Here is a 144,179-nt window from a genome sequence, read left to right as displayed (position 1 = left end):
ATACATGTAGTTTTAAGACAATTAATCAAATGGAAGGTTGGCCCCCGTATATTTAGTTTTGTTAAATCCTTTCTCTCTAAACGTAAAATCAAAGTTCTTATTTCTGGCACAGCTTCACCTACTCTTCCTTTGGATAACGGCACTCCTCAGGGATCACCGCTATCAGTTATTCTGTTCACCATAGCATTGGATGAAATCAGCTCTATCCTTTCTTCCTTCCCTAATATTCAGCATCAATTATATGCTGATAATCTTTTTCTATTTTCAAAATCTTCTGACCTTAGTTCTTTATCCTCTACCTTTGAATAAATCCTTTCTCAACTATCCCTATGGTCCCTCTCCGCAGGCGCATCAATATCGTACTTAAAATCCAGTTTACTTCACATTTGTAAAAAACATAATTGTCATTTTCCACCGTTTCATTCAACAATGTAAATATTTCATGTTCTCCTACACTTAAGTTTCTTGGATTAATTCCAGATAGTAAATATGCATTCAAACAACATTGTCAATATATTAGAAATAGAATTACTAAAAACTCAAATATTGTTAAGTACCAAGCATGCAATCGTTCACTCATTGGCCCATCTTTGCTAATTAATGTTGTCAAGGCACTCATACTCTCCGTCATCAATTACGCTCTTGAAAAGTCACCTAAAATTGTCGGCTGCACCGTATCACTCCGCTGTTAGAAGATCGCTTCGAGCATTCCCCACGTCACCAATCAAAAATATATTAGCAGAGTCCGGTCTTCCCTCTCTGATAGACAATATGGAAGACACCACATACAAATTATACCCGAAGATCATCCTTGGTTCTAACCATGTGTTTCAAGATGCCTTTTCTTCATCATCATCACGTATCCGACCTCCAAAAATTGAGTCAGCTATATATAAATGCACCATTTTCGCCAAAACAAACAGCTTGCCATTAAAACCTGCTAAACTTCCTAAACGTCGTCATCCACAATGGTTGATTCCAAAAAACACGTTTATTGATAAACCAGTTCGTTTGCCTAAATCCATCACACTTAATGCGATATCTATCAGAATTTTGTGAAATTGTGAATACTCTGAAACATGGCAGTTGGAGATTTGTATTCACGGACGGTTAAAACAAATCCAAACCTCCTTTGCGGTCGTTAGCGAGAAAGGAAAGCAATTTCATATGGACAGCTTTTCCCCTTTTGTTCGATATTCATTGCTGAACCCACTGCGATTTTCCATGCTGTTCTACATGCCACAAAAAGCCCGGGAAAATATGTAATATACACCGACAGCTTATCATGTTTCCAAGCCATTCAAAATTGCAACAACCACACTAACATCATCATTTCAATTAGAGAATATCTTATTATATATGAAAATAAAATTAAGATAATGTGGGTTCTAAGCCACACTGGGTTATCCGGAAATAATTACGCTGATGTATTAACAAAGAATGCATCCAACACGCCCACAATTACATTCAGTTTCTTTATGAAATCTGATATATTCCGACTCATACACCAAAATAGGCTCTCTAAATTGGCACTTGATTGGGTCTCATATAACCACCATTATTCAATAGTTAACACAGCCAGAATCAAACCGCTATACCCATCAACAGTTGCAACTAATTTTATAACACCATACATTCGTCTACGGATTGGACATCCTATACTGACGCATGCTCACCTCCTCGGAAGAAACATACCAACTGCTGTCCGTTTTGTAACTCAACAACAACTGTGCTTCATATATTAGAATTTTGTCCAACACTGAAAGATAAGAGAGATTGCCACTTCAACACAGATCCGATTTCTCTCCTTTCCAACGCTACGGAAGAAAATATAAAAACCACCTATCGTTTTCTTAAAGAATGTGATCTATTGAGGAGAATTTAAGCCAACATATTTATTCAACGGACAGCTGATAGCCTCTGAAGCTAGCGCTGCATGTTTTAGGTTGTACATATGTTATTAACATTGTATAAGCTTTTATAAATAAATAAATAAAAAAAATAAACAAATAAAAATTACTTTAATTATATTTATGCATCAATAGGGAATGTAAATTATTACAAAATATTTTAAGTTCAAGAATTGTTTAAAGAGCAATACTTTTTTAAGATCAATTCAAACTCTAAAATTCCCAAAATGCTCAAGATAAGTTTCCTGATTTCGACATATTATACCCAGTGTTGATTGTAATCGAAAACATACCTGTAATGGCGACTACCGACTCAGCCGCCAATGTAATTTTGGTAGACCATTGTGGAACGGCAACTATGTATACTCGCGCTATAACAGATACTTATGTTATAGGGGTGTTAGTTTAAAAGCTTACTGTTCAATGTGTTGTAATTTAGGGTAGTCGGAACTTGCTGAATTTTTTACTCGATAGTGAATGGCAACTTTTAGGCTCCAATCAGTATTCCCTGCCTACTTAAAAAGTTAAATGTATTTTTATTTCAACGAAAATTGTGCATAGCGCTACAGGAATCCCTGTTAACTGTTTAAGCATTTTAAACAAAAGTTGAATCCACTATCTATTTTCCTAATTTTTTAAATAAAAACGTTGGAACAATTACAAAACCAATTGTGTAAATAATTTAGCACTAACGTCCATGATATAAAAAATGAAATAGGCTTTTAAGAGACATATACAAAAAGTTTTAGTTCACATCATCCAAAGTTTATTCAACAAAGTGAAATAACTATATTACATTTAATTGCGCTTATTTGATGAATATATTGTCAACGATTTCATCAAACAACTCATGGAGCAACGTACCAATGTTCTGTGTGAATGGGGAAAAGTATGGGGCGAGCAACTGAATTTGTTATCGAGAATATCTGGGCTACATTTAAAGATGAAGGAAATAAAAGTATACCCCTTAACGATAATTTTTCTGACATAATCAGTGTTCCTTTAGGCGTTCCTCGGGCGTTCGTCAAGGTAGCCATCTTGGTCCAATTCAGTTCTTGTTATTTATTTATGGCATATTCAAGAGTTTTATTATATGCTGATTTAAACAACCTAGTTTCTTGATGTGTTAGAAATGACATGCCATTGAACCTTAAAAAATTTAAAACGATGTGCTTTTCACGTAGATCTGTAGACCCTACTTCATACGTAATACAAAACTTTAGGTTGAAACAAGTATGTAGTTTTGTTGATCTGGGAGTAACTATGGACCCCAAACTCAATTTTAATCTTCACGCATCTTCCACGGTTTTTAAAGCTTTTTTGTTAAACGTTGGTCTAAAAAATTTAAAGACACGCTTACCACAAAAATTCTTTTTGCATCTTTGGTGAGGCCTATATTAGAGTATGCTTCTGTGGTTTGGAACTCTAGTTATCAAGTCAATTCGGAGAAATTAGAGTCCGTTCAAAAACAATTTTTACTTTTTGCCTTAAATCATTTGGGATTCCAGTTTAAATCTTCCCCCTTCCATTAACCGTTTAAAACTTATAAATCTCCCGACACTCGCTAGTCGTAGGGAGATGCTTGGTATAACATTTCTTGTAAAACTTATGAATGGGTCAGTCTGTAGCCCATCTCTCTTATCTGATATTAATTTTAACGTTCCCGTTCGCTCTACCAGGCAGTTTAGAACCTTACTTTTAAAATTTTCTGCAACAAATTTTGAGTTAAATGAACCATTCCGCCGTATATGTATGTCATGATTTCAATTCTCATTCCAGCACATTTGATCTAACCGACTCACTCTTTACCATTTAAAAATTATTTGATCTACACTTAACAAGTAACATTTAAAACTAATAAAATTACTTTAATCTAATTCTTAATTTTGGCTGTTGAAATTATTTCCGCTCGTTTGCGGATTGCGCCCCTCGCAACGGTTGGGCGGGAGGAGGTTTCAAAATTGTTCAAATCAAAAAAAACATAGACGGATTAATATAAACAAATACATGAATTGTTTACTATTTTATTGTTAAATAAGCGTAAATTAATTACTTATTTCACTTTGTTGAATACACTTTGATATCATCAATCTATGAATCACAAAAATTTTATTTTTGAGTGCTCAAAATAATATTTCTTGTTTTAATAAAAAAAAGAATTTAAGAAAATCACAAAGAAGGAACAAATTTCGGGAGGCTCCTCACATTACACATATTGTGACGAAGACCGATACGAGAACAAAATAGAATCCACGAACGATAAATTGTCGTGCTATAAGCAAATGAAATATAAATAAGATTCAGATAATGGGCAGTAAAACGTTAATTTGTTGGAATTAGAATTAAAGAAAGGTGTATAGGCATTAACTTTTATTTAACAATCCAGTAATCAAAATCAAGAGATAGTTTCGAGGTACTATATGATATATCGAGAAGTCCGCTACAATATTTTCCAGAGGCAACTAGGAACATATTTTTCGCAACTCAGTGTCATAATTTTCCTTATATGTACATACATACATATCGTCACCTGAAATGCAAAATAACGTAACATCACTTTTCGTAGGTTTACAGGAGAAGCAAAAAACCGTATAAAAAGAAAACCACTTGAGATATTGAAACCAAATTTTCAAATCTGAGTTAACATAAAATTATAAGTATATTTTAGAAAAAAAAAATAATGAAAAAATGAAGCAAATTTTATAGTAGGTGTCTTACGTTATTTTGAATTTTCATTTCTGAAAGAAAATAACGTATGATTAATCTAAATTTGTATAAAAATTAGAAAGTTGAATATTAATACTTTTTTTTTAATTTTCAATAAAAACAGTTGCAAGTTTTTCATATTTCATGTTATTTTTATACTCTCGCAAAAAAGTTGCTAAGGAGAGTATTATAGTTTTGTTCACGTAACGGTTGTTTGTAAGTCCTAAAACTAAAAGAGTCAGATATAGGGTTATATAGTACACCAAAGTGATCAGGGTGACGAGTAGAGTTGAAATCCGGATGTCTGTCTGTCCGTCCGTCCGTGCAAGCTGTAACTTGAGTAAAAATTGAGATATCATGATGAAACTTAGTACACGAATTTCTTGGTTCCATAAGAAGGTTAAGTTCGAAGATGGGCAAAATCGGCCCACTGCCACGCCCACAAAATGGCGAAAACCGAAAACCTATAAAGTGTCATAACTAAGCCATAAATAAAGATATTAAAGTGAAATTTGGCACAAAGGATCGCATTAGGGAGGGGCATATTTGGACGTAATTTTATTGGAAAAGTGGGTGTGGCCTTGCCCCCTACTAAGTTTTTGTACATATCTCGGAAACTACTATAGCTTTGTCAACCAAACTCTATAGGGTCGTTTCCTTCAGGCATTTCCATATACAGTTTAAAAATGGAAGAAATCGGATAATACGCCCACCTCCCATACAAAGGTTATGTTGAAAATCACTAAAAGTCCGTTAACCGACTAACAAAAAACGTCAGAAACACTAAATTTTACGGAAGAAATGGCAGAAGAAAGCTGCACCCAGGCTTTTTTTAAAAATTGAAAATGGGCGTGGCGTCGCCCACTTATGGACCAAAAACCATATCTCAGGAACTACTTTACCGATTTCAATGAAATTCGTTATATAATATTTTCTTAATACCCTAATGACATGTACGAAATATGGGTGAAATCGGTTCACAACCACGCCTTCTTCCAATATAACGCTATTTTGAATTCCATCTGATGCCTTCTCTGTATAATATATACATTAGGAACCAATGATGATAGCGGAATAAAACTTTACACAAATACGGTATTTGAAAAATATGTAAATGACGTATAATGAAATCTCGACTATCACTTTATCATGCGAGAGTATAAAATGTTCGGTGACACCCGAACTTAGCCCTTCCTTACTTGTTGTTGTTAGTATTGATGATGTTGTTGATATACGATTAGAGACACATGTACGAATATATCATTACAACAAGTAAGGAGGTGGGCGTGGTTATTATCCGATTTCTTCCATTTTTGAACTATATATGAAAATGCCTAAAGGAAACGACTCTATAGAGTTTGGTTGACATAGCTATAGTAGTTTCCGAGATATGTACAAAAAACTTAGTAGGGGCGGGGCCACGCCCACTTTTCCAATAAAATTACGTCCAAATATGCCCCTCCCTAATGCGATCCTTTGTGCCAAATTTCACTTTAATATCTTTATTTATGGCTTAGTTATGACACTTTATAGGTTTTCGGTTTCCGCCATTTTGTGGGCGTGGCAGTGGGCTGATTTTGCCCATCTTCGAACTTAACCTTCTTATGGAGCCAAGGAATACGTGTACCATGTTTCATCATGATATCTCAATTTTTACTCAAGTTACAGCTTGACGGACGGACGGACGGACAGACGGACGGACGGACAGACGGACGGACGGACAGACAGACATCCGGATTTCAACTCTACTCTTTTAGTTTTAGGACTTACAAACAACCGTTATGTGAACAAAACTCTAATACTCTCCTTAGCAACTTTGTTGCGAGAGTATAAAAAAATATTAGGTGGAAACAACTCAACACTTCCTTCTTGGCTGTCTTGCGTTAGGGAGGTCAAGACTTAATCACTTGGGTGCGCATACGTTCAGGCATCCCACCGAACTAGCGGGAAGCGTTTGTTAATTTATAAGTTCCAACACAGGTGTTCTTCTTTTATATGGCCTCACAAAGGACTACATACTAGTATATGTACTATATGTATATAGTAGACCACGTTCGATCAACCATGTAGCCTAAACTAACCAAAGCACATTGAACTTAATCACTAAAAATAAACATAAACAATAAATGAAGGCTAACTTCGATATAAAAAAAACAAACACTCTGTTATATTTCCATACATGAGTGATGATACGTTATTTTGACTTTTTAATATAGCTTGGGTATTTTTGATCGCAGAAGCTTAAAATTTGTGACATATATGTAGATTAGATTAGATTTATTTATGAGGAATGCACCGCGACCTTTGGTCTATTGTGCCCTCTCCTAGATCACATGGACTCACTTAGCCCCAGCACGTCGATGAATTCCAAAATTTTACTGGGTGCTAATGAGTCGATGCAATTCCTGTCCGGAAACATGGATCCGAGGGCCTTAATCCTGCGTCTGCAGACTGCTGTGCAGTCGATCAGCAGGTGTTCCGTAAAATGCGACCAAGAGCCTAAGCTTATTCCTGGGGAGGTTGATTACAACTTTGAACCTGCTCATGTTGTACCCTCCCATTAGCAACCTGGCATGCCGCATGCCATGAGTTTGTTGCCAATACTTATCTCTGCACACTCCCTCTTCTTTGCGAAGTAGCTTCTTTATGGTATGGGGACCCACCCCTGTAAAGGGTTCAGGACCTACCATTTTGGTGGAGGCTGCGGAGCGAGCGAGCTCGTCTGCCGGTTCATTACCGGCTATTCCTTTGTGACCTGGCACTCAAATTAGATGCACCTGGTTTCTTTCCGCAAAGCTGTTAAGCCTTTCTCTGCACTCCTGCACTAGCAGCGACTTGATCTCGTAGGAGGAGATCGCTTTTAGTGCCGCTTGACTATCGCTAAGTATGGCTATCCGCTCATTGCGATAGTTGCGATGGAGGTTTATATCTATGCACCGACTTATGGCAAAGACTTCCGCCTGGAAAATGGACATATATGTATGTAATACGATGTGGTGAATCGTAATTAGTAAAAAACTCAATTTTGAATTTTTTGATGATACGTCATTTTGCATTTCAGGTGACGATATATAGAAATGTAGTAACTTATTTGAAAAAAAAAACTACGTACATACATATATCAAAAATATTTCGCGGGAAGTTTAGTGTTACCATGGTGTATTTAACGATTTAAAGCACTTTAATTTTTGTTTTTTTTTTTAACGAAATTTCAGATGGACAACCAATTTTCGTAAACGGAAAATAACCAAAATCTTTTCGTTGTTGGTTAGTTACAAGAATTATTCATTTGCATTAAAAAATAACAAAGATCATTAGGGATATTCTCAAGCTCTTGCAAAACCCTTGCACGGTGCAAGAATTGCATATGTATATTTCCTCTTGGTGCACCGGCACAACAACAAACTCACGCAGAAAATTATTTGCAATGGCTGTAAAATATGTATGTCAGACCAAAACCTATGTATATTTGCGTGCAATGTCACGCAAAAATATAATTGCAACCCTGTTTTAGCTGTCATTATACATAAAGACATATTACGTCGTTAAATTGTTGAGGAAGGTAAGTTTTAAAAAGATAATAATAATAATTTTATAATTTCTATTTAAATTATAAAGATTTGTTAGTTTTTTTTTTTTGTTAAAAATGTATGCAGAAGGTGCGCCAATTCACAATAGCTATGCCTAATAGTCATTCACAATAATTGACCGAATCAGCCGTTCATATATCACTAGATTCTGCAATGGGTGCTCTCGTGCTCTTGTATATTTCGGTATAGTATTTTTGCAATCTGCAATCTTGCAAGAGCAAGAGAATACCCCTATTCTGTTACTTTAAACCAGGGACAGGAATAAAGGGATGTCCAACTTATTCCAGTGTGAGAGCGCTTCAAAATTAGCGTTTTTTATAACATTTTCCATTATGGCCAGATTGAACAAAATAATAATTTTTGGGCATTTAAATTAAAACACCCAACATTTAGGACGAATAAAAATTACTATATAGTGGTTATTTATTATATGAAGAAACTATTTAAATCTTTTTAAAGTATATTAGAACAACTGACTTTTGACCTTTCAATGCCTTCAATGCCCAATAAAAGGATTAAAGCTTGTTAGTTCTCAATCATTAAATGTTTTTACCATTTTCCATTGAAAATAATACTATGATGCTTCAAATTACAAAACATTTCATCAAATACCTTTAAATTTCACAAACTTATTTAACTTTAATTGTTTACATATTTTATAAGTAGTCTTGAACGATGCAACAAATCCCTCCGTTTACATATTTTTTTTTGGTAAGATTTCAATCTGGCCATCGCTCGTTTCCAATTGCTAAACGTCAAAACCTCCTGAACTTTGGCAGTTGATCGACCTCCTGAACTCGATCAACTGTCAAAGTTCAGGAGGTTTTAACGTTTAGCAATTGCTCTCTCACTTCCAGTGCGAGAGGAGTTGGACATCTCTTTAACTCTGCCAGGGATCAGGGATAATGGGATGCCCAACTTATTCCAGTGTGAGAGCGCCTCAAAAAGGCGTTTTTTATAACATTTTCCAATATGGCCAGATCGAACAAAATAAGAATTTTTTGGCATTTAAATTAAAATACCCAACATTCATTACGATTAGAAATTATTATCAATAATTAATAAGGTGAATTAAGCCTATTAGTTCTCAATTAATAAATGTTTTTAGCATTTCTTATTGAAATATAATTCTACTATACAAAATGTTTCATGAAATATATTTAAATTTCGCATTTTCTTTGATTTTCATTGTTTTAAATTTTTATTAATGATCTTGAACAAATTCCTCCGTTCACATATATTTTTGGTATAATTTCAATCTGGCCGTTCCAGTCATTCCAATTGCAAAATGTCAACCAGTCAACTGTCAAAGTTCAGTAGGTGAACAGTAGGTTCTCACATTTCCAGTGACAGGAGAGTTGGGGATCTCTTTATCTCTGCTTTAAACAACGTTAAAAAGAATTGTATTTTATTTCTGTATCAATAGATTTCTGTCATGTGTTAAGATAAAATATTTTTTCGTAAAGTTGATTTTCAGTAATCTTGGCATCTCTGACTTGCGAACTATTTACAATAGCAATAAGTCTCCACTTTTTGACAATGTGTTGTTGTTTCATTTGCCTGTCAGAATCAGTCTATTCGAAAAATTGGGTAGAGGTGTTTCTGTTTCGGTGAGTTGTGATTGCTTTGACAATAAATTTAGCTGTCGAGTAGAATTAATTATTTGTATTTTGTTATTATCAAAAAGGAAAACAAAACATATATAAGTATAACATAAAAAAAATTAAAAGTGCCGTTTTATTAAATCAGAAAAGCAACAATATTCTCGGGATCTAAATTACAATAACAAGTATGGCAATGATGCTTGGAAAGCAATTGAACCGCCTCTCTGGACCTTGCAAAATAGCACCAGTAATGGTTAATCATTATTCTACTATTCCCATCAGAGAAATCACTCATCCATTGCAAAGAAAACCAAATATTGTTAGTCCGGAGGAGGCAGTGGCCTGCATAAAATCAGGTATGTCCTGCATGACAATCAAACTATTAATTAATGTAAGAAACGAGTACGGGATATTTAAAATCTGTAATTATTTTTCTATGTACGATAACTGGAGCGACCGGAATTATTAGCGCTGACTTATGATTATGTAACCTAACAAATAGTATAGTAGAACTTTAGCACTGACAATATGCATTGAAAAAGGTCGTATATTACATTTTATTAAAAAGGTTGATGGTGTTATAAAAGCCTTGCCGAGTTAATATATTTAAATTATTCAAATGTTTAGTGTTCCAATTGAAAAAATCGGCGAAAGCAACCGAAAATGCAGCAACTAAAAGGTGCACACCAATATATGTGTATATATAGGTATGCAATGACATGAATTCCAATAAGATTTGCGTACGTAGCCTACTTGTGTATTTTATTTAGTTGTATTGATATATCGCTATAGCTGATAGGTATGTAGTTTGTAGAAATATTTTGTCCTATATAAAACGAATGAACATTTTATTTCCCTATAAACCTTAGCGGCCTTTGACCCTCACCCTAACTGCGTGTAACCCCATCGATTTCGACCCAACACTTTCATATTAAGACTAAATTCCAAGTATTTTTTTTTTTGTCCTGACCATAAACTTTTTTTAGTCAATTTGACGTATTTTTGATATTGCCTTCTTTCTTTTATATTTTTTTTATTTCAAAGGTATAACACTAGTGATTTCTATTAAAAAAGATGATAAAGTGTTTATTATACTTTGAAAATATGCAATTTTGTTTTCTATCAATTTACTTACATAATCGCTATCAGCAAAACGAGATGTCTAAAACTTAACTCGATTGTCCCATAAAATGACTACCGTGTTTGCTGTGTTCGAATACTCATTCATTATATTACTTATACTAATACTTAAATATACAAGTATATACATATGTATAAGTATATGAATTGTATCGCACATACATACATATGTATATATACATATATGTATAATATGCAAACGCGCCATGCTTATATTTTATTACTACAAGTATTTGTTTTTATTGTAGTTAGGCGGCTCATTAGAATTCGCGATAGGAGTAAAAATGTTTGCTTACTTTCCCATTTTACCAGTCCATCTATTAAACTCAACCTTTTGAATTGAAACTGGCACGCGTTTGTATGCATGTGATATATAGTACATTCGTACATACATATGTTTATCGACAGTGACGACTTAAACTGCATATGCATAATCATTCGTGAGCTAGCCTATCATTTTGTGTGTAGTCTGGCATTCGTTATATTAAAATGCATTGAAATTCTCAAGAGCAATTTATGATCAAATAACCCACATACATATGTGGGTGAATATGCATGAATGAATAAGTAAATATAGTAGTTGTGCATATTTCAAAATAGTAATATTGAGACTTTAGGAACTTTGTTGTTTAAATGAGTACGTGATATTAAAAACTGCTGATATTAAAGTAAGCGAGCACAATTGTAAAAATTAAATAGCAATAATATACTTGAATGAAATAAAAGCGAAATTGTGTGCGAATTAAAATTTGTACATATGTATTCATGAAATTATTGCTATAATTAAAGTAAAAAATTAAAATCATATGTTAAAAATATTAAAAGCTAGGCGTAAATTTGTATGGTACTTTAATCTTTTTTAAAATCCACAGATAATTCAAAAAACACACCATACACATTATATTTATATTGTTAGTGTTTTATTTTATTTTTATCAGTATTAGCACGCGCGTGTTTTTCTTTTATGTGTGTGTATCAAAACGTCTGTGTTTGGCCAGGGGAGATTGTGTGTGTGTGATGACTTTTGTTTGTGATGCCAAAGAAATACTCTTCAATGTCAACCATTAAGGATTCTTTAAAGTTCGGGTTCACACACGAAAACTTTTGTTGTTCAAACTGATCTGAGAGGGCGGCGAGGAAAAGCGAAGGAACCCAGTTGCTCTAGCTCACCCAACACTCTTTGCGTTCGTGTTGGTAACAACTCGTTGCTATGCAAATTAATATTTTAAAGTCAATAAGAACATTAAAAACGATTAAGGGATCGTCTCAGTGTGAAATTTTCGAGAAATCGATTTTTTTGTTGCATTATCGGCAAATTTTGAAATCGAAATTCAAATTATTACGGTCGCTACAGCGTTTCTTGCAGAACCAAAACACAGTGGGCAACATAGCAACTGCAATCTTCAAACGCGTTTTTCTCATAATGGTGTTTTTCAAAACGCTTTCCATTCTCAAAGGAAGAATTTTGAAAATGTCTAGTTCATTATTGGATAGAACATTTTTAACGTCATTCAGTATCGCGCTATGTAAGCTTTTATTTTTTTGAAATCTTCCTATTTTTCCCTACGAAAAACTGTCAATTTTATTTGGTTGACTGTGAAAGATATGCACATTTCACATACTTTCCTTAATGCAATTGAAACCAATATTCAATATCCGTCCGATATTACCATTGCCAGCGGTGGTCTGATAAATAGCAAAACCTGGCGACCTATGCTAACTCTCGCATCAGACCATCTGCCCATAATTATCTCGATCGAGAAACCTCCCGATTTCGTTTCTGTGGACAACCGTACCTTCATTAACTTTAATAAAGCTAATTGGGTCGGCTTCACAGAATTTACGGAGAGCACCTTCAACGCTCTACCCATTCCTACGGAATGCGTTGGCGAACGTCGATTCCGCAAGGTGATCGCAACAGCTACCGCTCGCTTCATCCCGGCTGGAAGAATAGCGAAAATCCGCCCCAATTTCCCAGCCGAAGCAGCCGTTTTAGCTAACGAGGGCGACACCTTATTCCATGCCGATCCCGAGGATCCCCGAATAAGGGATCTCAATTTGGAGATTCGGCGTATGGTAAATCATCATAAGCGGACGAAATGGATAGAGCCCCTGAAGTCCTGCAACCTCTCCACCGGTGTGAGTTAGCTTTGGGCTACTGTCAAAGCTTTGTCTAACCCGAAGAGACACGACGACTGAGTTGAAGTTCAATTCAATGGTCATGCCTCTTCGGACCCGAAGAAGTGCGCGAGCTATTTTAGCCGGCAGCTTACACTGCACCCTTCGGTAGATAAAGCCAAGAGCTGTGTTAACCGCCGGCTGCGCAAAATGCCAAACGACTACGCACCATTTACTTTCACCGATGAGGAGGTTCAGAGTGTCATCAACAAAGCATAATCCTCTAAATCCCTTGTCCCTGATGGAATTTACATGCTAATGCTAAAGTATCTAGGCTCGACGGGAGTAAGTTATCTCACCAAGGTCCTCAACCTGTCACTGACTACTCTTCAAATACCCGATGTGTTGAAAGTCGGAAGAGTGGTCGCACTACTGAAACTTGGGAAACCCGCCAACAAAGGGGAATCTTATCGACCGATAACTCTCCTCTCCCCAGAAGGATTTAAGTGTTCCTTGCTACTCCCGACCTTCACTCACCACCTAAGCCTAGCCAGCCACCAGCATGGATTCCAAAAAGTGCACAGCACCACCGCAGCACTTAGCGTCATAAACGCTCGGATAGTTCGTGGCCTCAACCAGAAGCCACCCTGCGAGAGAAAGGACCTCGTGGCGTTGGACTTGTCAAAAGCTTTTGGCACAGTAAACCACACAACGCTATTGCAGGACATCGAGAAAACCACGCTTCCTCCAGGGTTAAAGAGGTGGACCATGAACTACCTGAACGGTCGTCAATCATCCATACTATTTCGAGGTGAAACATCCAAACTGAGAAGAATTAAACAGGGGGTGTCCTCTTCCCGTTACTGTTTAATTTTTACATCTCGAAACTCCCGCAGCAACCAGAGGGGGTTTCCATAACCTCGTACGCAGATGATTGTACGATATTGACGTCGGGCAATGGAATCGATGGCATGTGTTCGAAGGTAAACAACTAGCTCTCCGACCTTTCTCGTTTCCTCACTGCACGGAACCTTACACTTTCCCCCACCAAATCCACAGCGACCATTTTTACGAACTGGACGAAGGAGTATAGACTTGAACTTAATATTGCAGTCGATGGCGTCAAAATTCCGACTGTCAATAACCCTAAGATTTTAGGTGTAACCTTTGATAGTCTATGCTCCTTCACTCCCCACACGACCGCGATTATTGACAAGGTACAGAGCCGCAACAAAATCCTCAAGTCGCTAGCCGGCAGCACATGGGGAAAAGACAAAGAAATGTTGTTGGCAACATACAAGGCAATCGGCCGGCCGGTCCTCAACTACGCAACACCAATATGATCGTCTGGATGCAGTGGTACGCAGATGAGGAAACTCAAAGTGCCAAAATACTGCACTCCGGACCACGACGAGATGCCTTTTGATGTCTCCTATCGAACACCTTCACAGTGAGACGCTTATGCGCCCAGCTAAGGAGCATAATGAACTCCTCTTCAAGCAGTTCCTGCTGGGATGTTTTCGTAGAAATCAGCCATGCAGCCATCTGTTTGGAGCGGAACCGCCTCCTAGGAGCATCAAAAGGTCTTTCCTTGACTACGTCGACGACGTCGTACAGTACGCCGACCGAACTTCGGACGCAACTGACTTTCGACAGGTACTGACCGCCATTCACAGTGGAACCATTAACATTTTCACCGACTCCCTTCCCGTGCATGGTGTTCTTGGAGTCAAACCACCACCCATCCCAGACGAAGAGCTCGAGTTGCCGCGAGAAACGCGAGTGACCCTAGCGCAACTTCGTTCTGGATATTGTAGCAGGTTAAACTCCTACTTATCCAGAATAGACCCTGACATACCCAATGTATGTCCTGCATGCAATGAGTTTCCACATGACACTGACCACCTCTTTGCATTTCCTACCAACCCCACTCATCTAACACCCTTTTCCCTTTGGTCCGACCCCGTCGAAACAGTACGTTTCCTCGGCCTTCCGTTACATGACGTGGATTACAACACCGATAACCCTTACCATCTTAACGGGGATTGATAACCGTTAAAACAACAACAACAGCTCTTGAACCGTTTAAAGTTTTATATGGATGAAAAAAATGTATGTATATGGAAAATAAAAAAGGAGAAATGTACTTTTTTCTACAAATGTATTTCTTGTAAAAAAAGATTTTATATTTTCGGACTATGATAATTATAGCATACATTTTATATACCAATTAAAATAATAAATTTTATATTGGCAATGATATTTTGATTTATGCTTGTATAAGTTTATTAAATTTAAGACTTCGCTCATTCGTCAATCCATTTTGTATAATTTTTCCGCAAATTAACAATATTAAGCTAAATATTAATTTTTTGGAACAATGTATTAAATTGTTTTGAAAATGTACTTTATTTTTATAATATAACACAACCGCTTTAATACTCGCTCTACTGAATTTAATATTACCGAAATGAAAATGCCGTCGGTATACATTCTACATACATATGTATGTTTAATTGGGATATGGTGCCTCTTCAAAATTTTCATACAAATGAAAACTGCGGTGTCAAACTGTCATACTAATTAGTATTCCATATATTGCTTTCCATAAGAGGGAGTCTCCACAGGTAATAAGCACGGTAATACAGTTAGTATAACATAAATTTTATCCTGTCGAGATGCCCCGTTATTGAAAACCTTACTTGTCGGCAAATATGCAAAAATATCTGGTCACAAAGTACTAATTGTAGCACACAAATTTTTTTATTAATTTTGTTCGATATTTACGTCAGTAATATGGCTACATAGTATATTGGTAGTAGTTATAGTTGAATTCATATGGGCAGAGAATGCATACAGCTATGGGCAAAGAAATAGTGCACCTTTAACATGCATAATTAATTTTGGTCACTTAGGAAATTTTATGATACCCACACATATGTACATAAATAATTCATTGCTTCTGTTTACTTATGTACATATGTATATTCGATTATGTTAAAAAAAATGAATTTGTTTAAATGAATAAAATAACATTTTCAGAAAGCTAGGTATTTGTACATTTTATTAAAAATGCATTAATTAATGATACCAAAAATACAGAAAAAGGTGATGATGATTTTCTGACAAAAACTTTCCAATCTAGCACAAGAGTCTCGATCTTAATCGTATTGAATTATCGATAATTTTCTACTAAAATTGTTATTATTATTATATTAGGCAACTATGTTAAGTTATATTTAGTAAAGGTGATTTTAAAACTTCAATAAATTTTTGAAGGAATAGAGAAAGTAGAAGATATAGATAATTTAAGGAAATGTTTAAAATTTATAGCAACTTTCAAATTAAAGACAATTCTACAAAGTATTTTATTGAATACCTTAAAATATACTTTTTTTTCAAAACTAAATAATATTTAATATATGTAGCTCTATCATTCATGAAAAGTTTCCATTTCTTTATTTATAGCTGTGTGAAAATTTGCGCCCTCATATTTTGTTGTTGTAATTTATATTTTTACGAGTATTCGACGTATCAGAGTATTTTCACGTACGTATATACATACATACTATTTACAAACATATAAGAAATGCCGTTGTGGCGCCTCATTTATCTATTATGTATATACATATGTACATATATGAAAAGGGTATGCAAGCGGGCATACTTATATGTAATATGAATGCAAATGTGTATTTAAATACAAAGAAGTGACATCAGTGTAATCTTTGAAGTTTCCTCGTTAGTTATCAATTGTGTGAAAGTAATGTCGGAAATTGTGACATGGAGGTCATACCTTTGCATGTCGGGAGCGAATTAGCTTAAATAGGAGTTTAACCCGGTACAATATTCAAAATTTTATTTCCAAAAAAGTATGTCAAAGATCGAGTTAACACTTCAAATCATATTCCAATAGACTAAAATGTATAACTCTTTCATAAAAGCTCTCATCATGAAATCCAATAAATCTAGCTACGGTGTAACTGCCGAAGTGTTTATTCTTTCAAACTAATAATAATATAAAGTTGAAAAGGCTTGTGGATTAAATTTTTTTTAATTGAATTTGATTTTTTACTTTTCTACCCATGATGCTTTCGGAATAATGTTATAGATAAGAGTTGCAAATAAATAGCTGCAATAAAATTGCATTTATTATAAATATAATTATCACAAGCACACCATCTTTTATACACATATTTACAAATTGAATCTAGAATTTGAATGTATTTGGCATCGCTGCGTTAGTGCGTCAAAGCAAATCTGACAGCTACTAAATTAGCCTGTAAACATCTCATTGTAAAAACTTTTAACATACATACATTATTTACTATATACAATTACATATACATATGCAGATGTGTTTACAATATTGGGGAAAAATAAATATATTTAGTGTATGAATTCAGAGTATTTAGTATGGGGTTTTATTGTATATAATTGATTATCATATTTCAAATAAATTAAGTAAAATTAAATCTGCTAATTGAAATTACTTGAGTCAAACAATGAACATTATTATATTGGCTTTTGTAACAGGTGGCGCAAAAATTACCTTCCGATGTTTTTTGGAAAACTAAAAACTTTGTTTCTGCTTGTGGATTATTTTTATTTGGTCTTTTAAATTTTATATCAAGTCGAGAATATGATATCATGTAAATGGCCGCCGCCACATTTTCCATCACTTTGGCCAGAACTTCCGGCGATAGGTCCTCACATTCTTGACGGATATTGTCTTTAAGAGCTGCAAGAGTCTGAGGCTTGTTGACATAAACCCGCGACTTCAAAAATCCCCACAAAAATCTTGCTGGCCACTGCAAATCGCGCCAAAACGGGAGATTAGGCGCCCGGGAAATGCATCCTGTTGTGGCAAATTGAATAAATTGAAGTTGGAGGAATTTCAAAACTTCAACCAAAACGCAGTTAGGTTGAAAACCGCAATAGGAGCCTAACTTATTATCGGAGGTATAGTTACAATCTCCGTACATATTGTTCAAACGTTCAGTCCGTATTGTAATTTATTTGTGCGACGTTCGCAAAGTTGAGTAAATACAAAAAATCATGCAAATATTAATTTAATTTGCACATGTGTTTCTGTAAGCATTTGTATTGTTAACAATTTTGTTCACATCTTTCTTTGCAAAAACAACTTTTTCATTAAGAAGCCTTAATTATTCAATTATGGTATATATTACATGGTATAAATTGTCAAATTTCGTCCAGAAATACATATATCAGTCTCCTACTAGTTTCGAAATAGGCAAAACAATTCATAATTCCATCATGGGCCAAAACGATTAGTTAGATAAATTAAATCATTAACTGTAATACGTCCGATGGTTTATGCTTAGTTAAATTTTGTGAGGGAAATTCCTAGCATTTGCTACTGGGAACAATTCTCCAACGCTTTTTTTGCGAAAAAGTGCAAATTGAACTATTATTAGCTTTATTAACATATCATAATGCATATAGTATATGCGATAATACAGATATGTGTGTATGTATGTACATATATACATACGTTCTTCTTTTCGATAAGCCCACAATTGTGGTTGTGGTCCAATGTATCATATAAATTATGCTGATAAAAACGCTATGGCGGAAATTAAATCAGTGAAGGCTTTTATTTGATTTGTTCCATCGTGGCGTGCCTCTTTTTGTACTCTAGCAACTTGTTGCTACATAATAGAATAGTTTTGTTCACTTAATGGTTGTTTGTAACACCCAAAAATAATCGAGATATAATTATACACATATGTACATATACTTGTATTTATATACATGATATACATGATAAGGCGACTAGATGAGTTAAATTCCGGATGTATGTATGTATGTCCGTCAGTCCATACGTCAGCTACGCAAGTGGCATCTTAAGTAAAATTTGAGATGTCTTGATAAAACTTGGTACCCGGGTTTTTTACACCCTGAGGATCTTGGTATTTTCGCAACATGCTGTTAAGCGGAAAACTATAACAAAGCTGCAAATTAAAATACGAAACAAAAAAAACTTTTTTAAAAGTGGGCGTGTTGCCTCGGCCGCTATTAAGTTTAATGTACATACATTTCTCCCAAACTTCTAGAGCTATATCAACCAAAGTTGCTCTGATATAGTCCTAATAGCTACTCCTGAGGCAGTATGAAAATGGGTGAATTTTTAACTAATAAAACTTTGATAAATCATTAAATAGCCGTAAAATACTTGTATAACAAACAATATGGTGCTCATGGGCTTTATTAAATTCGGTATAAAAATTTAATACTGAACGAGGCTTAGCCCACCATTAGATTTAATTCTACATCTCAGGTACTACCCAACCAAATTTCGGGCCTTAAATTATCCCATAACATCCTTAGGATACGTTTTGAAAATGAGCGAAATCTGACTACAACCATGCCTACTTCCTATGTATCACAATTCTATTTCTGATTATAGTATGTCAAAAATAGACAACGAGTCATCAGTTCTCCTATCCCCCATATATGTATGTACATAGGTCCGTATTGTATAATAATTGAATTTTGTTATATAGTGAAATAAACAGTCGAGATATGAATGTGGCGTTATTCCACTTGTTATGTCGCATTTTTTTTTTACCACAGCCACAGTTGTGACAGGGTGAAGTTGTTTTTTTCAGAAAAAACGAGTTATTTTGTGTTACAACAATATTGATGGAAAGGTATTTAAAATTTTCATCAAATTGCTTTATATTTTTCACAAATAACATCATAATTCAAAGTGGACAACGATTATGCCGGTTAGTGTTTTCTTCATAAAATTTCGTGGAAATTGTCGAGTATACTTGTAGTATAGTAACGCCAAAAGTTAATTCAGTCAGACCTTCCCCTAATCGCAATATCGGAGTTAGTAATTTTCGACTGACTTTCCATCCTACTTTAAACCATTTTTGTTGATTAGTATGTGTGATGTTTTGATGGAATTATGTGGACATGTTGGTCTAAACATAATTCTACTTAGCGCTGAATATAAATGAAATTAATATAAATCGTTGTCTAAACCTTGCATCACTTATAATGAATTCCCCAATATATTAAATTTAACCTCATTTCATTTGAGATAATTAGGTTCATTTTAATATAAATATCACAGACAATAATGCAACCGAGTCTGTTAATTGCAATATAAGATAGTAAGACGTTAAATATTATTGCAAATCGAAATATCGTTGAATGTTGAATTCTTACGCAACATCTTTTATTAAGAAGTTTTTCCAGCACCTGAAGGTATTTCTCTGGCTTGAATCTTTACAAATTGCGTTAGTATAAACTGAAATTATCACTTCCTTAATTGTTTATTCATTTTATTATTTTTATTACGTTTAACAATTGTCCCAATTATTATAAATAAGCAAAAGTTCTTATCGATGAATGTTTTTTCTAGAAATATGTGACACAACAACGGTACAAGTATATGTACATATGTACATATATGAAAAATTACAACAGTCTTAACTAGAGTCATTAACACACATATTGTATAAGGTTTATCTCCATGAGATTTTACAAGTCTATTATATACATATGTATGTGCATTACACTTCTTTATGTGCAGTAACATTTGAATTAAACTTTTTTATTTGTGATTCTAAATACGGCATTAAAAATAAAAAAAAGTCAATCCAATTCCGGATTAAAAATTAATATTAAAAAGAAAAATTTAACCCCAAGCATGTAACATTGGTAAACAAAAATCCACTTGTTTTTTTGTGACATGAACAGAACAAAGTGTTTATTATGTAAAAATTGCTACAAATGCAGCAAATAGCTACAGATTTCTGATTTCTTCTATCACTTATAATTTTTTTGCTATGAGGATTTTTGTCGATGTTTTTCGGCGCTATTTTGGTTTTGGAGTATCCCTTAACAATGTTCAGCAGTAATCGGCAAGCAAACTGGCACTCCACTAGCCTTGGTACCGTTTCTCTATAGCAGAAATGTTTTGGTGGAACCGTTCCCCATGTTCGTCACCAAATTTTCGGAGAAAAAATCCAGATATGAGTCCAGAAAGGGAATTTTAAGGGACATTTTGCAACCCATTTTTTATAGACAGTAAATAGTTCAGTCACAAGATCTTTGTAATTGTCAACTTTCACATTTCCAAGAAACATTTTAACAGCGCTTTTAAAGGCACTTCAGGCTCGTATTTCAGTTTCAAATGTTTCATCTTTCATTAGTTCTCTTATTTGCGGAACCACAAATATGCTCTCCTTAATTTTTGCTTCACTGACTCTTGGAAACTTTTGTTTCAGATACAAGTACCCTCTTCCATTTCTGTCCATTGCCTTAACAAAATTCTTCATTAGACCCAATTTAATATGCAAAGGTGGTAGTGATCCTTTTTGGGATCAACTAGAAGTTCACTGGTAAAAGTGGTCATGTGAATTCGCTAAATAGCCAGAAGTAACACGAAGGTAAATCAGGCGAATGCAGTGGTTGCGGTACGATATTAGTTGAAAATGTGGCGACGTGATCACGAGTAACCAATGCAGGTTGAGATTATCGGTCTTCTTTGTTCAAGAAATTCAGACATAGTAAAATCAAAGAAATCACTTTTAGAGCCTCACAAAACGACGCGTATTTCAAATACTTATGAATATTTTGACATGAAATTTAGCATAGATGTCACTAACAGTACTACCAACTTACAGAATAAAAATTTACCTATTCGCAAAACACGCGAAGTATAAATTAATTCACCTTTCAATTTGATCACAGTAGTATTGTAAAATCTAAAGGCGCAGGTTACGGAATATTTGTGGGTGATAAAAAATTCTGTTTTCAGACTTGGCTTAAAGGTATCAAACTGCTTTAGAAACACCTAAGAATTTGCATGTCACAAATGATGGTTCTACCAGTGTAATTATAATAAAAAATAGAAATTTGTTTTAGAAATTAAAGTTATTCCCGTTTTGGTACTTTATTCATACTAAAATAATACAAATTTCAAATATCCCAAAATAAATTATTTATTTATAATACCAACATAGCGAAAAAAAATCTATTTATTGCAAATTTATTGTATAAAAAAATATTGCTACCCTGTTTGAAAATAAATACAATATATAAAAAGTAGGAGAAAAGAGCTCAAAATATATAAAATATTTGCTTTGGGACATGCAGAATTAAATATTTTTGGTAAATGGGTATTTCTGTTTGAAAAATAATATATATATATTACATAATAATTCTAAGGAATAAACCAATAATACACGATTTTAATGGTGTGAGCATTAGGATTTCTCTTTATAATCCATTATCTGTTAAGTGAAAATAATATTAACGGCCTAGTATACCAGTACGACTGGATATAAATATTTACAGGGAAATAAAATTAGCAAAATATTTTTGTATTTTTATATGTATTTCAGGAGACACTGTGTTTGCATCCGGAGCCGCAGCCACTCCAATAGATATGCTCAAGGCTTTGACAAAGCATGGACAAGCAAACAAACTGAAAAATGTCACAGTGTGTCACATGCACACGGAAGGCCCTGCTGATTACTGTGCGCCAGAAAACAAGGACATCTTTCGCTCCAACTCTTTCTTCATGGGCGCCAATGTCCGTAAGGCTGTAGCTGAAGGTCGTGGTGATAATTTGTCGATTTTCTTGCATGAAATCCCACAACTCTTCTATAAGGGTATTGTCAGGCCCGATGTAGCAATCGTACACGTTTCACCACCAGATCGTCACGGCTTCTGCTCACTAGGAACAAGTGTTGATTGCGTTCGTGCCGCTTCCAATCACTCGAAAATGATTGTTGGTAAATATTCAATACTGCAAAATTTGTTGTTTGTTACATGTTGAATTTATTTAATTCTTTATTTTTGTTTTGCTTGACAGCTCAAATTAACAAGCAAATGCCACGCACTTTCGGTGACGCCTGCATTCACTCGTCCCAATTTGATTTCGCTGTTGAAGTTGACTCCCCATTGCCTCAGCACGGCGGTAAACCACCTAGCGAAGTTGAAAACAAAATTGGCAAACTGATTGCTGACAATTTGATTTGCAATGGTGCCACGCTGCAGATGGGAATCGGTAATATCCCGGATGCTGTATTAAATGCTTGCCATAACCACAAGGATCTCGGCATTCATTCGGAAATGTTTGCTAATGGTGTTGTGGAGTTGGTGCGAAAGGGTTGCGTAAACAATAGCAAAAAGAAGATGCATCAAGGGCGTATTGTCGGTTCATTTTTGATTGGTAATCAAGCTTTATACGACTTTGTCAATGACAATCCTTTCATTGGTAAGTAATTTATAGAATATTAAAGGTTTCAATATATTACGTTAACCCAAACGTTTCCTTCACCTTAGAAATGTATGGTATCGACTATGTAAATAATACCAGTATTATTAAACAGCAACCTAGTATGACTGCAATCAATTCCGCCATTGAAGTGGATCTTACTGGACAAGTGAGCGCTGATTCGATCGGAACGCGCTTCTTTTCCGGTTTCGGTGGACAGGTAGATTTCATTCGTGGTGCTGCGGAAGGACTAGATGGTAAAGGTGTACCCATAATTGCATTGCCATCTGTTACCAACAAAGGCCAAAGCAAAATTGTGCCCATATTGCAGCCAGGTAACCACATCAACAAATTTCATTTAGTTATGTTTACTGAATTTTTTTGTTGCAGGAGCTGGTGTGGTTACATCTCGTGCTCATGTTCACTATGTTGTCACTGAGTACGGTATCGCTTCACTATTTGGCAAAAATATGCGTCAACGTGCCTATGAACTCATTCAAATCAGTCATCCGGATCATCGTGAAAAACTCGAAAAATCCGCCTATGAACGCCTTAAAGTGATGCCATCATGTTGAACATCGAAGGCCTAGATTTATAAACTGGCTTAATGCAAAGTGTGGCTACTATATGCGAACATATGTAGTTTTGAATAAGTGTTTTAAATAGTACATCGGCATATTATAAACATAATCGTGATCCTAAATCAAACGATACTCATTATTGAGTGCGAAATTATATAACCGTAAATTTTTAAATATCGAATGAAAATTAAAAATGTAACTTTACACCTATTAAAAAATTATATCAATCATTCCCGAAACAGAAACATCAGCATTTTACATGGCGCAGACACAAAAATAACTAGATGGAGTTTGGCAGAAATTGGAAAGATTTGAATGAAAAAGGAAATACAGAAACTGCCTGGCAAATTAGGTTTTAATTTCGTGCAATTTATTAGTTTTGAATCGAAAAATGTTCAACAAACCAAAATAAATAAATTTGAAATACAAAAAATATCTTACTTATAATTGAATTCTCGCGAATTTCAACGTACAAAAATAGAAACTTCTCATCATTATCATTTTGTGAGGTTAGGACATTTGCGCACTTAGGCATACGAAAGTGAATTATACAGTGATGAAGGTTATTGAAGTCGGAAATCTTCACATGCTTTTTGCTACGGTTCGTGCAAAATCAGAAATTAGTGTAGAAGTTGCTTATTCTAGAATACCCAGTAAGCTTTTAAGCGTTAGAACAACATGCCACATAGCGACACATTTAGCAACAGCCAAAGTTTCACTAGCAAACAAAGTCTATATGTATCTAAAACAAATGCATAAGCATGCGTTAGCAGCTCTGAATCGCACTATCAAAACTCTGCGTAATAACGCTAGGCGGTTTGCGGTGTAATACTGTGTTTGTCCGGAAATTAATAGGACTGAGTCGATTTAAAAACAATTTATTGAACAATCGTTACAATTCTGTGTGCAAGTTGCACTGCTAAATGATCCATTTGCTGAAGTTGTTCTCAGGAAAAGAGCAATTTTAAAGGAAAATAACAAAGATGTGGATAACACTGCATTCTTTCAACTGTGTAAAAGTCAAAACGAAGCAACCGACTCTCCAACTGAGTTCTTGAATATTCTTGGGTTGTCACGTAAAAATTTCCCATTCTGAAAATCCCAATGATCCCAAACGTTATGGAATCAATTTCCAATTCGCCTTGATAATCAATAAAATACAAGGCATATTATTGAGTGTGTGTGCAACGTCTTTCGCAGATGCTTCAATGAGAGGAAATTCAATTCAAAATTGAACCGACAGCAACCAGTGCCGGATTAAACTGGCGCGGGGCCTGTAGCAAATTCTGTCAAGGGGCCCTTGGTTTGCTATAGTTCTCAAGTTTAGGGTATTAAATAAAACAAATTTGTTACAATTAAAGTTTTCTGGATTTATTATGGGCAAATTTAGTTATAATACTTTCAATATCGACCTCTTTAAGCAAGTCATGCTCTATATTCAACAAAGTAATGTGATTAAGACGTTCTTTGCCCATCGTGTTCCTTAATTCATTTTTAATACGTTTTATCGTTGAACAAAAACGTTCGCCACTGCAGTTAGTGATCACGAGAGGTAAGTAAATTCGCAAAGCAATTTCTAAGTTTGGGAAACACGATTCTAAAGAATTATTTAATAAAAGTTTATAATATTGCTGTTCCAGAGGCTCCTGTTTCTTGCTGTCAATAACAATAGCCACTTCTGTTTTCAGCAGCTCTGCGATATACACTACATAATTCGCTGCCTAAGCTGTTCTCCAAATCATCTTCGTGACCAGGATTTTTCCAAAATCTCTTCTGTTGTAATAGATTTTAGGGGTCGAAATGTCGAAAAACACTAGTTATGATATGCTTTCATACGTTTAGTTAAAGAAGACAGTACCCGTTGCCTCAATACCTGAAAAAGTGGATTGCTTCGACGTAGCCATATAATGATTCATAAAGGGCGTATCCTGTATTAAGGTCTTGATCAGACGACTGCAGCGAAACACTAGTCGCTTGCAAGCGTTCTAGGATTCCGTTCCACGTAATTGTCATTATTCTCGTTTCTAACTTATTCATCGTTGAAAGTAGTCCGTAAGCTTTATTACGGCACTCCGCTTTTTGATCCACTTTTTGATGACACGTTATAAAAGTGCCTTCTTAGCATCAGCTCAGACTGACCACCTAGTGTCCGATAACCGTTTCAAAATCGGAATTTTTGAAGTAGAATCTTTAAGAGCGTTCGTAAGACGACCCCATTGATAGGTAGAAGCGGAAAAAAATGTAGAGGCTGGGCTGAATTAAAACTTTTTGCGCTGTTAAGAGGTCAGCGTCCGCTTGGAAAAAGAAATAACTAGATAGAACATTTTAATTACTGTATTTTATGATATAAAATAATGTTTTTTATGATATGGAAGGTCACAAGAATATCACTAAATAATTATTTTCAATAAAAATATTGTATTTTATTTTTTATTGTATTTAATAATTATACTTGACGGCTATGAAGCATAAAAAATCTAGTGATATTCGATAATATCTTTTTATTATATTTTATGAAAATATTTATTTAATTAGAAAATTAAAATCTAGACGCTTGAAGGGCAGAAATGTACCTAGTATAGATACTAGCCTAAATATATCGATTATAACATTTATAATTAAACATTAGAACATTAAAGTTAAGAAGTTTGTAAAATGCCTACTTATTTTTACGATTTAACGTGACGAAATCGAGTTTTAGATTTTCAGGTGGAAGTGAAGCATAGCCTAAGCGCTTCGCGTTTAAGGCATGCAAGGGTATTTTACGATCCATCTAAATTGATATTTTTTTAATTACGCTCAGTTGGAGTGCGGGGCCTCCCGATTCGCGGGGCCCGTAGCATTTGCTACTCTTGCTACGTGGCTAATCCGGCACTGTCCGCAATTGACACGGTCGTATCATATGAGAAGACACTGCGGACCGATGTATCTTATGAGAGCCCCATGTAAATGAAAACTCACCACCACTAAGGTATAAAATGTGTATAAATAACAATTGCTTATATTATTATAAAAAAGGTATGCCGAATATTTTGAAATTATTAGCGACAAAATTTAAAAAATGAATTCATGAAGTAATGAAAATGGGTATTTTTTTCAATATTTTTTAAAGATATACGTTTATATTGTTCTAGTATGGTAAAGATCCTTCACTGATAAAATATCTAGCGAGTCATTCTCGTAAGTGAAACGAATTTGAAGAACCTCTACGCACTGAAGTTCGCACTGGTAGTAAAGAGTTGTAATTATCATCTTCTTGATCTCTATCACCAACATGAACGATGTTACTCCGTTCCTCTCGACTTATATAGTTCTCCGGACAGTGCTAACCATTGTGATCGTTAAAAAGTAATAGTAATGGAAATTCATTATACTCATATTAAAAATTACCTGTATTAAAAAAATTTAAAGACTATACCTCCGTCTTTCATAGCTGTCAATACTAACTCCGGTGAAAACATATGGTATCTTGCATCACATATTGCCATTAAAACGGTATTTTAAAATTTTTTATAATTGTACAACATAGAATTGGAATTGACGGGGCTCTTAATAGTAGCATATTTTCCATCAATTGCACCGACACAATTCGGAATGTTCCACATACATATTAAAGCAAATTTTTCTTGTATTGAGACTTTGTTGGATTTCATCAATATCGTTTACTACTGTCCAGTTACTGCTAAAGCCCTTACTTGAAACTGTTAAAAAGTGCACATTTGAAAATTTTCAAAACAAAAAATGTGCGAATTGATGAGATATATGTACATACATATACCAACAATGATAGAGTTCTATTAGAAGGCTACAAAATTAAAAGGAATGGTGTAAAAAAAATAGACGTAGTAACTGGGAAAGCTTTCAAGTCAAATGGATTATTCCAAAAGTGATAGCTTTAGTGCACTTAACGCAAACTCTTTCTCCTATATACTATTAAATGTAAAAAAAAAACCACACAAATAATAAATCAATCAAATATTATAATTATATTTTACATACATACTTGTATAAGTCTTATAATGCCATTTTAGCGACCACAGTTGGTTTTGGTGTAATTTTTTGAGCAACCTCTTCTTCTTTATTGACGTAGACACCACTTACGCGATTATAGCCGAGTTAACAACAGCGCTCCAGTCGTTTCTTCTTTTCGCAACGTGGCACACTGGTCGATTTCATAGGCCAAAAATAAAAAATAAAAGTTTGAAATTTACCACTGTTTGTATCAAGGCTATTTCTTAAAACACCAATAAAACTAACGGTAAATACATTTTTGGTCTATCCCATTCGTAGGGGCTACGAAAAGCAAGAGAAGTGAAACAATAGAAACACACCGACTGTGCAGTAAAAATAGCTTAAAAATTAGCTCTTATAATAAATTAAATTGCGATATAAAATCGTGTTTAATCAACATAAATCGAAATGAGTATTGATAATAAAGGCATATGTTATATAGCAAAGTAGTTTTTATGTAATAATATGTTGTTTTATTATTTTAAAATAATTGTTTTATAAGTTCCCTTTTGTGTGGTATGTTTTTCCTTATACATCGATTTAAGGTATACAAGAAGTTGTGATCCCTGTCTCGCCCTTAGATGAATCAATCATTCAATGAATCAATGTATTCTAAGTCTATGCTTTTGATTTCAGTTGCAACTTTTTGCAACTTTCTTTGTTATTCATGTTATTCTACCAGTCATGCGATTTTTTGTGAGTTATTTTTTATAATTTTTTGTATTTACGCGTACGTATATTCGTGCATATTTTATTGTTTTTTACGTTTTTTTCATCATACATATACACATACATATTTGATCTGTGGTTTTCCTTTTATCATTTTCTCACTTTTATCAAATGTTTGTTTTATACGTACTTTTATTTAGGCACATCATATCGGTGTAAACTTTCAAGCCTATACATTTTTGAATTTTGGTGTTTAGAAAATGTGTGAAGAAATATCACTTATCACCGAAGCAAATTTAATAAAGCTTCATTATTTACTTATTAGAAGCTTCGTTAACAAAAAACTTGATATTAACTTTTAAAAAGTTTCAAAGGAAAAACAGTTATCCTGAGCCAATAAAGGGCTCAGAATCTGATGTTCAAGTTGAGATAAAAAGTTATTGGACCGCATTGCGTCAGAAATGTAATTAATGAACGGAATGAGTCCTCTAATTACCTGTTATCAATAAGAATATGTGGCTTTGATGGCAATACTGGTCAGAGCGAATATAATAGAAATTAGAAAATAATAATTTGGAACACAATAATTTATTTGTCACGGCATATGTCCCTGTATAACTGATAATAAAATCGCAAAATGATGAAGAGCACAAACAAGTTTGGAAAAACTGTAGCCCGACCTTCGTCCACCCGCTATTGCCGTCCTGTTTGAATTCAATTTCAAAAAATATTTCTTCCTTCGTCAGTCCGTAAAATTTTAATTCACGCTTCTGATGTTATTCACTATGCACCAGTTTTAATTGTAAAGCTCTCATAAGAATCGGCTGAGTCAAGCAATAAGGACGTTAAGATGTATCGATCCATCATACATGAAAGAACTAACGGATCGCTACAAATCAGGACTTGCTAAACCGATTGCTTTTGAGCTTAGATCCTTTCATCACCAGTCAAAGAAACTATCATGCAAAAGTAAATCAATTTTATTAAAATCAGTTTTTGATTTAGTTGAAAAAGATTCAAAAAAATCTTTTTTTCATTTATCAATTTAATATAATTCATTAAAATTTGTTACAATCGGGGGGTGGCAGAGTGGGAAACGGAAGAGGGAGATTTTAAAAAGCTTTGGCAAAAGTTTCACTTTTATATACGCAGTGGAAGTATTTTTGGCCGCTGATTCCATACAAGACCGACCACTGTGCGTGGTGCCAATTGGAAAGTCCAAGCGAAGCCAGATTCTTCTCCGTCTAATCTTTCTAACGGACGCTTCCCCCGGCGGGTACTGCGTCGAAAACTGAAGAGCTGGAGTGTTTTCGTCCATACGTACGACATGACCTAGGCTGTCTCTTAATTTGCTAAACTATGTCAATGTCGTCGTACATATATCTCATATAGCGCATCGTTTCATCGAATGCGATATTCGCCGTGGCCAACGCGCAAAGGACCATAAATCTTTCGCAGAACCTTTCTCTCTAAAACTCGCAACGTCGACTCATCAGTTGTTGACATCGTCCAAGCCTCTGCACCATATAGCAGGACGAGAATAATGAGTGACTTAAAGAGTTTGGCTTTTGTTCGTCGAGAGAGGGCTTAACTTCTCAATTGCTTACTCAGTCCAAAGTAGCACCTGTTGGCAAGAGTTATCCTGCGTTGGATTTCCAGGCTGACATTGTTGGTGGTGTTTATACCGGTTCCTAAGTAAACGAAATGATCTACAACTTCAAAGTTATGACTGTTTGTCTGATGACAGGAGATATTTCGTCTTGCCCTCTTTCACTGCTAGACCCATTTGCTTTGCTTCCTTGTCCAGTCTAGAGAAAGCAGAACTTCCCGATCCTGACGGAGCTTTTAGTCAGCCGTATTAGTTTTGCGGGGATACAAAATTCAGACATCGCGGCATAAAGGCAGCTCCTTTTCGTGCTGTCGAAAACAGCTTTGAAACACATCAGTGTGTCAATTCTCCTTTCACGGGTCTTTTCCAAGATTTGGCGCATGGTGAATATCTGGTCGGAGTTGGCGCAGATTGTGGGGTCCCCCTTTTTGGAGGTTGGGCAGAGCACACTTAAATTCCAATCGTTGGGCATGCTTTCGTCCGAATATATTTTACAAATAAGCTGCTGCATGCTCCTTATCAGTTCTTCGGCGCTGTGTTTGAATAGCTCGTCCGGCAATCCATCCGCTGGGTAATTGCTATTCGAACTTCTTCATGGTCGGGCAATGGAACGTCTGCTCCATCGTTATCGATTGGCAAATCGGGTTCGCCTTCTCCTGGCGTTATGCTTTCACTGTCATTTAGCAGGTTGGACATACAAATTGCTAAAGCATTTAATTTTGGCTGCACCGGAACTTATTCCTTCCTTACGACCACAATAAGGCGATAAGCAAAACTAGCATATTCCAGGCATGCATACTATATAAGGGGAGTGACTGACATTTTCAAAATTAGTTATTTTAGATTCAAAAAACTCTATACTGGCTTTCTGCTACATTGCAGCAAAGAAATTAATGAGATCAATTGTAATATATTTTTTTATACTCTTGCAATATGTTGCTACAGCATATAATAATTACAGACAAAATTACCGCATTTGCGACGAAGAGCAACCTGAAGAGATTCAAGAGCTACTATTTAATCCAGAAAAAAAAAACAACGGCTTAGTGTGGTTTGTGTGCCGGTGGAATCATCGATCCATAATAACGTAACCGTCAATGACAACCGTTATCGCGCTATGATAACCGACTGTTTGATGCTGAAATTGAAGCTCGTGATTTCGACGACATTTGGTTTCAACAAAACGGCGCCACTTCTCGCACATCGCATCAATCATTGGATTTATTGAGAAAACACTTCGGTGAGGAGATAACATCAGTTTTTGGTCCGGTCGATTGGCTAAGATAGTGTGATATCAAACTGTTAGACTTTATTCAAGCCTTGGAGAAAAACATCATCACACGTATCATTCGCCAGTTACCAGTCGAAATGATCGAACGAGTCATCGGAAGTTGAACTCAACGGATGAACCATTTGAGATAGCTGCGGCCAAGTTATACTTGAAAAATGTAAACACACAATTGCTTACGTCACACGGCGCAGTAAAAAATTTGACAGCTATAAATTCGTGGTACCAATCAATGTGAATATAAGTAGAAGCAATTTATTTTACCCGTGTAATTTTGTATTTAAATAACAAAATGAAGTGTGTAGTGAAAAACTGTGTCAATGATAGAAGAAATAGAAATGTGAAGAAAACATTTTTTATGTTTCCGAACGATAAAGGGCAGCAAAAAAGTGGATCCAATTTTGTAGAAATAATCAAGCATTTAAGCCGAAAACATGGCGAATTTGCATGGACCACTTCAACGATGAAGACATTATTGGAAACGGGAGGTACGAAATGGGTAAGTTGATAAATCACCTTTGTTTTAAAATATTTTAATTTTAAACTTTTCATAGGCCTTGCCGCCAAAAGGGCTTTGAAACCAGAAGCTATTCCCTGTCGCTATAACGTTGCAGCTAGTGAAAATGAGCAGCGAGGCACCAGAGCTGAGCGCAGGGAAAATAAGAAAATAGTGACTTCATTGTTGATAAATGTTGACCAACCTCAAGAAGTGCGAGTACAGTGTATACCTGCTGAAGATTTTAACGTGACTGAGGATTGTGCAGTCCTTTCAATGGAAAATAGTTTGAATGAATTGTGCACTGAAGACGCTGCTATTAAAGAAAGTTCAGGCCAAGGAGACAAAATAAAAATGCTAGAGAAAAAAGTGTAAGTGAAGATGTTTTTCAAGATGTAGCATTATAATGTAGTTTTTCAAGATGTAGCATTATAATGTATTTATATATATAAACGTTATGCTTTTTATCACAGAAAACTACTTCAAACTGAAAATAAAAAACTTAAAGATGATTTTTCGCTTGCCAAGCGCAAACTTGAATTTGAAATAAGCGAGTTAAAAGTAAAACTAGCTAAATCTGAGTTTTACTACAAAAATGTTGAAGAAAAGTTAAAGGGGATTTTTACGGACGGTCAGATAAAAAATTGAAAAACGGATCCAAAGGCGGATATCAATAAAGATTCTCTTTATGCATGCAAAGGTTACATTCAAATGCTTATCGACAAGGCTAGGGACATTGAATGCGATCTAGAGGCTAAAAAGTTGTTTTTTAGATCTCGAATGTTCTTTGAAATTCGAAAACTTAATGCCAATAAATATTGCGAAATTCAATTATCAAAAGAAACGTAAAATAAGCAAATTTAAGAAATAAATGTATAGATTATATAAATAACTTTAAATTTGACTAAAATATAACTAAAAATATTTAAAAAGAAAAAAACTAAATAATCTGCGTCGATTCATATTCAAATAAAAAACACAAGCAGAATAAAATAAAAGACATTATAAAATCTGAATTGTTTAATTTAAATATTTCTTTTAATTTTAAGTTTTATGTTAAATATTCAAATTGATCTATAATTGTAATTATTTTCATATTTAACTTGCGCTGTGATTTTTGTAAATGAGTTAATTTTTCCATTTTATGTTTGGTGCGTATTTTAATAGAACAATTAATAAAAATATTTATATTGCAAAATAATAATTAATAAATTAATAAAAATCTAAAATCTCGCGGACCTTCAATATTTTATTTCATTTTTATAAGCCAAAAACCAATCAATTATTATTAACAAGCAATATTTACTTGCTACTCAAGCTACATATTTCACGAAATTTATGAGCCGTGTGACGTAGATGCGCAGAACGAAAAATTTTTTGTCTCTCATCTGCGCAATCTTGAACTCTATCATTCTTGGCTGCGGCCAACATTTGAAAGAGATGATCTTCAAAAAATAATAAACATGAAATTTGAAGTTTCTGTGTTTTTTATTTAAAAACGTAAAGAATCTTGAAATGGATTACCCTTTATACACATATGTACATATGTATATATAATTGCTTGGACTTCGATCCTCTGTTTGAAGTTTTGCACTTTAAGGTATTTCCCTGGCTTTGATTCTTGCTTCAAAAGTATAAAATGTTCGGTTGCACGCGAGCTTGGCCCTTCCTTACTTAAAGTAAATCACTAAAGCTAAAACTACTGTTAACTGTAAATAACATATTTTCCATCTCATTGTTCATTTTAAATAAAAATCTTAATTTTTCTCGTCCCTCGTTTGCCTACATATCGTCACCTTAAATGCAAAATAACGTAACATTACTTTTCATAAGTTTACAGGTGCAGCAAAAACGATATAATAGAAACCACCCAATTTGAAATTTGCTTATAAAACGGTTATATATTGGTTATATCTAACAGCGGAAGCTGTAATAGCATGTAGTGAATCATAAGCAATAAAAAAATCAATTTCGATGTTTTTGATGATACGTTGTTTTGCATTTTCGGTCACGATATGTACAATATTTTAAGGGTATATCTGTTAAATTTAACAGATCGCATATCTTCATCAGTTTTTGATGTGTTATAACAAAACTTCATTCCACCGTAAGACCTTCAGACAGCTAAACAAACAAAAAGATTATACATATATGGTAGATAGCAAATTGCATTCATTCTATTTGCACTACGGTTACTATGTAGTGTTTCGTCTATGCATACATATGTATATATGTACATAGGTTGCTTTTTTAGAGAGTAATATTTGACTTATAGAGTGAGATATAGATAAAAAAATCAAATTTTATATTTTTTCACTGGCAGCTGTCAATATTAGAAAGGAATTCAAAATGCGTTGCTTTTGTGATGGTACGTCAGTAGAATTAAAAATTTTTAACTATAAAAAACACCCTTTTTTGGTACATGTATAAAACTAATAAGATATATGCCAACAAGAATATGCAACTGCAAGCCACCAAGTGGCAATAAAACTTCACTGTGGTGACCGTCATTCCAATAAACATTTTGATAAGAAGTAAATCATTGTTTAATAGCAAAGAACGTGTTTACAACTAAAATTTACAATCAGCTGTAAATCGAGATATCAAATTTATTTCCGGAACTTTGTGGCTACACACGTATTCCATATAGATTGAGGTAAGACAAGGGCATCGTTACTAGCTCTGAACCAGAGCAAACCGGATGCAAAGTGGAGTAGTTTATACCATACATACTTTTTTAGTTTTACATAAATGAAAGCACACTTTTTTCCAAATGCGATTTTATTATTCAACATGAATGCAATCAAAGGATCAAAGACGATACGCCGATTTTAGTGATCTTCAAAGTCACCGACACCAAAACAGGTTTTTTGGTTCAAGATCCTCTTTCTATGCCATTAATAATCTGAAGCCTGAGGGATCGCTGAACACTTTAGCCACAGCTTTCGTATGCCCAAATAATGAAATGTCTAACACGTTCCTTCGATATCACTATTAGGATTTATTTATTTCTACTTGGTTTGATTTTTATACTCCCACAACGTGTTGAAACAAAGTATAATAGTTTTGTTTACCTAACGGTTATTGGTAAAACTTAAAACTAACCGACATAAATATTGATCATGATGACCATAGGATATGACCCTTCCAACAATTTTAAATGAAAAAAATGAGCCGCCCCTTAATAATTTTAATTTACATATGTATGTAGGTACATACATATCTAGATACCACTAAGAATCAATGAAACTTGCTGAGGCCAAATTTTTTCTCAAATCTTCTGACTGTGAAAATGGATGAAATTGGGTGATGACATTCCCAATCGATATATATTGATCACGTCCCCAGATAACGAATATGTGAACCGTCTATGGTCTACGATTTTATATCATACACAAAATCGTTTTATTTTTCTTTTATTCAAGTTAAATTTACAATCTGTCTTAATGTTTATAGACAATAAGTAAATGTGCTGTTAAGGTACAAACAAATTGTGAGTGTTACTTCATTAAGTGACCCTCTGTTTAGTGACAGTATAATAAAAATAAAAATAAAAATCCAAACTACATACATACTAATTAACATAATTATTTGCTATTTTCTTTATGTTAAAATAAAATAATCATACACTAGTTTGTGCTAAAGTTATGTATTTGCATTACGTGCATGCGTGTTGGTTTACAAGTTTAATATGTCTTTTCTTTTTAACCTTGTTGTAGTGGGTGCCTGTAGTAATGCCACTGCTAAAGGATTGGGATGGATCTCTAACCTGATTTTGTATCTTTCACTAAACTTTTTTATTTTATCTTTCACTTTGCATATTTTTAAATCTCTGTGAATAGTATGATTTGAAACATACCATGGAGCTTTTGTAATTGACCTGAGAGTTTTTGATTGAACGCGCTGTATTATTTCAATATTTGAATTGCTTGCCGTGCCCCATATTTGTATCGCATAAGTCCAAATAGGTTTGATGATGGTTTTATAAATTAGCAGTTTATTTTCAAGAGAAAGAACAGATTTTTTACCCAGAAGCCAATAAAGACTTCTCAATTTTAAATTAATTTGTTCTTTTTTCGCTTTTACATGATATTTCCAGGTAAGCCTTCTATCTATGTGTAACCCCAGGTATTTCACATGATCACTAACAGGTATGGCTGTATTAAAAATTTTGATTGAAGGACAATCACCTTTTCTTAGGGTAAAAGTAACATGGACAGATTTTTCTGAATTGACTTTAATGTTCCACATCTTGAGACAGTCTTCTAGTTGGAATAAGTAATTTTGTAGTATGTCAGAAGATTCTGAAGGTACTTTATTTGAAGTTAGGACTGCAGTGTCATCAGCGAATATTGCTATCGTAACATCGTTGTTTTTTGGGATATCCGCTGTGAATATCGAATAAAGATATGGCCCTAAAACACTTCCCTGCGGTACGCCTGACTTTATTTTATACGTACTTGAGTACTCATTTCCAACCCTAACATAAAATTGTCTATCTTTTAAATAAGATTTAATAAGAAAGAAAAAGGGAGCAGGTAAATTTGTCTTTAATTTGGAATATTTTATAAGGAATACACCTGAACAATATTCTTTTTGCTCTAAAGCTGACCTTATTTTATTAAACACTCTATGGCATTGTTCAGAAGTTCCGTGGTGTCTGCGAAACCCGTACTGTTGGTCCGGAATTATATTTAAATTTTACAATACCGGTATCAGTCTTCGTAAGAGAATTCTTTCGAATACCTTTGAGAAAGCGACCAGTAGACTTATGGGGCGGTACGAACTAACTAAGTTTTCGGGTTTTTTTGGTTTAGCAATCATAATTATTTCTGCACATTTCCAGGCTGTAGGAAAGTGCTGAAGCCTTAGTATGGCATTGAATATAATTGTAAGAGCTCGCATGGACTTCTCAGTTAGGTGCTTTAGTACTGCGTGGTCTATCTGATCGTAGCCTGGACTTTTTTTGTTGCTACATTTTGCCAGTTCCTCTTTCACTTCTGATAAAATAATACGCCTTATTGGAAAATCCATTTGGCATGGAGTATCCAAAAAATGCATCACTTCCCTTTCATCAGAAGCATTAATAAAATTAAATGGTGTGAATACTTCATTTAAGTACTTAGCAAACGCCTCTGCTTTATCCTCATCTGACCGATACCATGAATTGCTGGAGTCTTTTATTGGAACCTTTCTGGCTTTTGGGCGTTTGAGAAATTTTGTGGCATTCCACAGACATTCAGAGCGAGTTGCGTTAGGGCTAAGGTTGGTTAAAAAGGTTTCAAGGGAGTTGTTTTTTAACTGTTTAAGCCTTGTTTTTAAATATTTAGTAGCTCTGTTTAAAATTAATTTGTCACTTGGATTCCGGGTCCTTTGCCATATTTTCCTCAACGATCGTTTTTCCTTAATTAGGGTTTTGATTTCCGCAGGGATAAAGGTACTGTTTACTACAAAAGTATCTTGTGGAGTTGAGATAAAACCTGCTTCTACAATGGCGTTGTTAAATTTTTCAACAAAGTCGTCTAATTGGTCAGTGGTTCTTAAGTTAACACAAAGATCAATATTATTGTCTAACCAGTAAGAAAATGATGGAATATTAGTACGTGGAGTCACAATTTTTGGTTTACTTTAAAGAATTATAGGTGATGATTGGAGTACCGAAATTAAGGGTGAGTGATCAGAGCTTAGTTCAAAGTTTTCTTCAATTTTTAGCAAATTATTAGAGAGGCCTGAGTACACAACAAAATCTAATAGATCCGGAACTTTAGTGGGATCCAATGGCCAGTAGGTAGGCATACCGGTCGAGAGAACTGATAAATTCCTATTCTTAATGCATTTAAATAGTTCGTTACCTTTCGGATTATTTAAGCGAGAACCCAACCAAGGGTGCTTGGCGTTAAAGTCTCCTCCGAGTAAGAATATCGAGCCGAATTCGCTAAACATATTTTCATATTCTATGCAACTGATTGTATGCCTGGGTGGAAAGTATCCAGCGCCAATAGCTATTGATCGTGTGTTTGTTTTGATTTTTATGCGTGAAATTTGCATCGAAGGTGAACAAATTTCTTTCAATGGTTCATATTTAATTTTTGAGTTAATAATCACCGCCGACCCGCCTCGGGCTCTACCCCCCGGATGGTTACAATAAACTATGTCGTATCCTCTAATTTTAAAAAATGATCTTTGTGAAAAATGAGCTTCGGAAACTAACTAAACAATTTTTGTTAAGAAATGTTTCGATTTCGTTAATAAGGTTGACAATACCGTTGGCATTCCAAATTGCTATTCTTAAGTTTAGTTGCATACTTTGTTCAATAAACTATTGATTATTGCTAATTAATTACTTATCTGAGCAGTCTGTGCGTTAATTATTTTCTCAATTTTTTCTAAAATTTGATCGAGGTTAGTTGTTTTTACAGCATCAGCATACGAGGCCATGTTGTTTGTTTTGCTGTTGAAAAATTAATTTTTTTTTTGCAAATTTGTGGATTCTGTTGCATTATAAACAATCGGACTCTCCATCGTGCGTGCTTTGCTAGCATTATATTTGGTTTTCAGTGACTGGTGTACTTGACACCCGCGATAGTTAGCTGGATGTTCGTGCTGGCAGTTTGCACATTTGGCAGGAGCATTTTCGTTTTATGTGTAATATATTTTATCAAAATTATGTAAACATATATTGGATATATTACAGCTTATTGTCTAAGATGTGTAAAATCGATCAACTTTTTTTTACTATATATGTACATATGTATGTATACCACAAAAACGAATGAATTTGGTTTTGGTGTTTTGAAAACCGAGAAATTTGTTGATCTTCGTTCTCGTTTCATGTCATACAACTTGCATTCAAGTTTTCAAATTATTCAGAAGTCATCAAAATAATAAACAAGTAAGGAAGAGCTAAATTCGGGCATGACCGAACATTTCATACCCTTGGAACTAGCAAGGACTAAAGCCAGGAAAGTACCTTCAGGTACATAACGCCTATTAGTTATATGGGGTTTTCACCCAACTTTATTCGTTCTAAGCTCGAATATTCACTGTTATGAGTAAAACACGCTATCTCATTTTCATTGAGATAACTAACAAATTAGCCGATATATGCGGTATAAAGTCACCCGGAAGTTCGAAAATCTTTATATTAGGTATTTGGAGGCTAATAGAAGTATTGGCCGTGGCTCTCAAGAAATGTGTTTTCACCTTAAAGTGGCCGGTGATTATTATTATGATTTATCGGACTTTAAGTAGTATTTAACAGTACCGTTATATGGAAAATGAGCGGAAATTAAAAATATTCGGATATCATCTATTTTCACGGTAGGAGTTCTTATAATATTTGCTCTAGGTGATTTTGGTTGTTGTAGCTTAAGTGGTTTAAGAGACATATACATTGAGCTTATTAGAGGGCGGGGCCACGCCCACTTTTTCAAAACTATTTGCCCATAGGTGCCCCGTGCTACTGCAATCCCCTGTGGCAAATTACAAGACAGACATCCTGATAATTTATATATATAATCTTATATCTATTTCACTTAGTTTTAGGCGATACGTACAACTCTTAGTTAAACAAAACTATTTTTCTCTGTAGCAACATGTCGCAAGAGAATAAAAATTAGTTCGATGACAATAGTGACGGTATAAGGCCAATTGGAAGTTTTAAAATCTTTTGACTGGTATATGGGAGATAGGTGTAGTATTGACTCGATTTTATCTATTTTTGGCATTACTACATACTATATTATTAACAGAGACAAATGTTCTCTCAGTTTAATTAAGACACCTCACATACCATTACTAATGTTCGTATGTATAACGACTAAGGTCAACAGGATGGTTTAAAGTCCTGATATTAGTTATATGGGAGCTAGGTGAAGTTTTTACCAAATTTCATCTTATGTTTTCCCCTATTTAAAATTTTTTTCTGCATAATTTTAGCGCCTCACACAAATAGTGAAAGTTAAATAGTATAATCGCCTTTTTATTTGACTAATATTATATTGTTGGTCGAAATGTATGATGAAATCGGTCCAGACCTTGACATTTTAATACTCTTGCAACATGTTGTTACAGAGTATAAAAAAAATCGAGTTAAATATACGATTATTGTATATATAAATGATCAGGAAGCAATCCGAGTGACTGTTTATCTGTCTGTCTGTTCAAGCTGTAACTTGAGAATAAATTTAGATACATATCTTGTTTAATCTTGGTATGCGGATTCCATAGTAAAAACATATACTTGTAAAGTGCCATAACTAAGCTCTAAATTAATAATACCCTAATTTGGTAAAAACAACCGCAGTAGCAAGGGGCAACTGTGGACAAGGAGGCAATGTACAATGTAAAAGGGCCCCGCTCTCTAATATCTGCTAAGCCACTAAAGCTACAAGAACCAAAGTTGCCCAGGAAAACTGTTATAAGAACTCCTGCCAACAGTGCGAAAACGGAAGCAATCGGAAAATAACAGCACAATAAATCTGGAACTACAATAACTTGTAAATACGTCTGAGACATTAGAATTCTACCTCTGAGATGGTATGAGAGGGCTTTGTTGATGCCGGTGTGAAAATTGGATGCTGGGCGTGACCCCGCCCACTTTTTGGTGAAATCACACCGATTTCGAAATTTGGTATGCGCTTTACTTTTGTTTCGATTGCTTCAGCTTTACTCGTCTTAACTGCTCAATTCAAATGACTGTTGTGCAGTAGCTACTAATATAACGTTCTATCGGAATACCCAAATACATACAAATGTATGTGCATATACATAGAATGCATTACGGTACCGTGTTCCTGTTGTAAATCATCATAATTCATTATTTTAACATTTTTATTGTTATCAGTGGTGTTCTGAGGCGATAGATTTTTATCGTTTGGATGTATTTGAAACTAATCAATTATATTTTCTGCTTGTAAAACAATGGAACCATGTGTAATATGCACAAAAGCATGCAGTGGGGAGCACAAAAATTTGTGTATGTTTGTGCGTCGTGTATTAATATCTGTATAGAAGTAGCAAAATGTTTGAAAAAAGTATTTTATTCGCTAGATCATGTTCTAAACTAAATGGTTAAGAATTCAATAAATAAAATATCGAATTCTAAGAAGAAAAAAACAAATAAAACCAAACCAATTTAAAAAACTTTATAGAAACTTTCGGAAAGTAGCTAATTTCTAGCATTAATCCATAACCCTTTATTCTACAAAATACTTTGTGCAAGGTTTGGCATACTTTCCACCAAATTCTGTATTTTTGGAATGGTATATCATTCCCGCTGTACCCGTTACCAAAACTCGTCCAGATTCGTTGGAGTTGACCAGTATTCTCCTAACCTTCTTTCGACGATTGACCACAAATTCTCAATCGGATTGTGATCAAGACTTTGTGCTGGCAACTGATCAGTAAGAAATTTTTTGTAGCGATACAACAAGCCAGCATGTCGAGCACCCCATATCATGACGGCCTTCCACCTTACTTCACTATTTATGTGACATGTTCCTTTGGATGGTCTTCTTAATATTCTACACTAACAATGCAGTTTTTTTTTATTATTTACTGTTGCCAATGTCGCGGAGTGCTCTTCTGGCATTCCATTTATTTCTATAAATGCGTTCTTTGGTGTCTATTGCTTGTTCCTTTCCGTGTGCATCCGTCAAAATTTTATTGTGGACCCTGACAAAGTATTTTGGGGCCAACAGGTCGCTTTTCCTGAACGCTTATAGACCACTGATTGGCTTATTTTAAGGTCTGAAGATATCATTCGCATAATGCTCCCCTGAACGTGTGGTGATACTTTCATTTTTATTTGGAATGTAATAACCATTAAAAAAGTATTTGTTTATTTATTAAGTTCTTATCAGGCAAAATAAAACACAATAGCAGTAAATGTTTTATTTAAATTTTGAACAATGCAAAGTTACGGGAAACTTTGATATTTTTTATTGAAAACGTAGGGGGTGCATAATTGAGTATATGAGAGTTGCTCTAATTTTATTGGTTTTTTTTTACATTTACTCCTCGCCACTGTACATACAAAAACATACAGATGCTCAAATCTTTGCGCAAATACATATATTTATATTCAATAACGTTTGTAGCTATATCTAGTAAATAAGTAGAAAATTTTTTTAAAGCTTATTTATAATACTTCGTATTATTTTTGGGCCAAACTTTTGCATGAACTTGTAAAGAAACAACGCTTCTAGAGGGGTTTTAATGGGAATGCCCCACATTAAATTAGTATTATATTACAAAACAAACATACAAGTAGTTACTAATAGTTGTCTAACTACTGACACCTGAGAAACAGACAAATTAGACGAAGAGTACAGACTAGATCTTCATACTGTCGACAAACTTAACATGCCGATACTAAAATATGTCCATCTTTTTGGTGTTATGGTTTAGTGAAGTCAGAACAATTAACATAAATATAAGTAGTTTTCCAGACATTATACTGAATTAGACTTTTAAACGAAAATCGTAGAATCGTATTTATCTGGCTATACCGACATTTGAATAGAAATTAAACTGATAACAAAGCACCTTCACCAATTGAAATACAATTAAGTTCTTAAGGAAATTTTACCCTTGTGAAATGTTTGAACATAAACCATGTGGACTTATATCTCGGGTCACGAGCCAAACTAAGCGATGTATATAGACATTATTTAAAGTCAATGAAAAAGACGGGGACCGATGAAAAGAACTGATCCACATGTAGGTGCTCTATTATTATTGTTATATTTGTTACAGGAGTAGATATTTAAGAGTTTCTTAGCTCTGTACGAAAAATCTTTCTAGATTACTTAATGGAGAGAACATAAGTGCCGATGCCAGATAACTTCACTTACTCGAGAGTAAGCATGCGTAGAGCCGATCTTTTTCGAAACATGTAGTGAGTATAGAAACAGATTTACTTTCGACCTCTAATGACAGTATCGGCTCAATAGATTTCGATCTAACACTAGAAACACGGAGCTTAGTCATTTTGACTGCTTTCAGGCAATAGAGATATAACACATATACATATATGTATATATATTGGAAGTCCGGAGTGCAGTATTCTGACAGCTTTCTCATCTGCGTTCCACTGTATCCAGGCGACCATATTGCGGAGTTAAGGACTGGCCGGCCGATTGCCTTGTAAGTTGCCAACAACGTTTCCTTGTCCTTTCCCCATGTGCTAGCGTCTTGAGAATTTTGTTGCGGCTTTGTACTTTGGCGATAATCGCGTCGTATTAGGAGTGACTATCAAAAGCTGCTCCTAAAATATTAGGATTATTGGCAGTCAGAATCTTGACTCCATCGACTGCAATATTAAAGTGAAGTCCGTACTCCTTTGTCCATTTTGTAAATATGGTCGCTGTGAATTTAGTGGGTGAGGCTGTTAAGTTCAGTGCAAAGAAGAAGCGAGAAAGTTCGGAGAGATAGCCGTTTACCTTTGAACATGTCATCGATTTCTTTACCCGATGTCAATATCGGGCAATCATCAGTGTACGACGTTAAGGAAACTCCCTCTGGTGGCCGTGAGAGTTTCGAGGTTTCGAGACATAGAAGTTAAACAATAGCGGAGAGAGAACACCACCCTGCGGAACCCTTGTTTAATTCTTCTCAGTTTTGAATTTTTTCCTCAAAATAGTACGGATGATTGACGACCGGTCAGGTAGGTCATGGTCCACCTCGTCAGTCTTGGAGTAGTTTTTTCAATATCGTACAGTAACGTTGTGTGACTGACTGTGTCAAAGGCTTTTGACAAATCAGGAACGTTCTCTCACAGGGTGGTCTCTAGTTAAGGCCACGAACTATCTGGGCGTTTATGACGCTAAGTGCTGTGGCAGTACTGTGAACTTTTCATTTTTTCCATGCTAGAGGTTTGCTAGACTCAGGTGGTGAGTAAAGGTCGGAAATAGCAAGGCCTCAAGTGTTTTCACTTCTGGTGAGAGAAGATTTATCGGACGATAGGACTCCCCTTTGTTGGCGGGTTTCCCAGATTTCAGTAGTGGGACCACTCTTCTGACTTTCCGCACATCAGGTGTGACAGAATGGAGACTTAGGTAAGGAAACTTCCTCCCGTCGAGCCTAGATGCTTTAACATAAGCATGTTGATTCCATCTGGACCAACGGTTTTGGATGATTTTGCCTTGTTGACAACATTCTGAACCTCCTCAACAGTGAAAGTGGTGTGCATCTATATTCGGGTGATATCCTGTGGGCCAACATGTAACTGGAGAGATGCATATCTATTTAAATATTTCGAGCTCGACATCGCCTGACCGGATAGCCATAACCTGACATTCAAAAGTAGTATCCCTGTGGTCGATGTCTCCATCGATTAGACGATATTAAACGGAGTTGTGTAATCACCATTATCTCGCACGCCCGCAGGGGTTGTTGTCGCACTAGGATGTTGGTTGTCAACGCCATTGTTGAGTGTTGCGGGGGCAGACTCCTTCAGCACAGGGCAACGACAAATTCCACTCACGAGAAACCAGGACTCTCTAAGTGAACCCGAGGATTGGACCGGGATGAAGGTTGGGGAAGGGACAGATCAAAATGGGAGTAGTCATGTTGCCTGTTTGAGGTCATGTTGTTGTTTGAGGTTTGAGATATGAACTGGGGAGGTCTTCTGTTGGCCACTCGGGTAGAGTGGAGGCGCAGCGCGCGAACTAGGTGCAGATTGCATAGCCAACATGGAACCACGCAACTTGTGGTCCACTCCCTATGTGTCTTAAAGCCTGAGCATGTCATAAGATGGCTCCATCCATTGCATGTATGTATTACACCTGACCGAGGTGGGTGGATCCTTTTGGCGCAAACGCAGCAGAAAAAAACTTAAACTAAAACTTACCGATCTAAACGGGGTTAGATATCCGAATTAACAACCCTCGGCCGGATAAAATCCGGGTCAATCCGGTGCGTAGAACCGGCTGATGTTGTACAAAAGTCTGCTCAAAGTCTGCCTAGGTAACCGATAGAAATTTTTATTTCATTTATTACTATAACCACAGAGACCAAATTTACCAACTGGTCTAGCGAGGAAGCCTTCATGCTTCCAATTAATGAATAAAGTTAACTCCTTTCCAAGGAGTTTCAAATGAGATGCTTTCGTAGAAACTATGCTTGCAGTCATTTGCCTTAAGCGGAAATGCCTCCTAAAAACATTGGAAACATCAAGGGTTCATTTCAGCTACACTAAAATGAAGTACAAAATTTTATTGACCAGACTTCATATTTATGCATTAATCGCCATTCATAGCGGTGTCATTAACAGCTTCTTCGACTCCCTTCCGAAATATAGGGTCCTTGGAGTTAGTTCATCACCTATTGCGGATGAGGAGCACGAATTACCGTTTTGGAGATTAAAATTGTACTTATCCAAAGCTAAACACGGTATACCTTACATACATACCATATATCCAGCAAACAGCCATCGCTTCACACTATCCACCTCTTGACCCCTCAAAACCTCTCATTTCTTCGGCTTATCGATACATAATAGTAAGGACAAAATCTAAAATTATTGTATTAACACAAAAACTATTCTTACATGACGTATCTATCATGGAAATTGTAAACCATGCATATGATATGCTCGTACAACGAGACACATACTATGGCTTATGAGAAGAGACAACATTCGGCAAATGATTACTTTGTTGCTGAAAAATAAAATGGGTGACACAAGTAAGAATGGGCGCTTATCAGAATTATTGGGTGTGATAGAGAACAATATGGAAATCAATGTCTTAACGTAATCTACAACAGACACTTTCAACTTAAAATAAAAATTTGAGCAAACAGTTAGATTTTTAAAAATAGTAAACAAACTTTATTTGTTTCTTAGTTTTCCTTTGTTTTTTGTTTTTTTTTTTCTTTGCAATATGCATTCAAATTTGGATGCATCATAATTTCTCCACAAATCTCTATCACTTAGGTTGGTATGTACAAATTACAATAGTGCATGTAGACTTATCTCCACCCATCGAATGTTAATTTTTAGTTGATTTTAGTATTTAGACCTCAAAAGTTTATGCCTGAGCTTTGCGCTCTTTTTCAAGCTTAATGGCTTATACTAATACACGTTAGATAGTTTTTAGGTGACGTTCTGGCACAGCTACAAAATTGTAATTTGTTATATTATCAAATTGTAGTAGCATACTTTATGCAATACATACACATAAATATTCTATGAATGAGGATTTATTTAGTTTATATTTATATTCCAGAATATTAGTCTCTACTATAGCTGCAATCAAGATACGTATGCATTATAATATTATTGAATAAGTGAATATGGAATCATTTCTCAATGGTAATTATCAGTGCCTATAGAAAGCATCCCTGCCAAAACGCTGTTTATTCACAGCGCAAACTGATTTTTACTTGGTTTCCAAAACATTTAAAACGCATTAGCGCTGTCTAAAACTATTTGCTGAGAAGTATTATAACTGAACAAAGGAAGAAATTAGATGAGAAATCAGTTCTTAATTTCTGGCAATAGTCACGGCTGAGGTTACCACCTCTAACTGCTTGCCACCGCTCTCAAGGGTTTTGAAGAACTAGTTGTATATAAATATTAAGAAATTACTGAGGTAAGTTGAGTAAAATTATATAAAAACTCAGAAAATCACGAAACCTAACTCAGGAACTGAAATATTCTTATATAAATAATGTTTTGTGTTCATCAGTTTAGCTTAAAATCAATAATTAATTTGAAGAATGTATGGGATTTCTGTTTTGTGACTGCTAAAAAACTTGTTTATTTCTTCTTATTTTTAGCATTTTTGCCATCGGAATTATTTTCCACTTTTTGCTTTTTCTTCTGTGGTTGTGTCTCTTCCTCTTCCTCCTCACCAGTTTCCTCGTCAGTTTCTTCGTCCTCGATATCGACAACGTCGTCCTTAATATTCTGACCCATTATGTAAACAGGTCCATTGCCTTTGATCAACTTAAATGTCAATGATGTTTCGTAAAACTCCACATCGGGATTTACAGCGCGTGTTTCGCCAGCCTTTAACACGGCGATAGGGATCTTTAGAGAATCCTTAACTGTGTGCACCTGAAATGAAAAAAATGAGAAATTGTTAAATATCATACAACTTTTTGGAGGCGTACACCTCAGATGTATACACTTTGCATTCAAATCAGTAAATTTTGCGTTCTTGTCTATTGGTCAACGTCTGGAAAAAATAGACGGTGCTATAAATTACTGATAGCCTTTTACTTACCGCCAGCAACTGATTTTCTTCAACAGCCGCCAATCATTTTATTTATTACGTTCAGGGGATTCAAATAAGACTAGCTTTTTTATTGAGAGCCTTATGCAGATTTACCAACAGTAAATAAAGATAATTTTCCATCAAAAGACATAAACATCACAAAACTGACATATGTCAAACACTATCTTGCATGTGCTTCAAATCTACCAGATTTAGTCAGTTCCAGACGACTCGTAGTCAAAAATCAAAAAATGGTGTGATAAAATTGGGATTTCAAATGTTTATGTCTATTGATGACTAAGGGAAAAAATTAGTCGATTTCGTAACGTTTGTAACGTATAAAAAGCAACAAGAATACAGAAGAATGCCAAGAATTCTTTCAGAGGTTGGCGAGCAAAACACTGTCAGGTATACCAAAACTCGACCAATAATGTCTGGTGTAGAGTTTCGGGACGAATTAAATTTAGCGTAAGGTGTTCATATTACGATAAGCAGGTTATGAGATCATAATTTGTATGCTCGCATTTGCACAGAAATATCTGATCAGGACAATAGGAAAATGAAGGAACATACTTTGGACTGAAGAGTGGAAAATTCCTCCGAATACAGAGTATGAACCATGATAAGCCAAGAACGCTTTAAAACAGCGATCCACCAAATTGAAGGTATCATGGATCAGTACGCATATGCATTTATGCTAATATTTGCAGAACATAACCTGCCGCTGAAATGCGTGTTCCAACCGGACAATAACCTAAAAGACACCAGTAAGACATCCTCAAATCCATTGAACAACTTTGGCTTTTTATAAATAAATGTGTTTACAAGGCTAAGCCCAAAAACAACAACGAGATGTGGTCCGTAGTTAAGGATGCATGAGGAACTATATCTCCGAACAGGTGCAAAACACCTATGGACTATACTTGTATAAAGAGAAGTTGTATAATTGCGACTAAAACTAAAACTCGTCCTACCAAGTACTATGTACAGATTTAGATAAATTTCAAAAATATCTTTCAACGATCATTTGATATAACTTCTTCTATGCATACCAATTTATTGCTCCACTTAATGTGTAAAATTAAGTTTTACTTAATAAATGCAACCAGAGTAAAAAAATATTTAAAATTGTTTACAATTTTGTGTTGGTAACCACTAATATTTCATTGACCCCAGCTGTATATGTTATACATGATCGCCAAGCTGAGTCGATTTAGCCCGGTCCGTCTGTATGTGAAATTTCGCACGCGTCCTTTTCTTTCGAATAATCTGCAAAAGCTACCGATGCTAACGTTTTTTTTTGTTTTGGGATTTATCTAATAATATATTTATATTATCTTAAATTATGATATGTTTAAAAGTTGAAAATTGTAGAATTTATTTAGACACTTTTGAAGTAACAAGACCGATTTTTAAGAATGTTGTGCTAGGATTGAATGTACATTGAAAAACATTCAATATTCAAATTGTAACACTTATCAGATTGATAAAGCTGTCAATAATTCACATATATGTATAAATGGCATCTAAAAATTTCCCAGAATGACAAAATTAAACGATAACAGACTTGATTGACATCTAAGTGCAAATACGAGCACCTAACTTAAGAATATCTTACCCTAAAAATAGTGGTTCAGCCATTTTAAAATATAATCTTTGCAAAAATGGTAATATTAAAGAAATTGAACAAGATGTATTATTAAGATATATTATGTTGCAAGACGAAATAAAGTTCTCGCTAATCAGACTTAGACTTAAACAAATATGTGCACTTACTATACGTAAACACATATCACAATCAAACAGAGTTTACTCGATGTTTGTCATAATTCAATAAGTGAAAGTAAGTCAGTAATCAAACAACATTAAGAAGGAATAAAAATTCATACATCCATACACCTGCCAATCGAACTGATATGATTGATGATTGATGATTTCCAAACACACGATGAAAGTGTAGCCTATGGACACAGGCGGGTGGCCTGTATTGGCCGAACTAATGATAAAAAGAAGTGTATATGTACGAAACGTCACATACTATGCCGAACGCTATATTCAAGTTAAGCTACAGGTGGGCGAAGTAAAAACGTCCGTCTAAGCACGGTAACTTTTCATTCCGAATCAGTCGGTGGGCAAAGGTGCAACAATCGGAACAGCAATAACAGATATACGGATAAAAAGTTTGAAAACGGAAACACTGTTAATTAAAATAACACTAAAAATAGCCAAAAATGACCGAGTTAAAAGGTGCGAATACAAAATGTGTGAATGTGGTGTGCAGGAAGTAATATTTACTATGCAACAATATGTGAAATGACCTTATTAGGAAAAATTTCGCAGAACACAGCTTATTGTGTATTGATATTGACAAACAAAATCCATTAAGCGATTACTTTTATGTTAATTGAAAGTTACATAGAAACTTAATGCATGCAGATAAACACTGACACGCTCAAACTTAAGAAAAAACAAACAGCAACAAAGAACGTAGTACAACCAAGTTTTTCTTACTCGGAAAACTTTAAATATGTTTTAGAAAATTATGCTAATATAGCGTTCATCGATTTCAAAAAATTGTTAGTTTTGGTGAATAGATTATAAAACAACAAATTTCTCCACAAATTAGTGCCATTTTTTAAATAATTATACGTAATTAAAAAATTAAACAAGTTAAATAATAAGAAAAATATTTTTTTATTGTCTTTTTTTTTTACTTTAATGAGAAAACTATAAACCTTAGTGGAAACTTTGACTTCAGTTACGTACAAATAAACTCCAATCTAACAACACTGCAAAAGATTTAATCATACAATTGCCTTACGAACTGAAGTGATTTGCTCCAAAGAATTAAGAAAACAAATTGAATCTAAAGGCAAGTTTCGGAATCGAAAGTGTCATAAGAGATTTGCCGACGCTTAAAGGAATTCGAATTTAAAGAAGATTCTGACATTATCCTCCCAACAACACTTCGTTTACTATCAATTCTTATGGGCAGTAAATAAATTCGATAGTATGATTTTGTATAGCGACGGGCAAAATATTTGATGAGCCAAGTTTTTATAACCGTGCATTACAAACAAATGGTGGGAAGAATTCAGTGTGAAAGTCGAGCTCTATCAGGAGGCTAAATTGTTCTAAAATCCGTTATTACTATAGTGAAATAATTGTAATGCAAAAATGAGATAAATGCTACATTTATGGGATTTAAAATGTGATATGTTTCCACATATGTACATATGTATTTAACCCTAGAGAAGGCGCGCTATGAGCATTTTGCTCACACAATTTTTTAATTGAAAAAATTTCTATGTTCTATGTTATTGCACCACTTGTTACGCTCAGTACCTTCGCTCAAAGTTGTGTTCCACTTGTTCACAATCACTCGCTGTAATCAGTGCATGTTTTAAAGTGTTGATAGGTGGCTGCGGTAATATATATATATATATAGTGCGGTAATTTGCTCACTACGCGACAAACTACGTAAGTTTTTTTTTGCTTTGCCAATAGCTCAAGTTTTCCCATTGAAAGTGGTGGTTTGCATCAATTTTAGCACTCGTATGTAATTAAAATGGAAAGCAAGCGTTGTTCCCGTGCTGGGGATGTATCACATATTACGTCGTGGTTAGAAGAAGTTTCAGCCGATGAAGAATTAGAACAGGACGATGACCATTTTCTCCCTGAAAGTGATTGCGAGAGCATTCATAGTGATCACAATACTGACACTGATCAATCTGTTGATGATTTGGAAAAGTGGAAAATGCACATTTTATTGGGGCAAAGATAAAAACACAAAATGGGCGCTTAGTCGTCCTGTTCCTAATGTTCGCACTAGGCAGTGCAACATTATAACGCATCTGCCAGGTGTGAAAAGCATTGCGAAATTGATTCTGATTGACTGAATTGACTGATTCATTGATCTCAAAAATTGTCAGATATACAAATTTATATATTGAAAAAATAAGTGATGCATATGGACGTGACAGAGATTGTAAATCAACAGATTCTGTCGAGTTAAATGCATTTATAGTTATCTTATACATGACTGGGTTAAAGAAAATTAACCATACAAATTTAAAAGAGATGTGGCTTCAAGACGGCACTGCTCCAGATATTTTCAAAGCCACAATGTCCTTGAAACGATTTCTGTTTTTAATTCGTGTAACTAGATTTGATGACGTTGACTCACGTTCACTTAGAAATGAAGTTGATAACTTAGCCGCCTTTCGTGAAATATTTGACGACTTCAACAAATCATGTGGTGACTGTTATACTCCTGGAGAATACTGCACTATTGACGAAATGCTTGAATCGTTTAGAGGACGATGCAAGTTCAGAGTATATATTCCCAATAAACCTGCCATGTACGGCATAAAAATTAATGCATTAGTCGACGCAAGAACTTTTTACACTTGTAAAATGGAGGTATATTGTGGTAAACAGCCATCCGGCCCTTATCAGCTCGATAATACAGCTGCCAATATCGTAAAAAGAATCGCTGCACCAATTTTAAATACCGGAAGAAATTTAACTATGGACAATTATTTCATTTCTATTCCCTTAGCTGATGAGCTGTACAAACAATATAGAACCACTATTGTAGGAACAATCCGAAAAAATAAAAAAGAAATTCCACCACAATTTATTACAAGTTAAAGGAAGACCAACCCCAGATACAATGGTTGCATATGCCGAAAACAAGCTTCTTGTTTCCTACATTCCAATGAAGAAAAATAAAAAAGTCGTACTGACGCTTTCATCTCTTCATGCGGATGGCCAGTTAAACAATGAGTCCGATGATAACAACAAACCCGAAGTAATATTGTTTTACAATAGAACAAAGGGAGGTGTAGATACCGTCGACCAGATGAAAGGAACGTACTCAGTTTCCCGCAAAACTTGCAGATGGCCAATGCGGCTATTTTTTACTCTGCTTGACATAGCTGGTATAAATGCGCAGATTATTTATAAGGGAAATACGCAGAACTTAACTCAGAGAAGGACTTTCTTGAAAGAAGTGGCCCTTGACATGATAAAACCACATATTGTAAAGCGGCAAGCCATTCAAACTTTACCAAAACATCTAAAGGATTCAATGGAACGCATTGCACCAGGTCTTGATTCACCAAACCAGTCTAAAGAAAACGGCTTTTGTGATTTCTGCCCCAGAAGGAAAAATAGACGCACAAAAAAAGGTTGCAATTTATGTGGGAAACTTGTTTCGACAGGAAAATTAATGAAGATTTCTCAGAATAGTGATATATATCCATGCAAATACTTTATATACGTATAATAATAATTTTTTGTATGATCTCCATAACAAATCTCAAATTTTTTCTTATGTTTTGTACAATTGAATTACCTTTATATTTTATTTTTGTTTCTGTCAAATAATAAACATTTTTTAAGCTTAAGGCTCAGTAATGGTATTTAGTTTAAATTTAAATATATAACACTTTATTTATATAAACGTAACTGAATATTTTCAGTACGTGAGCAAAATGCTCACGCGCGACAATGCATGTCACTCTGCGGAGCGCGCCTTCTCTAGGGTTAACATGCTAAACAATGTGCATCTGTATTAAAAGTACGCAAAAAGATAGTAAAACATACAATGAAAAAAAATTAATATAAATATTTGATAACTGAAATGTATGTATGTATTTACTTTTGCAAATTGTGATAATTTATGTACATATATTATTCAGATGAAGATCTCTACCACGAGAAACTACCAAATATATATGAAGGAGTTTTGAAATCTGCAGAGAATTGTTGCACAACCACCACCGCAAAGAAATTTTTCCCCATCATTACCTGGTTACCGAAATATGAACTGAATTTTCTTATACCCGATTTTGTTGCGGGTCTAACGGTGGGCCTAACCGCCATACCGCAGGCGATCGTTTATGGCACAATAGCAGGATTAACACCGCAATATGGGTTATATTCAGCTTTTATGGGTTGTTTTGTCTATATATTTTTTGGCACTTGCAAGGATGTGACAATCGGTAAGTGGGAGTAATACACAATTCATATACATACATACATTTGAAAACTCTCTTAATGTCTCACAATCTTTGCACTAATATTATAATAACAATCATTGGGCAATTGTCAAATATTCGAAACCCTAAGCAACTCTCTCATTTGAGAATAAACTACACACTAGCGAAATCTTTTAAATTTTAGGTCCCACTGCCATTATGTCTATCATGGTCCAAGCGCACACCCACAATGCTGATTACGCTATATTGGCATGTTTTTTTACCGGTGTCATCACACTTCTAATGGGTGTTTTAAATCTTGGCGTTCTGGTGCAATTTATATCGATACCTGTGACAACAGGATTTACCATGGCCGCAGCAATAACAATTGCTAGTGGACAAATTAATAACTTGTTTGGAATATCAAGTAAGTTTTACTACTGATCGAAGATAGCGTGCTATCTCTGTACATATATATGTACATATATAAAAGAAAGACGTGTTAGTTATAGATGTGTTATTTATAACTCTAGAACGGCTACACCGATTCGGCTGAAAATTGGTGAAGAGGTATCTTAGTACAAGGGGATCAATGCAATTCATAAATACAAAAATTATATTTCTAATCATAAGCATTTGTTCAAAATTCATGTATGTAAGAATCATTTGAATATTTTATTACTTAAACAAAAATAATAATAACACTAATAACACATGGTTGGATCATAACTAGCTCAGTAATAAGGCTACATTAGCGGCCAAACATGCAGATTTTTTTAATTACTATTATTCAACGTAATTTCAATCCATATCAATTATGCAACGGTACAACGTTTGCTAATCAAAAAGACTACAGAAAATATTTGGCTGAATTAAATTGAATTTAAAAATTGTTTATAACAAAAAGTATAAATATTATTGTTAAAAGTTAAGAATAATCCACCCTCTTTTATTATCTCACTGTATTACTATTGTATTGAATTAATTTCCATAAAAGGAAACAAATAAAGCCAAAATAATAAATACAAAACAACTTTTTCAATTTAGGTTCGAGCAATGAGTTCATAGAATCGTGGACATATTTCTTTAAACACATAAATAACACACAACGCAACGATGCTTTACTGGGTATAATTACGTTAATTATGCTGCTAATTATGCGTGTAAGTAAAGGCAACAAGCAAAATTATTACTGTTCTTAAATTAACGAGTTCTCATGCCATTTCAGAAAATAAAAGATATTAACAGTTCTTATAAAAGTCTAACTAAATACATATCATTGTCCCGTAATGCGTTGGCTGTTGTTGTTGGCATTATACTCTGTTATTTCCTCAGTAGCGATGACTGGTTGCCGTTTCGTGTAAGCGGGAAAATTGTACCTGGCCTCCCACCCTTTAAAATACCACCATTTCATACCGAAATCAATGGCACAAAAATTGAATTTGAAGACATGATTGGGGATTTGGGTGCTTCACTGATCTCTATACCCCTCATTGCTGTGCTCGAGACTATAGCTGTAGCAAAATCTTTTTGTAAGTACATATTAACATATACTTTTATTTTTTTACTAGGTTTTATAATTAATTTCATTATTCTATTACAGCGATGGGAAAAATTATCGACGCTTCACAAGAAATGGTAGCTCTAGGGTTAGCCAATATTTTCAGCAGTTTTTTCTCATCCATTCCTATTTCGGGATCATTTACGCGTACAGCAATAAATAATGCGAGCGGCGTGAAAACAGTCCTTGGTGGCGCAATAACCGGCATATTAGTTTTAATGACCTTGGCTTTTCTCACCAATACATTTTATTTCATACCAAAAGCAACCTTATCTGCTATCATAATAGCTGCTATGATTTTCATGGTGGAGTATGATAGAATTGCTGAAATTTGGCGTTCGAAAAGTATAGTAATTCCATTAAGCAGATATGGTAATCACGAAAAAAACGTTTATATATGTATTTATGTTTTTCAGAAACGGATATGATTCCCTTCCTGGTAACAGTACTTAGTTGTCTTTTCTGGACACTTGAATATGGCATGGTTTGTGGGATAGTCGTGAATATATTATTTATTCTATACAAAAGTGCAAGACCTACAATTATTATCACAGAAGAAAAGGTTTGTTGTGGCTTTGTTAAAACAAAATACGAAAGTGAATATGTTAATTAATTTTCAGCTTCTAAAAGACACTAAGATAGCTGTTGTGGATATTCAAGAAAATTTAACTTACTCCTCGGCTGAGTATCTAAAATCTAAAGTGGTTAAATATATTTCAACGCATAGTGAAAAAATTGTCAAAGTTGTAATAAGAGGAGAAGAAATTCACACAATTGACTCTACTGTGGCACTGGTAAAGAAAATTTAAGACGAAAAATTAATTGTGAATTTAATAACAATACTTTTTTAACAGAATATTATAAGCTTAAAGCAAGACTTGCTTGCCTTAAACTGTGAACTTTTATGTTGGAATTGGCAAATACCATCCGCTGGAGTCATTTGTCGCTTACACCCTGATGCGCGCAAAATGTTAAAATTCAGTAAAACATTACAGGAAGTCGTATCGACGAATATGCAACAAAGTACCTTAACATTAGAAACAGATTGTGAAACAATTACGATACCAACCTAAGATGTATTTGTTTACGTTTAATTTCGTTAATGATATTTAATAAAAAAGGGATAAATATCTGTGTAATATAGCTTTTTATACTCTTGATAAATAGATTTAGAGTGATATATGTATAAATGATCAGGATGAAGAGGCGAGCTAAAATCCGGGTGACTGTTAGTCCATCTGGCCGTCTGTGAAAGCTGTAACATCAGTAAAATTTGATATATGTAGCTCGATAAAACTTGGTACCCATGGTTCTTAGCACCATAAGAATTTAGTATTGCAGATATGTATACTGAATCGAACGATTGTCACGTGAACAAAACGCAATTAATATTAAATTCATAAAGTGACCCTGACATACCTAATGTATGTCCTGTATGCAACGAGTCTCCGCATGACACTGACCACCTCTTTGCATGCCCTACAAACCCTACCCATCTAACACCTTCCTCCCTTTGGTCCGACCCCGTCGAAACAGCAAGTTTCTTGGGCCTACCGTTAGATGACATCGACGACAACACAAATGACATTTACCATCCCAACGGGGATTGAATTTCCGTTAAAACAACAACAACATTAGGGGGGCGTCTGCAGTTCAATATTAAACTGCAAATAACACTGAAAAAGTGTGCGTGCTTTCGCCAGTTAATAGGTCTAATGTACACACCTCCTCAACCACTACAGTCAAGTCAACTAAATTTGCTCAGAAGAAATTTTTTTTGTCTCCTCCGACAGTATGTTAATGGCTGAAATCGGAAGATAAATCCGCCCATTCCTCATATAAGTTTTGTTAAAAGATGCTGAAAATGCAATAAATTAATAAAAAAAAATTTTAATCCCGATATGGTCAAGATAGATTACAGGAAGATTATAAAACAGGTATCAACTTTTATACTTCAGGCATTAACGCCATAAAGAAATCAGATATACCTATGCATGAAATAATGCGAAACATTGATTGTTTCTATTATCGCATAACGACACTTTACACTTTTTACAGAACCAGGAGGTAAGTTTCCTACAATTATTAAATTTAGACTTATTTCTAGAATCCATAAATATTTTTTCATGACCAATACAATCGCAACGCACGTCAGTAGAGGGTAGTACTTGTACACCTGTCCGGGGTCTTTTAGAAAGTACTGTAGTGTCTTGTCGACTGTTGGTACTGGGTCTTCCCCTTTTATTTTTCGAGGGACTTTGATATCTACCTTATGCAGAAAAATAATGAATCGCCAGCTCAAAAAGTTTTTATAGCTAAAGAATTAGTAGATAGGTTTTATGAACATTCGGTTTAAAAGATTGGTATCAAAATTGATACTCTAGCTTATTAAGGGTTAAAAAAACATTGCAAAAGAGATGCTTCACAACGTAGCTGAGCACCCTACATCCATCAAACACATCATTACCCGATGACGAGACGAGGGTTTGTGAATATTGACTTCGAAACTCCAAACAATCTAGCGAACGGCACTCTAAAAAAGGCACTGAAGATAGGCTAAGGGCTGGCAACAATTGTATGTAAAATTGGATTAAGTTTTGACAAGCTTATATTGACTCAGGTGCCTTTTTTTAAGACGAGTCAAATTTTATCAAATTATATGCCAAAGATATATGTAATCTTTATCTTATAGAGACATTTTTAAGACATATTTTACAAGATATAATAATGGATATATGTTAAAAAAAATAGATCTTTCGCATGTCAAGTCGAACAAAAAAAAAAAAAAAAAAAAAAAAAGAGTTCCAACTGAAAAAGCTATGAATAAGGTGTTAGCAGGAATCCAAAATCGATATTTAACGCCTGTCAAGCCTCCGAATATCATTCAGGCCCCCAATCATATTTAAGAAAGTAAAAAGAATACATCATTGGAAAAATATGCACGGAATAACGTGTCTTCTTTTAAAAGATTAAGCTGTTCTGAAAGATGAGGAAGAAGACATTTTAAAATACCCATTACACATGTTTAATGGCGATAACACCAGCTTTCCTTCATGTCCAAAAAACGGGAAAAGTCTGAATTAGAAAAGGATACCATAACAGTATTAATTGTTGTTATCCGCTAATAGCATCGTACTGAAAGTGTTTAGGTGAAAAGTGAACTTTCTATACAATTGTCGGTTTTAATAATTATTTTAAATATTATTTACTATATATACATACGTAAATATAAGCTTTATGTTGACATTCATTATTGTAATATATTTTACTGAATTTGCTTTTTTTGTTTTGGTTTTTAAGATGGTCGGTATTTATTTATAGCAAAATTTGTTGGCACACTTAATATTTTACTTTTGTAGCATACCATTGTAAATGTGTGCATTGTCTATTTTATTTATTTGTTTTTAATAAATATTTACTATTAATTCCTTGCACTCCGCAAGATTTTAGTCGTTACTATCAGCTACTCAGCGCCACTTTACAGCAGGAACAAACATTTATAAACTCTCTTATAACTTATTATAATTTACGAACTAAGTCACGTGTTATAATGATATTGGACTGATATGATTTGGTTTATTTGTAAAAAAAATCAATATTTTATTGTTTAGAATTTTGCAGAGTATGATAGATTTTAAAACACTCCCCAATATGCATTGCGGACTGGTTGGTGCTTGTTTGACAATAATATATAATAATAACAAACCAAATTGAACTCGGCTTTGAAAATCTTTTCCTCCAGATTTAGACTTGTTTATTTATGAAGTGGTTCCGACAAGTACTCGTCCCCTCATTTTTTGTATATATCTCTTAGTAATTTTACGATACTTTGATGTTATTCATGTTATATTGCTCTTGATTATTGTGCTATTCTAGGAGAAAACTTCAGAAAAACTCAAATTGCCATAATTACTAATAAACTTGAATGCCCCCTGAGAGGGATGTGCAAAGGGTTATTTCTAATTAAGTGTAGTTAATGAACCAATTCTCATTGTTTCAAAAATAATCTTTCCGCCCGTTCACGGTCGAATTTACTCTAGCAGGTAGGCAAAATATTTCGTTTTCTATGAGGAAACAGCTAGGTAAAACATTTTAAACAAAAATCTAATGGTGATACAAAAGTCCCTAGCAAAATGAGTGCCCCAGATCAGCTCTACTTTTGGGGATACGAGAGTAAAGACGAAATTTCGATTCTATATGTGTCAAAGAATAAAAAATAAGGCTTTATGAAAACGTTTATATCTTCATATGAACTTCGGATAGTATTTGATTTATTGTAACACACAACTAGCATGTTAGCTGGGATATGGAATAGCATCCCCCAATTCCGGGGTTAAAATGGGTATGTATAATACGTATTGAGGAGTTCCTCCAGATTAAGAAAATATATATACATACTTATATAGTTGCAAATGATTTTTTTGAGATATTTGCATTTAAACTTCAAAAATTCAACTGCTTAAAATGCGTGTTTCTCCTATTTATAATGTATTTTACACTAATATTTTTAACTTACATATATATCCACTAACATTTTCCTAATTCGGTTCTACACATTTGTTTTGTAATAAATGGTTCGAAAATAACTTTCATTGAAATCCCTTTTTTTATACATATAGAGGTTGCAAAATAAAAAAAATTAGTGTTACCATATTTTGTAATCGAATAAAAATAAGTAAAAAAAAAAGAAAGATTATGCCCTCCATACAAAATTCATTATGTGTGACGAATTATGTAAAATCTTTCAGAATTTTCATTATCCCGGTGTTTGATCGCCCAGGTTTCGGTCCGACCAGGGTTATTTTTTTTTAGCGCAGCCGAAGGACGCCAACGCATAAGAGTTCAACGCGAAAAACTAATAACACAATATTTCCTCATTGGGGTCTTATTTGTTTTCTTTTTTTTTGCTTCTTTTGTGAATATATACGTAAGTTAGCACCTGTTTTTAGTTAGAATGCCACCCTTTTGTTATTGTGCAAGCAAAAAGAACTGAACAAAATTTAAATATTGAATAAAATTTATTTTTGCACTATTTAATATAAAATAAATGGGGAGAAACGAATAAGTGAAGTGTTAGTGGATATAAAAGTTAAAAATATAAGTGTGGAATTCATTATAAATAGGAGAAACACGCATTTTAAATAGTTGAATTTTTGAACTTTAAATGCAAAAATCTCAAAAACCGTAAGCCAGCGGCAACTATGTATATATCCGCACATACCGAAATCGGGGGATGCTATTCTAAAATTTACCCATTAGACCACACTTAAAACGGCTTTATAATCACAGTAGCACATAAAATTTATAATGCAGGTATACATACACACGTGCTGTGTTTCAAAATGTATACCTACTATGTAACATTTTAATTAAACCATTAATATGTTATACATATTTCGCTTACCTCCACAACGTTAAACTCGTCTTCTTTCGCTTCAGCGCCCAACAAAATCTGTTTGATGATGAGTCTTTGTCCGCGGGGAAAATCCTCATCATTGGAAAGCACATCCCATGGCACTGAACTATCCTGGCCAGTGAGTGTGACACCTAAAGATAAAAAATAACAATTTACCACGAATTCTCTAAATTATTCAAGTCGATAGATTTGTATGCCACACTATTCTTTGAGATTCTAATCTCAACCGGTAACCAAGAGCAGACGGCGCCATTTTTATGCTTGTTAAACTGAATTGCCAGTGCAAAAATTCTTAAAATAGACCCTGCAAGCTATTTAACCGAATGCAATAATTTATATTTACCATAAAAAGATTCCTCCGACATTGTGATTGCTTAGATAAGTTTTGATTTTTTAGTTAAGAAATACACGCTAAGAATTTGCACAGAAAACCCGAACAGCAATTGTGTAAATCGAACAAACGAGCGAATGAACAAACGAACGAACGAGCAAAAAGCAAATGATTCTCTGGTCCAAATCAAGCCGGCAAGACGGGAAAGGAAGATTGCGAAAAGATGCCGTCAACTTATATTTGCTTTAACTCGACTATTCGCAAAATGATTCCAGAAATAAACGTCAAAAACAAACCGCTTCAGAGTGTTGCCACATGAACTCATTGAAATCTCTTAATTACCAAACTGTTTACGATTAATGTGCTGAACACATAGAGCGCGACAGACTGCAAGCGACATCTATCAAACATTAAAATACACACGTTAAGTAGCTGTGCAGCTGCCTCAATAAATATGTCCTTAAGAACGTGTGTATTTTAATATCTGACAGATGCGGCTTGCAGTCTGTCGCGCTCTATGTGTTCAGAACGTAAATGATGATTATTTTAAGAGTGATGGATTTAGGTTTAGGAATAATATCTTAACTGAAAAAAATCCCATCTAATTCTAATAATAATTCTTCAAGTCCACTTAAATAAAAGACGAAGTTTTAATTTCAACTTTATAATAACCAAGTAAGTAAGTAAGTAGCAATCGTTATAGTTTTTATATAAAGTTACATAAAGCGGTAAGCCTTAACTTTAAGGTAACAAAATAATTGAGATTTTTTTTTTCTGTATTACTGGTGCGTTAATTAAAACTAAGAACTGTTCTGAAATTTGATAAGAAATGCTTTCATATCAAAAAAAATTTAGAGGTTTGATTAACTATTATATAAACACACATACAATACATACATATATACAATTTATATATTAGAGGATATAAATGATGTACACCGACAGATACTTAACAAAGGCAACTTGAATCAACAAATTTACATTGGCAGCACTAGAATATAGTTGTTTTCTTTGACGCCATTTTTATTCGTAGCTTGCTTCATGACAATTTTCGATTCTTGGTTGTCATATTTCACATTTCAGTTCTGTACTTTAAAAGATTTAATGTTCATTTATATTTGCCGCTTTCTTTGAATACATCTTCGTGTGTGTTGGTTCTGGTGGTTGGCACGTGTAGTGTTTGACTAAAAATTAGTAAAAAGTAAAATAATCTGACATTGAAAACTATTTAATCTCTGTTAAAAATGGAGCGAGAGGAATTCTATGGTAACCAATTAAATTTTGTTTCCTGAACATAAATAAAAAATATTTCATAGGCATGTTGCTTTCTTAATTTAGAACTTATTTATAAAGGTATGGTATATACTCTGTTTCAGGAGTGACGCTTAGCGAAAAGGAACCTTTGGCGCAATATGAAATGGAAGAGCCAACTAATACCGCCGAAGACCAAAAATTGGTAATCAAGCAGATTTGCCTTGGTGCTGAAGCTAAAAACGGTGAATTCAATGTAGTACAGGTGAGTGCCCGTTTAACGAATACATGTGTAAGTAATGAGGAAAACGTGTCGTTTTTAAGTCGTTTATTTTTGTTCCATAAAAGCTATTTATTTTTACCGAGGGAGAATGTTTTGCTTAGTACAGTATTATTATGAGAATTTGCATTCTTCCAACATACATATGTATTTATATAAACATAATTACACAAAAAAAAATTTTTTTCAGGTCGAAACAAGAATTAATCAAAAAGAGACATTAAAAATACCAATTGCGGTGCTTAAAGCTGGAGAAACGCGCGCTTTACGTCCCAATGTAGAATTCTTGAATACTTCAGTGACATTCAAGCTAATTCAGGGGACAGGGCCCGTTCATATGTACGGTCAAAATTTATATGGCCAAAATTTATACGGTCAAAACTCTGTTGAGTATGGCGAAGCCCCTTGGTCTGAAAATGAAGAAATGGATGATGAGGATGATGATGAATACGATGAAGAAGCGTCACCGCCACCACAAACAAATGGAAAAAATGGCCATAAAAGAAAATGAATGTAAATTACATTCAGCAGGAAGTAATTAATGGTTATACCCAAGTTAAGTTTATTACATAAAAGGATTGTAATAGAAATCATATTTTTGTACATTTAAAATAAGAATATTGACCGTATGTCGAAAGTTTGCTACCTTTAAAATAATTGAAAGGAAAATGTATTATTGTACTATGGAATGATGATTAAAATTATTTTCTAATACAATAAGGAAACAAATTTTAACTACGAAAGTAATTTTTATATTAGAAAAAGTAATTTCAATTTTACTGTACAACTTCCATTTATTTTCTTATATAGTAATAATATTAACTCTATTAATAAGAGACTTTTCCAAACGAAAACCATCTACGTTGTTTTCATTTAATAATCACTATTAACTAATTTCATGTGCTGGAGACAAATTTTTCATTCATGGTTTGTTACCAACTCCTAACTAAGTTAAATCAAATATTAAACCACGAAAGTAATGGTATATCAATTAAAAAAGATGTTAAGTCTAAAAGAAATCGATTTTCATTATTGAACGTGATTTACAAAATTTGATTGTGTGTATACATACAGCGTATGGGTATGTACAATTACATGTGTATTTACAAAACGCATCCTTGACTAAAAGTGTTTATACTCAGGCGTTTTCACTCCATGATTTTACGGCAGGATTGTAAAGGTTAAGGCAATTTTGCTACCGTTTCTTGATTATTATTTCGAGAGGATATTACAGAAATTAAATAAATTTTAAACAACCGATTGACCAAAGATTAGACATGACAGTATAAACAGGATGCAACATATGGTACAATGTTATCCAGAGTCGAAATACTTTCAGTCACGGCTGCATAAATATACATATGATTTTGGCATGTACATTGAAAAAGCTGTGTGCGTTTCATCTGATCTCCTGTATATAAATTAAGTAATTCGTATGCACCCGTTTATCCGCTTCATTTTATAGCAACACTTGTTACATTCGCGATACAGATATTTTTTGACGCGGCACTCTGTAATTGATAATAAATCAAATGTACATATTGAACGTTAGTGTCTTAAAAAGGAAAAAGTAAGAATTTATATACATGTGTTAATTGCTTTCGCATGCTGACCGGGGTGCACCCGCGCGCGCGCACACGCACCTGATGTGTATAACTCGTCGGCGATCGCTGGGATGAATTAAATCAAGTTTACTACTCCATTCCAACTGTTTCATTTCGTGACGTAGTTTTTTGCGGTCAAAGTATGAAATTACACAACTGACTGGAATCCAAAATATTGAAGTGATAACTACGACGGCCACTGAGAATGTAAATAATAATGAATACAATAAAAAAGGTTTTTAAATTCAGCATTATACGTACTGACAATATTGTCTTTTAAAAAACGTAAAACGCGATTGATATTTATCTCTTCGATGATATCCCAAAAGCGTTCTACAACATCTTGAATCGTTTTTTCACACACACCCTAAGAGTAAAAACACAAATACACATGTAATAGAAGCGTTTTGGTCAAAAGCATAATACTGTTTTCGCATTTACCTTGTTGCAGAATCCTTGAATGCATGGAGTACCATCGGGTAACATATCGGCAGGCTCCACTGGAAAACAGGTTTCGTTTATGCTCATACGGCAGCAACTGCGAAAATATAGAACCCAATATTAGAAATAAAAAAATCAACATATTTGTTTAGTTTATAACATTACCGTTTGCAAGCATCTTGTATGATGTCGCACATACAGCTCTGCAAGCCTTGAGTCTCACAAAATGGTATGCATTTACCGTTTCTGCATTGACCTCGCTCTTGGCATATTGTTCCGTCAGCCATTGGCGGAGATTTCGGACATTCGGCATGAGTACCCGAACAGCGTGCCTCCTGCTCACAGGTTGCGTACTGGGCGTCCCGACAGTTCATTCCTGCCGGCATGAATTGGCAGTTTTGGCAGCAAGGTGAATTTTTATCGCTACACACTGCTCCCTGGTTTCGACGCAATTTGCAGTTCTTATCACAGCAAGCGTCATTGTCTTCGGTACCGAGCAAACCCGCGTCGCACTGTTCATCGCCTTCAACCCGCAAATTACCGCAGAATGATTCTTCGGGTTCCGAGAAACATCGTCCCGACTTTGCTTGCAAAACTTTGCGTATCGAACGTAGAGAGCACGGTGAGAATTTCTGTATATATATACTTGTATATATGTATGTTCAATTCTGTTACTAAAAAAGTTTACCTTATTATTAACATCATATCCGCTGACAGAATATGTATACATGAGAAAACTTCCACCCTGTGAGGCACTTGGTGAGCATTCTGGTATATCTGGGTCGTGCTCAGACCCCCAATTATGACCAAACTCATGTGCCGTCACTAAATCGGCTTCACGGGTTATAACTCTCTGCCCATAGTGATTTCGGGAGCTACTTAGTCCCGAGTTCAAATACAGGGTGTAGCCATTTTTGAAATACTCTATTAAGTAACATATACAAAAAATTTTAAAGTAAAAAAAACATATTAAAATGTAAAAATATAGCCTTTGAACCGAACGGGAGAATGTAAAACTAACAGAAGTAAGCATATTATAAAATATATATGTGAAAAAATAATGGGATAGCAAATAACAATGTCTATAAGTTTAAACACAAATTATTTACATCGGCATATAGTAAAATAAAGGAACAAAATAATGCTTTCAACTGATATTTTAAAACTCTTATTTTCATTTTAGTAACCTGGTGTACAAATTCCACCAACGGAATTACGGCGAGGAGAACCCACATATGCCAAGCCCAGAATACCGCCTTCAAATTTTAGATCAGTAAAAAGATGTGCTAAACAAAAATCTTTATGGCTATATTCCCTTGAAAACACCTACACCAAATACAAATATCATAATATTAGGAGATGAGAAGAAAAAGCAGAGAGAGCATAAATGTACAATGGATGTTTGATAACCTCAATAAGGCCTACAGTTAGCCAAAACTTACAAATTAAAATTTTTCACCATATTTACCTCCAGTAGATTGCGCACATCCCACTTTTCACGAATCATATTGTAATGAGCTTCTCCGCCTCGCAGCCGCGTCGGTTCAGAATGAACAACTATTTTCTTTATCACAAACCCCATACCTTTAAAGCCTTCCTGATCCTTAAAAAAATTAAATTATTGAAGAGTGAGCAACAAGGTTCAGACATTTGTTTACTTACAGTTCGATCCTGCCATACAGTATCGTTGTATATTTTGTGGACCCGATCTATCAGACTTATCTATAAGAAAACGTAATATTTATTTTATTAAAGTTTTAGATTTTCATTATCTGTACCAAGTAATTTATTGTTGTCTTGGTATTCCCTCCTCCCATCTCTTGAAAAAAACGATAATCAGCCACAAGCAAAAGTGGGCAACGAGTTTTTGTAGGTGTGTATTCATACTGATCCGCCTGTCGCTTTCTACGAGATTTCGTAATATCATTCTCATGATGTAGATGGCCATCCATATTATCATCTGCCATATCAACAGTTTCCAATTCTATGGATGATATATATATATATATAGTTTACAAATTATGATATATTATTTCAATATCTACCTAAACCTTCTTTAATATATCCACAAGGCATTTGCCCACCATTCCCATGCTTATTCCAATTTAACTTCACATCAGAAACTCTATACGCTACCATCGTCTTCTCTGCCGAACGTGGTAAGTGTCTCCACGATGGCTCAATGTGATATGTTTCGTCCGGCAGATGTATGGACATTGTCATTAAACCATCATCTATGTGCGCTCTTACGGATGATTCTAATTCACCAAATACTCGCCCGGTAAAAAAGCTATCATGATCTGCATTAAAATAATAGAACTAGATTACAAAGGCATATGCCTATAAAGGTGCGTGTACCTAAATGCACCACTGTCTCGTTACCGTCGCCGTCTACATTATATGCTTTAAATTTGCTATGTAATACTTCACGATGCGGGTGTAGTATAAGTCGAAAATTTTTACCCAAAGTCTTGAACTCTACCTCCTTGATCACGTTATAGGGGTGTGAGCTCTGTTTAATTCCGCGCTTAACAATTTTGTGTCTACAGTCTTCACTGCGAAGTACTTCATAATGTCGCAAAGTTCTATGTAGTGTTGCTGTGGAATTATTCCATTACTAATTTGCATTTTACTTTATACATACATTACTTACATGCATTCTGAAGAAAAATTATTAATAAAATTACCAATAAAGCACAATTTCCATGAAAACCTCTAAAAATTGTTGTCATTTTCACTAATTTTCGCACAATATTGATTTTTTGTCCCTTCTGTTTTTCATTGCCACCTTATAGGTAAAGATCAAAACCATATTAAATTGAAACAGAAGAGTGGCAACCTTACGTTCACCTAAATTTGTTGTTGTGAAATATGTAACTATGCGCTCAGTTGCTGACAAGCGACGTCAATTCTTTGATTGTAAACAAAACATATTGAAAGCAAAACGGCAGAAGAAGTAAAGGGCGTATAAACAAAGACCTTAGTATAAATGTCAAACAAAACAATACCAGCTGTGACTGCGAATGCAAGAAAAGAATTTGATATAGAAAAAAATAAAGCAGTGTCCAATTTTCTAACTTTGCAAATAACATTTATGCAAATCAATACTGAATTCCACAACCATACAATTATATATAGTTCGATAACGCTTCGTTTGAGTATAGCGTCAAAAAAATTAACCGTCAAATTAAATTTTTCGTATAAGACACACCACAGATAATAATAAAAATTTCTAATAAATATGTCCGAAGTTTTCCTTGTGGAGAATATCATTGTAAAAGCAACACTTTAAAATAAATAAATTCCCTAAATAAATTGGAAAATGGTATCTTATGAATAATACTTTGGAAAAACTCGCTCACAGTATAAAAGTTTTATATTATGCAACTTACTATACCTATAGAAGAAACTAAACATTTCAACGGATGCTGGAGCTTTTCAAACAACTCAGTTAGTTTCTCTAGAGAAATAAAACTCAAATCGAGCAAAGTTGAAGAATTCGAGGTACTTAATTTAGTAAATAAAATTTTGTTTACAATATTTTCGAAAGTATGCACTGTATTAGGAGAATAGAAAAAATGAGAGATAATGTGTTCTCACTTTAAATTGTACTCAAATTCTTTGGTTAACGTTCTCCATTCGCCTAAGCATTAGCAAATCAATTTTGGGCAAGAATTGGTAAAAACTGCTAATTAATATTAATAGTATTCTTATCACATAAATATCTTATCTTAAATATCGGGGTAGGCGTCAACAACAAAATATTTTGTCATACCAATTGGGTAATCGCGCAGTAGAGACGAAAAAGGCCAGGTACTCTTCATTACGATAAGAAGGAACGACAAATGGTAAGTGCATATGTGAATTACTTCATATCTGTATATAATTGTCTAGTTCTAATTAAGAAGTGTCTTTGGGACCTTAAGTTAGTCAGTTATTAGTCATAAAAACTCGAGAATTTTTCGTTATCGGTGAAGTAAATATTTTTATGTACTAAACAATATAATGACATTGTTCATTTATAGATGAGCTACGATGGATTATTATCACTGTCGCAGTTGACAGATGAGAAGTTAAGTCTCATTCAAGGGAGTACAACTCCACCGTTACCAAATGCGATTAAATCAAATGACAAAACTGCTGCATCCAAAGGGGCGGATAGTGTAGTAGTACCCGCACTTGCCGACGTTACAGTTGAAGAAGAAGAGCAAGCTGCGACAATACAAACCATTCAGTTGCCTTCAGTCAGTAGTGAGAGTAACAATGCAACTTTTATAGGAAATTTGAGTGCATCGACCGCAACAACCACTGAAACAACAGCGCCTTTTAACACATCAACGGACGTATTAAACGGGGATGTATCAACACCGCAACGTAAGATTTCTGCGTCATCACGATTTATGAATGCGTTCCAGCAATTATATTCGAGCGCAACTACTGCAAACACATCGACTGACGCAGACGAGATCGATATTGCGAACTCTACAAACGGAATGCCTGCAGTCAGCCGCACACCCCATAAGGGTATGGAATCAAAACTTTTGTCAATGTGGCATAACGTCAAATATGGTTGGAGCGGAAAAATCAAACCAAATTTTTCTAAAGAACAGCCAGTATGGCTTCTGGGGCGATGTTATCACCGCAAATATACTCCACCATCATCCATGGAAAGCTCTACTGAACTCACTACAAACTCTGGTGGCGTAATTTCAACGTCAATAAATAGTAGCTCTTACGAAACGCCAGAACAATATATGGGTGATAACCATGTTGTCCCCATCACCAATATTTATCCGCCACTCAATGCTCACCAAGTAGATGAAATAGTAATTCCACAAGAATTAGGTATGGATGCGGTAGAGAATCAAGTAGCCGATCATCCATGGGAGGAGGGTATTGAGGGTTTCCGTCGTGATTTTTATAGCCGCATTTGGATGACTTACCGCAGGGAATTCCCGACAATGAATGGTTCTAGTTACACATCTGACTGCGGCTGGGGTTGCATGCTTCGCAGCGGGCAAATGTTGCTTGCACAAGGGCTTGTTTGCCATTTCTTAGGCAGAAGTAAGCAAAAAATTGTTTCAAAACAATAACTCAACTCAATATAATTGTATTTTTAAGGTTGGCGTTACGATGCAGAAACGCAGTTACACTCTACTTTTGAAGACAATATGCATAAAAAAATTATTAAGTGGTTTGGCGATAGTTCTTCAAAGAGCAGTCCTTTTTCCATACATGCTCTGGTTAGCTTGGGTGAAGAAATGGGCAAAAGGCCAGGCGATTGGTACGGTCCAGCATCCGTTTCATATCTTCTAAAGTAAATGGTGACGTTTGAAGCAAAATTATGTTTATAATGCGTTATAATAATTTGCAGACAAGCACTGAAAATGGCGGCTCAAGAAAATGCTGACTTCGATAATATAACAATTTATGTAGCTAAGGATTGTACCAGTGAGTTATTGTCATCTTATTATTCAAGTTTCTCAATTGCAAATAATTTTTGATTACACTTTTAAGACGAAGTCATAAATAAGGGATCAAAAGAAAGCATAATTGTAAAAAGCCTTTTAGTTAAAAATGTAATAATACTAACTGAAAATCGAATGCATTGTTACTTATAGTTTATATGCAAGATGTGGAAAAAGAATGTCGAATACGAGAGCCATCTCCTCAAAAGCATGTTCCCTGGCAAACAACACGGCGTACTGAATTGCCAAAATCACAAAAACAACAATGGAAATCGTTAATTCTGTTAATACCACTTCGTTTGGGATCAGAAAAACTGAATCCCGTTTACGCGCATTGCTTGAAACTATTACTGAGTACAGAATATTGCATTGGTATTATAGGCGGCAGGCCAAAACATTCATTATATTTCGTTGGATTCCAAGGTAATATTATCACATTAATAGAGGGGATATGTTTTCTTAGTTGTTTATAATTTTTTAGAAGATAAACTAATACATTTGGATCCTCATTATTGCCAAGAAATGGTCGATGTTAATCAGGATAATTTCTCATTACAATCCTTTCATTGTAAATCACCTCGAAAATTGAAGACTTCTAAAATGGATCCAAGTTGTTGCATCGGTTTTTACTGTGCCACGAAAATTGATTTTGATAATTTTGTGGAAAGTGTACAGTTAGTAAGTTCTGTTTGTTTGCTTAATTTATGATTTTACTACATTGTTATGTAAACTTTATTTTCTCTAAAATATAATTTTTAAGTATCTACATCCGATGCGTTGCACCTCCGGAGCAATGGATAAACTTACATCTTCATCACATACTGGTGGACACAGTGAAGGTGCTCAATATTCTGAAATGAACTATCCACTTTTTACATTTTCACGCGGACAGTGTCCAGAGGAAGAATGGTACACAATCAATGATTCCCCTTACAAACCATTGCAGCAACAAGTGACTCAAATGAAGCAGGAGTTCGATCTTCAAAGGAATAGCATGACATATATTAATGCGCAAGACGATGATGACGAGGAAACTGAAGAATTTGTATTACTCTAAATTGTTTAAGTGAAATCCATACCAATTCATCATATTAATGCATCTTTTCATTCATTTTAATTTATAAGTCAAGCGCCTGCATAATGTGATTGTACAAAAATGTTAAACTCTCACTGTTTATTCAGAACTAACTACATTTACTATTATATAAAGCAAAGAATAGTGTCCTCTCATTTGCATCAGTTGGATCCATCCTAAAATAGTGCATCCTAAACGTATCTCAAACATTAAGACTTACTTAATTTTTGCATATTTAGTAACTCCTTTTGGATAAATATTTTATACATATTTACAGTGTTACCTGTCTGCGCATTTTAAATGAAACTCATTTCATTTTACTAACTTTATTTCCATTCAAATTGTAGATTAAAATAATTGCCAAGAAGTTTGCTAAACAATGAATTGAAATTGCACATATACCCAGTATTATGAGGTAATGCTTGAGATGAAAGTTTTGTGCGTCAATATTAACTTCTTGTTAATGACAGTTGTGATTCAAATATTTATTACATTTTATTTATATGGTGTGTAGTACTTCGATGAACGTAAAATATAATTCCACGTTTGTTGTATTTATTTTTGTCCATTTTTAATAAGCGTTGAGTCGCTACATTTTTTGTTAATAACACTTGTTTGAAATGTTGACTCATTAAACAAATCTCATATTTTATTATTACAAGACTTAAATTCATTATCCAAACTAACTTGAAAACTACCGTAGGCAAAATTTAAATTCCAAAGTAAATACGGGTTTATTTCTTGTATGTATGAATTCAGTTTCTTTAATTATTAACGTTTTTACGTTGACGAGTGTTGTATTTGTTAATTACTTAAGATAAATAGAATATTAATAAAAAATAATACAAACACATATGATTTATTTGATTAAAAGTACTGAAACATTTATTAATGTACATACATATATACTTATAGTATATAAGTGATAAATAAATAAATCTAATTACATCATACTTACATCGTACCAGTGCGTTTCTCAAATATTTTTTTAGATAAGATTAGTTTGGTATACAAAAAATTAAATCTACGTAACGGACCGATTTATATACTGTATACATATATTTGAATATATTTTTGGCTTAATGCTGGTACGTCAATTGTACCAGTGTTTTCCATTTTAAACAGTTTATATACACTCTGAGATGCTTACTTAAATAAGTATTTAATTCAGTCTAATAAGCCCCTAAATTGCCGTTTTGAATTTTTACCAACTTAAATACAATAGATGTAGATAGATGTAACTGCTTAATTACCGAATGCATATAAACGACTTCTGATATTTTTGAATAACAAAGGAATGTGTAAATATTTCTTTGGCGCTAACAAACTTACATACATGTTTTTAAATTACTCACCATAATTATTAAGTACTTTTTAGCACATGTATACATACTGAATTCTGTATTAAAAAACTTGTTCTGTTGAGAACTGTTTTCTGCATCATTCCGATTCTAAAAATAAGCATTAATTTGGAATTCGCACTTGCATATTTTTAATATTCTATATATAGTAAGAGCATTGGGGTCTGAAGCTACCAAACTGTAACTGTGTTGTATATTAATGCTTCAATTATAAATGTTTTACTTAAATAATGAAATTAGACTACACTTTTTAGTCCCATAAGAATTTCAATTTAAATTTCGAATAATTGAAGAATCGACAATAACTTTACAACACGATTTTGCTTAACTTTTCTCTTCGTTTTCTCTTTAATAGCTTGCTAAGATTTTCTCGAGCAGTCATTGCTTTTTCCGTATTTAATTTCAATGCATTTTGATAACTCTCTATGGCTTCATTTAGTTTCTCCCAACGATGATACAGAACGCCTAAATTCGTATGAAACAATACATTTAATGGTTCCACCTCTATTATATGCTTGTACAGCTCTTCAGCTTCCACGTAGTGCTTTAATTTTCCGAAAACGTTAGCTCGTATGAACATAATACTTGTTTCATTCGGAAGATGTGTTAACGCCTGTGCAGAAACTCGTATAGCATCTTCGTACAGCCCTCGGTTGTCCAGCATTGTGAGTATGTTAGCCCAAGCTTTGGGTTGACGGGGATTCAAAGCGATTGCTTCTTGCCAATGCTGCATCGCTTCACTAGGCATTTTCTGATCAAGATAAAGATTGCCCAAGTTGTAATGACATATAGCATAGTTCTTCCGATATTTCAATGCATTTTTGTAACTTAGTAATGCATTTTTATAATCTTTGCGTGCTGCCTGAATAATTCCTAAATTCATCCAAGCAGTAGCGAAATCAGGTACTACTGCTAATGCTTCTTTAATGTATTTTTCGGCATCGTCTAGCTCACCCATCTCACGATATAGGTTTCCCAAATTCATAAGTGCTGATTCATATTGTGGGTAGAGACTGATGGCCTTATGATAATGTGTGAGCGCTTTGTCACGATCTAATCTATCCGTTGCCAAACGTGCTATATTATAATGAACCTGAAATTCGTAATGCGTTCAAAATATTTGTATATAAGAGATGCATCATAGATACCTTAGCATTATTGGGGCAGACTTTTAATGCCGAAGCAAAAAGACTATCTTCTGATAACCACTGCTTAGCTCGTTCTCGTGTTCGTAACAGTAGACAGATGAAACATAACATCAGTGTCCACTTATATAACTGTAGCAACCATAGTTTTGGATTGCTGTTATATACAAAGCATAAACCTTGTGCCACTAAGAAACAAAAGCCAATAGATGGTACATAAAGCACACGTTCAGCTATAACAAACCCAACTTTAATAACTCCTGAAGCCGGCAGAAAAGGTATCACCATTAGACCCAGTCCAAATAAGGGTGCGAAATTTTGTCTGCTATTAATAATGGCAACCATTGCAAGGGAATACATAGCCAAAACTGCCTGCAAGCGCAAATCCCAGATGTCTGTAATTAATCTAATGCATCCTAAAGCCCAGTCAAAACTTAGCCATTGTGGACATAAAAGAATCCACCAGTTAATGGCATATAAATAATTCTGAGAAAGTATGCGAGTTAAGAGATCATCATTAAGTGCTATAGGATTATCCATTGGTTTGAAACGAGGGATCTGAAAATTTTGTTGCCACAAACGAAATATTATTATTACAACAGTAGCAACTGCATATGTGGCATTACGAAATGAACATAAGAATTTCAATTGTGTTCTCCAAGGGTAAATAAAAACCTGTGTTCTTGCGAATTCGAGAAAAATGCATGCAACTGGAATAGTTATAGCTGTCTCCTTAAAGAATATACCTACTGCAGTCAGTAAGATAATCAATACATCAGTACCAGCACCTAAACACGTTCTGTGATAAGTAAGCAAGAGCGCTACTAAATATAATGTGCAGAATATCAATTCAGCTCGACCAACTACTCCACAAACTGCTTCTGTGTGAATCGGATGTATTGCGAAAAATGTTGCTGCTACTGCGGCTACTTGGTTATAAACTATTGTTTCAAATCGGAGCTTGCGAAGAAGTTGCCACACGAGGAGAGTATTTATACAATGCAATAATAAATTAATAGCTTTCATATGTTTGGCGCGAAATCCAAAGATAGTATACTCCAAATGAAATATCAATGTTGTTAGTGGCCGGTAAGACTTGTGCGATTCTGGGCTGATTAATGACGTGCCCCAAAAATCATTTTTAAATATTGCTGTCCAATTTGTTGGATAAGTCGTCACATCAACGTTTTTTACGATAGCTACGGTATCGTCGAAAACGAAACTTCCATTGAGTGCGTGTGAATAACTGGCCAAGCATAAAAGAATTAAAACACATTGGAAAAGAAGACGTCTAACCAGGTAATACTTTTCATCACTATTACTTCCCATTAAAGTTTGTTCAGTTGGCGATTTACACTTCTCCATTTTTTATTAGTTTTCTTATTAGTATATTATAAATAAGTTATATTAATAGCTGATATTTATGAAACCCATTTCTCATTAAAATTTTTATTTAAACTTTATAGAAATTTCTTTTATTTTAAAATGCTCGTATAAACATCTTTATATATATGTATTTATTTATATGTATATATTTACACTAATAGGGGATGGGATAAAAGAATAAATCGACTACAGCTGATTTATATTATAATGGAAGGCATACACGCAACAGTTTGTTGGTTGATTGAGTTGGGCTAGAAATTGCCGTTGCCGCTACATACGACACAACTTTATACACAATTTTGAGGCCAACTTCATTTTGAATATTCACGTTCGTTACTTAAACATGAGATCGGAAGTTGTTGCTTTACTTATTATATATATATTCTATATACTAATCTTTATTTCTAATTCCAACAACTTATCGCTTCATTACTCACCCGAATTAACAACTTCTTCTTTATATCTCATATGCTCTTATCACAACAGCACTGCACATAGAACTATAAATGCCTGTTGCACAATTCGGCAGCCCTTATATGCTAGATCATTAACAACAATTCGTAACTCCAATATTCTGACATCTCTGAATTTCGCTGTCTAGTTGAATTTATCATCGATTATTATGGAGTCTAGTCGACCTGTTAGTATTGCTAACGAACAATGGGATCCGCTGCCAAGGGTATGTGGACGACATTGTAATTATAGCAAGAGGCAAATACGAAGATACTCTCTGTGACCTAATACAAAGAGGTCTAAACCTGGCGAAGATGTGGTGTAAAGAGGTTGAATTAAACATCAATCCCTCCAAGACGACCGTAGTCCCGTTTACGAGACGCAGGTCCTTACCCGGTCTCAGGAACCTTACACTTGGGGGCAGAGAGATAGGAATGACCGGAAGTGTCAAATAGCTAGGGATTATGCTACGTTGCGGTGGAATCAGCATGTAAACCTGACCCTGGTCAAGGCAACAAAAGCTTTAATGGTGTGCAACCGGCTGGCGGGCAAGTCCTGGGGCTGTAAGTCAAGGATCCTCAGGTGGTTGTACACCATGATAGTGCGACCAATAATCACATACGGGGCGGTGGCCTGGGCCTCAATAGCGTCGCAGACTTCGGTTAAGACCAAGCTATCGAAGCTGCAACGGCTAGCCTGTGTCTGCATGACGGGCGCAATGCGTACCTGTCCAACGGCAGCACTGGAGGTTCTGACGGAGCTTACTCCGCTTCATTTGGTTATCGGTCAGGTAGCCAAGCACACAATTCTGCAAATAACGGCAGAGGGGTGGGGCAAAGGTAGGGTAATCTCGTCCCAGAGGATGGAAAAGATAAGTGGCGATGTACCATCAGCCCTCCTCCCGAGGGACAGCACTACCAAAACAGTTAACTTCAAGAAGAAGTTTAAGGTCACCCTCGGCAACAAAGACGAGTGGAATGATTCCAACCTCGAACTGATGCTGAGGAATAGTACGCTAAGGTGGTACACCGACGGATCGAAAATGTCGGAGGGAATCGGTGCGGGGATCGCGGGCCCACGCACTAAGCTCTCCATACCCATGGGAGAGTTCCCAAGCATTTTCTAGGCATAAGTTTTTGCCATAAGTCGGTTTATAGAAATAAACCTCCATCGCAACTATCGCAATGAGAGAATAGCCATTCTCAGCGATAGCCAAGCGGCGCTAAAAGCGATCTCTTCTTACGAAATCAAATCGCTATTAGTGCAAGAGTGCAGGGAGAGGCTGAACAGCCTTGCAGAACGTAACCAGGTACACCTAATCTGGGTGCCTGGGCACAGAGGTATAGCCGGTAATGAACTGGCGGATGAGCTAGCCCGCTCCGCAGCCTCCACCAAGATGGTGGGACCGGAACCCTTTATTGGGGTAGGTCCACATACCATAAAGGAGCTACTTCGCAGGGAAGAAGGAGTGGGCAGAGAGGAGCATTGGCGGCAAACGCGTGGTATGAGACATGCCAAGTTGCTAATGGGAGGATACAATCTAAGCAGGTTCAAGGTTATAATAAACCTCCCCAGGAACAAACTCAGGCTACTGGTCGCATGGTATACCGGCTACTGCAAGTTGAATAGGCACCTGTACAACATGGGCCTATCCTCTTGCATTAACTGCCGGTTCTGCGACTTGGAGCCTGAAACCCCGGAGCACCTGCTGATTGACTGCACAGCAGTCTGTAGACGCAGGACTAAGGCCCTCGGATCAATGCTTCCGGATAGGGATCGCATAGCCTCACTAGCGCCCAGAAGTCTATTGAACTTCATCGATGCGCTGGGGCTAGGTGAGTCTATGTAGGTTAGGAGAGGGCACAATAGACCATTCCTCGTATTAATCATCGATTCTATTTTATTCTCGTATCGGAGTTCGTCACACCGCCCTCCACCTTTCCTTAATTCTGGTCTTTCTTAGCCGTCCTTCTATTATTGGATATAATTCCACCCTTTTTCCGGATACCCATTTTCACGGCAAAATTTATCTCCCATGTGACATCCATTTGAATCATTGTGCAGCTCGTTGGGAACTTCGGAAGTTATTACTTTCGGAACAATCATCAGATTTCGGGAGCTTTGTCCACCTTCGCTATCCCATACGCGTTGCAAGCAACCAGACACTAACTTTAAACTATTCCATTGTGCCCAATATACCTTTGCAACTGGGCTCTCTGCAGCTATTTTTTCTCCATTTGGACGTTGGTCATCTCCACTCCATGTATTACACATTTCAAATGTGGATCTTCTTTCTGTAATTTTCATACTTCCTCCGGATCCCAGTCTGAAGTTATTGTCATAAATTGGGCATCTATAATGTCCACTTTTGCTTCAGCTTTTGCGCAATGTCTGCATTCCAAAGTACAAGGACCGTATCCGCATTCCCATGACTATTACCTTTGCGATATTCTATAGGGAAGTCGTAACTTTGGAATTTCTCACTCCATTGTGCCTATTGTCCTTCTGGATTCCTGAATTACATTCTAATGGCGCATGATCTGTCCATTTGTGCCTTAATAGCTATAAAGTTACTTATGAAAATTTTTGATACACTTTACTAAAGCCAAGAATTCCCTCCAAGTTATAGAATAATTTCTCTCTGACTTGCTTATTGTCTGATTATAATAAGCCACCACTTTTTCATGCCCATCAATGACTTTTGAAAGAACGTCTCCTACTGCATATCTACTAGCATCCTTACCCAAAATAAACGCTGATTCTGGGAGCGCTACTTTCTTTTTGGAAAGGAAGATTTCCTCGGGCTCAACCTTAGACCAGCGCTAACTATAGTCGAAGAACCACGAAGTTATTAAGATCTTCATCAAAACTTTTGCTCAACACGATGATATCATTGCAGGAGCGGTACATAATCCAAAGAGCATTACGGTAAATGGCCATAGACCATCTCCTTACTTTTCAATTCATGCGTTGAGAATCATTTTGTGCCTGATAATGAGTTCAATGTGTCATTGATTTAAGATAGTGGATAACTGTGGATAAGCTTGGGAGATTGTTCTTTCATCATCTGTGTTAATAAAATGTTTCACAACTTTGGTTCTTCCTGCTTTGAAATCGCCTTTAACAAAAATGGTTGAGTACCTACGAAGAAGTTGCTTAGCCCTAGGTTTGCCTCTAGTTCAGAATTTATTAATCTTATAAAATATGAAATTGACAGTATTACATATATTGCTTCCCATAAGCAATAGGGAGCCTCCACAGGCAATAGATACGGCGATACAGTTAGTATAACATAAATTTTATCCTGTCGAGATGCCCCGTAATAATATTATTGATGAAACACACCACATTGTCAGCTGTTTTATAATTGTTTATATTTTTTAAGATAAAATAAATCTAAGTTTAATTTAACTAAAAATATTTTTAAAATGTCGGAAGACATACTGTTTGATTTTCTGCATTCTGAAATTGTAAACTATTGTCTAAATAATAATAATAAAGTAAGATATTGGTACCTAACTAAAAAATGTCATATTAGCTTTTATACTAATTTTCTTTCCATAGGAGAATGACTTTTCATCGTTGGAATATATTGGATTTAACACTGGGTATCGTCTTATAGAACGTCTAACGCGAGATGTGCCACGATTTAAAGATGAGTTGGAGACAATGAAATTTATATGTACTGATTTCTGGACACTAATCTATAAGAAACAAGTTGATAATTTACGTACTAACAATCACGGAATGTACGTGGTACAGGATAGAGCATTTCGTTTCCTTACACGAATATCGACAGGTACTAAACAACTGGAACATGCTCCAAAGGTATAAATATATTATTATTTTGTACTAGATTAAATAGTTTTCGCTTATTTTCCAGTTTGTATTTTTCACTTGTGGCCTAGTGCGAGGGGCATTGACGAATTTGGGTATAAACAGTACAGTCACAGCTGAAGTGCAAACAATTCCAGCTTGTAAATTTCACATTGAAATTAATAGAAACTAGACTTAAATTTTGATTACTTAATTAATATACTATTTTATTAAAGTAAATTAGTTTATCATTGCACGTCTTTTGTATAAAAAGCTATTACATCAAGGTTTCCAATGTTTAATGTAGCTTTTAATTGCCAACTTCTTCCAGGAAAATGTGGTTCAAGCGGCAATGGTTCAGTGTAAACATTAACACCAGTTTTCGGTCCAACAATTAAAAGTGTATTTCCTTTATACATTTTGATATAATTAAGGAATGCAGTGCGGTTGTTAAAGTAGCAAAACATCAATGCGAAATTCCAATTTTCCAAGTTACAACACTTTTGTAGATAATTCTTCAGATTTTCTTCTTCGTCAAAATAATTAATATTAATAAAACTTTTAATTGCATATCTACTTTCCCACCACGATCGATCGACTTCAATACCATTGACTGCCACTCCTATTTAAGAAAAAAGGAATGGAATACACTTTTTTTAGTCTAATTTTCCTCTTTACATTTGTATACATACCCAGACAATCTTGTATTATTCTTTCAAATAATCCATTTCCACATCCTATACTAAGTATGTGGTTTATGTTGAGCGTCTCAAGTAATGCTCCAAATTTAAGTAATTCACTTTCCGTCGGCCAAAGCCACATTAAGCTACGACGTTTATTAACTTCCAGTGAGTGGCCCATTGCGAGGCAGTCCCGCCAATTCTGTATACCGTCAAAGTAATTATACGTGGATCGGTAATGTGAACTTTTAGGTGTAGTGTTCGACATCGTTCACCTACATCTGATTTATAAAAATTTTCTTTATTTCAAATGCATGGCAACAAACACACACACCATTTGAAATGATAAGCATTAAAAAAGAAATTAACAATAGAGCAATGCAGGGAATATCACATGACCTTATTCACGGCTAATGCCAAATTTTAGAAGATGCGTGTCTGCATTCTTTGTGTACTAATATGTCAAAGAATACATCAAACCGATGGCATTGGGCCAAACTATCTATGGTATATATGTACATACATATATTAAAAGGTACATAAAGTTAATGTGTTTTTTTCTCACAGAACTTGATTAATTTTTTTTTTCGATTCGTTTCTTTTGCAGTAAAATATAAAAAGCGAAAAGACAAACGTGTTTATAGAATATTAAAAATATATTAAGTTAATGTATTAAAAAATACATGTGCACAATTAGTAAGTGTATACTTAATTGTAAAAAAAATATTTAAAAGTCTTGATATTGGTAGGTATATCTAAAGTTTTTACGCCAATGCGTCTCACTGAAATTTGAAGTGTTAATCGTCATTTGTTTTTCAGGAGTTGCTAAGCTCACACAGGAAACAGTATTGTCAGAATAATGCGATTTTATGCCATACACTTCTTCTTTCTCACTATCACTTTCGGAGGCACTTTCATCTCGATCTGAAGTCAAAATCTTTCGATACATTTTAATTGGGTCGTACTTTTTAACTTTTTTCTGAACAACTGTAGAACTTCCACCAGACACAATATTTGCATTTATGGGTACTTTCGGAAATAGAATAACTGTAGAATCGTTGTTCGAAGTGTTGGTTGCAATGGTAGATTGGGTAGGTGGTGATTGAATATTTGTGGTGAGTGTAGTGGCAACGTGATAATTTGGAACTTTCATTGGCTGAACATTTCCTATGCTTTTGATAACGGCACTATTCTCTACAGTCTTTGGTTCCCCAATTGGTGATGAGGCTTCCATATGGTTTTCATATTCAATTGCTTTCAGTGCTTTGGTGCTAATAGGGTATATTACTTCAGCACAGTCGTCAAAAGTTCTATTTGAATGTATAGTGCGAATATGTCGCAACATGTTATCCTTGCGAATGATGGTAGCATTACATTCTCGACATCGGAACTTAACGACATCTGTAAATTAAATCTGAAGTTATTTGGGTGTTCAGTTGAAACATATACTAACCTTGATGTAGTTTAACATGCCGCAACAAAACTGCATTGTCACTGAATTTTCTTAAGCAAATACCACAAATATAACAATCAGTCTTTGTATGTTTTTTAAGGTGTAATTTGAGTGTATAGTTACGTTGGAAACGTTTATCACAGTATTCACATGCATACTTCTTATCTGAAAAAAATTAATTAATATTAAATAATATTTAGAATGTTGACCACTCACCAAAATGTTTTTGCATGTGTAGCTTTAAAGTAGATTTCAAAGAAAAACTTTTCTGGCAGACTTCACAAGTATAAGGTAACTCGTTGCCTCCGTGGAGTTGCCGGGTATGACCTGACAGCGATTCCCTGTTACGAAATAATTTACTACATTCTGTGCATTGAATAGAAGGAGCGCGATGAAGCCTTTCATGCTTCTGGAGAACTATTCGATTTGAGAATGATTTGTTACACTCTGCGCAATGATATATGCGCTCCTCATGTGTTTCCAAGTGATATTTGAAATGGGATTTTGTAGAAAACGTCTAATATTACAACAAATATATTTACTGCACTTCAAAAATTTAACTAACTTACCTTATCGCATTGCTGGCACATGTATCTCTTGGAAACATCGCTACCACAGGTTAAATGATAGTATTGTTGCGAACGACTTCCAAATTTTCTTCCACAAGGTATACAGTAATAACGGACGCCGGAGTCCAAATCGCTGTGTAATCGTTGAATATGCGTTGGCATAGAAGCAACTTTTCTACCTTTTTTCTTGGTAGTTTTGCTCGCAGCATTAAGATCCGTCTCGACTGTTGCCCCACTTGCAACGATTGCACTATCTGCGTCTTGTTCTGTATTATTTTCAGTATTATACTGCTTCGGCTTTAAACATTCTGAACATTCATCATCAGCAAGGAGACAACGGCGACACTTGCTATGCCCACAACTATCAGTCACCAGTCGATTTACATTGTCCCTAATTTCGGTCCCACAGAGAGGACAAGATATATTGACTTTTATAACACTCATTCTTGGATATAATTTGTCGTAACTTTATTTCGAGATTGCTTTTAATCATACATATATTAAAATAACTAATTGCATTAACAAAGAAATGAAAATGAAAACAGCTGTTTTATCATGTTTGTTTATTTGAAATTCTCTCCGCACATTGCAGAGAATGACATTCCTTGCGGAATGCAAGTAGAAAACTCGGTTACCCGGCTAGGTTATTAATATGGAAAAATACCATACGACAGTTGGAATAAAGTACTCCTATTTTTTATATTAATAATATTATTACATAGCAAAGCAAGCGAAAGACATATTTTTTTCATAATAAATTGATAGATTGTAAATGAAACAATGAATAAATATACATACATAAATTTCAATTTTTAATTCCATAAAAATATAAGCGTACACACATACATACTACATATTTACAAATAGAAACTGCTTATCTTTTAAAAAATGTAGTATGTATGTGTACATCTTAGTAAGTAAAGTTTTAACAATTAGAGAGCTTGTTTGTGAACTTATAAACAGTGAGCAATCATTAGCCGATACGAAAGTAACGTGGAATTTTGAAGAGCTTTTTCAAATGTGTTAAAGTTATATCGAAAGGTGCTGACGTCTTTTATAGTTGAAAAAATGGCAAAGGTTTTCTTTGGGCAAATCATACATACTAAGTCTTTGAATGACTTCGAGATCTTTACAAGTGGATTTATTGCAGTTGATCCGAAAGGCAAAGTAATGTGATACAAAATTCAATTGTCTTTTAAACGTGCGGATATGTACATGTATTTGTTTATATTTTGTATGCTCATTTAGTATAAGTACGTATGTATGCCTGTCTTTCTAAATAAAGAGAAAAATGGTATAATTCTATCTTACTGAAAATAACTTAATAACCATATTCGTAACTATCATTTTTATTAGATTGTTGGCGTTGGCAATGAATTCGTTTATGATGAATGGTTAACGCAGCACATAAATTTTAAAGAGGCTACTGTTGAACGACTGAGCAATGATCAATTTCTTATGCCTGGCTTTGTTGATTGTCATATTCACGCACCCCAAGTAGCACAAATCGGGCTTGGTCTAGATATGCCTCTTTTGGATTGGCTGAATTCCTACACATTTCCATTGGAATCGAAATATGCAGACCAGAAGTTCGCGCAGAAAACTTACGCAAAAGTTGTGGTGAGTTCATTAGAAAAGCTGTGTAAGCACTTGTTTTTAAATTCAAATTTGATTCACTCAACATGAATTTTTCTAAGATTTCTACTTAAAGAAATATATTCATAGTATCATAGTATGTATTTACATATGTGCCTATGTATGTAGGCATTTAACAATTCTTATTTATTTCATGTCATAACTAGCTTTGAGTCAATGTAGAAGCAAAAATAATGAGATTTATATAAAATTCGATAGTGAATACGTTGGTAGATACTCACATATTTACTGGTTAATATTATATATGTATGTGTTCTTTTTTCATTATTTGCTTATAAAGGAAAATACAATAAAGGCGGGCACCACACTTGCATCCTATTTTGGTACCAATCACAAAGAGAGCACTTTAATTTTAGCAAAAGAAGCCTTGCGCCAAGGTCAACGCGCGTTGATTGGAAAAGTCTGTTCGAATCAAAATAGTCCGGAATTTTATGTGTATGTTCCAAAAAAAAAATAAGATACAATATTTGAATTTTAAAATTCTATTTTAAAAATCAGTGAAACGACAGATAAGTCTATAGCTTCTACAGAGGAATTCGTAAAAGATATACAAAAACTGGAGACAGATTTGGTCAAACCCACTATTACACCAAGATTTGCTTTGAGTTGTACCAAAGAATTAATGGCCAAACTTGGAGAAATTGCTCACAAAAATGATTTGCATATACAGGTAAAAATTTAAGCTAATAAGCACAACAATTTTGTATGTAAATGTTAGAAGTGAATAAATTTTTTTTATTTTTTTAGAGTCATATTAGCGAAAATCTTTCGGAAATTGATTTTGTCAAGTCGCTATATAATACCAGTTATGCCGAGGCATATGATAATGCTGGATTGCTAACACCTAAGGTAAGGCGCATAGATCTATAAATATGTATATACCTACATATGTATGTATTGATACCCCTATTACGGTCTGCAACTCAAACTCAGTTGAATTGAAGTTAAAGAAATTCAACTTGAGATTAACCAAATTTTGTTAGGTATTATGAACAATAACTAAATTCACCTAACAATTTTTTATTAATCGTTAAAGTAGTGATGGCTCACGAAAGGGTGAATAAATATTATCATTAGTTTTGATTTATAAATTCATCCATATATACATAGTATGAATATGAATACTAATACTGAATTTTAAAGCTTAAACCAAAATACAGTTGAGTTGCAAAACGTAATAGGGCTTAAATAAACTTATAGACAGTTATGGCACACGCTGTACATTTGGATGATGAGGAAATAACGCTCTTTGGGAAACGCGGAGCTTCGGTCGCTCATTGTCCCGCCTCGAATAACATGTTAAGTTCAGGCTTATGTGATGTACTGCGACTGATTAAAAATGGAATAAAAGTCGGCTTGGGTACAGGTTTGTACTATACATTGTATTTCATTATTTTCAACGCATAAATTATAAATTATATTATGTACACTATATTTATTCAGATGTTTCGGGTGGAAACTCGATGTCTATACAGGATGCTATGCTTCGTGCACTCGATGTTTCTCATCATTTGGAATTTGTGAAAAAACAGGAGATTAAGGGAAGCGGACGCCTAGAGGTACAAGACCAAGCATATCAGCCTCTTAATTACAAACAAGCAATATTTTTGGCAACACTTGGTGGTGCTGAGGCTTTAGCTTTGAGTAATATCACTGGCAATTTCGCCATAGGAAAATACTTTGATGCATTGATAGTCGATACGAGCAACTATCCGTTACACAATTACAACGTGAGTAATGACAACAAGTCTCCAGATTTGATTTTGTTGGAAATGGTTCAGAAATTCATTTACGTTGGAGATGATCGCAATATTATACGAGTCTTTGTGGCAGGGAACCAAATAAAACAATAATTTAAAAAAATTAAACAAAGAATTATAATTTGCGTATGTAAAAAATTAGATTAAAAAATTTTTAATTCTATATATGTACGTATGTAATTTGTTTCGCCTTCAGCACGATATCAATTTTTATTAGTTATTATCTGCATAATTTTTACAAAGGTTTCTGTGGACTAATATTTCAAAATACTTGTATTATATACCATTTTGTTAAATCGAAGTTCCTTGTTGATTTTTAAAAGCTGTAAATATCTAAAATGCGGAGACTCCTTTAGTGCTGTTTAGTCGCACTTAAAGTGCCCATACACGAGCACACAAGTGCGTTCGATCGGTATGAATTGTTTTGCGCTTACACGACACACAAATCCATTTTGCGTTCGTTCTTCACAGAGTTACGTCTTAATGAATTGGGGCAAAGTTAAGTATCTTTGGCATAAAATTATCTTTTATTTAAACTAAAAACAACTAAGAAAAGTCAAGTTTGAACATATTTTTAAACAAGATAAAGTAAAGTAAGTCAAAACCACTTCTTTTTTTCAATTTTTAAAAAATTTGTAAAATTTTACACTTCTTTTGGAATTTTCTTAGTTTAACTAGAAGATAAATTATTAAAAAATATGAATCTCTTTGAATATTTTGTTTTGATAGAAATTGCGACCTGCATCCTGCCCGCCGTCCGAAAAATGCACATGTGAGATGCATCGGGCAATTGCTTCGCCTAGAAATTTTGCATGAATCAGTTATTTCTTTCCCTCCCAAAAAAATCCTCAAAAAAATCAATTTTTTGAAGCCGCGATCTTCACTGTTCGGCGACACGAGAGAAATGAGATTTCGTCCGCGCACAACGCCATGTGCGCGCACCGATCGTAAAAAATCAAACATTTTCGCGAACATGGATCGGGGCGCGCACAAGCCCATGCACGAGTAAACCGCATGCGAACACATACCGATCGAACGCACTTGTGTGTCGTGTATGGGCACTTTTATGCATATTCGTTTTTGGTGAATTATTTTTTGGATTTTTTGATGGCTTCCGTAATATTAAACGATTGGCATCACGTTGTATATATAATATATACGAATACAGATTGTCCTCTCTCAATTTATTTTGTTTTGCAAACTGTTCACTCACAGTCACATACACATATGCAATGCAACTACGTCAAAGTTAATACAAATGAAAACGGATGAACACCGAATGGAGAAACGTCCGCCATTTTAGTTGCGTGTTGTCATCTCTCAACTGCTGTTCGTACAAGAAAAGTTAATCGTTGAAAAATCGTTGAAAAATACTATTAATATTATACTTATTGCTAAAAACACAAAAAGGTGATGATCCGAGTACTTTCTTTAAATTTTAGCTAATCCGAAGTAGTTTAACCGTGAAATTTTGTATCGATATTACGATATAAGTATTAAAGTACTAAGTGAAAACGAGAAAGGAAAAAAAAACCTAAGTACATAAAAAATTCCCAGGTCGACTGCTGCTGCTGTTGGCGTAATTAGCCGAGGTTCACTTTATTCGTATGTTGAGCGAGCAGATACGAGCGCAAAGTGTATATTTGTATGTTTGTGTTCGGATACATTTAGACTGCTGTGCCATTGTTTGTTTAAGTGTTTGTATTCTGGGAGGGGTGAGAGGCAAGGTGTGACATGCTTTGTATGTATCGGGTAAGCAAAAAACACTCTGAAATGAGCGCGGAAAATAAACTTGCTGAATAGAACACTTTGTATGATGATTACCAATGTACATATGCTTATATTAGGTGCTTGAAAAGTGTGATAAAAGTGCCTTGCGGTCGAGATTTTGACTTAATGGGACTTGGTTACAACGTTCATTAATGTAGGATGTATGGATGTTTCACAATCCAAGGGCGCTGGTAAATCGTAATGAATTCAGCAAGGAGTTATTTGGTTCAATCTTATTGTGGGCAAATATCAGCTCATTGAGAAAAAAATTATGTTCATTTGGAGATCGAGAAAATGTGGAAGAAATGAGAGGAAGAGAAGGGTGGTAGCCGGAATTTTTTTTTGGTGTTGCATTTGTATTGTAAATATCTGTTTATTTTTATTTTGTGATTGAGTCAATTAGTAGGGGGTCGCTGATAAACAGGATGCGATTTAACGATAACTGGTACCTACGTGATTCATTTATATCTGGTTTTGATGTTGAGCGGATTTGCTACTTTACTAAATAATAGATACGTAGAATAATGTACAATAATATAAGCTTGGCTGTGGTTATATTAGATACATATATTATCATGGAGCTAATTTCATAAACGTTTATATCCTGAGGCAGTTGTACAAATCCTTAATAATTTCATTGCATCGTTTTATTAACCGGCAAAATAAAGGAAAATGTCATCATATGGTGTAAGAAATATGTACATATATTTCTATATCTGTATGTACATATATATGTATGTACATATGTACTATATATACATATGCGCAGAGAATGTAATTGGAGAGAAACCCTAGGAAACCCTTTTGCATTAGTCACCGACCGAAAGTCATTTGACCTGAAATTTTCAATGACGTTCAATCGCTTAGTTTTTTTCTTATGCTATCAATATTATTTCATATTGATATATAGAGAAAAATTCAGTCCTATATGGAAGCAAATAGCGCGCTATTATGAATAGTTTGAGTGTATTATGGTATATAATGTTTACCCTCTAATTATTTTGCTTAGCTTAAAAATTCTCTTTTTGATTAGTTCAGCCGAAGGTTTGGAAGACAAAATTTTATAGGTAAATAAAGTTGTAAGATTAGAAGTCACTGACCAGAAAGAAGAACCAATAGTGTTATCGTGTTAGTAATTTTCCGTACAATTTACCGATAAATGGTAATAAGGCTGCAATAATTTCGATAATGATTATTTGTGTAAATAATAAATTATATAATAGTTGAATTGTATTTTTAAAACATCCGTATTATTTTGTGATGTTTGTTTGTGTTTTAATATATATTTAACTACAAAATGCAACACTGTTTGATTTCGACTGTTTGGGAGGGTCTTTTCAGTTTTTCGCTCTCTATATTCAGCCGTATTGCATGTGTGAAAAGAGGGCATCTGTAGTTTTGCCCGCGCGAATGCTTTCTGCAGGTATAAAGAACAAAACAAAAACAAATGTGTCTGTTGCCAATGACTGCGGCGGCAACAACGAATAGACAATGTACTGAGTGTGCTTCGTAAAATTTGACGTTTCCTGTTCGGTTTATTAGTGCGGTTCTTAGTTATTAGTATTGTGTAGTTAAATATATCGAAGAAATAAGATATACAAAATTTGAGGTAAATTTAAGATCTTGATACTAAAAAGCAAAGTGAAACGTTGTATAAGTTTATAAAAAAATAATATGCACGAATGAAAATAAAATTTGAAGAAAAATAGCGTTAATAATCGCCGGGGGATAACCTTAAACAAGCCGACTAATCAGCGACATACCGTAGCTAAATAAAACAAAAAAGGGCGACATTACCGCCTGTTACTGCAACAAATAGAAAATATCTAATAATAATAATTAGAAAATATAAACAGTAGAAAACTAGTGTTGATCATACATACGGTAATGACCATGTTTAGCTTTGTTTGCTGTCGCTACGGGTGATGAATGCCAATCAGTTATAGAGCAGGAAATGTGAACGTGCGTTAAAATGTGCACACAAATTTTAGATACCAAAAAGTTAAGTTGCTTTAACGGTTTTCATTTGATGAGCAGCTTTGTTATCGTTATGCTTTTGACTCCTTTTCGATACCGGTGTCAATGTACGAAAATTGGCAAATAAATAATTTTTCGGTAATAAAAAAAGTAATAATGCGCCCGAACACGTACAAAAATAAATAAATGAAATATTTATATTATAACAAAAAAGTTTGAAGTAAATAGTTACTGTTTGTTTAAAATTGTTTCGACAAATTCTCAGTTTATCTGTATGTATTGTTATCAAGAGAACATTTCATTTGCCTTCTCAACCGCTACTCTCATATGCTATTGACCGCGCCAGTGAAAGAAAACAAGTTTTTAAAAGTGTATCTAAGTATACATACATATGTATATGTATGTACATACAACAATCTGTTTGTGTGGTATCGAAAAGAATTGGAAAACACATAAAAGGCGTATATAAAATAGTACTCTGGTATTTACCTGTCATATTTAATTGCACATAAAATTGTAATTTTCTAAATCTTACAAACCATTGTTATCGGAATATATAGTACTATAGTATGGATGCTACTACAATATATGTACAAATGCATATTGAATTGTGTGTTTGTGTGGAGTTTTAGGTTGATGGCAAGGTTTCTTTGGAAAGAGGAAGCCCTCCTGTTTAAAAATATAGTTATATTCGACTTTAAAGCTCAAAAACTACAAAAATTGCAGCATTTCAACAAGCTATTTCACCACATTTATCACACTTAATGCACATTTTTCACTTCACATCTATTAAATTAAACTGTAACCATTTAAACAAATTCACATTTTAAATTTTTTCTCTTTTTTTAATTAAAAAATCTATTGTTTAAAATTTACTTTTTACACTTGTGCATATCATTTGAGAAATACCATGTGTTATTAATACAAAGTTTTAATCGCGCAATATTTCTCAATAACTAAAAGTTTGCGGCGGCTATAATTATATATTTTCTTAATCTGGAGCATCAGCCCTATCCAATCATACCACTTTTAACACTGAAATCGTGGGATGGTATACTAAAGTTTCCCCCCCCTAAACTTCAACAATCGAATTTCGCGTGTGAATAAAATTTTTTTTGTACGGGAAAAATATATGTATGTACATAGATAAAGCAAAAACTTGCAGACGAGTTTCCTGACTCTGCCCTAGGAAAATAAATCATCGGGAATTGATTAGCGTACTAGTATAGCATAGTTTAGACGTGGTAAAATGAGCACCGGAGATGGTGAATGTAGTTGACCCCCAAGAGTGGTTGATACCGACGAAAACATCAAAAAGGCCACAAAATAATTTTGAATGACCGTAAAATGAAGTTGTTTAAAAAAGGGAGAAAGATCTTGGTGAAGCAGGTTCACGTATCTCAAAAGAATGCAAGTAAGAAAGGGATATATTAAGGTGTGACCGAACATTTCATACTCTTTCAACTTGCCAGGATCAATACCGGGGAAATACTTTCAGGTGCATATGGTGTGTTAGTTATTTGGGGTTTAGGGCGAGTTTCCACAACAAAGATGCACTGTTATTACAAAAATACGCTCACTCAATTTCATTATAATAACTCCCACATCCCCCGATATATGGTAAAAGGTTAATTCGAAAAAATTTATCTTAGGTGTTTGGCGGCTATTGACCCGATTCAGCCCATTTTTAATGTAAAGGTTTATAATTAATTTGATATAATATACATATTATAATTTCATAATTGTCTATCATTTTGTGAAGTGAAGTGCAGTTAGCAACTTCAAAAGAAATTAAAGTCGAATTTTCTTTAAACGTTGATATTTCCACCAATAGAAAAAAGTGTTTTTTGCAAAGATTTAAATGTAAAAATTAGAGAAAAGTACTTTATCTGTAAAAAAAAAAATTAAAGTCTATTTTTTCTTCAAGGGCATGATAATTGGTGCCAAAGCACACGTCTTCTTTACTGTCGTAGACCCCGCTTACGCGGTTATAGCCAAGTTAACAACCAATCGTTTCTTCCTTTTGCAATGTGGCGTATAGTGGATACCTAGTTCCCATGTGGATGGTAAGGATTTGCTAAGTTGTCGTCGACGTCATCTAACGGGAGGCCCAGGAAACGTTCTGTTTCGACGGGATCGGACAAAAGGGAGAGGAGTGTCAGATATTTGAGGTTGGTGGGGTAAAGGTGGTCAGTGTCATGCTCATTGCACGCGATACATATATTGGATATGTCGCGATCTATTATGGATAAATAGGAGTTTAACCTGCTAAAGTATCCAGAACGAAGCTGCGCAAGGGTCATCCGCTTTTTACGGCAACTCGAGCTCTTCGCCTGCAATAGGTGGTGGCTTGACTCCCAATAAGGCAGGTCCTTCTCCTTCACGGCAATCCTCATCGTACCAGCTGTTCATTTGCCTTTTCCGAAAACCAATGGTTGAAGCTTGAAATGCCGACCCACAGTTCCCTAATACCGAGGGTGCGTATCTTGGTTGGCTTGGCCCGAGTCGATGTTAGGTCCTCGGAGCGTACGTACATCTAAAACACTGGAAACATGTGTTTCGTCTATCACAATGTTATCGATCTGGTTGGTGGCTTTTCAATCCGGAGACAGCCAGGTAGCTTGATGAATTTTCTTGTGTTGGAATCTCGTACCACATTTCGGGCACCGGCGAAGGCGGTCAGCTTCAACTTATTTGAGTATGTTTCATCGTGGAAGCGGAATTTACTGACCGTTCTGCCAAAGATACCTTCTTTGCTCACTCTGGCGTTAAAGTCGTCCAGCACGATTTTGACATCGTGGTGGGGCAGCTCTCAAAAGTGCGCTCCAAGCGCTCATAGAAGAACTAGATATGTGGAAGAACTTCGCTTTGGGCAGCGGCACTTTCCCAATTAAGGTACCAGACATTCGAGGTGCATGCGCTTTAATCATAGTCTTTTCTAGGGTCGTCATAAAAAGGGGGGAGACTGATGTTTATTTTTCATTAGGGGCGTTTTTTACTAGGCGGGTCCCAAACCCAGGCCACAACGCTAAGGAGGGATGGTTCGTCTTTTCACTTCAACTCGTGTTCAAACGGATGTTCTTTGGCTACCCAGAGGATACTTGGTCTAAGACCGGAAGACGTGAACTGCTTGAGTCATATGTAAAAGAAACGTTTCTGGCCACTCCCAAGTGAATGGCAATTAGAGAACTTTCTTCACTTGCGTGAACTTTTACACATGACTAAAAAAATAGTTCTCAGATAACAACTTACCTTTTTAAGCAGGCCTGCTCAATCGCCGGATCTAAATCTATTTGAGTATTTGTGGCGAGAGCTGAAAGTACCCTTGAGGGGTAAAAATCAATCAATAAAAATGCCCCATGATCACTGAAAAGGAAGTATGAGAAGCTTTCTCCAGGCCGCAAAAATTGGATGAACCTATCTCTCGTCAATGTCGGGTATTTAAAAATAATAAAGGCTTAGCAAACAAGCACTGAATAATTAAAATACTTCAAAAATATATCCCTAATTTTAAGCAGCATAAAATGAGATGAGCGATTGGAATTGTTTTTATTTTTTCTTTGTGAATAGAATTGGACCCAATTTTATTATTATTTGATAGTAAGTAAACTAGCTATTTTCAAAATAAAAAACTTTCTGAGAAATATATAAGCATATTTGTTTGAAATATCGCAACTATTATTATTCACATGACTGTATACTGTCATATATGTATGTGATCGCATATCAACATGTTGCAAGAGTATAAAAATGGTACCGAAAAGTTGGAGAATCGCTATAATTAGTGATGCACTTGAAAATAATGTGCTTTACTATGGTATTTTCAATTGACCTGGTATGCGTTCAAAATTTTGGAGGTTTAAAAACTTGACAGTGGAATCGGAAATGATATTAGACAAGTAAAAGCTTAAAAGTCGTTGTTTATAAAGGTTGGGAGGCTATGCTGACCAAAGGTATTATTTCAATTGACTTAACCCAAAATCCATTTTCCATTAGGAAACCGGCTTTTGCGCTGCGATTCGTTATCCAATTAATTTTCCATGGTGTACTGGTATCTCCTGTCTTGTATTCAGTGTTCGGTCTACTATTATAAAATAGTTAAATTATAAGTTTTCAGTATTGTTATTTTCAACAGTACCCGCTATAGTAAGCATAAGAGCAAATGCGGTTCACTGAGATTTTTACATTCCTTATTGGGATTGTTTTATTCCACATTCGTTGTTATTTCAACTATAAACAAACGCAAGATTCCAAATAATTGCTTTTAATGTGCGATACATTAGTGTTTTGAACACATAAGTATGTGAATGCATGTGAAAGTATGTTTGTATTAATAACGAAACGGCTGTTCTGCCAGTCAGAGGCAGCTTGAGTTGGACAACACTTTAATGTGTTTTACTGTGCTATTCTTTTTTACTTACTTTTCTAGTCGGTTGCTTTGTTTTGTTGGTTTCGTTTTTTTGGAACAATTACACTGTCCATCACCTATTCCTATTTTAAAGTTTTTTTACCGCTATAATTGATCAAAATTTGATCTCGTCTTGGAATATTTAATAGATTCTGCACCAGTATTCATATGAACTTACATTAGAGCGGGTCGATTATTATACCCTGAACAGGGTATATTAATGCCGGTATTCTGCTTGTCACGATTTTCTCATGTCTCTAATTGTCACAATCGTAATTTAATGACTCTGTTAGTCAGGAGTCTCATTTTGGTATTCTGGCAGATACAGTATAGCAGTATAGTATATACTGGCGGTACAAGTGAAGGACAGGGAAGGTTCGGACTTCGTCCTCTCATCCGCCTATTTTCCGGGAAGACGGCCACAGCACACCCCCATCGATACTCAATCTAATGGGGTATTGCAGAGTCAACAAACTTCCCCTGACCCTGGGATGCGATGCCGATGCGCATCACACGGAATGGGGTAGCATGGACTGCAACGTGAGGGGTGAGTCACTTCTGGAATTTATAGTTAGTAATAATATGAGTATAGAGAATGTGGGCTGTGAGCCCACTTTCGTAACTAGTGTTCGCAGGGAGGTCCTGGACATTACCCTGAGCAATGACGACATGATCGGGCTGATCTCGCAGTGGCGGGTGTCAAAAGAGCCCTGAGGGTAGAAGTCGAGGACAGACCTCCGACACGTAACCCTAGAAATACGAACTGGGGCATTTTCAAAGAGACCCTAAGCAAAAACTTAAGCAGAGTGGGGCAGGCAGATGGTAGATCCACCACAGTTGGACTGGAGAGCAGACTGAGTGCCATAAACCAGTCCATTATGGACGCCTATCATTGTGCCTGTCCACTAAAAGCGACCACCAGTAAACAAATCTGCCCCTGGAGGTCTAGTAAACTCTCAGCTCTTAGACATAGGGTGCGAAGGCTGTTTAATAAAGCCAAGCGCACAGGCAGTTGGGAAGAGTACAAACGGCACCTAACAATCTACAATAAGGAGATCAGGCTTGCCAAGACAAACAGTTTCAGGAAATTCTGTGACAGCGTCTCCTCGACCCCGGAGGCAGCTTGGTTGCACAAGGCGTTGTCGAGAGGTAAGACGGACAGTATTATCCTTAAAAAGACAGGACGGGACCTTTACGACTAGCGCGGAGGAGAGGGCAGAAACACTCCTACAAGCGCACTTCCCGGAGACGGTTCAAGCTGACCTAACTCCAGCATCGGTTACACGTAGGCCGGACCGTTCAGACTGGCTGACTGCAAGGAATTTGTTCACTGTGGACTCAGTCAGGTGGGCACTGGCCTCCTTTTCGAACTATAAGTCACCGGGAGTTGACGGCGTCTTCCCGGCCCTCTTGCAGCAAGGTATGGATATTCTCCTGCCACACCTGCTAGGGCTGATGAGAGACAGCCTGGCGATATCGTATATCCCTGAGCCATGGAGAATTGCAAAAGTAATCTTCATCCCCAAGGTAGGGAGGAGAGACTATTCGCTAGCCAAATCATTCCGGCCAATATGTCTCACAACCTTCATGCTAAAGGGGATGTAGAAAGTAATAGATAACCACATTAGATCGGAAGCGCTGAAAATCGCACCCCTATATGCCAGGCAACACGCGTACAGAACGGGTAGATCCACAAACACTGCTCTGTACCAACCCATGTCTGAGCTGCAATATTCGCTGGATAATGGCGAGGTTGCGATCTGCGCCTTCCTAGACATTGAGGGTGCCTTTGATATTGCGTCTCACACTAGCGTGATCAAGGCACTTGAGATAAGGAACGTAACGAGAAGGACGACATTGTCATAATGGCGAGAGGCAGATTTGAGAACACTCTCTGCGACATTGCCCAAAGGGGCTTAAACCTGGCGAAAGGATGGTGCAACACGGTAGGGCTAAATATCAACCCAGCAAAAACTACCATGATCCCATTCACTAAGCGGAGATCTCTTCCGGGCCTGAGGTCCCTAACAATAGGAGGCACAGAGGTGGAAATGTCGAAGGAGGTCAAATTCCTTGGCCTCACTTAAGACTCATCATTACGGTGGAGTAGGCATTTGGACTTAACGCTGTCCAAAGCAACTAGAGCACTTATGGTATGCAAACGCCTGGCCGGCAGATCATGGGGATGCAAGCCAAGTATCATTAGATGGCTGTATACCATGATAGTAAGGCCTATTGTCACCTATGGAGCGGTTGCTTGGGTCAGTGGTACATTGATGGTTCAAAAACCCCGGAGGGTATTGGGGCAGATATTGCGCGACCGCGTACTAAGCTGTCCATACCAATGGGATGCTTCCCAAGTATCTTCCAGGCTGAAGTTTTTGCCATATGTCAGTGCGCTGATGTCAACCTCAGCCGCAACTATCGCAACCAGCGCATAGCTATCCTCAATGATAGTCAAGCGGCACTAAAGGCGATCTCATCATATGAGACCAAATCACTTTTAGTCGAGGAATGCATAGAATGGCTAAACCGCATATCTTTGTGCAACCGGGTGTACCTATTTTGGGTGCCAGGGCACAAAGGTATAGAAGGAACCGAAAAGGCCGACGAACTGGCCCGCGCGGCAAGCAGCGTCCCACACTTTTAAGGAGCTGCTCCGCACGGAGGTGAAAGTGGAGAGAGACCGGCTTTGGCAAAAGGCATCAAGTATGCGCCACGCCAAGCTGCTTCTAGGAGGGTACAATCTCTCCAGGTTCAAGGAACTAATTCGCCTCCCCCGTGACAAATTCTGTCTCCTCGTCGCGATCTACACAGGACACTGCAGGCTCAGGAAACACCTGTCCAACATGGGCATAGTCTCCTATGCTAACTGCCGGTTCTGCGGCCTGGAACAGGAAACACCAGCACACCTAATCCTGGATTGCACAGCAATCTGTGGAAAAAGCAGGGATCACATCACCTCAGTAGCGCCCGGCAAACTCCTGGAACTATTCAGGCTGCTGGGACTCTGGGAAGACATGTGATATACTTAGGAGAGGGCACAATAGACCCTAGGTCGCGGTGCATTACCTCATAATACTATCTATCTATCTATCTAACAGAGTCACTAAATTACGATTGTGACAATTAGAGACATGAGACAATCGTGACAAGCAGAATACCGGCATAAGTTAGCCACGTAGTTTGTAACACCCAGAAGGATGCGTCGGAGACCCTATAAAGTATATACTATAGTATATAAATGATCAGTATGTTGAGCTGAGTCGATTTAGCCATGTCCGTCTGTCTGTCCCTCAGTTTTTAAAATCGTTTTGAAATTTTGTAAACGCCACTTTCTTTTCAAGAAGCTGCTCATTTGTCGGAACTGCCGATATCGGACCACTATAACATATAGCTGCGATACAAGCTGAACGATCGGAATCAAGTTCTTGTATGGAAAACTTTCAAATTTGACTATGTACCTTCACAAAAGTTGGCACAGGTTATTTCCTAAGATAATATTGTAATATTGGAAGAAATTGTTGAGATCAACTTACTATAGCATATAGCTGCCATACAAACTGAACGATCCGAATCAAGTTCTTGTATGGACAGGTTTCACATTTGACAACGTATCTTCACAAAAGTTGGCTCAGGTTATTTTCTCATATAGCTGCCATACAAACTGAACACATAGTTACTAACAGAAATGCACCTGTGAAGGGTATATTAGTTTCGGTGCAGCCGAAGTTAACGTTTTTTCTTGTTTTTCTATAAAATTGCGTGTGAGGGAAAAGTTCTACGGACCATTCAGAAAAATTTTGCATAAAAGATTGTGGCTCTAAAATCGATTTCGAGACAACGATCAACCTATATAAATGATCTTATATACACTAGACAGAAAACGTTTAGAAAAAAGTAGTTTTGTATACCTTTTATAACAGTTTATTTGATATTTATTAAAGCATATTAAATATTTAGTTTTGTGAAAATTAAAGGGATTAAATTTCCGATAATAGCATATATACAAACCATAATAAAACTTGCGGGAGAATAGAAAATCCATTATAAAAAGTCTGCACATAAGGTACTACATATGTAAGTCTATATGCTTCCACCGAATTCTTTTCAAAATTTAGTAGGAAATCGGATATCCTAAACGTTATAAGATGAAGATGGTGAACGCAGAGAGTGCCCAAGAGAAGTCGTTACCGACTAAAACATCAAGAAAGTTCACAAAATAATTTATTCTAAAAATATACTTGTAAAAATTCATCTGTGCAAAGTGGGTCCCGTGCGACCACACTTTTAACCAAAATCAACGACGAGTTGATAATTTGGAGCAAAATTTATTTTTTTTATTAAACATAGTTTTCTTCGAGTGCATCACTGATTTAAGCGACCCTTCAACTTTACGATTCCATTTTTATACTCTTGTAACATGTTGCTACAGAGTATAATAGTTTTGTTCACTTAAAGATTGTTTGTACCACCTAATACTAATTGAGCTAGATATGAGGTTATATATCTGTCTGTGCAAGCTGTAACTAGATCAAAACTTGAGATATTCGTGAGATAACGAAGGACGTTTTCGTAGATGTCGGAGCACTCTATGCCCACAAAACGCCATTAAGCGCAAACCTATAAAGTGCCATAACTAAGCACTAAATTAAGATAAAGAACTGCAATTTGGCACAAAGGAAAATAATCGATGACAGTAAAAAAAGGCGGCGAAAAAATGGGTGTGGTCCGCCCTCTAATTTGTTTAATGTACATATTTTCTAAACAACTTAAGTTTCAAAGTTTCAATAATCATACTCGCTGGGGACAAATCCCTTAAACACTACCGACGCCGTAAAAATGGTTCTCCGTATAATGTTACCGTTAAAAACTACTAAAAGTGCAATAAATCAATAACTAAAAACGCCAGAGACAAAAATTTTAGACCCGTGATGGTATGAAAGGGCTTTATAATAGCCAGGGTAAAAATTGAACGATGAATGGAGCACCGCCCAATTTTAGGTGAAATCATATATCTCGGGACCCGCCCGTCCGATTTAAACCAAATTTGGTACGTTATTCACATTCCTATGCCATTGTGTGAGATATACAATTGAAATAATATTAGGTTTTTATTAGTACATACCAGAGAGCTACAACGAGTACGATTAAATCAAAACAAACACTCGTGTCAAAAACACAATCAAATCAATTCAGTTCATCATAGACAACATTGTTGATCAATTCGAGTACCCGCCAGCGTCAACTGATTTAATGCAACACGAACAATCTGTTCTTCGGCAATCACGATCGAGTAAACGGTATGGCTGGCTTCGGTTCAAATCGTATCATGTCAGTTCATAGCGTTGCGACGATTGTTTGAATAGATGTGAAGCTGCGGGTAAACTACGAGTAAATCTACTAGTAAAGCTACAAGCACAGCAAACAACAACAATTTTCTGTTGGATTGATTTGAATCTTGTGTGGCATAAAATGTATCAGCTTTAAACATCTGCGCATGTTACAAATTTTCTATGCGTAAACAATAGAAATTCCATCGAGTACGTACATACATATGTATGTATGTATATATAGTACATTATTTGTTGTACAGTTGTCCACAAAATAATAGGAGTGCCAATCTGAAAAATGTATTTGGCTGCATAATTTTTTTAAATCACATGTAAATGACGCGAAACAATAACGGTACACATAACGGTATACTAGCATTAAAATACAAAACAAATTTTTATTGTGATGATTGCTATTCTACTTCTGCTTTGCGAGTTCTGGAAGATACTTGTTATAGTCCTTAACATAAAAAATTTTCACAAAATTAGAAAAGTATGTATAGTTCCATAATCTGGCAGCAATTTAAATTAGTTATTATTTTATTTAATCATTGGGTTTTTCTTCAGTGGTTAGAAGAAATCATTGTACAGAGGAAAAGCGGAAAACGATAAAAAAATTGAGAAAACTAGAAAAAACTTATAAAGAGATCCAAAAAATCGTAAAATACTCTCCTCAAATGATAGCAAATGCCTTAAATTATAGAAACAAAAATGAAACTAGTAGACAAAAGCGCAAAACATCCACTGCAGACGATCGCAATATAGTACGCCACTGCAAAATTAATCCTTTTGCTTCAGCCAAGAGCATCCATGACGAACTAAATTTGGCAGTTAATACTGAAACTATTCGTAGGCATTTGAAGCAGAACAAATTATTTGCCAGAAGTCCACGAAAAAGACCCCCATTAAAAAAGAAACATAAGGAAGCCCACATACAATTTGCAGAAGGCTCCTGACCCGCGTCTAAATGGCGAAACATATTGTGGTCAGACGAATCCAAGTTGAGTTATTTGGTAGTATAGGCTCTAGGAACTTTGTCCGACGTCCCCCTAACTCAGAATATAATCCCCGGTTTACCATAAAAACCATTATACATAACGATGCCAAATCATGATATACGCTCGTTTTTCACATTGTGGTGTTGGTCCAACTCACTTAATTGATGCCTTCAAAGGCCAAAGGACCAAAGGGCATATGTCAAAATATTATATGAGGTAATGTTGACACATGCCTCGTGAAATATGCCATTGATTTGGGTATATCAACGGGATAATGACCCTAAACATACTAGCAAGTGCGCAAAAAAATGGTTTAGTGCCAACGGAGTTGAGGTTATGTGATGACCTGCTCAGTCTCCTGACTTCAACCCCATTGAAATCATGTGGACAGATATCAAGAAGAAAGTAGCTGAAGAGAAACCAATCAATTCGATAGATTTATGGCAAGTAGTGAAAGAGGCTTGGAAAGGAATACCATAAGTATGCGTCATTTCGGGTATTTTCTGCTAGTGCGAACGTTCGTAAACAAATCAGGTATTAGCTGATCGCTAGTGATTCAAAGTTGTTCTCTATCGCTGATTTGACGACAAACGGTTCGATTCGTGTACATGAATCGAATTGACAGAATCAGACATAGTAACGGATCAATACCCGATTATGAACAAAATGACTGGTTGCTGTTCTCTAGTACAATATATTACATATACATACATATCTATGTATGTATATAAAAATTAAACGCTTTTTTCTTATGTTTTTTTCAATTCTATCATGAAATTTCCTTGGAAATACCCTAAAAAAATCTCTGAAAATTTGAGCCCTTAATATTAACATTAAGGACTGGACCAAGGCATGTAAAAATTTTCCATAGAAAATACGGGACAATCGTGATTTTTTATCTTTAAATTTTTATAGCTCAAAGACATTTTATGGCATCGCTTTGACTTTAGAAATATATTTCCCAGAATTGAACACTCTACAAAAGTGCCTTGCGACAAAGTCGAAACTCACTCCGGCGAGGTAGAACGGGGCTCTAAACCTGACTTTTCCACGAAATTCGCATTTTTTTGAACATATCTCGTAAATGACAAGAGCTATAGAAAAAATGTACATGGCAAACTTGTAGGAAATTTTATTAGCTACAAAAAAGACCGCTATCATTAATACTTTTCGAGGTATTCGGTTTTTTAAGTAAGGCTTTATAGAATTTTCATAGATGATACATATGTAATAAAAAATCTATGAAAATTCCATACAGCATAGTTGAGTTCAAAAAAAATTAATAATAATAACATGACACAGCTACTGCTAGGGTACATTAATTTTTGTTTATACACATACATACATACATACACATATGGTCAAAATAACAAGTACATTCCTATTAAATTCGATATTGAGGTACTATTTAATAATGAAAGAAAATGCTGAATCCCCCTTTGTAGTGGTCGTGGCAATTGATTGTTGATGTTCGTGTTTCTAAGTGGGCAAAATAATAAGTACATTGGTAATTATTTTAAGATTTGCAGCAAATCGGACGATTTATTGTAATGTGTTCCTCTTTCGCTTGTATAAATCGTCTTAAATCTCAGAAAAGAGGGCCAAAGTCTTAGGAATATCGCTAAAACATTAGGCCGTTCATTGTATTTCGTGCAGAATGCCCTAAGGATGAAAAAGAATGTTGAAACGCGAGGTCGACCAAAAGAGACATCAACAATAACGGACAACCGTATCGTCACTCTTCGTAAAAAGGACCCATTGATATCTTTAAGGATAATATCAACCGATATTGGTAGCATAATATCTTCCCGAATGGCCCGACGAATACAATATCGAGCTAATTTACCTGGCAGGATAGCTAGCAGAATAACATAATTGCAAAAAAAAATTTGAGATAAGATTACATTTCGCGTAAAATCATGCAAATTGGTCCGGCCCAAGTGATGAGAAAAAGTGGGCGCAATATCTTGTGGAGCGACGAAACAAAAATTAATTTGTTCGAAAATGATGCCTGACGGATCGTTTGTCGTCCGAGAGGCAAAGAATTGCATTCACAGTCTACAAAAAAGACTGTTAAACACGGTGGCGGCAACATAATGGTCTGGGGCTGCTTTTCGGGGTATGGTGTAGAACCAATACATCGTATTTTAGGCACCATGAATAGGTTCGAATATAAAGATATCTTGGAAAACACGATGCTGCCATATACTGAGGAAAGTATGCCACTAATAGGGAAATTTCAGCAGGATAATTATCCTAATCATACTTTGAGGTTGGTAAAAGATTGCTTCCAGGACAATGGTATGACTTTTCTTAAAAGGCCATGTCAATTTCCCGAGTTGAATCCAATTGAAAACCTTTGGGGAAGCTAAAGGAACGGATTGGGAAGCAATCATTCCAAAATAAGAATCAAATCAGAGAATTTTGTTGAGAAAACCTGGTATGAGATTACAATTGAAACGTACCGCAAACTTATCTCCAGTTTTCCAAAACGAATCTCAAAAGGAATTGAATTTTTAGTCTTTTTTACTATTTGCTAGAAATCTAAGTACCTATTTCAACTATTATTACAAATATCTTTATTTTTGTTATTTAAGCCATATATTAAATGAAATATGATATTATTTCTCTTAAAACATGAATAAAAAATAATTTATTAGTCATTGAATGTTACACTGGAGTATGTATATACTTATTATTTTGACCATGTGTGTATGTATATATGTATATACATAGATTATACTAATTGTTGTTAGTGAACAAAGCGGTTTTTTTTGGACACACCATGTGGAACCGGCAGATGCACTCCAGGCATTGCGGCTATTTTGTTAGATGATGGGTAAACGACAAGCATAAATTCATAAAGAAACAAACAGAACATGGAACATAAAAGATAGAGAAATGGCTACAGTGTTGTTGAAAGTTCAGTCATAATTTGAGATGAGGCTCTGATGCTTGCAAGAATATAAAACGTTCGTTCATCCGAACGCCGTAAAATCTTACGCCCCTTGATTCCAAAGGCGCAAAACTCGCTTCCATCGGGCAAAATAATCTTCTGACAAAATTCCCGGGGTTTGTTTAAGTGCCATAAAACACTGTTTACGAATGGTGTCAGCACAGAGGGATTTCTTAAATTTGTCCTAACATTTGAGCGATTTTCGATGCACTAAGTCGAGGGTTTCGCTTCATATTTTCTGTTCTATGGTTCGAGTTTCACGCTGTATGTACAAGTTTTTTGGTCCTAGACGTGCCGAAATACTAAACTATGACTTTTTCGACATTTTTATTCTTGGACACAAATGACTATTTTTGGAAGTAAATTTATCGATAATATATGTATGTATGTACATATATGGTGTCAGATTTTCATTGCTTTAAATGATATGCGACTAGTAATAAAGAACTTAATGTGTTTATATTAAAAACTTTGGTATATAAAAGTTATTTTTCAACAAAAGAAAATAATCGAATTCATTTAAACTGACCCAGATTTGCATTCGTATACTTCGCCAAACATTCAAAATTTAACCATGATTGCTGGCTAAATAAATGTACTTATTATTTTGACCATGTGTGTATATATAAATTATTATTGTTTATTATATATATAAATTATTTTAACTGCAGTTGTCAATTAGTATTTTGTAATTCGAATTTTAGTATATTTGCTTTAAGAATATACAAATGCATATTTTCTCAGGCACAAAATTGCAAATGTTTTAATTTTGGAATACATTTAAACGAAATTTCGAATTTGATTATAATGCGGATTTGTGGCTAATACCAACTGGTCACGTTGTATCAACGTAACACCTTTAAATGTGCAAACACACTGTTTATACGTTATTATACGTTAACACACATAGTAAATACCTAGATATATACGGTATGTACGTACCAGTTGTATCGAACTACCAGTTGACTTATCGAATTTTTCCACTTTTATTGCATTACAAATATTTCTTTGTGTATGTATATAGCGTCTGAAATGGGAGTAGGTACTGCATGGTTATCGCAAGTGTTAGAAAAAATTAAGTCGTAGAAATGAGAATATGGCAACAATACTAAATTAATTTACACAGAAAGATATTGTACGTTTATAAAGTTGGTCTCTCTCTTAAGATTTCACAAAATAATAAATTGACTTCAAGCCATTAGAAGAGTGGTACAAAATGGAAAACAGCTTAACAGGACGGAAATTGTAATCACTGAGAAATGTCTGCAGTATCACAATAGATAAACTCTCTCATTGTCCACTTCATCTGATACATATTAAATACTTAACCACGTATTTGTATACTTTTAAAAATTTAACTCTGGAACCACGTGAAAACAACATCAATAAAACTTGCATTCTAAGATTTCCCCCAAATACGCTGACTCAAAACTTTATTTCTACTGAAATAACAACAGAGTAATATTTGCTATAGCTAAGTGAATGCCTTGCAATGTCAGACAGCAGTGAATGAAAGACGAATAAAAATGTTGTGTTTGTTGTAAAAGATGTTTTTAGGAGCAGAGGGAGCCAAAAAATACTCTGTTGTAACAATGCAACCCATTTCCGGTAGGGAACGGATATCCCTAAACTTTGAATTTATAGCTCAATACTTGACTAGAGAGAGGTTTAATTATAATTGAATTGCAAAATACTCTTACTAATTACCATGAAAAAAGCGATGATTAATACCATTTTTTCCTTGTGCGTCTCCAGTGTTTTTGAAATTACAGTTGAACTTCCCTAACTCGAATCACCATAATCCACAAAAAACTTCGAGTTATAATTTTCATTAAAATAAAGAAATTTTCGAAAGCTGTAAAATATATATTTATACGCAGTTCTTTTATAATTACTTCGAATAAAGTTTTTTGCATTTGTACACAATACATATATTCTGTAATTTTGAACTGAATATATAATATATTTTTTGCTTGTTTGTTCCAAAGAAAAGAGATTTTTCTTTTTTTCTATAGTGCTTTGTAGTGATCGTCAGGTGTATTAATATTCGTATTTATGTAAATAGGAATTTAAAATTGCAAAAGAATGCGTTACATCATTTTTGGAGGGTGCTTGAATAATTTCTGCTTCAGAATCCTCACCGCTTTCCATGGCGTTAAAAGTCTTATTCGTTGGGTCTGAAATATGTATTCGGTTCTACAATATCATCTGCTATAAATCGGGCTGAGCGAATCTCATTGTCCACCTCAATATAATATGTAATAATAATATTTGAGCAGCTGTTTACAAAGTGGTATTTCCGCGAAAAATGTGCCAATTTAAAATTTAGAACGATGTAACAAAAATTAATCGCTTAGGTCCTGATGGTCGAAGGTATGTTCACCGTCCAATAATTCAAGAATTTGATTTTCGCTATGTTCCACGCGTAGCTGAGTATGGTAGAGGATTAATCATGCTGTGTGCATGTTTTATCTGGAATGGTGTTGGTCCACTCCATAAGATTGATGTAATTTTAAACAAGGAGAAATACATCGAAATCCTAAAAAATGTCATGTTGCCATGGGCTGAGGAAAATTTGCCTGTTAAAAGGAAGATGACAATTTAAAGTATAAGTCTAAGTTGACACAAAAGTTTTTAATGAAAATTTTATCAATGTTATGGAGTGGGAATCGTCCAGCCTAGACTTAAACCCTATAGAACATCCCTGGGTGATGTTAAAAGAGCAATATGCACCGAAAATATCACAAATATGATGTTCTTTGTGATGAAATTAGAACGGCATGGCAAGCTACACCATTGGTGCGCTGTCAGAGTCTTATAACGTAAATTCGGAATCGATGTCAGGCAAAATTAAAGTAAAAGAGATAACCAACAAATATTATTTTATTTTGATAAAATATTATCGTTTCTAATTAGTTGTCGCACCCAAATCGTTGATTCCACATGTTTTTGTTAAAATCTTCAAAACAAAAACGAATTTTAAACCAAATTTTTACTATTAGAGTTTAAGTTGAACATAGGTTTCAATAAAATAAGTGAAAATACAATAAATATATGTGATTTATTGGAAAATAACTTCATTTACTTCAAAAAAGGTGTCGTTTCTAAGTAGTTGTCAACAGCTGTACGTATCTATGCATAATTGTATATAAGAGTTCAAATATAAATATACATATACATATGTACATATATATGTATGTACATACATATGTTACAAATGTTCGGTTGATTTTCGTCATAAAAAGGTGTTTTAGCAAAAGTTGATGAATCAAAATGATGACTTAGAATGGTCCAAAAAGCACTACACATTTAATTGCATGCAACTGCTTGAATTCGATGACATTATTTGATTAAATTTTCGCATATATGTAAGTTCAGAAGAAAACAAAAAAACACAAACAAAACACTTGACATAAATATTTTCTAAAATTTGTTTCTTTAAAATATTTTTATTGAAAAAATATAATTCATGTACTATCCTTAAGTCCTTAAAATTGAAAAATCTAGTGTTTTAACAAAAAAATTATAAAACCATAACTGAATATAGTAACTTTAATAGTATGTCAATGATGATTAACTAAATTAACTATTTAATCGCTAAGGAGTTGATTCTAATCAACCTTTATTCATTGTAAACGCATAGGCTTTAATTCACAAACCCCTCTAGATATGATAGTGTTGAACTGCTTGTTGTTTTGTAATTGTACGGCGAGTGGCGTTAGTAGACGGCTGTTTGATATCGGTTTGTTCGCAATATTTAGTCATTCAAATATATTAGTATATATGTACTTATGTATGTACATACCGTGACTAAGGCTTATGTGTTGTGCACTCGTTGCTGCCGCCGTTGTTTACGTTTCGCTTTGTTATTGTGACTCTTCGACTTTATTTTTTCAGTCGGAATTTTATGTTTATCTTCGTGTTGTTTGTGCTTTTGTACTTTTACATACTGTGTGTGCGTTCCATTGCGATAATGACGGTATCTGCTGAGTAGACTTGCATTGGCAGAGTGTCTACTTCTACGCGAATTATTTTCATTGTTTGTTTTCATGGTATATTTGTCTTAAATGCAGAAACAATTTTAAGTGCTGCCGATAGGTAAAAACAGCAATATCGTGGGCAACAACAACAATAATACATTCAAGTTGTTACATTTTTTGTTACAATTGGTGCATCTGCATATACTATGTACATCTGGATACTTAAATGAAAACTTATGTGAATATGAACCCGGCATTGAAATCAATTTGATATAAGCTGTTTTCGATTCGAAATTTTTCTACTCGCTATCTTTGCTCGCTGCTCTTATCAAAAAAATGACATATAAAAGCAACAACAAAGTTATCGAGTTGAATGCGTACAATTGCCAGTTCACACGCGAGGGGACGACGAGGATTGACGAAAGGATCGAGCCTCTTGTGCTCGGGTGACCCGCTTTGTGTTCTTGTCCGTAACAGTTCGTTGCTACGCAATTCAATACTCCTTTTCATTTGAAACTTTTTCCATGGTTGTAATAGCGCTCGGTTTCAAATGAACGATATGGTCGGAAATTTGAATTTGGTTAACTATCAAGCAAAATGTACTACACCAAATATTAATTTAATGGCATAATGTTTTTTTCTTTATAATTTGCTGAGTGTGCCTTTGCTTTTGTGTCATGGAAATTGCTTATTTTGTATTAATGTGAATTAAAAAGTAAAATTAAAAATTAATTGTTATAAAAGAATGAGTGTATGTGGTAGCTAATGAATGGATTTAACTGAGGAAAATATGTATGTTTACATTAAATAATCCATTAGTCTGCTTTTAAAATATCCGTAAACCGCAAAATGGTTGCTATGCCAATACTTATGTGCGTTACTGTAATTATTAAATGTATTAATTTTTAAAAATTAATTTTAATGAAAACGGTGTTACTTCTACTCTTTTAAATTTATATAAACATGTTAAGACGCTATAATTTTTATTTTATTTTTTTAACCGCAAAGGATTTAGTTCGAATATCACTTTATCTAAAACAAGAATGTAAGTCATGAATATTTTGTAAAGAATAGGAAAATACTGGGAGTACCAAAATTGAGGGCTTTTTCCCAAAAGAGTATGAAATTCGCGTCATAAATTTAGCCTTGAAAATATTAATAGTGGGTATCATACATAATCTTCTAGCACATTCACGGTAATTCCTTTTAAGCAAAATTTGAGATCAACATAAAAATGAATTATGCAACACGTTCAAAGTGTCGCCTAGCCGACCCGCATAAACATTTATGAAAATTTTGTGAAAAGTAGGACAGGAAAACTATTCGAGTTGCTTCACTATTTTCCCTCGTGTGAAGGCACAGAGCGACACCAAAAGAGAATTTGCCGAAAATGAGCGACAAAAGAGTCTCCCTGTAAACGCCAGCCAAGGAGGTATGTATGCAGGTTAGAGCGGGTCAATTTTTTTGTGTATAAAATCGTGTATGCGGGATATATTCTAAGCTTTATTCTGAACAACAAACCTAAGGAGTTAGTTAACGTTTTTTGATGCGGAAGGAAGCATTTTTTCACCAAAGAAAGAAGTGTTGCGATTCTAATCGCGAATGCGTCAGAGTATATGTTAGCGCAGGGTTACGCGTCAGGTGTTACCTACATGTACATATAAGCCTTTGGTACAGTTTGTTCGATTCGCCAAGCGTTTGAGGCAGGTCAGTTATCTTTTTTCATACATGTTATAGCGCCATACTAGTCCAAATTTTATTTCGGAAACATTTTATTTTTACCCCAGACTAGTTTCAATGCTGGGAATATACAATATCAATATGTTTGTATATGTAAATTGTTGTTAATAAGGAAACCTACATTCATGAATGCGTAGATTGGAAAACGTTGATTAAATTTATTTTTATATACATATGTATGTACATATGTAGTATGTACAGCCAGCGTCAAATGGAAGTGAACAACATTTGTTTATTACATTGCTTGTTTTATTTCAGTCTTTGCTAAGTTATATAATGTATCAATTTATATTATTTTTAAATGGTATTTAATACTCTTCAAATTGATGGAAGAACGAGATGAAATTCTTACAGCAACAAAAGTTATGAACAGTAAACTCAAATACTTCATATTTCTAGCGTCAAAATCAAGTGTACAAAATAACAATAAGTATTGGAAACATATTTTTGGTACTTGAGAGTTTTTGTTATTCTTCTGCAATAACATCTTCGATCATATCCTTCCTGCTGATTAATCAAATTTGTATGCCCCAGGTGCTCCTATATGTGCTTATAATTTAAAATAATTTTATTAGAAATGTTTTAAGTGTTATTGCTTTTAACACACACTACGTTAGTTGAAGGGTGTCAATAATTTTTCAAAATTGCTTAGCATCCTCGGAGCAAACTGTCCACTAGCTTCTGGCTCCTACTCTGCGTACCATGATTCCATGATCCCAGTCCAAAATTCTTCAGTATTTTGAACTGTTTTTTTTTAGCAATCAGAATTTCAACATCGCTCCATAAATATTCAATGGGTTTTACATCGGGAATTTGCGCTGTTCTGCTCAGAATGTCAATATTTTCTGCAGTGAGCCAATTATTCACATTTTTAGCAGCGTGCTTTGGATCACTGTCAAATTTAATTCGCAAGCATCAATTCGAACGCGAATGGTTCCATAGTATTTTTGAGAATGTTGAGGTATGAATATTGGTCAGTTATATCATCTATCCTCACAAACGGTCCAATGTCATATCAGGAAAACGCTCCCTAGACCATCACGCTGCGAACGCTGTGCTTAACGGTTTTAGTGGTGTATCTGGAGTTATATGCTTTACACATGGGGCGATTGACAAATGGTTTGCCATCGGATCCAATGCGATTCACCTTTGTTTCATCGCTCACAAGTACTTTTTTTCCAAATTCAACGTCATTTTCTAAATGTTCTTTGGTAAAGTGCAGCCGTGTTTTTATGTTTCTTTTGGACAGCAATGGTTTGATTTTTCGTTCAAACAACTGAGCATCATTGAGAAGCTTTCGTACAAGTCACCTAAACTCGAATTCCTCATTTACTTCAGCCATAATCTTTCGGGAATATTTAAAAGAATCAGTCTTACTTTTTCTAATAATGGTCTACAAGCATTATATACCATTTTCGTCGAACAATTCATAACTTTGGGGATGTTCGAGTCTCAATCACTGCGGCAATATTGCAAAGCATCATATTCGACGCAAAAATGCAGCAGCTTTTGCAAATGTCAAACGTTTGACATTCTTGCGCGCAAAAGTGACAAAATCGGCATCAACAAAATTTATGTTGGAAAAATGATGCAAGCGAAATCGCTCTTTAATTTTGTTTATAACTAATTATTATCATTAATTGTGTTTCACGGGACATCCGAAAATGTGATAAATATATATCTGGAGGATAAAATCGAATTGTTTTAAAGAAGTTTTGCGATTTCACTATTGCCCTCTTCTTTAAAATTTCAGTCATAAGCCACTTTTTTACTCAAAAAACTTTGTTTCCTTGCTTTTTTTTGTATTTAAGAAGTAAACTACATTTACTATCCACCAAGTTATCCACTGTTAAATTGATTAAAAATTCATTTTTAAGACTTCTTAAACTTCACTTCTTCAATGCACCTGCACGCTGCGCAAAATATTTTTTTAAGTATCAGCTGAGTATCTGCAAAAAAACATCAGGGTTGCAATATTGCCGCAGTTATTTGCTCGCTCGAACATCCCCTTTATCAATCTGAGTTGGATTTTTGTCTTTATTGTGTAGATCAAAAATCATTATTCTTTTTTCCAGACTACAATGCAAATTTTTACCCCTTTTGAATATTTTTTTATTTTATTTAACAGTTTCAGTTAAAATAATGTTTTTTTCCATGACTGCCAATTAATCAAATAAAATGTGATCGTAAGGAGTAACAACAATAAAATAAGCATAATAACGACATCAGCTTACCGTTATAAGTTGTGGAAGTTAAGACATGTACTAACGTAACTAATTATTGCGATGCACTTATTGGATAAAACTAAAAACTGATTTGAATAATTTATGTTAAAAGTATGCTATTTTCGTAATAATTTTTTGAAAAGTTCAATTCTCTATTCACTACATATTCTAATGAAACTGAACGAAGCGTTCCGAGAAGAGCTCGCAGATTGTGCTATTATTTTTGCATTTACGACTCAAGGAAACCTCTGCTGAAGAGAAAAATTTCGTTTCAGACAAAATTTACTGCGCTCAAAGAGAACTTCTATTTCTTATTCGAAATATAATAATTTTTACATATTTCAAATTTATTTTAATAATAAATTGTAGTACTACGTCAGTATGTACAGTAATCGACACTGAAATAGTCTTAATCAGCACACGATGAATATTTATGTACATGTATGTATGTATGTACATATCGACACCTAAAATGCAAAATAACGTATGATCAAAAAATTCGAAATTAAGTGTTTCATTGATTACGATCCACTACTTCAAATTACATACATAAAAAACATACATACATATGTCCAACATTTTAAGGTTCTGCTATCAGATATAACTCAGTTTTAACCAATATTTAAATTTTTTCACTCATGTTCCATTTTTGAAAATGTTGTTACGTCATTTTGCATTTTAGATGACGATATAAGTACATATATGTATTTCATATTAAAAGTTCTTAATTATAGAGTCAGTAAAATTTAGAAAGTAGTGCATAAACTGGAATTGAAATTAAAAAATATTATTTAATCAAGTTTTCTAAAGTATTTCTTTCCTATTTGGTTTTAGGTAGATGTACTTTTGTATGTATGCTTATGAACCATTGCACAAAATACTTAAATTGCAAAACGTAGCAGAGGTATTTATCTAATAAGAATAAAGTGCATACACTAAAGTAGGAAAGGCAACTGCGACTATTCTTGACCTAACGGAAAAATATATTGGAGACTCCGTCGTTTTGGACATGTCATGTCAGCACGTATCACGACTCACTACAACAGCAGCAACGTCAGTTTTATCTGAAGATCAGGACCCGTATGTGTTCACAGAAACAGTGCCAACCACGCCACCCATTTTATTTAACGCTCAGGTGCTTATTGCTCCCAATAATTTTTTTTATAGAATCGCATTTATCGGTAATTGAATATGTTTTCGATATATGTGTAGAAATCGCGAAGCAAGGTATACATAGACGCGCACGCAATAACAACTACTCCAACGCCAATACAAAGTTTATCCCCAACACCAGCTGTAAGTGCAGCAGCTCCAACCATAGAAACACCAACGCCGGCGGCACTAGCATTCGCCTCACCAGTCACCAACAAACGACAAACACCAACAGTTACAACCAACGCAAAATTAAAATTCAATCAGAAACTACCATTGGGACCCTTGAATGGCAATAATACAAAAACGCAGGCGGCATCGACGTTGGCTGCTGCAACGGGCCACAATGGGCCTTCAGCAGCGGCCGCGACAAAAACGGTTTCACCTTCAACTGTGAAGACAGCAAATTCGCAATCTCAGAAGCAGCATCAGCAGCATAAGAAAGCTTTGAATGTGTGCATAGTGCGACCGCAGCAGCAGCAACAACTGGCACAGGCTGTGCGACAGCAACAAAATTATAAAGTACAGCAGCAGCGGAAGCTAGCCTCATCGCCACCGCCCCTATTTCAGCACACTCCCTCTCTATGGCAAACGCCATTGCTATTGGATACGGGGTCGGCGGTGGTTAGCCCACCGACATCACCCGCTTCGTTGCCCTCTCCGCCGGTTGCGGTTGCACCAACACCCACCTCGGTAACATTACCTATTGCTGCAGCTACAGCTATGGTTAGCCCTCTGATTACAGTATCAGCGACAACATTGCCACCATCTAAATTTCATCACAATACACTGGCACAGCATTTACAAAAGTTAGAATGCATTAAGAAGCCAAAGAAACCCATTTCTGGGGGCAATGTTCATAACGGTAAGCCTATAAAACAGTTTCAAGTACAACAAAATATTCAAGAGCAGGACACAGCATTGAATCAACACCGTACACCCTTGTTGTCACAGCAGCAGAATCAACAGTTAAGTGGCATAGGCGCCAAAACTGTTATTGTTCAACCGACGCCGGCACTCTTGCATGCACATGCGGCTCAACAATCTCAGTTGCAAACGCAAATGCACAAGTCGCCTATGGTTATGCCCTCCGCACCGCCTCCATTGCAGGCAATTCAGGCGGTTACACCACCTCAACATTCCGATTCCGATTTGAATGAAATTCCAGTAAATGTTATATTTCGCAAGCCGCAAACAAGTGAAATGCATCACTCACAACTCGGTGCCGCTGTAAATGCGAACGCTATGACCAATACTGTAAGTTCCAGAAGTAGCAGTGTCGACAACACAATGGTGAATAGAAGGGGCTCAGCAACTGAAATAATAAACAAAACGAGCTCAACTAAGGCAAAACCTAAATCAATATCTACAGCTGCTACGGCCGCTGAAACTGTAACTCTGCCGCCGTCAACTCTACAGCCTTTTCCACATGTGTTACGCGACATTGTTTTCACGCACACCGTACCGGCGCAAATTGCGTCGCGCGAAGATACTTCGAGGCTACCTGCCCCCATATACAACACTCCTCATCTCCAACCACCTGCCGGTACACATAAACAGCCGCAAAATATGTCTTCCATGGCAAAGCCATCACCTCCAACATCGACACAACAGCTGAAATATGATACTACAACCTCTGCTCAACTTGCACGTAAGCCAGGAGAAGGTGGTAAAAACGCTGGTGACGAAGGGAAAACTCTGCAAAAGGTAACGGATACACACAATATAAACGCTGTAGTCAAAACTCCGTCGGCTGCTGCCAAACATGTATCCAAACGAAAAACATCTGCAACGGCAACGGCTTTGGCGAAAAACAAAAACCATTTGCCCCACTATGCAAAGAAGCGCAGCCACAAATTAGGACCGTTGTTTCGAACATATGATAACCAAATGGTGGTAAGTGCTAATGATTCGCTAGAAAGCAACACTAATCCGCAAAAGAAACGGAATTGCCATGCTGTGGCAGTAGTAAAGATGTCTAGTGCCGAAATTGAAGCAGATACAAATTTGCTAGCCTCTGATGTAGTGCTGCCATACTGCATCCAAAAACATTGGATGTTTATTACCCGCGATATACAGTTAGTGCAAGGCGTTGGTGTGGTTGCTACTGCAGCTGGTAAAGGTGTTGGCAGTTTAGAAGCTATTTTGCAGGTGGCAAGTGATCGAGAGTCCCAAATTTCTCATCGAAAGATGCTTTTGCGGCGTCAAGCGATGCAGCTCCTCTCCACACAATCCTTGCAAAAACTGCCGATGCAGGCAGCAAAACGCCGATTGATGTGTGTCGATCGCTTATTGAGAAAGTACGCCCGTCATGGTGGAGATGAGTAAGTCTGCACATGTTGCATTATTTTTTATTTATAATCAAATATCATTTTAATACGATTAATTGTCTAATTTTAACTTTGCATCTTACCTTTCAGCATAATCACTCCAAAGAATTGTAACTCCGTTGGTTGTTGTAAAGGCGTTCTTGAAATTGCAGCCCAATGTGAAGATCACATTGTGGACAATATCTCGCAGCATATCTTCTTGCCGTGTACGGCGAAATTCGCCGACAACACTCAATGCCGAATTCCCGTATTTGATATAATGCACGATCTGCCACTTTGTGTAGAGCATGCGCGCAAATGTGATGCCTATAATCGTGTCGTGCAAGATCAACAGCGAGTTGGGAGTAATAAATTGACCACGGCAACTGTAGCTACTGCGATGACTCAATCTTCTCTGGACTGTGATGCCGGTGATTTGTTGCGACAACTTCAACAAATTCAGCATCAGCATAAACAGCAGCAGCGACAGCAACAGACACATATGCAGCCTAACCTACATAGCACTGCTACAGTTGGCAAGAACAAGAAATGCGTTAATATGAAAGCGACAACCACGCGTAAACGCAAAGCTCCCAATACCCCGGGGTCCAATACAGTCGGTCGACCACAAAAGCGTCAGCGTAAAATAGGAGCTAATGGAGCGCCATCTGGTCCTGTTGTGTCTGCAACAATAGCTCCAATGCAATTGACTTCAGCAGTGTTGCAACGAAAGGGGAGCACCACCTCACTGGAATCGATTGCAAGTAACTCGCAATCCTCCAATTCCCAGCCGCATTATATTTCCTCGAACATAAGTGTTAAAAATCAAACCCAAATAGCTATGCCCGCTTTGGCACCGCTCAGCGGACACAATGCGCCAATCGTTAGCAGCACTTTGACGGTGGGTTCGGCGCCAAAACGTATGCTTAACTTCAGCACAAGCAGCCGCGATAGCGTTGCAACTCTGGGAGGCACCGAAAATGTTATGGCTCATAATTTGAAGCCACATGAAATTAACCAACTAGTTGCACAGTTCTCTGTTGCAGTTAGTAGTAACAACAACAATAATAATGAAAATAGCAACAGTCTCACTGCGTATAGCAACAGTAGTATAAACAACAATTATAATTACTTGAGCTCAAATTGTGACTCTAACTTCACATCGGCGCTGGGCTCATCATCATCATTGCCCTCGTCAACAGAGGAACTGTTCCGTCAAGAATTGCTAAGTGTTTGTGAGAACAGTTCAGCCTATGCCAGTTCTGAGGATACCGGTTTAGGCGGATTGAGTGAGACTGAGCTGATGGTGGGTCCCAATGATGCAGGTGAGTCAAATTGTATAGGAATTCTATGAAAATAGTTAGCAATATTTTGTGTTCAACATTTTTGCGCAGACGACATACCGTTGGGAGATACACGCTTGCTAGAGGAACATGATCTAGCAAATGTTCTTAGTGCCCTTCCAGAGGATGCATTCAATGAGCTATTTACAGCAGGTAAATCAAAAATTGTTAAAATACTCTAGTTTAGATATTGCTGAGTTTTCTGCTTTTTTTAATTACTTATTATAAACACATGCCGCAAATAATATTTGATATTTTACTATGAATATTCCATATAGCCAGGGCAGAGTTCTTTTTAATTAGGTAAAATATTATTAAGTGTGTTAGGCTCGAATATCGGTCAAAATAAAATAAATTTGTCCGGCAAGCGTTGGTTGACGGTAACTTCACTTCTTGCTTTAACTCGATCAGTGAATGAATAATATTTACTATTTGTTATTACAAAATACTTTACAATTCTTCGTTGAATTTGACAAAATCCCAAATATTTTTCAATCCAATCTGTCCATTTTCCTTTGGTTTGGGGCATTGGAAGACGTGGAAGATATGTCCTTTTAAAACAGGCGCCCAAAAGAGTTGCACTCATTTTATTTGAAATAACATCATACATACAGCGATTTCTTTTTAAAATGCTTTTATCAGCTTAACCTGTATGTTTGTTTTTTATACTCTTGAAACATGCAAGAATCAAATTTGGGAAATTTCGTCATGAAAATATGGGAGTTGGGGGTAGTATTGACCCAATTTTATATATTTTTTGCCAGTAACACATACTATTAACGTGCCACATACTAAAAAAATGTTTCCCTAAGTTTCAATAAGGTACCTCACATACAATCACTAATCATATGGAGTAAAGTCACCTGGATATTATATCTTGTTATATTGGGCTATGTCAAGTTTCCGTTCAATTTTATATATTTTAGGCACAAAGGTACTCTATTATGAGTAAAAGATAAAGTCATCCAGAAGTTCAAAAATCATTATAGTAGGTATAAGTATGTTGGCTCAGGGAAGTATTGACCCGATTCAATCCATTTTCGCTAAAAAGATATAATATTATCAAGAAAAGATTCTCTCTAAATTTCAATTATATATTCTATACAATGACCGATGTCAAAAGGCAACTGTAGATACTGGGGTCCACAAATTCGGTATCTAGTGGCTTGAACAGTTTTGGTTGGATTTGGGCGATGTTTAGTGGTATGCCACCTACTCTAAAAGCATTTTGCGTGCAAAGTTTTATCCCGTTATATTAATTGCTTCTTGACTTGTGTACTGAAAAGCAAATGAATCAAATGGAGCTTAAAATTGTGTCATATGGGAAGTAGGCGTGGTTGTAGTCCGATATCGACCATTTTGGTACTCTGACATAGGAATGTGAAGAGAATGCCCGGACTAAATTTAGTCGAAATCGGTTCGGCGGATCCCGAGATATATAGTTTCACCTAAAAGTGGGCGGTGCCATGCACATAGTCCAATTTTTGCGCCGAAACCTATAAAGCCCTCTCATACCATCTGGGGTATACAATAATTAAATTCAATCATTCGGAAAATAAAAAATAGGGGCTTATGACCAAAATTTTAAAGAAGAGGGCAATAGTGAAATCGGAAAACTTCTTTAAAACAATTCGATTTTATCCTCCAGATATATATTTATCACATTTTCGGATGTCCCGTGAAACACAATTAATGATAATAATTAGTTATAAACAAAAATAAAGAGCGATTTCGCTTGCCTCATTTTTTCCATCATAAATTTTGTTGATGCCGATTTTGTCACTTTTGCGCGCAAGAAATGTCAAAATTTGAGTTGCTCGAACGTTTGACATTAGCAAAAGTCGCTACATTTTTGCGTCGAACATGATGCTTTGCAATATTGCCGCAGTGATTGAGACTCGAACATCCCCATAACCCTTTATATCTGCAACATCTATGGCAAGCCAATTACAAAGGTCTATTCGTCAAACTGTCTAAAAACTCCGTACATTTCTTTAAAGAAAAGACTGGCGCGACTGCAATTCGCACGGATGCACATAAATAAGTTAGACGAGTTCAAGTTGGTACGCAGCCCGAAGGGATATCGCCTCTATCCACGTCATAGAACAGGGACAATGAAACACGGCGGAGGCAGTGGGGGGTTGTTTTTCAAGTCATGGAGTAGAACTAATTGACATATTCATCTATGAAAAATACTTTTAAGAATATTATATTGCCTCATACTGAAGAAGAAATAAATAAAATTAATTGAGTTCATGCCCCGCCGATTTGCAGCTGTATTGAAAAATAAGGGATACGTAATCTAATACGAGTATTGAGTATTGCTTTAGTTTTGTCGCACCAGGATTTTGGAATTTTCAGGATAAATAAACTTTTAATAATTCAGCTCTACGATACCAGAATGGACCAGGAATTCCGGCGAAATCAATATCTATATAATTAATTTATCTCGAGTATATGTCCGCTAGACTGCATGTTGCAGGAGGATTTATTCACCGGACCGAATTTACCATGTTAATGCGGAATGAGGACATTTCGTCGAGTAAGCATAACAAGAATAAGTTTTTCCCGTCATTCAGCCGGTCAGCCGAATGCAAAGCTCATGAAATTTAATTTTTGCTTTAAGAAATTTAATTTGCAATCCTTCATTATCAATCTTTTTCTTTATAAACTTGTTAGGTTTCAGGTATACACCTTTTCTCTGAAGTTAAGCAAATATTTTCTTATACATATTTTTTAGTACACCAAGAAGAACGCGAAGAAGTTGAGCGAGCTCTTGAATTGGCTGATAAACATCTAAAGAGTCTACAACAGACCATTGGCTCGGATATTGATTTTTTAGGAGAATTTCCTGATGATGATGAGATCTTAGCTGATACCGATGCTATGTGTAGCAAAATGGGCATGATGCATTCACCAGATGCTACGTCTGGTATTGACACGTCAACGCTATTTATTGATAGTGGTAGCAACAGTGTAGGAGGAGGTGGTGGAAGCTTAAATTCAAGCAATATTGCTGATATACGCGGTCTTGTACAAACGTAAATGATGAGGCGGAGTAGTGGATAGTGCGTCAATGGAGACTACCTACATGAATATGAATAAAGAAATATTAGAATGTATAAAAAGGTAAAGATAAAGCAAACATTAATACAAAACAAAAAAATGAAGAAACCGCAAAAAATTAAAAATAAAACAAAAACGTAGTAAGATATTTGATAGAAGAAAAGGATTTGAGAACATTTTACTATTTCGCACTTTTATTCAATTTAAATTGTACTAATTATATACAAACATTAAGAAATTTAGATCTAGTTTTGCATTTTTACTTGACTTTATTCGCGAACTGTTGGAATGTTTTGAAATCCTTGATAACTATTATAAATATTAATAAAATTCATGTATAATAAAATAATTTTAACCAATGAATACATATATAATTATAACTGCTATATATAATTACAAGTTGTGTTTGAACCTTGATAAATAGCATACTTAAAAAAAGTTTTATATAAAGAATGGAATAACAACTGAAATCAAAGACCATGAAATATGTATGTAAATATTTATTTCAAAAAAGCTGAGAAACGTTTTACTGAATGAATAATTACGGTATTAATATGATTGTGTAAACGGTATATAAATATAAGTTTTAATTTATGAAAATCTGTAAACATTGAAGAAACCTAAGCAAACAATAGATAGTAGTAGGATGAGGGTATGCTGCACGGGAACTGAAATTTTCGTTTGCTGGACGGAGCGATATGTATTATCGTAAATTCACGAACATACATATTGCTTATTATGAAAAATGAACGAATGTCAAGTCAGCAAAAACAAAAAAAAAATAAAATTATTTGTATATTAATCATAATTTTCAGTGGTTTTCTTTTTATTTGCTTTATTCACTATGGAATGTTAAAGCTATAAATTTGTTGTATTATATTTTTTAAAGAACACTGCTCCTTATCGTCCAATGACGTTGCTTGACATTCGTTCATTGTTTCCTAAAATTGTAGACTAATAATGACTAACAAAGTGCGTTTAACTTCAAGTAGCACTAAATTCTTTGAAAGAAATGTAAATTGATAAATTTAAGACACATTACAATCAAGCGAAGGGAAGAGGGAATTATGCAAGTAGGGTTTTCTACTTAGATTGCAATTTATTATTTCTAATGCCTGCTAAGGTGTCACTACGGCACTTCAAGGCTTTGAAACCAAAATGTGTTGGACTGAAATTCAAAAATATCTGCTGATAAAACGTTGGAAGGTGTTATTGTAACCGATAACCTCTTGGGCAACCACGCATTGTATTATATATATAAATTATACTACAAACATAATTATAACTACTTTAAGCTAATGCTTTATACACTTTTATTTTATATGTATTTTTGGGTTTCTTCGTAATGTTTCTTTCAATTGATTGAAATTTGAATTTATTTATACATATTGTGGTTTAGTGACAAATGGCTTTAGTTAATTGTAAAATAACAAATCATGCTGAAATTGAAGGTAAAAAATGTGAATGTAACATGTGGAGAAGATACTTTTATGATGTGTGTTGTACGTCCTTTCAGAACATAAATACTAATTTTATTGCATTCTCGTATGCAAAAATGCGTACTAGCAATAAATATCTTTACATTTATATGTACATATGTACATATACATATAAATATAATGCCAATTTTTTTTCCTGCATCTAAGTATGTAAATTCTATATAATTGTATACATATATAGAACATTTGGCACCTGTGTGTTGTTTCGTCTGTTTTTGGTATGCGTTTAGTATCCCTTATCTCTACAAAAAATATTCTGTGTAACCAAAAAAAAAACTAAAACATAAAACAAAAAAAAAAACTTTTTCTCAGCCATAAATAAATTTGTATTTAGCTGTACAATATATTTAGCCCTTAACTTGTATATTTTCATCTATTCACACTTCGTTCAATCATTAACTCTCATCTCATTTGTCATCTACGCTCGAGTATTATAATATGTACATACATATGTAAGTGCATTTTAACTAATTTCTATATTTATACAATTACGCTCATCTTTTCATTATTCATCATGCACACATTTATCACATGTGAACGCACACTTTCGCATATACATATATGTAAATATATATAATCCTATGTATTTATAAGTATATAAATACAAAATCTAAATTGCCTACCAGCTGGGATGGAAAAGGTGTGAATAAAGAGTGCGTTTATCGGTTACCGAGCTCATTACTTAGCTACGAAATGTGTAAGCAAACGGAAGGCTGCTTTAACAGTAGAATGTCAGAAGATGGTCTCCTGCTCATTGCAATCGTACGACAACCAACACATAGTCAGTTAAATGTCCTGTACTTACACTGAAGTAATGTTGAAAATCGACTTTTACTCGTACATGTGCATGTATATGTGTATCAATTAGTATACAACAAAAACCCTCTAGAAATTAAAGATGAAATCTTGTATATCTGAATGAGAACCTAAAATATTTTCAAGCAAAGAATGAAAAAACACGTATAAAAATGAACCGTAACTCCGGAAATATCGAACAAAATTTGTTATACACTACATATATTTTTTACTTTAATCAATATTTTGTTATAACATAGCTTTTATTAACATAAACTTAATAAAAACTTATTTTCTAGACATTATATAAGAATATGTAATTTAACCGCATTGAATTACACATACATATAAGTTCATGCATGCATACAGATTTGCATATATGTATATATCCATATATACCTACCATACTTGTAAATGAATAGTATATAGAAATAATAACAGCTATTTTTATTTAATACTATGTAAATGAAATTATTGCTGCATCAAAAGTAAACCGAGATATACAAGCAAAACAACAGTAAAAATTAACGAGGTATGTAAATTACATCGGAAGAATGAGCTCTTTATGTATGTAGTTAATAGCGAAAGAAATCGTTACATACGACTTGTATGCCGTATGCTGCAACATAAAGTGTCAAATTTGTGTTCACATTTAAATGCACGCATACATTCTTAAATTACATATTATGTAACTTTCTTTCGTAATTTCTGCATTTGTGATTTATTTTTGTACGATTAAAATAAAATTTTTAACAACAACTGAATAATCTGAAGAAAAAAAGAATTTTTTAGAAAATAAAAATAAACAAAAAACCAAAACATAAATATTTTTTATTAATTATTAAATTGTGGGCGATTGAGAAAGGGAAACTTAAAGATACATATAAAGGTTAAAAGGATGGTAGAATTATGTAAAACTTCTAGCGCTTATTTTCTCGACGGAAAATGTTGCCTCATTATACAGGGTTTGTCCGGAAAGTAATAGGGCTGAGTCGATTCACAAAAATTTATTGAACCAATCGTGACAATTCTTTAAAAACTTTGAAAGCCGAGGTGCATGCCCTCTGTCGTCTCAAAATGCTTGCCTTTCATCGGCCTTTTCATGCAAGGAAACAAAAAAAGTCCGGTCACATTTGGGCGTAGCTGTTCACAAGAAAGACGGTGTGAGCCGGGGCGTTGTCGTGGTGCAACTTCCAATTGGCTGCGATGTCTTGCCGGAGACTCTTGAGGAACGTAAGACTTGGCGTTGACGGTTTGCCTCTAACACATCATTTATTGCTAAAGCAATATCTGGGTAAGCCTGCTTGTTCATATCAATGGTCTCTGTCGCAGATTTACCGAGTTTCACACGGGATTTAATCGCGTACCTCTGCTCTAACGAACGCTGCATTTTCGACTTGCACCAATCACAGAAACACGTCGCACGAAAATGTTTGTCCTGACTCTCCAGGTGCTCGGAGACAACTGACCAGCCGTTCATATTTAGTACAACAAGGCGTGTTCCAAAGTAAACAGGACTTTTTGAATCTAGCGTCCCCTGGTGGCGCCATATATATGTTGACTGGTGCGTTAGAATCTGGTATCTTCATCGATTGTCCAGTGATCCAATTTCATGACATTTCATTGATTGGAAGTGAAGTTATCGCGTTTTAAGTGTCAGTATGTTTGTATTATCGGTGCGAAAATGAGCTTCAACAAAGAGCCAACATTAAATTTTGTTTTAAAATTGGTAAAACTTTTACCGAAACGTTTCAATTGATGAAACAAGTTTATGGCGATGTGGACCAATCCATGATCACCGGAAATTCCATCGAAACTGTGCGTGAATTCATCAAAAATCAGCCGAAATCATCATTGAAATTCATGGAAATGGAATTGAACATCTCCAAAACATCGATTTATCGCATTTTGGCCGAACAATTGGGATTTACGAAAGGTGTGTGCACGGTTTTTTCCGCACAAATTGACTGACAACCAGAAATTGCTCAGAATCCAACATTCGAAGGACATCATTAAAGAGGTCAATAAGGACAAAAACTTCCTTCACAATATTGTGACTGGTGACGAAACGTGGTATTTCCAATATGATCACGAAACGAAACGACAGAGTTCTGAATGGAGGACACCGGAGTCGGAACCCAAAAAATCGCGCATGGAGAAGTCAAAAGTGAAGACAATGCTGATTTGTTTTTATGATTCCAAAGGTATTGTCAACAAAGAATTTGTTTCACCCGGCCAAAACGTTAATGCGGTATTCTACCTTGGAGTTTTGAAGCGTTTGGTGCACGATAATGCGCCGTCTCATCGATCGACGCTTGTGACCGATTATTTGACCAAAAATTACATTTTAATCATTATCCACTCCCCGTAATCACCTGATATGGCACCGTGCGACTTCTTCCTTTTCGGAAAAATGCATTTGCCCATGAAAGGAAAGCGTTATGCAGCAAAGAGGCCATTCAAAAGGCTTGCACCGGCATACTAGCGGCTATACCGGCCATCGAGCTAAAACACTCGTTCGACATGCTTTTGGACCGTACCAAAAGCTGTATTGAAGTAGAAGGAGACTAATTTGAATAAAATAAATTGATTTTGCCGAAAAAACCATTTGTTCTGTTTTTTTTAAGTCCTGCTGACTTTGGAACACACCTTGTACAATATAATAAATTTTTTCAACTTTACGAATCTAATGAAAAATTTAACACTTCTTCTTTTACTTTATTAAAATACTTTGAAACTTTTTAGAAACCATAAATGAAAATTCACGGGGCAACTGACTAACGTTTTGAGAGGGTAAGAAATGTTGCACTTTTGCTTGTTTAAAAGGCAATACTCTGAGAAAATAACACGCAACTTTGACAGCCAGTGCACAGAGTAGTTTAAATGCAACATTTTTGTGAGAAAAAAAAACGCTATTAGCATCAAACCCTCCCCACTTATACCAATGCGCTTAAGTTTGCAAGAAACCCTTGTTCATGACCACAACAGCTCTGATGGCAAATATCTTGCAAAAACAATCCCCGTACATGCGTCAAAATAATATATCTACAGATAAATACATTATTTTATAAAGACTTCCGTTTTCGTGTAAAATCATTAGCGATAACGTTCAAAAAGAAGAGAATTAATAGTGGTGCAAGAAAAAAATATTCAGCAAAAAAATATTGCAGAGCGTGATACTTTAGATAAATTTGCAGCACTTCTAAGATACATAACAGCTTCTCAAATAACCAACAGTTAAAAAAAATCGGTTGATGAGGATATGCGTGCTGATCCCGTACGGAAAATATTAAAGAAGAATGGATATCATGCACCTGTACCACCCAGGATACCATACATTTCGGAAATCATTAGGAAGTATATAAACTATATTTGGTATTAAAAGAAATTAAAGCTTTTGCGGCGAGGAAGCGGAACAGTTCTCGAAAAAGCAAACCTTTTACAGACTGTGAAACATGGAGTCACTAACTTGGTATGGGGATGTACGGTAGCTGAAGAATTGTTAAGTTGGTTTTATAGAGTCAATAATGAAATGAGAATAAGCAATACATTCTTTTTTTTTTTTTAAATTTAAATATTTTTTATTTTATTTTTTGAAGAAAAGTATTAAATAGTTGGGACTTGGTAACGATTTTGGTTCCAACGTTGGACCCTCCCTAAGCGGCAGATGTACGAAGACTTTTTACTAAGGCAAGTGCACATAATATGGGTTCTAAGGCACGTCGTCAGAAACAACAGGTACCTGCTTATTGAATGCGTTTACTTAAACAGGGGGAAACGTCTTCGGATCTCAAGATTAGAGAACAGTGATTGCACGGCTGGCTTTTAAATCCATTTGTCTATTTCGACGAAGATATCTATCGTAGTATTCTTACCTCTACTAATATATGAAATGAACAAACTCTTAAGTAGTCATATTAAGGGCTAGGTGAAGTAATTGGCGACGTTCTTGTATTTTGACAGCTAATCTCATCAAACATTCTCATCTAGTATATTTTAAGATATTTCAGATATTAAGTCGTACTCGTATATGGTCTACAGTGAAACAAACTAGAGAGAGTCAACGAGAGAGATCGAAATATTATATCTCCGATATCAATTAATCAAAAGCTGTATTGTTAAACAAACATTGAAACAGAAACATTTCCATATCAAGACTCCATTTTATTTACAAAAATAAATTAATATTACAACTAATTTCTTAACATTGGTTGTCTCTCATAATTCGGTAGTCTCCAACTTACGTGCTAAAATTTGAGCATTATTTGTTAATTTATCAATTTGATTGTAAACATTGAAGTGCCGGTTGAGGTCATTTGTATGATTGAAGAGCTTTGCGGTGCCTTTCAGTGCTTCGTGTATATCCTGTGCGCCAATGGCAAGAAAATTGTCGTCCAACGAATCTTGACCGCCTTGACTGCAAAAAATATTGGAGAAAAGTTATTAGTTCGAAAAAGCAAATTTGTATGATTTTACTTATTTTATCTTAAATTTGTGAATTTGGAGTAAATACAAAATATTGTATCATTTGTTTTTCATTAATTATCTTGATTTGCTTGGTTTTGAACGCTCTTTTTGCAATACGAGGGTGGGCTTTTATATATCGGGGTTAGGGGACAAAAACAAATATTACATATGGAACGTCGCTTTATTCTTTTCCAAAATAATCTCAATAAAGATCGATACACTTGAATGCGTTTGAACCAATTTTCCCACACTAGTTTATATATCTCCAAAACAAGTGTTCTGAACGCATCAATCGCCTCATTGGGTCTCGAAAAGAGTTGAGCACTTTTTTAGTACGTCAGGACTTTACGTTGGATGACTCATACAGTCGGTATTTTGACTGTTGTAAGATGCAGTTCTTTCCGTCGATGTGTGACCCGTCATCGGCGGTTAGTTTGCCTGATTTTTTGAAAGACAACTGGCAAATAAATGGTTGTGTACCACTCAGGCGATCATTTGCTTGGAAGTGCTTTTGTTAGATTCGGCTCATCCGAAAACAACCATACAGTCGACTGCTGTTTACTTTCCGGGTCATATGCGTAAATTTACGATACATCACCTTCACTATGTCTGAGCCGTGTTTCGAAGCAGCGCTTCGCATTTTTATGCGATTGACATTTCGTGTTTGCTCCAACGTGAAAATAATTTTTTACAGTCAAATGTTCATGCAATATTGAATGTATGCTAGTCCCACAATGCCTATAGTTGTCTTAATCTAACGATAGGTCACATTACGATATTTCACTATTAGTATGCGCACATCATCAATACTTTCCGGAACCAACTGAGTTTGGACCACCTTCACGAATTTCGCCTTGGAGTGATTTCCGACCTCGATTGAATTCACCATAGCATTGATAAACACTGGTCTTTGATGGATCTTTATCTCCAAATCCATTTAAGTTCATTAATGCACTGTTGCTGAGTTAATCCACGTCAAAAATTGTAAAAAAAAATCATGCGAAAATGTTCGCGATTTAATTAATTTTTTTGACTGAGCTGAATATTTTAGGTTACTGTAAACAACGCCAAAAGCACTCATACGGTCTGAGTATGTATAACATCAAGAATGTAAAATTTTACGATAAAGTTGTGAGTTGGCAGATTCAAAACAAGGGCTTCCAAAAAAAAATATAAAGACAACTTTCGTAAATATTTTGTTACAATTCGGTAATCTAGAAGCCAATTTTAGTTTAATTTTGATAGATGAATAAACTCTTTTGAAAAAACTCTGGTGAAACTTGAATATTTACCTCAGATTCTCGTCATTTCTGAACCATTCATTTTCGTAACTTTTCAGCCAGATCGGGTTTGAGCCTTGCACGCTGTGTTTATTCGTGTTGGGCACTCGTGTTGCTGGCTCTATGTTGTTGTGCAGTGATAATGATGAGTTTCCTACGTTGTATGTTCGTATATGATTTTGAATAAAATTAGTATTTACAGACAAGATATTTGAATGTAACTTACGGAATATATTTACTTTAGCGGCGCGCAATTGCCTCTTATAACCCTTTCGCTGGGAGGCGCACAGTGCCAATGTTACCACTAACAAAGTGGCTAAAAATAAATTCGTAAAAATCAACCAAACAAACATTGGCTTCGGTGGTCCGGCGATAAGCAACTCAGCTTCCGCTGCCTGCGTATCCAAAACATTGAGCTCTTTGAAAAGATTATCCAGATGTTCAATATGCAGATCGATTAGCTTTAACACTTCAGGCACTTCGTATATAGAATTGTCCTCCCTTACAACCAAATGCATGTATAGATCAGTTTTGGTCTTATCAACCGAGCCATCCTTATTTTCATGCACCTTAATTTCGTCTATGTTTACTATTGCGCCAGTGACGTTGCTAAGTATACTGAATAAGGATTGGATTATTTTTCAAAAATAATAAATTGCTTTAATTAATATGAACATACTCTCTGAAGGTGTTAATTTTCTGTCGCAACTCATCCGGTTGCAGCCGAAAAACAAATTTCACTTTTTGATCCTCCCTCAGTAAGTAGATAAATACATGAGCCACGTCCTTCATGCCCAAGGTATCGTTTGCTAGCACCATAAAATCGAAATAACCCTTCATTCCTTTCTGTGGGTCGAAATTTAATTGCACATTACCCGTTTCGCGATCAACAAGAAATGGTGACTTTTTAACATTTTCTAAGCCCTCCGACAAAGTTTGTCTGATATCACCAATTATATAGTAAGAGATTTTCGCATTCACTTCTTCATCTGGGTCTATAGCTTCCACACGCATAAACTGTGTTCCGAAATCGGCACTTGTGGTAATGCCACCAGTGAATACCTTTGTGGGAAAATGTGGTGGATTGTCATTAATGTCTAATACGCGAACACGTACGCGCACCACTGTACTATCAAATAATAGAATCTCTTCACTAGTGAGGTTATTATTCTCATTGGAGAATTCATAAGAGTCGTCGTTTTGAGTTTCGTCGCCAGTTATTGAGCGCAAATTTCGCGAGTGCTTGTATCGATTGAAATATTCCCCATTTCGCAAAAAGCCTGCCTGCTTCCGGCCGACATTCGCCTGCATTTGCGTGTGCGCATTGTTACCTACGAAGCTATCTGAACGACGATTTGTTTGAAAAATATCATTTGCACAATTTTCCGTGGCTCTCACATAGAGTGAATAGTTGGCAATTACTTCACGATCGAGCTCCTTTTCGACGCTGAGTATGTGTGTTTCGGGATGGAGTTTAAAGTGACCTTGTTCATTGCCTTTTACAATGAAATAACAAATTAAACTAGGAGGGTCGTCAAGATCATCTACTTCGTCTTTATCTATGGTGTCGGGTAGTTTAACTCGCTCCGATCCAGGATCAGCATGCTCTATATAAATATATATGGACCAAAATAGGGTTTTAACGAAGTTTTCAATTGTAAAATACTTTTTTTAAATAACAAACCTGTAAAGTTGACGTTTATTTCTTCTACCACAAATTGTGGTTCGTATTCATTTACGTTTCTTATATATATTGTCAAATCCAAGTCGGAACTTAGAGATGTGGGAAGGCCCTGATCATACGCTTCGATTCTTATCTGGAAGTTTAGAGGAAAGTGTAAGTAATAACAAAATCCACGCTGGTGAAATGTTACAGAAGAGAGAACAGGAGAAACAACCAACTTATTTCTAGGTGGTGATGGGCGGAACCGAACTCTTAATACGCAAATGACTTATTTTAATAAGATTATTTGGTTTTTGTTCCCGCACGGCCTTTGTCATCGATTCATTAAGCAGATCACCTGACCTGGATCTGATATTAAATGACAAACGCGTACTAAGCTATCTTACCTCATGAATCTTCTGCTTTTCACGGTTTAAACTTTCCTTCAAAAATAGTTGCCCAGTTTCACTATCAATGTCAAATATTTTGTAGCTGCCTAATGGATCGGGTTTCAATCGATATCGCACTAATGCATTCATACCAATATCCTCATCGGTGGCCACCACTTGCAGCAGTTGAGTACCCACGGTAATGTTCTCAGGTATTCGCAGTGTCGTGTTGTGCAAAGGGGTAACGAAAACAGGCGAATGATCGTTGAAATCTGATATACAGATGTCCAAAGTTTTGGTAAGAATATTCGAGGGTACACCTAGATCTCGAGTGGTTATAGTGATTGTGTGATTACCAAATTTGTTTAGTAAAGGTGTGCGTGCATAAATATTTGCAGTCCAATCGTCGATCTGATGCAATTCAAAGAGATCTTGGAAAAAAAGATAGTTAGTTGGTCCCGTACCTATTACAGTCTGATTAGGAACATATGATACTTTACTAACCGAATTTATTGCCTTTAGTTATTTGAAATTCCAAGCGCCCGTTTGGTGAATTTGGATCATCTGCATCTTTGCCGCGGATAGTCGCTATTTTTTCGTTTAATTCATGATATTCAGTAATAAGCACACAGCTTGTGGGTAGGAAAACCTCGGGCGCATTATCGTTTTCGTCTAGTATGGTTATGCTTAAGAAAGTTTAAACATGAAATAAAAATTAAAATAATTGCTTGCTTTTAAACCAAATCTTACTTACAATATTTGCTTGAAGGCATTGCGACTTTCTCCCGCTAAGAATCCAAATTGGTAGTTGTCCCATGCTTCGATTACTAACATATAAAAATCTTTCGTTTCGCGGTCTAATTTATCGGCGACGGATAGTACACCAGTGTCCGCATCAATTGAGAATTTTCCCTAAATTCCAAAGGAAAGGAAATTTTTGGTTAAACAATCTGTCCAAAAAACACATGCCGCAGTTTCTATTAACTTCATTCTTCTGTGATTTAATTTTGTCGAGATTCAGTTTACTAGATAAATATATTAGTGAGTTCGTGTGAGTTCAAAAGTGACGCGAGAGGCATTTGTCAGGAAACAGGGAAAACTTGAGAAAATACCACGGGCTTACAGTCGAAACTGGGAGGGTTAAAAAAGGAAGCATCATGATCGCGTTGAACGAAAGCAGCCGAGAGATATTCGAAAGATTAATTAACAACATTAGTTTAAATTTTAATCTGAATGGAAAAAATACATTTTCCAAATATTAAAGTACAAATAACAATGCTGAGAATAAACAAGTTACACTATTAAGTTGATATCTTGAAGATCGACTAGAGAAGGACCCGATCACGCTTGGTGTTTCGAAGTAGTACCTACTGGCGAAGGCAGGAAACCAATACTTATTTTAATTTTGAATTCTCGTACCTGTGAACTTATGCGATCCATGAGAAAGGTGATTTTTCCGAAATCCCCTGAATCAGCATCGCTTGCCTGCACAGTGCCAATTCGAGCGCCTATTTCTACATTTTCACTTATTGTATAGTTCTTCGATCCACCAATGAAGTACGGATTATTGTCATTTTCATCCAACACAGACACATAAACATCGACTAATGCAGATCGCGGTGGAACGCCCGAGTCTGAAGCACGAACAGTCAAATTTAACCATTGATATTGTTCATGATCGATTTTATTTGCGACAACCATTTCCCCTGTCTGTGGATCAATATGTACGAGATTTCTTATAGCGGGATTTCCTTCTAACGAATATGTAATTGTTTTGTTTTTGTCAACGTCATAGGCGAGTATATTGGCAATCAAAACACCGTTAATACTATTTTCAGTAATCGTTTTGCGATAGAAGGGCTGCTTAAACTTCGGATTATTGTCATTTTCGTCTTCAATGATTATGTTTAAAAAGGCTGAAAAAAACATTTTACGCATTTACAATTTTACATTCAGAATTATGTGAGAACAAAGGTTAGTACTTACCTTCCACTATTTGTTTACCCTTTATAGCTGCGAGATCTTCAGCATTTATCGCGAGCTTCAGATACTCGACTTTCTCGCGATCCAATAGTTTCAGGAGCTAATAAAAAGTAAGAATATTATTCGCTATTAAATCTGCTCATAAGCAGTTTAGACAATCACCTTTAGTGTTCCATCTATGGGATTCAAGTCAAATGCGCTTACAAAATCAAATTCACTTAGTTTGATAAATGTTCCCTCTTCATTACGCGCCTCACAATTTTCACGATTTATACGATATCGGATTATTGGCGATTCATCAAGATCTGCAGCGTGAACTTGAAATATCTGTGTACCCACGGCAGTATTCTCCATGACCCTTATAGTGGGTAACTCACCCAAGACCGGTGGTTTATTATTAACGTCTTTAATTGTTATATTAACTGTGGCAGAATTCATTAGTTGGGAATTTCCGAGACCGCCATCCAAAGCAAGCTAAGAGTTACAAGTTCCCTCGATTATCATTGAAAAATATTTGAAATTTGCATAAATACATACCACGGTGAGAGTGTACACGTGTTTCTTTGGCTCCGACAAATCCGGATCCAGGTTAGCGCCATTTGCAACTGATATTACGCCAGATTCCGAATTAATAATAAACTTATCGCTCGCTCCCATTTGTATTCGGTACACAACCACATTGTTCGGTGCAGAACCATCTCGATCGATTGCCATCACCTGTAGTATGGAACTGCCACCCGGAAGATCTTCGGGTATTGTTTTCGCATAAAAATTCTTTTGAAATATGGGTGGGTTATCATTCACATCTTCGATGTAAATCAGCACTGGCACCACAGTAGAAAGCATAGGAATACCAGAATCTCGTGCACGAACCAATAAATCGATCTCACGCACGCCATTATCGGCGCGTCGACGTATGCGGCGCCTATTCTCAAGTAATTCTTCGTAGTCGAAAGAGTGCAAAGGTCGCAAAAAGCCATTTTCTGGATCAACACTAAAATTAGCGCGATAAAGACCCTCCACAATTTCATACGTTATCTGGCTGTTCTCAGAGCCATTAAGATCGATATCGCGCGCCTCCAAAATTAGTGGTGTTTCAAAATCGGCTTTATTTTCCAGCAATTTGGCCTCATAGTGACGCTGTACAAAAATTGGTGCATTATCATTGACATCCTCAATGTTGATGATAATCTGTGCGGTGTTACGGTTTCCAATTCCTACATTGTCGATCGCTTCAACCGTGAGGTAGTGGAGAGAAATAATTTCGCGATCGAAAGCAGAATCTCCAGGTTGTTTGATGGTAATAACACCAGTAATCGGGTTGAGATGTAACCTAGAAAGATTGAAGTCGTCAATATTCGGATACCTATTTTTATTAATTTCTTACAAATGCGCAATGCCACCACGTAGGTTAAGGAACCGAATGCCCATAGTGCCAAAATCGCCGGAATCGATATCCGTTGCCTCGATTCGTGTAACGATCGTGCCCAACTCACTGTTTTCCGGGATAGTGGTATTGTATATCGCTTTTGTAAATTCCGGAAAGTTGTCATTCTGATCACGAATATAAACTTGAAGATGCGCCGACCTGACAAAAAAGTTGTTCATAAAGACTATGAAAAAATTTAATATATAGACAATGAAACATTTTTTCATACCCCCATCTAGTTGGCTCATCGATTTCCCTTGCGAAGAGTGTAAAATTAATTTCCTTCATTTCTTCGTAATCGATTGCTTTGGCATTTTTCACTCTCACCATAAAGTTGGCCTCGTTAACTGCCACAGCAGGAACGATTTCGAAGAGGTCATTTTGTGGATCCAAAAACAAACGAAATGTGCCATTATTGCCTATATCGTGATCTTCGACAATATTCTGCACATCATCGTCTATAAAACTCAATGGTGTATTGCTTTGGGAGTTCTCGTTAACTTCACAGCGGTAAATGGATTGTCTAAATGTTGGAATTTCATCGTTTATATCTGTCACGATCACAGTGACTTCTGTTCTAACTTGCATCATCTCGTCGGATGCACTTGTTTTAAACTGAAAATTGTGACAATAATCATGGAAAATATAGGCATATAAAAGCGCTATCATACACACCTGTGGTACCTCTGTCGCAGTTATTTTCAATATATAGGCGCCATTTACTTGCTGACTAGTGTCCTCGCGATCTAGCTCTTGCGCAGTGTAGATTACACCCGTCTGTTGATCGATATCAAACAACTCATTTGCGTCCAATTCATACACAATGGGATTGTTGATGCCGCGATCACCATCTATGGCGCGGACTTGCAATACTCGCGTGCCAATATCTGCATTTTCGGCTATGCGTGCTATCGCTTGCACTTGAACAAACTCGGGTGGTTGATCGCCCACATCGATCACTTTGACTAGAATGGCGGCAGTGCCAGTATTGACAGGTCCCTGGTTGGCTCGATCCACGGCTAACACACGTAATTGGTACAAGCTTTTCGTCTCGTAATCTAACTCGCCTGTTAATCGAAGCACACCTTTGCCCTGATATGTTGATATGGAAAATATATCATTGTCGCCATCCAATTCTTGCAGATAGTAAACCACTTGTCCGTAAGCACCTTCATCTTCATCGGTTGCCTCCAATGTTGTTAAAATACAGGGGTCACTATTTTCGGGAATTTCTATGGCGCTTTGATATGGTAAAAATATGGGTGCATTATCGTTAATATCCTCCACTAATAGTAAGAAACTTTGCGTGACATAATTATAGTCGTTGTAGCGGTTATCCGTTAGCGTCAATACTATGGAGTACTCGTCTTGTAACTACAGTGAAAGTTTTGAAGAAAGTAGTGAGCACTTTTTAGAAAATACGAACATACATATGTATGTATATTATTGTTGAATAGTATTTTTAACTACGAACCTCTCTATCTAATTCTTTGGCCAAATAGACATTAGCTTCATTATCGCCTGTGTTCTCAATGCGAATTACTTCGCTGTCATGCGATGGACGTTTACCAAACACTAAAGGATCATTATCAGGATCTACGCCTTTAAGCGTGTATATATGGGAACCTATATGAAATGAATAAAATGAATTGGTCTTTCGTTTAACTAACTGAATAAAATTGTGTATTTAACTTACCTACTGCAGTCTCCGGACTCTCCTTCAGTCGTAAAACGATTTCAGATTGGCCACCGTCGATGGCAAATCTTGGGGGTCGGTTACACGTCACCACTTGCAGTGTGATCAAAAGCAGTAAAACAATTGAACTTGAGTATGTGCAATTCTTGTATTTTAATCGTACTTTCCTGCATTTTCTTCTGATCTTAGGTAATGCATTTTCGTAGCTTAATGCTATAGAATGTGGACTGTACACGATGAAAGTATACTGGCGACGTTGGGAGTCTTTTTCGTTGTTCATATTATTGTTGTGAGTATGAGGTACTTCTTGATATAATCGTCAGAAGAACATATTTATGATGAGTCACGTCTGAAAATGCGAAATCATATGAGTACCTTTAGAAAATTGGAGATTTTTATCGGTAGCTTAATATAATATTATAAAAAGCGGGTGACTTTCGAACAACCTAAGATGCAGATGGAAAGACTTAAGTCTCAAATATAATTTGAAAGGCAGATATTAAATCAGTTAAATATGTTAGAACAATCATACAATTATGGCCCGGATATGATTCCCTCATGCTTTCTTAAGAAATGTGCCAAATATATATACCAACCCCTAACAAAAATATTTAACTCATCCCTTATGCAAGGCTTATTTCCATCCATATGGAAAAAGTCATTTATAATTCCTTTGCATAAGAGTGGATTTAGGTCATCTATTGAAAACTATAGGGGAATAGCAAAGTTGTCTGCAATACCTAAACTTTTTGAAGCAATTATAACAGACGATATAACCTTTCGGATCTCTCCACTAATTTCTTGTTCTCAGCACGGTTTTCGTAAAGGGAAATCTACCATAACTAATTTGCTTGAATTTGTATCACATGTATCAACGGGCTTTAGGGAGAATAAGAATACTGATGTTATATATACAGATTTTAGTAAAGCCTTTGATAAAGTAAACCATTCAATTCTTTTGAATAAACTTGATCTTCTTGGTTTTCAACCAATATTTCTAAAATGGGTTGCTTCTTATCTTAGTAATAGAATTCAACAAGTCATACTTAAAGATACTTTTTCTGACATAATCAATGTTCCTTCAGGCGTTCCTCAAGGTAGCCATCTTGGTTCAATTCTGTTCTTGTTATTTATTAACGACATATCATCTGTTGTTAAGTTTTCAAAAGTTTTATTATATGCTGACGATGTAAAACTTTTTAAAACATATACATACTTCAAACAGTGAAAGATGTCAGTTGCAAACAGACTTAAACAACCTAGTTTCTTGGTGTGATAGAAATGACATGCCATTGAACCTTAAAAAATGTAAAACGATGTGCTTTTCACGTAGAGCTGTAGACCCTACCTCATACGCAATACAAAGCTTTAGGTTGGAGCAAGTATGCAGTTTTGTTGATTTGGGAGTAACTATGGACCCCAAACTCAATTTTAATCTTCACGTATCTTCCACGGTTTTTAAAGCTAAAGGCGCTCTTAAGTTTTGTTAAACGTTGGTCAAAAGAATTTAGAGATCCGCTTACCACAAAAATTCTTTTTACATCTCTGGTGAGGCCTATATTGGAGTATGCTTCTGTGGTTTGGAACCCTAGTTACCAAGTCCATTCGGATAAGTTAGAGTCCGTTCAAAAACAGTTTTTACTTTTTGCCTTAAATCATTTGCATTGGGATTCCAGTTTAAATCTTCCCCTTACATTAACCGTTTAAAACTTATAAATCTCCCGACACTCGCTAGTCGTAGGGAGATGCTTGAGTATAATATTTCTTGTAAAACTCATGAATGGGTCAGTGTGTAGCCCATCTCTCTTATCTGATATTAATTTTAACGTTCCCGCTCGCCCTACCAGGCAGTTTAGACCCTTATTTTTAAAATTTTCTAGAACAAATTTTGAGTTAAACGAACCATTCCGCCGTATATGTCATAATTTCAATTTTCATTCCAGTACATTTGATCTAACAGACTCACTCTTTACCATTAAAAAAATTATTTTATCTACTCTTAACAAGTAACATTTAAAAATTATAAACTTTAATCTAATTCTTAATTTCGGCTGTTGAAATTTTTGTTTCTGTAGCTGAGCAGCTTACGATCGCAACGCTTAAAACTCTCTTGCCTTTTGTGACTCGGCTAATTCCGTCTAAAATCGTTGGGTATTATTAATATGTCCATGAGACTTTTACTGTATACATAAAACTGATTTTTCCCATAACTTCAAGATAAATAGACGAAGAATAATTCAAAATATAGATCCTGATATGCGGCCTTGGATGCTTGGATGGGTTTCCCCCTCTAAAAATTTCCATCTTTCCATCTAAATTTTTTTTTAATTACTCTTAAATTATTCTTTGTTTGATTTTTTTTAATAATATGCAGATCTGAGGAGTGTAATGGGAGATTTTAATCTAAAATATTATTAAAGATTTAATTCAGAATGCATGAATTGTACTGACGCATACTTGCTATTTTTTATGCTCTCACAAATTTTTTTTTTATTCAAGTTAAATTTACAATCTGTCTTAATGTTAATAGACAATAAGTAAATGTGCTGTTAAGGTACAAACAAATTGTGAGTGTTACTTCATTAAGTGACCCTCTGTTTAGTGACAGTATAATAAAAATAAAAATAAAAATCCAAACTACATACATACTAATTTACATAATTATTTGCTATTTTCTTTATGTTAAAATAACATAATCATGCACTAGTTTGTGCTAAAGTTATGTATTTGCATTACGTGCATGCGTGCTGGTTTACAAGTTTAATATGTCTTTTCTTTTTAACCTTGTTGTAGTGGGTGCCTGTAGTAATGCCACTGCTAAAGGATTGGGATGGATCTCTAACCTGATTTTGTATCTTTCACTAAACTTTTTTATTTCATCTTTCACTTTGCATATTTTTAAATCTCTGTGAATAGTATGATTTGAAACATACCATTGGAGCTTTTGTAATCGACCTGAGAGTTTTTGATTGAACGCGCTGTATTATTTCAATATTTGAATTGCTTGCCGTGCCCCATATTTGTATCGCATAATCGCAAATCGCAATTTTATATTAATTTGTTCTTTTTTCGCTTTTACATGACATTTCCAGGTAAGCCTTCTATCTATGTGTAACCCCAGGTATTTCACATGATCACTAACAGGTATGGCTGTATTAAAAATTTTGATTGAAGGACAATCACCTTTTCTTAGGGCAAAAGTGACATGAACAGATTTATCTGAATTGACTTTAATGTTCCACATCTTGAGACAGTCTTCTAGTTGGAATAAGTAATTTTGTAGTATGTCAGAAGATTCTGAAGGTACTTTATTTGAAGTTAGGACTGCAGTGTCATCAGCGAATATTGCTATCGTAACATCGTTGTTTTTTGGGATATCCGCTGTGAATATCGAATAAAGATATGGGCCTAAAACACTTCCCTGCGGTACGCCTGATTTTATTTTATACATACTTGAGTACTCATTTCCAACCCTAACATAAAATTGTCTATCTTTTAAATAAGATTTAATAAGAAAGAAACAGGGAGCAGGTAAATTTTTCTTTAATTTGTAAAGCAGTCCGGGGTGCCAGACTTTATCGAATGCTTGTTGCACATCAAGGAATACACCTGAACAATATTCTTTTTGCTCTAAAGCTGACCTTATTTTATTAAACACTCTATGGCTCCTGAACAAAGTTCCGTGGTGTCTGCGAAACCCGTACTGTTGGTCCGGAATTATATTTAAATTTTCCAATACCGGTATCAGTCTTCGTAAGAGAATTCTTTCGAATACCTTTGAGAAAGCGAAAGTTTTCGGGTTTTTTTGGTTTAGCAATCATAATTATTTCTGCACATTTCCAGGCTGTAGGAAAGTGCTGAAGCCTTAGTATGGCATTGAATATAATTGTAAGAGCTCGCATGGACTTCTCAGTTAGGTGCTTTAGTACTGCGTGGTCTATCTGATCGTAGCCTGGGCTTTTTTTGTTGCTACATTTTGCCAGTTCCTCTTTCACTTCTGATAAAATAATAAGCCTTATTGGAAAATCCATTTGGCATGGAGTATCCAAAAAGTGCATCACTTCCCTTTCATCAGAAGCATTAATAAAATTAAATGGTGTGAATACTTCATTTAAGTACTTAGCAAACGCCTCTGCTTTATCCTCATCTGACCGATACCATGAATTGCTGGAGTCTTTTATTGGAACCTTTCTGGCTTTTGGGCATTTGAGAAATTTTGTGGCATTCCACAGACATTCACAGCGAGTTGCGTTAGGGCTAAGGTTGGTTAAAAAGGTTTCAAGAGAGTTATTTTTTAACTGTTTAAGCCTTGTTGTTAAATATTTAGTAGCTCTGTTTAAAATTAATTTGTCACTTGGATTCTGGGTCCTTTGCCATATTTTCCTCAACGATCGTTTTTCCTTAATTAGGGTTTTGATTTCCGCAGTGATAAAGGTACTGTTTACTACAAAAGTATCTTGTGAAGTTGAGAAAAAGAAGCATCTACAATGGCGTTGTTAAATTTTTCAACAAAGCCGTCTAATTGGTCAGTGGTTCTTAAGTTAACACTAAGATCAATATTATTGTCTAACCAGTAAGAAAATGATGGAATATTAGTACGTGGAGTCACAAATGTTGCAACTGAGTATTATAGTACTATATAATGTTAATTTGAAAGTGATAAAGATTTATCAAAACAAGAAAAACGTTAATTTCGACCGCACCGAATCTAAAATACCTGTCACAAGTCTAAAAGATTCCTTGCAAGAACTTTGATGTGTCATTTAGTATGTACATATGCTATAGTGATTCAATCTGAACAATTTCTTCGGAGATTGCACCGAATTTGTTTATCTCGCGAGGTTATCTCATCAAATGAAAAAGTATTTGTTCAATTTGTATGACAGTTATATTCTTTAGAGATCTGATATCGGTCGTTCCGACAAACGAGTAGCTTCCTTGGTGAGAGAAGAACGGGTCTTTATGTTAAAAGTCGATACAATTCATAAATACCCAAATCACCTCAATAACGTTAGAAATTGGCGACTTCGAAAAAATACTTATAGTAAATTGAATATTCTTTGAATACTCTTTTACTAGTTTTCTCAAAAATTTTTTCCAGCAGGAACGGTTAATTTTGTATGTATGCTCAGCACGTATATGTGCTTGACCGCGTATTCGTGCTTGACGTGTGCACATAGTTTAACGCGCATGCGTAGCCACTGGTTAGCGGAAAACGTCCACAAAGCGCGCCCAAGGCAAATAGAGATGATTTCCACACAGACAATTACAAATAATTGTAAGATTTCGTAACTTTGAATTGTTTTATACATCCTAGCACTTTTTTGATACTTTATTATGCATGACTGCCGTTTCCTTGGCTAATTGCAAGACACACTTGTCAGCAAAGTTGAAATAAAATCAGTGATAATTTATTTCAATTTCTGTTTTGTTATTATAACAAATATGTATTAGTTCTATTGTAAATAATGTCGAATGCACGTGCGTGGGTGTAATTACCGTAACAAGGAAAACCACATTATACTACACCCGTTTACTCGTATAACAGATAAGTATAACTTTGTTTGGAGCTTGTTTAAGTTATTGTAAATCATATAAAATATATGTAAAGTATTATGATATGTAATGTTTTAATATATTTGTTAATTTTTTTATTATTGTATGTATGTATATTCATGTATTATGGTAAGCTTGAATATCAGATAAGTAACTCAGGTACTCTTCTTTTCATAAATTAAAAAGTCAGTAACACTTGTAGTTGCTGTTCGAATATATAACCTTTTCATTCAATATTCACCTATAACTAGGCCGTAATTAGATGATATACCTGTATACATATAAATACAGTTATATACTTTATACTCATAGTTATATATGTACATACGAGCATGTCTTTCGCTTGTCTGGGAATTTCTATGAATTAAATCAAATGAAGTCAATGCATATTTATTTTTATAAAGCATATGTGCTTACTATAAGTATGTATATATATATATAGGTATTTTCATATATTTTTGATGTGCATTCGTACTATTCGTGAATTTTTAATTTTAACAATTTTTAACTACTACTCTCAGGCATTTTGACAGTGATGCATTTGCTTCCCATAGGCATTTCTTTGAAAAAAGTAAAGGTATTAACATTAACAAAATATTATACCTATACTGATTCACATCCTTGAGGTATCAAGGGCTCAAATATGAAATAAAGCTCTATACCAGTATCTCGTAAATTATAATCAGCTATTTTGAAAATAGGAGATTGTTATTCGACACGGACGAGGGTACTCAGAGCTACACTATAGTACACCGCATGGGTCGCTCTTAGGTCATCTACCATGGAACTTGATGTACATCAGCCAAAAATCGTGAAAAAATTATATAAAAGTATAATAAGAGAACCAAAAGCAACATACATACATAAACTTCCACCTAACTCAAATACTGAGTGGACATGGATGCTTTAGAAGCTTTCTGTTTCGAATCCAACGCGAACTTAGTCCGTACTGTTCGATGTGACACTGAGCACGCATTTTTTTAATGCCCTCGTTTTTCAAATGTAAGGGAAAGTTTAAAACTTCTCTTGGCGGTGGTTTTTCGATGGAAAATTTGATAGCACTCATGTGTCACTCCTCTGGTAAATGGAAAGGTGTCAGCTCTAATTATGACAAAACTCTGACTTATTCAGTATATTAGGCGTCAGTCAGTCCGCATGATATATGAGACTTAAAGTCTTTCTCTTCCCCATGAAGTAATACTTAATCCGGTGGTTCTGTGGGAGAGTTATGAGTTGGCAGTAGGCACTCCGGCTTCCTCCTACTACATAAAAATCCTGAAATGATGTTAAAATGAAATAAAATACTCAAATTTGGTGAATATGGGTTCTGTCATTTATGAATGCAACAAATTGTCGCCTAAATGGCCACCCCGGCTCCGCGTGCATATCTCTTCCCATTTACATCAATATTCGATGAACCGATGCAGTATTTCGGCAATACTGGACTGAATATTGTCTTCGAGCTCCTCGAACGTTCCTGGTTGATTGGCGTAAACATTTGATTTAATAAACTCCCAGGGAAATTAATCTAGACACGCAATGTGCTCATGTTTAAACATGAAATGCACCATATTCTTGTACATAGAGATCGTTCGCGTCGATTTCATCGAATTCCGAAACAAAAAGTCGGTCAACACTGTGTTATAACGTCAGCTATTGATGGTAACGTCATTCACACCCTCATTTCGACAAAAATAGAGTGCGGTCATTTTTTGCAATTTGCAATTGGATTTTTTGAACCACGCGAGGATTCGACTCTCACCAATAGCGACTTATTCTATAATTCTAATTAGGGGAATAAACACACAACACATAGGGAAAAGCTAAGTTCGCATGTAGAGTGAAAGTTTAGATACCAAACAATATAGTATTATCTGTAAGTTTAAAGAAAACAGGGGAATAGCATTGAAATAGATATATGGGAACTCGAGGAAGGTACTCTATACCTAGACACGGTATTGAATGACAATGAGTCAAACTCATCTTTACCGCAATGATTTTCATACTGAGTGTTATACGATTAAATATCACAGGGTCAATCCAAAGAACAAAAATCAACATAATATATAGTATTATACTTGGTGTAAGATTTCGGCAGAATGAGCAGATCGATTTCACCTTTTCATATTTATTTTAGTTGTAAAAAAATATTACAGAGATTTACATGTTACCATGATATATAAGTATGATTCGATTTGATTAATATTTAGAATTAAACAATATGAAGAAGGATACATTATTAACTGAATAACTGAAGATTCTCAAATTTCTTGGTGCTAAGGGAACTCAGTAATCGATTTCGATGATTTTAGTATTGGGTCGTTTTACTAAGTATTTTCGTTTAATGAAAACAGCTGATCTTATTGAATGTTTTCGCAGCCAACTTAACCGCTTTACCGTTATATAATTGAATAGCTGATAGTGAGGCTTGTTCGTAAAAAGTTGCCTTACATTTTTATACTCTTGCAACATGTTGCTACAGGGTATAAAAGTTTTGTTCACTTAACGGTTGTATGTTCCGTTCGTCCGTCCGTGCAAGCTGTAACTTGAGCAAAAATATCTTGATGAAACTTGGTATGCGCGTTCCTGGTCAAAAAGAAAATCAAGTTCGTAGATAGACGTTATCGGATCACTGCCACGTCCACAAAACGCCATTACTAAGCACTAAATTAAGACATAGAACTCTTACTTGGCACAGGCTAGCGTAGTAGAAAGAGGATTGGGGGGAAAATTTTTTTCAAAAACGTGACCCCGCCCTCTTATAAGTTGAATGTATATATCCTCTAAACCACTCCTACTGACAGTGTGAAAATGGATGCAATCGGATGACAACCTCGCTCACTCTCCATATAACGGTACTGTTGAAAACTACTAAAAGCGCAATAAATCAATAAGTAAATACGTCAGAGATATTAAATTTTACCCCCGAAATAGTATAAGAGTCTTTGTGGGAGCCGGGGTAAAAATTGCGTGATGTTCCTATGTTACTGTGTGAAAATGGGCGAAATACTATATAACACAATTTTAAATTCCATTTGAAACTTTCACCAATAGTGCATTTGAGATGTGCCACCTTATGACTAAATCGAACCAAAACGGTTCAAGCCGCTGTAGTTGATTTTTTTACCGAAAATATCGCTCAATGTGTGAGATAAATAATTGAAATTCAGGGATAATCCTTACCTGACGACTCTCCTTTCGGCACATATACCATATAACTAACAAGCCTTATGCACATGAAGGTACTTCCCAGGCTTTTATACTTGCAAGTTGCAAGAGTATGAAATGTTCAGTTACAACCGAACTTAACCCTTCCGTACTTGTTTAGGATAGTTTTTGTTTCTGGTCCCCTATCGATGATTGATGATCAAAAATTGGATTTTCTACATATTCTACTCTTTATTATGTTCAAGAAAGGGGAAAATTATGTGATGTACGGAGAAGATGTCTTGACTGAACGCCAATAGGATTAATTGCAAAGTTTGACATATGGGTTCCTTATGTTCTTACAGAATGAAATTTACTTCGCGATATTAACGACTGTTACTGGCGACTAAAAGTGGGTTGTATACAAGAAACCAAAGTTTATGAGATCATCTCCTAAAAAGGATGAACCGGCTCAAGCCACATCGAAGGCCTATAGTCTCCAAAAAATTATATTATATGTTGCCTGTTTCGTATGATTTCAAAGCGATAGTTTATTTCGAGCTTTTGCCCAACAAGATTAATTCTGAAGTGTACAGTGATCAGCTGGACAAATTGAATATTGCACTCAAAAAGAAGATGCCATTATTAATCAATAGAAAAGGTGCAGTGTTCCTCCAAGATAATGCGGGACCTCATACAGGTTTGTTATGGTCAAAAGCATTTGCAGCTTGTATGGGATGTGTTAGCATACCCACCATATTCTCCAGACGTGGCAGTCCGAATAGGAGAATCTTCACTTTAAATCAGGACTTCAAACACCATTTGCACCAGTTTTTCGCCTGCAAGCATCAAAAATTCAATGAGCGTGGAATCAATCTCTAGCCCGAAAGATTGCAAAAAGTATTGGATCAAAATGGAGAATATATATAAGTCATTGATCGATGCAAATTGTCGATTAACAACTCTATTGATTGCTGAAAGATTAAATTTGTTTAACGCGACCACGTGACAATAGATTGTGTTTAAGTTGAGTGTAGAGAAAGTTAACAGGCGTGTTTGCTAGTTTCGAATATAACTTTTATGATGATCCAGTTTAATTGTCATAGCATAGGTAGGCTTACATTAGACTTATTAGCGGGCGTGATCGCGACCACTTCTCGAGATTTTTGATTGATCTTAGAGTCTATATAAAATTATGATAAAATTCCCTGAATCATATTCGCAAACAAAGAAAACCATGCTACAAATTGATTGTTGTTATTTTACTTGTTTCATGCATATAATTTGCTGAAAGTTTTCCAACAACACCTGTGTGTGTGTGTAATATTCGACGAAAAGCGAAATGAAAGTTGCGAAAAGGCGCGCTTGGCCTAATCAGTCACTCCGCGGTTAGCTGCATGTAATAAGAAAAGCGTCTGAGAAGAGTCAGCACGCACATACATAATATGTATAAGTACATATACATATAACTTTGTACAATGTACATATGTAAATACAAGTACAATAGACGAGCAGATACAAAAGCGCGCATGAGCACTGGCGCAATCAAGACCACTTTGGCGCGTAATGACGGGCCTACGACCTTGGGCAATTTATTATTCATTCATTTGGTGTTTGGCAAACTTTTATTTAGGTTTTATTTATAGCCTATGCTCTGCTTGGACTGCGTTATCATCTTTCGTTTGCGGCTTTATCTCGATTGTTTTAGTGCCAAAGTAATCAGCGCGACTTACAACATATTTTTGCCAAAAGGAGCTTACTTAATAAACCTTTGTAATTTCGGGTTGTAAACAAATTGTTTTGTATTATTTTCAATTACATGCAAGTGCCTTAGTAATTTTCACGGCCGTCCATGGAGCGCTCATTCCAAATTTGAGTAATGCTTTTTGGCGCGTTGAGCACGTTGTTTGTTGTTTTTATTGTACAGGTGTATGCAACCAATCAGCCTGTATACAAGCTGCATTTCTACACCATTGGTATCGCTTACTCTGTTTCCGTTTTTTCGTTACTACTGAGCACTTGATGAGGTTGTGTAGACTGTCAGTCCACTATGCTGCAGTACAAAATGCAGCGCGTTTAACACAATATCATCACGTCATTCATTCTGTGCAAAGAAAC

The 144,179-nt window shown here is 35.3% G+C and overlaps 13 protein-coding genes across 22 annotated transcripts; 7 read left to right on the top strand and 6 right to left on the bottom strand.

The window, feature by feature from the left end:
- The first annotated feature begins 9,742 nt into the window (after positions 1-9,742).
- LOC120776143 (4-hydroxybutyrate coenzyme A transferase) lies at positions 9,743-24,348 on the top strand. Of its 2 annotated transcripts, XM_040106694.1 has the most exons (6): positions 9,743-9,816; positions 9,956-10,166; positions 22,455-22,847; positions 22,928-23,332; positions 23,401-23,667; positions 23,723-24,348. In XM_040106694.1, the coding sequence occupies exons 2-6, from the start codon at positions 9,998-10,000 to the stop codon at positions 23,905-23,907; spliced, it is 1,419 nt and encodes a 472-aa protein (XP_039962628.1). In that variant the 5' UTR covers positions 9,743-9,816; positions 9,956-9,997; the 3' UTR covers positions 23,908-24,348. The 2 variants fall into 2 exon arrangements, with proteins under 2 accessions (XP_039962628.1, XP_039962621.1); XM_040106687.1 differs by lacking the exon at positions 9,743-9,816 and having other exon boundaries at positions 9,823-10,166.
- Positions 24,349-46,003: 21,655 nt separating this feature from the next.
- Positions 46,004-60,695, bottom strand: LOC120766713 (nucleoplasmin-like protein). The gene is made up of 3 exons (XM_040092361.1): positions 60,515-60,695; positions 60,160-60,302; positions 46,004-47,050 (listed from the first exon to the last, which is right to left on the bottom strand). The coding sequence occupies exons 1-3, from the start codon at positions 60,534-60,536 to the stop codon at positions 46,751-46,753; spliced, it is 465 nt and encodes a 154-aa protein (XP_039948295.1). The 5' UTR covers positions 60,537-60,695; the 3' UTR covers positions 46,004-46,750.
- Positions 49,298-55,873, top strand: LOC120766693 (sodium-independent sulfate anion transporter). Its single transcript, XM_040092343.1, has 9 exons — positions 49,298-49,457; positions 52,916-53,218; positions 53,400-53,621; positions 54,242-54,357; positions 54,423-54,726; positions 54,798-55,100; positions 55,172-55,317; positions 55,376-55,549; positions 55,610-55,873. The coding sequence occupies exons 1-9, from the start codon at positions 49,442-49,444 to the stop codon at positions 55,826-55,828; spliced, it is 1,803 nt and encodes a 600-aa protein (XP_039948277.1). The 5' UTR covers positions 49,298-49,441; the 3' UTR covers positions 55,829-55,873.
- An 813-nt stretch (positions 60,696-61,508) lies between the features above and the next one.
- Positions 61,509-62,709, top strand: LOC120766702 (nucleoplasmin-like protein). Its single transcript, XM_040092353.1, has 3 exons — positions 61,509-61,768; positions 61,879-62,018; positions 62,224-62,709. Exons 1-3 carry the CDS (start codon positions 61,747-61,749, stop codon positions 62,542-62,544), a joined length of 483 nt encoding a protein of 160 aa, XP_039948287.1. The 5' UTR covers positions 61,509-61,746; the 3' UTR covers positions 62,545-62,709.
- A 327-nt stretch (positions 62,710-63,036) lies between these two features.
- Positions 63,037-66,847, bottom strand: LOC120766673 (ADAM 17-like protease). 3 transcript variants are annotated; one of them, XM_040092323.1, is made up of 13 exons: positions 66,732-66,810; positions 66,437-66,676; positions 66,124-66,378; positions 65,857-66,062; positions 65,741-65,800; positions 65,547-65,681; positions 65,266-65,404; positions 64,767-65,002; positions 64,244-64,710; positions 64,079-64,175; positions 63,899-64,004; positions 63,620-63,836; positions 63,037-63,544 (listed from the first exon to the last, which is right to left on the bottom strand). In XM_040092323.1, exons 1-12 carry the CDS (start codon positions 66,808-66,810, stop codon positions 63,625-63,627), a joined length of 2,232 nt encoding a protein of 743 aa, XP_039948257.1. In that variant the 3' UTR covers positions 63,037-63,544; positions 63,620-63,624. The 3 variants fall into 3 exon arrangements, with proteins under 3 accessions (XP_039948257.1, XP_039948265.1, XP_039948250.1); XM_040092331.1 differs by having other exon boundaries at positions 63,677-63,836; XM_040092316.1 differs by lacking the exon at positions 63,037-63,544 and having other exon boundaries at positions 63,625-63,836; positions 66,732-66,847.
- Positions 66,848-67,090: 243 nt separating this feature from the next.
- Positions 67,091-71,474, top strand: LOC120769428 (cysteine protease ATG4D). Of its 3 annotated transcripts, none has more exons than XM_040096429.1 (8): positions 67,091-67,582; positions 67,826-67,926; positions 68,104-69,142; positions 69,200-69,395; positions 69,453-69,529; positions 69,700-69,969; positions 70,028-70,224; positions 70,307-71,474. In XM_040096429.1, the coding sequence occupies exons 2-8, from the start codon at positions 67,924-67,926 to the stop codon at positions 70,601-70,603; spliced, it is 2,079 nt and encodes a 692-aa protein (XP_039952363.1). In that variant the 5' UTR covers positions 67,091-67,582; positions 67,826-67,923; the 3' UTR covers positions 70,604-71,474. The 3 variants fall into 3 exon arrangements, with proteins under 3 accessions (XP_039952363.1, XP_039952354.1, XP_039952347.1); XM_040096420.1 differs by lacking the exon at positions 67,091-67,582 and adding an exon at positions 67,622-67,756; XM_040096413.1 differs by lacking the exon at positions 67,091-67,582 and having other exon boundaries at positions 67,763-67,926.
- A 615-nt stretch (positions 71,475-72,089) lies between these two features.
- Positions 72,090-74,620, bottom strand: LOC120769419 (protein O-mannosyl-transferase TMTC4). The gene is made up of 2 exons (XM_040096402.1): positions 73,131-74,620; positions 72,090-73,075 (listed from the first exon to the last, which is right to left on the bottom strand). Exons 1-2 carry the CDS (start codon positions 74,490-74,492, stop codon positions 72,290-72,292), a joined length of 2,148 nt encoding a protein of 715 aa, XP_039952336.1. The 5' UTR covers positions 74,493-74,620; the 3' UTR covers positions 72,090-72,289.
- A 3,701-nt stretch (positions 74,621-78,321) lies between these two features.
- LOC120779506 (trafficking protein particle complex subunit 6b) lies at positions 78,322-79,038 on the top strand. Its single transcript, XM_040111816.1, has 3 exons — positions 78,322-78,466; positions 78,531-78,794; positions 78,850-79,038. The coding sequence occupies exons 1-3, from the start codon at positions 78,395-78,397 to the stop codon at positions 78,973-78,975; spliced, it is 462 nt and encodes a 153-aa protein (XP_039967750.1). The 5' UTR covers positions 78,322-78,394; the 3' UTR covers positions 78,976-79,038.
- LOC120779493 lies at positions 78,983-88,786 on the bottom strand. 4 transcript variants are annotated; one of them, XM_040111784.1, is made up of 4 exons: positions 86,114-86,203; positions 85,185-85,233; positions 79,475-79,743; positions 78,983-79,404 (listed from the first exon to the last, which is right to left on the bottom strand). In XM_040111784.1, exons 3-4 carry the CDS (start codon positions 79,728-79,730, stop codon positions 79,031-79,033), a joined length of 630 nt encoding a protein of 209 aa, XP_039967718.1. In that variant the 5' UTR covers positions 79,731-79,743; positions 85,185-85,233; positions 86,114-86,203; the 3' UTR covers positions 78,983-79,030. The 4 variants fall into 4 exon arrangements, 3 of the variants coding, with proteins under 3 accessions (XP_039967718.1, XP_039967725.1, XP_039967733.1); XM_040111791.1 differs by having other exon boundaries at positions 85,185-85,223; positions 86,114-86,186; XM_040111799.1 differs by lacking the exons at positions 85,185-85,233; positions 86,114-86,203 and adding an exon at positions 88,554-88,786.
- LOC120779477 (zinc finger protein 567) lies at positions 80,120-81,993 on the bottom strand. The gene is made up of 4 exons (XM_040111758.1): positions 81,485-81,993; positions 81,132-81,432; positions 80,916-81,080; positions 80,120-80,863 (listed from the first exon to the last, which is right to left on the bottom strand). The coding sequence occupies exons 1-4, from the start codon at positions 81,926-81,928 to the stop codon at positions 80,190-80,192; spliced, it is 1,584 nt and encodes a 527-aa protein (XP_039967692.1). The 5' UTR covers positions 81,929-81,993; the 3' UTR covers positions 80,120-80,189.
- Positions 82,360-85,201, top strand: LOC120779484 (guanine deaminase). Its single transcript, XM_040111771.1, has 7 exons — positions 82,360-82,651; positions 82,841-83,104; positions 83,421-83,575; positions 83,639-83,810; positions 83,888-83,989; positions 84,341-84,506; positions 84,584-85,201. The coding sequence occupies exons 1-7, from the start codon at positions 82,553-82,555 to the stop codon at positions 84,991-84,993; spliced, it is 1,368 nt and encodes a 455-aa protein (XP_039967705.1). The 5' UTR covers positions 82,360-82,552; the 3' UTR covers positions 84,994-85,201.
- On the top strand, positions 86,269-121,048 carry LOC120779469. 2 transcript variants are annotated; one of them, XM_040111747.1, is made up of 6 exons: positions 86,269-86,310; positions 111,122-111,422; positions 111,500-113,763; positions 113,860-115,073; positions 115,143-115,244; positions 117,832-121,048. In XM_040111747.1, exons 2-6 carry the CDS (start codon positions 111,297-111,299, stop codon positions 118,134-118,136), a joined length of 4,011 nt encoding a protein of 1,336 aa, XP_039967681.1. In that variant the 5' UTR covers positions 86,269-86,310; positions 111,122-111,296; the 3' UTR covers positions 118,137-121,048. The 2 variants fall into 2 exon arrangements, with proteins under 2 accessions (XP_039967681.1, XP_039967674.1); XM_040111740.1 differs by lacking the exon at positions 86,269-86,310 and adding an exon at positions 88,153-88,279.
- Positions 121,049-124,322: 3,274 nt separating this feature from the next.
- LOC120766922 (cadherin-23) lies at positions 124,323-133,918 on the bottom strand. Its single transcript, XM_040092667.1, is given in 19 exon segments — positions 124,323-124,868; positions 126,211-126,352; positions 126,425-126,816; positions 126,878-127,805; positions 127,883-128,015; positions 128,269-128,681; positions 128,755-128,936; positions 129,005-129,162; positions 129,670-130,166; positions 130,237-130,333; positions 130,396-130,707; positions 130,771-131,566; positions 131,621-131,821; positions 131,892-132,277; positions 132,338-133,036; positions 133,137-133,288; positions 133,359-133,654; positions 133,656-133,707; positions 133,891-133,918. Coding segments are annotated over 19 exon segments (6,063 nt in total). The 3' UTR covers positions 124,323-124,669.
- Between the last annotated feature and the right edge of the window lie 10,261 nt (positions 133,919-144,179).

The sequence above is a fragment of the Bactrocera tryoni genome, chromosome 1, assembly GCF_016617805.1.
Source record: "Bactrocera tryoni isolate S06 chromosome 1, CSIRO_BtryS06_freeze2, whole genome shotgun sequence".
Lineage (NCBI taxonomy): Eukaryota > Metazoa > Arthropoda > Insecta > Diptera > Tephritidae > Bactrocera > Bactrocera tryoni.
Note: the sequence above shows the minus strand (reverse complement) of the source record. Positions and strands in the feature narration are given on the sequence as shown.

Bases quoted from the DNA above. Each gene is read 5' to 3' on its own strand.
- LOC120776143 (XM_040106694.1), top strand. From the start codon at position 9,998: ATGGCAATGATGCTTGGAAAGCAATTGAACCGCCTCTCTGGACCTTGC. The intron at 10,167-22,454 runs GTATGTCCTGCA...TATGTATTTCAG, and splicing joins AGTGGCCTGCATAAAATCAG to GAGACACTGTGTTTGCATCC. The intron at 22,848-22,927 runs GTAAATATTCAA...TTTGCTTGACAG, and splicing joins TCACTCGAAAATGATTGTTG to CTCAAATTAACAAGCAAATG.
- LOC120766693 (XM_040092343.1), top strand. The intron at 53,219-53,399 runs GTAAGTGGGAGT...TTTAAATTTTAG, and splicing joins TTGCAAGGATGTGACAATCG to GTCCCACTGCCATTATGTCT. The intron at 55,550-55,609 runs GTAAAGAAAATT...CTTTTTTAACAG, and splicing joins TTGACTCTACTGTGGCACTG to AATATTATAAGCTTAAAGCA.
- LOC120766713 (XM_040092361.1), bottom strand. From the start codon at position 60,536: ATGTCGGAGGAATCTTTTTATG. The intron at 60,303-60,514 runs GTAAATATAAAT...TTTTATCTTTAG, and splicing joins GTCGGAGGAATCTTTTTATG to GTGTCACACTCACTGGCCAG. The intron at 47,051-60,159 runs GTAAGCGAAATA...TTTTCATTTCAG, and splicing joins ACGAGTTTAACGTTGTGGAG to GTGCACACAGTTAAGGATTC.
- LOC120766702 (XM_040092353.1), top strand. From the start codon at position 61,747: ATGGAGCGAGAGGAATTCTATG. The intron at 61,769-61,878 runs GTAACCAATTAA...ACTCTGTTTCAG, and splicing joins GGAGCGAGAGGAATTCTATG to GAGTGACGCTTAGCGAAAAG. The intron at 62,019-62,223 runs GTGAGTGCCCGT...AATTTTTTTCAG, and splicing joins GTGAATTCAATGTAGTACAG to GTCGAAACAAGAATTAATCA.
- LOC120766673 (XM_040092316.1), bottom strand. From the start codon at position 66,810: ATGACAACAATTTTTAGAGGTTTTCATGGAAATTGTGCTTTATTGGTA. The intron at 66,677-66,731 runs GTAAGTAATGTA...ATAATTCCACAG, and splicing joins AATTTTTCTTCAGAATGCAT to CAACACTACATAGAACTTTG. The intron at 65,801-65,856 runs GTACAGATAATG...GTTTTCTTATAG, and splicing joins AGACAACAATAAATTACTTG to ATAAGTCTGATAGATCGGGT.
- LOC120769428 (XM_040096429.1), top strand. The intron at 69,396-69,452 runs GTAAATGGTGAC...AATAATTTGCAG, and splicing joins TCCGTTTCATATCTTCTAAA to ACAAGCACTGAAAATGGCGG. The intron at 69,530-69,699 runs GTGAGTTATTGT...TGTTACTTATAG, and splicing joins TGTAGCTAAGGATTGTACCA to TTTATATGCAAGATGTGGAA.
- LOC120769419 (XM_040096402.1), bottom strand. From the start codon at position 74,492: ATGGAGAAGTGTAAATCGCCAACTGAACAAACTTTAATGGGAAGTAAT. The intron at 73,076-73,130 runs GTATCTATGATG...TACGAATTTCAG, and splicing joins TCTGCCCCAATAATGCTAAG to GTTCATTATAATATAGCACG.
- LOC120779506 (XM_040111816.1), top strand. From the start codon at position 78,395: ATGTCGGAAGACATACTGTTTGATTTTCTGCATTCTGAAATTGTAAAC. The intron at 78,467-78,530 runs GTAAGATATTGG...TTCTTTCCATAG, and splicing joins GTCTAAATAATAATAATAAA to GAGAATGACTTTTCATCGTT. The intron at 78,795-78,849 runs GTATAAATATAT...CTTATTTTCCAG, and splicing joins AACTGGAACATGCTCCAAAG to TTTGTATTTTTCACTTGTGG.
- LOC120779493 (XM_040111799.1), bottom strand. From the start codon at position 79,730: ATGTCGAACACTACACCTAAAAGTTCACATTACCGATCCACGTATAAT. The intron at 79,405-79,474 runs GTATGTATACAA...TTTCTTAAATAG, and splicing joins AATAATACAAGATTGTCTGG to GAGTGGCAGTCAATGGTATT.
- LOC120779477 (XM_040111758.1), bottom strand. From the start codon at position 81,928: ATGAGTGTTATAAAAGTCAATATATCTTGTCCTCTCTGTGGGACCGAA. The intron at 81,081-81,131 runs GTGAGTGGTCAA...AATTTTTTTCAG, and splicing joins ACACATGCAAAAACATTTTG to ATAAGAAGTATGCATGTGAA. The intron at 80,864-80,915 runs GTTAGTATATGT...TTTAATTTACAG, and splicing joins GCATGTTAAACTACATCAAG to ATGTCGTTAAGTTCCGATGT.
- LOC120779484 (XM_040111771.1), top strand. From the start codon at position 82,553: ATGGCAAAGGTTTTCTTTGGGCAAATCATACATACTAAGTCTTTGAAT. The intron at 83,105-83,420 runs GTGAGTTCATTA...TTGCTTATAAAG, and splicing joins AAACTTACGCAAAAGTTGTG to GAAAATACAATAAAGGCGGG. The intron at 83,811-83,887 runs GTAAAAATTTAA...TTATTTTTTTAG, and splicing joins AAAATGATTTGCATATACAG to AGTCATATTAGCGAAAATCT.
- LOC120779469 (XM_040111747.1), top strand. From the start codon at position 111,297: ATGTCATGTCAGCACGTATCACGACTCACTACAACAGCAGCAACGTCA. The intron at 115,074-115,142 runs GTGAGTCAAATT...ATTTTTGCGCAG, and splicing joins GGTGGGTCCCAATGATGCAG to ACGACATACCGTTGGGAGAT. The intron at 115,245-117,831 runs GTAAATCAAAAA...CATATTTTTTAG, and splicing joins CAATGAGCTATTTACAGCAG to TACACCAAGAAGAACGCGAA.